The 119,793-nt window shown below is 43.2% G+C and overlaps 16 protein-coding genes and 1 long non-coding RNA gene across 30 annotated transcripts; 7 read left to right on the top strand and 10 right to left on the bottom strand.

Moving 5' to 3' along the window:
• Positions 4,415-7,761, bottom strand: LOC110436201. 11 transcript variants are annotated; one of them, XR_002453955.1, is made up of 7 exons: positions 7,511-7,761; positions 7,270-7,423; positions 6,946-7,058; positions 6,509-6,691; positions 6,279-6,364; positions 6,084-6,128; positions 4,415-6,009 (listed from the first exon to the last, which is right to left on the bottom strand). It is a non-coding gene; the product is annotated as an uncharacterized LOC110436201 (long non-coding RNA). The 11 variants fall into 11 exon arrangements; XR_002453957.1 differs by having other exon boundaries at positions 6,946-7,002; positions 7,511-7,759; XR_002453956.1 differs by having other exon boundaries at positions 6,509-7,058; positions 7,270-7,303; positions 7,370-7,423; positions 7,511-7,751.
• LOC8073690 (protein STAY-GREEN LIKE, chloroplastic) lies at positions 7,867-9,388 on the top strand. Its single transcript, XM_002448039.2, has 3 exons — positions 7,867-8,299; positions 8,383-8,748; positions 8,826-9,388. Exons 1-3 carry the CDS (start codon positions 8,114-8,116, stop codon positions 9,114-9,116), a joined length of 843 nt encoding a protein of 280 aa, XP_002448084.2. The 5' UTR covers positions 7,867-8,113; the 3' UTR covers positions 9,117-9,388.
• On the bottom strand, positions 11,318-16,692 carry LOC8060170 (kelch repeat-containing protein At3g27220). The gene is made up of 7 exons (XM_002446652.2): positions 16,280-16,692; positions 14,871-15,050; positions 13,729-13,958; positions 13,248-13,418; positions 12,904-13,009; positions 12,226-12,432; positions 11,318-11,874 (listed from the first exon to the last, which is right to left on the bottom strand). The coding sequence occupies exons 1-7, from the start codon at positions 16,469-16,471 to the stop codon at positions 11,710-11,712; spliced, it is 1,251 nt and encodes a 416-aa protein (XP_002446697.1). The 5' UTR covers positions 16,472-16,692; the 3' UTR covers positions 11,318-11,709.
• On the top strand, positions 22,663-25,195 carry LOC8073689 (malate synthase, glyoxysomal). Its single transcript, XM_021462614.1, has 5 exons — positions 22,663-23,309; positions 23,394-23,719; positions 23,810-24,140; positions 24,230-24,887; positions 24,971-25,195. The coding sequence occupies exons 1-5, from the start codon at positions 22,938-22,940 to the stop codon at positions 25,003-25,005; spliced, it is 1,722 nt and encodes a 573-aa protein (XP_021318289.1). The 5' UTR covers positions 22,663-22,937; the 3' UTR covers positions 25,006-25,195.
• LOC8073688 (uncharacterized membrane protein YuiD) lies at positions 26,130-31,068 on the bottom strand. The gene is made up of 5 exons (XM_002446651.2): positions 30,733-31,068; positions 28,024-28,180; positions 27,534-27,584; positions 26,956-27,048; positions 26,130-26,558 (listed from the first exon to the last, which is right to left on the bottom strand). Exons 1-5 carry the CDS (start codon positions 30,831-30,833, stop codon positions 26,490-26,492), a joined length of 471 nt encoding a protein of 156 aa, XP_002446696.1. The 5' UTR covers positions 30,834-31,068; the 3' UTR covers positions 26,130-26,489.
• LOC8073687 (nuclear pore complex protein NUP98A) lies at positions 36,410-42,327 on the bottom strand. Its single transcript, XM_002446650.2, has 11 exons — positions 42,090-42,327; positions 41,214-41,582; positions 40,302-40,865; positions 39,855-40,070; positions 39,060-39,550; positions 38,888-38,960; positions 38,725-38,788; positions 38,224-38,362; positions 37,936-38,049; positions 37,351-37,528; positions 36,410-37,258 (listed from the first exon to the last, which is right to left on the bottom strand). Exons 1-11 carry the CDS (start codon positions 42,106-42,108, stop codon positions 36,654-36,656), a joined length of 2,832 nt encoding a protein of 943 aa, XP_002446695.1. The 5' UTR covers positions 42,109-42,327; the 3' UTR covers positions 36,410-36,653.
• Positions 46,432-53,798, bottom strand: LOC8060169 (ATP-dependent DNA helicase Q-like 5). The gene is made up of 21 exons (XM_021462612.1): positions 52,729-53,798; positions 52,530-52,649; positions 52,391-52,444; positions 51,973-52,085; positions 51,545-51,757; positions 51,345-51,423; positions 51,191-51,244; positions 50,734-50,808; positions 50,588-50,641; positions 50,443-50,487; positions 50,274-50,368; positions 50,035-50,161; positions 49,491-49,589; positions 49,154-49,209; positions 48,975-49,077; positions 48,070-48,198; positions 47,703-47,878; positions 47,561-47,585; positions 47,364-47,479; positions 47,082-47,277; positions 46,432-46,980 (listed from the first exon to the last, which is right to left on the bottom strand). The coding sequence occupies exons 1-20, from the start codon at positions 53,692-53,694 to the stop codon at positions 47,193-47,195; spliced, it is 2,784 nt and encodes a 927-aa protein (XP_021318287.1). The 5' UTR covers positions 53,695-53,798; the 3' UTR covers positions 46,432-46,980; positions 47,082-47,192.
• Positions 54,511-56,419, top strand: LOC8073686 (mitotic spindle checkpoint protein MAD2). Its single transcript, XM_002448037.2, has 7 exons — positions 54,511-54,816; positions 54,904-54,919; positions 55,073-55,203; positions 55,317-55,437; positions 55,563-55,666; positions 55,795-55,916; positions 56,029-56,419. The coding sequence occupies exons 1-7, from the start codon at positions 54,744-54,746 to the stop codon at positions 56,083-56,085; spliced, it is 624 nt and encodes a 207-aa protein (XP_002448082.1). The 5' UTR covers positions 54,511-54,743; the 3' UTR covers positions 56,086-56,419.
• On the bottom strand, positions 56,358-59,728 carry LOC8060168 (trihelix transcription factor GT-1). Its single transcript, XM_002446648.2, has 5 exons — positions 58,937-59,728; positions 58,369-58,407; positions 58,139-58,270; positions 57,178-57,405; positions 56,358-56,788 (listed from the first exon to the last, which is right to left on the bottom strand). Exons 1-5 carry the CDS (start codon positions 59,481-59,483, stop codon positions 56,586-56,588), a joined length of 1,149 nt encoding a protein of 382 aa, XP_002446693.1. The 5' UTR covers positions 59,484-59,728; the 3' UTR covers positions 56,358-56,585.
• LOC8073685 (F-box protein SKIP14) lies at positions 65,309-68,988 on the top strand. The gene is made up of 3 exons (XM_002448035.2): positions 65,309-67,034; positions 67,681-68,488; positions 68,639-68,988. The coding sequence occupies exons 1-2, from the start codon at positions 66,177-66,179 to the stop codon at positions 68,194-68,196; spliced, it is 1,374 nt and encodes a 457-aa protein (XP_002448080.1). The 5' UTR covers positions 65,309-66,176; the 3' UTR covers positions 68,197-68,488; positions 68,639-68,988.
• LOC8073684 lies at positions 70,500-73,513 on the bottom strand. The gene is made up of 2 exons (XM_002446647.2): positions 73,119-73,513; positions 70,500-71,567 (listed from the first exon to the last, which is right to left on the bottom strand). Exons 1-2 carry the CDS (start codon positions 73,336-73,338, stop codon positions 70,606-70,608), a joined length of 1,182 nt encoding a protein of 393 aa, XP_002446692.1. The 5' UTR covers positions 73,339-73,513; the 3' UTR covers positions 70,500-70,605.
• Positions 74,305-80,944, bottom strand: LOC110436319 (glucose-6-phosphate 1-dehydrogenase, cytoplasmic isoform-like). 3 transcript variants are annotated; one of them, XM_021463058.1, is made up of 16 exons: positions 80,762-80,944; positions 79,512-79,707; positions 79,030-79,115; positions 78,721-78,766; positions 78,471-78,651; positions 77,840-77,997; positions 77,689-77,757; positions 77,398-77,456; positions 76,861-76,897; positions 76,574-76,645; positions 76,264-76,411; positions 76,008-76,103; positions 75,318-75,388; positions 75,087-75,202; positions 74,857-74,902; positions 74,305-74,695 (listed from the first exon to the last, which is right to left on the bottom strand). In XM_021463058.1, exons 2-16 carry the CDS (start codon positions 79,677-79,679, stop codon positions 74,525-74,527), a joined length of 1,524 nt encoding a protein of 507 aa, XP_021318733.1. In that variant the 5' UTR covers positions 79,680-79,707; positions 80,762-80,944; the 3' UTR covers positions 74,305-74,524. The 3 variants fall into 3 exon arrangements, with proteins under 3 accessions (XP_021318733.1, XP_021318732.1, XP_021318734.1); XM_021463057.1 differs by having other exon boundaries at positions 79,512-79,704; positions 80,762-80,943; XM_021463059.1 differs by lacking the exon at positions 80,762-80,944 and adding an exon at positions 80,608-80,730 and having other exon boundaries at positions 79,512-79,704.
• Positions 87,862-92,927, bottom strand: LOC8073683 (plant UBX domain-containing protein 1). 2 transcript variants are annotated; one of them, XM_002446646.2, is made up of 8 exons: positions 92,671-92,927; positions 91,896-91,998; positions 91,738-91,806; positions 91,536-91,609; positions 90,988-91,117; positions 89,404-89,508; positions 88,878-89,085; positions 87,862-88,368 (listed from the first exon to the last, which is right to left on the bottom strand). In XM_002446646.2, the coding sequence occupies exons 1-8, from the start codon at positions 92,830-92,832 to the stop codon at positions 88,365-88,367; spliced, it is 855 nt and encodes a 284-aa protein (XP_002446691.1). In that variant the 5' UTR covers positions 92,833-92,927; the 3' UTR covers positions 87,862-88,364. The 2 variants fall into 2 exon arrangements, with proteins under 2 accessions (XP_002446691.1, XP_021317963.1); XM_021462288.1 differs by lacking the exon at positions 87,862-88,368 and having other exon boundaries at positions 88,874-89,085.
• Positions 96,135-96,518, top strand: LOC110436492 (submaxillary gland androgen-regulated protein 3A-like). Its single transcript, XM_021463613.1, has one exon. The coding sequence runs from the start codon at positions 96,135-96,137 to the stop codon at positions 96,516-96,518; it is 384 nt and encodes a 127-aa protein (XP_021319288.1).
• LOC8060164 (serine/threonine protein phosphatase 2A 57 kDa regulatory subunit B' theta isoform) lies at positions 107,094-111,922 on the top strand. The gene is made up of 2 exons (XM_021463782.1): positions 107,094-108,924; positions 111,282-111,922. The coding sequence occupies exons 1-2, from the start codon at positions 107,749-107,751 to the stop codon at positions 111,636-111,638; spliced, it is 1,533 nt and encodes a 510-aa protein (XP_021319457.1). The 5' UTR covers positions 107,094-107,748; the 3' UTR covers positions 111,639-111,922.
• LOC110436538 (26S proteasome non-ATPase regulatory subunit 6) lies at positions 112,208-114,976 on the bottom strand. Its single transcript, XM_021463783.1, has 8 exons — positions 114,738-114,976; positions 114,531-114,645; positions 113,721-113,811; positions 113,488-113,633; positions 113,186-113,405; positions 112,997-113,105; positions 112,709-112,877; positions 112,208-112,618 (listed from the first exon to the last, which is right to left on the bottom strand). Exons 1-8 carry the CDS (start codon positions 114,877-114,879, stop codon positions 112,444-112,446), a joined length of 1,167 nt encoding a protein of 388 aa, XP_021319458.1. The 5' UTR covers positions 114,880-114,976; the 3' UTR covers positions 112,208-112,443.
• LOC8073682 (elongator complex protein 3) lies at positions 115,158-119,597 on the top strand. Its single transcript, XM_002448032.2, has 9 exons — positions 115,158-115,697; positions 116,365-116,434; positions 116,548-116,720; positions 116,838-117,012; positions 117,105-117,271; positions 117,677-117,896; positions 117,979-118,083; positions 118,353-118,505; positions 119,147-119,597. The coding sequence occupies exons 1-9, from the start codon at positions 115,204-115,206 to the stop codon at positions 119,303-119,305; spliced, it is 1,716 nt and encodes a 571-aa protein (XP_002448077.1). The 5' UTR covers positions 115,158-115,203; the 3' UTR covers positions 119,306-119,597.

Raw genomic sequence — 119,793 nt, 5'->3', positions numbered from 1 at the left:
ACGGTTCTAACTTTTGTCTTATCCCATAATAATCATTTGGTAGGGAACTTGTGTTTCTCTCAAGAAAAAATTTCCATTTGGTAGGGATTTTGTTACTGGTAAGGATCTTGTGTTTCTCTCAAGAAACAATTTCCATTTGGTAGGCATTTTGTTGTTTCTGGATAGATACGGCCTGTAGAACCCCAACCAAATGCAAATCATCCGCAAAAGTAAGCAAAACGCCTTATTGAAAACGAGGAAACTGTTGAAGCCAAATAATATGGTTTTAGATCATTATAGTTTGTTCCTAGACCTAGGTGCTTCATTGAGTGCTAGAGCCAAATGTTTTTGTTGGAACAGTGGTTGTATAATTTTCATAACATGTGCCAAATATATAACTCCCTTCTATATAACTTTTTCCCCATATAATATAAAAATCGGTGGTACTCTTAGATCTACGTTTCATTTTGTTAATTTGGTAGATCAGTTACTTCCTTGTTTCCTGTCCAATGGCTACTAATCTACCGCTGAATGTAATTTTTCAGATTTAGCTATACCACCCCCACCCCCACCCTACACATAAATTTGGTCCTTTCACCTTCAAGATTTTATTTCTAAAGAACATTTTGGTACCTATACAATATTGAAGTTCTTAAAACATTAAAATAATTTATTAATAAAATTATTTAGTATTTTCTCTATTTCAAATTGTAAGATATTTTTACTTTTCTAGATATATTGCTTTTATTATAAATCTATACATCATGTATATCTAAGTGCATAGCAAATGATATGTATTTAGAAAAGCCACTTATAATTTGATTGAAGAGAGTACAAAGTTTTGTCGCGTGGAATGGTGCATGGCTTTCTAGATGATATGAATTAACCTTGTAGCCCTTATGAAGTTATGGAACAACTGATTATGGAACACATAGTGAAAATGTCATTTTCCAGCTAAGAATTCTGGTTGAATCAAGTAAAGGATATATGCAATGCTTACAGTCATATATGATTATTTCTTTAATCGAAGTTGTTTTTATATATCAGTGTTTTTTGGCACAGGGAGCTTCCAATTCCCGGCACAAAAGGCGCTCTGATCATATCTGACGGTGTCTGGGAGCCCGAGGCCAGAGAGCAAACCTCTCCGAGACTGTGAAGCAGCGGCGCACACGCTGTTCAAATCGTGGCACTACGGTGGGTGTGGGTCTGGTACGGCCGTACGGTTTTGTGCTCGTCTTGAAGTTCGTCTCTACAGACTCCGTAGCCATGGCAATGTCGGGAGTACCAATTTTAACTTCCTTTCATTTTTTTTATACATTATAAAATGTTTTGACATTTCTAGATATATTGTTTTTTTTATGTATTTAAACATAGTGTATATTAGATGCATAATAAAAATAATGCATCTTCAAAAGCAAAATGTTTTGTAATCTGACATGTTGGAAATATATAAAAACTTCCTTTCCACTCTTATTTGATCAGTAATTGATTATATAAAGAAAAATAATAACAAAAAAGACTATTGGAAGGCAATCAAAGAGCCCCCGTTATATTTGTGTGATATGGCTGTACTTCAGACTGACTTTGACTAGTCGGTGCAGGCAAACCTAAAATGATATGGCACTCCTTCAAATGGTGCCAAAATCAGTGTCAAATTCTCCCATCCGCCACTTTAGGTAACGTTTGATTGAGAATGAGATGGCTCTAGGTGGGATATTTTAAATTTTTCTGGTGTTTGGTTTAGGTAGTGTTTGATTTTGAGGATAGGATGGTCCCAAGTGTAATATCTCAAACTTTTTTCTAGTATTTGATTTAGAGCCAACTAGAGATGAGATGATCCTACTAGGAGATGTTCTCACAAGATTCAGGCTCAACTCGCCCCACCAAATCTGGTGGATGGGATTATCCCCGGTGTGACGAGTGTCGCATGTGCGCGTGAGAAGAACAAGAAATATATGGGAATGTGGGGGGGGGGAGGTGCTAGAGCCTAGAGCTCAGCGTTCCCTGGTCTCGTGGGCGAGCGTGCGGGTGAGCTGTGCCTTGTGGGTTGTGGCTGAGCACACTACCGATCTCTGCCCCTAGTCCTGTCGCTGTGAGATTTGAGATCAAGACCTGGCCGTACCATGAACGCTAACCATGGGGAGGATGGGAGGTGCTCGGAAGGGAAGAAAGAAAAATTAGTACGTGGACATGTCAGGCCTTGTTTAGATGCGAAAATTTTTTGGATTTCACCATTGTAGCACTTTGTTTGTTTGTGGCAAATATTGTTTAATCATAGACTAACTAGGGTCAAAAGATTCGTTTCACGATTTACAGATAAACTGTGTAATTAGTTTTTGTTTTCGTCTATATTTAGTGCTTCATGCATGTGCCGCAAGATTCGATGTGACGGGAAATCTTGAAAACTTTTTGGATTTTGGTGGAAACTAAACAAGACCTCAGTTGCTAATCTAACTTTTCGTGCTCTTAAACTGAAAAAATGAGTCCATCTCATATTCTCATTCCTTCTCAACAAAATGAAAAATAGAGTCATTTCATCTCATAAATCGGAGACAGGACCATCCCAATCCCAACTCAGGCCTTGTTTTGATGTAGTCGTATTCATATCAATCCACATGTGTTGAGATAAATTGAAGTGGAACTTGAACTAAATTTCACCCAATCCACACCAACACATAGATTGAAGTGAATCCGACAACATCTAAACAAATCCTCACGAGTCTCTGCTACCACTGTACTCGGAGCCGGCTGGACGTAAGTGTTGGGCGGGCGAGTGGTTGCAGAATAGAGCTTCTCAGTCTCGGTGTGCGGCACCGGCATGCAATTTGGCATCATCTGGATGCTCGTATCAGGAGCCACAGCCAAGTAGATGCGCGAGAAGAATTTTTGATAGCACCCAGAGCTGGATGCAACAACACAGATCATGCACAGAATCACGTGCACGCCTGGAGTCCGGCTCGCACATGGCGGGCTGAAGCCCGGAAGGGGTGGTCGGATTTAGCCGAGGCCGCCACCCGTGCCAGTGCCATGCATCTTTTCAGGTTCAGGTCTCTACCAAACAGTCCCACTCCCCGTCTGACGGCACCTTCCGCGGTCGCCCCGGCCGTAAAGCGTTACCCGCCGGTCGGCCTAAATCAAGCTTAAAGCGAACCAATAATCTCACTGCGCCGCGGCGATCCAGGTCAGGTCGCCCACTCACCACCCTCCGCTGGAAGTTGGAACCGATCCCAGACGTAGACTGGTGGGTATCGCGACCGGTTGCATGCAAATTTGACCGCTGGAAGAGAGCTGTGTGGCGACTGGCCAACACGGCAGTCGTTAATCTAAGCATGTTCGGTAGGGCTTGGCTGGCCTAGATTTTCCTGCTAGAACACCTGCTGAATGCTTTCATGCTGATATATTTGTATGCGAAAAACTCCATACAGTATATATAGATAGATAAAATGGAAAAACTTCATACTGTATGCGAAAACAAGTGGCAGACACTTTGTCTTATAAGTCATATTTTTCTGTCTTTTTTTTATAATAAATCAGTAAATAGTATTTTCAGTCGTGACTTTTCGAGCAAACAACACATATTATGAAACTCACCTGTTTGTCCGATTTACAGTACTTGCAAGGTCAAGCTTCCGATGTACGCCCTACGTTCCATAAAGATAAGATATATTTGTGACAAGGCACAATAACTTAGATACCACTCAAAAGCGCAGATGAATATTGCCGAACAGTGACGTACAAAGGGTGTACAGTATCGATAGCGTGTCCTTTTTTGTAGGGACAAATTTTGAAATTTTAGAAGATTTTTTGCTATATCATGTGACGGAGGGAGTAACAACAATGGAGTTTGCTGAGAGTTTGAAACGAATTCTTCTACTCTCTTTTCCAAGAGAGGGACGCCGGATCGGAGGACGGAGGCCACTCTATGGGCTGAAGGAGAAGATTCATTCTTCACTTCTGGGATTCAAAGTTCCAGCATCCATCCACGTCTAACCAACTGAAATGTTGCGGTAAGAGCAAGGCTAATAACAGCTGTGTTAGGTTTTTTTTGCAGCTTTCTCACAATCTATTTATATAATAATTAACTCATCATATGATCCACTTGTCTCTCCCATAAACTTTGTTTAGTTTTTATGTCTAAGCTGGCTATAAACTTATAGCCTAGCCTGTTTCTATTCTCTTCCCTCTCATCTCTTTCCTCCACCTTAACATTTAGTCGACTTATATAACCTGCTATCAGCAAAGTCATTACGCGGAAAATCACGCCAATTTAGTGAATTGTTTCCTAGTGTGATTGCAAATCAGTTGTCTGAGCCTACACACAATGCCGGGAGGAGATCGACCGTCGACCGGTGAGTCAAGTCTAGCGTATGTGCGGCTCGTTAGTCCATCACTGCTCAGCGTTTACTGTTTCAACGGGACTACGGGAGCATCGAAAGAACTAATGGCCGAGCTCCAGCCGGGAAAGGCAGGGCAAGGCAAGCATGTACTGCTACAGAATACAGTGCTGCACCGTAACTCATCACACCCTGACGGCCTGACCTCAGCTACAGAATACAGTACTGCACCGTCTGCACGAAGGATGCTAGCTAGAGCTAAAACAGCTGTAGCTGGATGCATCAACATGTAGAAAGAAATGCTGGAAAGACGGAAAAAATGAATTTCCAGGAAAAAAAAGAAGTCCCAAGAACAGCTAAACCAGAAGGTGCTACTGCGCTACCCTAGCAGAGGACAGCTGCAGGGATCACCTTATTCTGAGTTCTGAGTTTCGCCGTCTTCTGGAAAGAGCATGGTAAGTGCAGGTACTCATGGTAAGTGGTCAGCAACAGCAACAAGCCCACAACACAAGTTTCAGGTTGAAGAATGCAAAGCCATTCAGCACTCACAACAAATCTGCGAACAATGCTTTCTGTCATAGCTTATCAAGCAAACAAACAAGGCTAATCGCATTTAACATGGGCGTAAAGCACCAGCAGTGGAAATACTTTCATCACTCACAGAAAACATGTGATACGAAGGTATTAAAGAGAGCCCAAGTCAACCAAGAATGGCACCCCTTGACAGCAAAGTTTGCTAGATCAAACATAGCATCCAGTTTACTGATCTGTACAACAAAGAACCACAGATTGGTTACGACGAACTAGGAACACGTATTATTTTCAGAAGTATATTGGCTAACAATTTTTTTTAAAAAAAGATCCTAGATACTCAAATAACTTCATTTAATGTTTGGATAAGAAACAAATAGAACACTACTTATGGAAAAGGGGTGGGAGCATTTGAAGGAGGCTTGCAGGGCACCATTGAATTTTCTACTTCAGAAAGTCATTTTATGATATTCGCTGAAAGTGCGTTCAAGTCATCTGGCTTCTTTAAGATCACGTAAATGCAGGCTGGATCTTTTAATTCAAATGAAATTTCTCCAGAGAACTGAATAGAGGAGAAATAGAAATTAAAACGAGCCAACATAGGAACAACTCTACAAATCTGAAGCAGAAAAGGAGTTAGACAATGGCTAAAAAAAGGCACACCACTAGCAAGTCAACATTCTTAACTGCTAAACATATTACTACATAATCAATCTTTATGCTCTCAATAAAAAGGGCAACAGACACAACTCATTGAACTGTAACCATGCGACTGATATGGATAAAAATTAGTAAAAGAACACGAAGGTGCAACTAGACAAGACAGATTATATAGGACCACCAGGTTATATCACAGATCAGCAGGTATGGAGTCATGAATATATGTACGTATTTTCTTAAAAACTAGATGCGCATTATCTACATGAATTCCTAGTGGTGAATAAAGTCATGTAAAATTTACTGGGGTAACCGTTATTCAGTATTTTATTGGCATAACTGCAGTCTAATAGCTATTTTTTCCCACAGAATCCTATTTTCGATACAGATGATGTGATGCATTACTTCAAAAAATACCATTCAGACTACGGCTCTTATAGAATGTTGTTGAATCAAGAAGTATATGACAATATGACAATCGCCCATCCCTCCCAGCGTGCCCAGTTTCCTAGAAAGAGCACAGTAAGATGTCTAGAGCAGAGAAAAGAGAATGGAGAAAAAAGCATTCCGCCTGAAGTATACCTGTATGTATTCTTCTCAGCTTTCTGGCAAGCTATAGTGAATCACCTTTAAAAGGGGAAATGCTTGAATAAGTCCAAGTGATAAGGAGTGTGACTTTGCATAAAGCTATAGGCTGTTAACCTTTGCAGTTGTATCAGAAAGATTTAGGTACTGGACATACGTGTGAACATCTTGAGGAAACAGAAAGGAGATCACCTGAAGCTTGCAATAGACAATTATACTTTCATGTCAACAAAAGGTGAAGACTTCAACAACAGCAAGTCAGCAATAGATCCTTCAGTCTGTATTTTTTAAAAAGGACTGGATCAACATGTGCTCACGGAAAACAGGCGGCAAGGCTTCTTATGTAGTTAAGCCATATTAAACAATCCAGTGTTGTCATCAAAATGACCCACGGAAACTTAGAAGGATATAAAGTGACCTACCTACTATTGCTCGTGCTGATAGACAGCTGCAGATTGCCCCTTATTTTAAGATGCTTTAATGAGGTTATCAGATGGTATTTCTAAGGCAGTCACATCTCCTCCAAGGTTTGAGTTGTCGCAGTTGCATTCATTGCAAGAATATATTGAACATTAAGTTTTCTTCGAAGTAGTAACACGAGGAGCCTTAGATACAAAGGTCTAAAATTATGAGACCTTCCCATAGCTCAATATCAAGACATAAACATTGTTGAACTAACAATAAGTAATGAGCAGAGCAGAGCAAGCACATATAAGCAAGAAGAGAGAAGAACAACAACGATCATAGGATGTGTCAAATAAAACAAGCAGATAGAAAGCAGAAAAGAGAAAAGCTTTGGTACTAACTGCAAAGAACAGCATACAGTATCTCAATTGAACTCAAGGACATATCAACTCACCATTCAGAAATGAAGTGAGCTTCATCAATAGCAACTAGACATATTGGTAGCCCATTCCTAAATATTAGCAGAAATTCTTCATTAAAGAATCTTTCAGGGGAAACAAAAAGCACCTGGTCATAAATCGAAGGGAATTAAGCATATAGCTAAACAGGTCAGTATAAAAATCATCAACACAAAGAATATATGAAGCACAAGATCAGATTGGGTTCATTTTCGATATATTGAGAAATCTGTCTATCTTAGATTCAATTTTGACTTCCATAATATTTTCATCAAACATGCTGTTGTGTTGAAATAGCATAGATAGCCAGGATTGCTTACTAGTTAGGGGAGCATCAGGGCTGGGTTACTGCAACTAAAATTGGCAGAGGATGCTACATTAGTAGTCATAGTGATAAAACTAGGAGTCAAACCAATGTACCTTTATTTACCCTCCATGCAACCTTTGTAATGTCTCATGAAACTCATCGCTTGTCTGAGAGAATTTGATAGTGTAGAACAATGATCAGAGTAAGGATGGCTAGGATTCCCATAAAAGAATATGTATGCATATTATTTATACCTGATTGCTTGCAAGAAGGCCGCCTGGCAAAAATGCAGGTAGCTCCCATAAAAGAATAGGGTTCGTCGCCATCCTCTACCTCCCCCTTTGCCTTCCTCTCCCACGCAGCTCTCGCCTCCGCCACCAAACGCGCTTCCCACGCCCTGTGCTGCCTGAGCTTCGATCTCCATCGCTTTCGCCGTTCTCTCTCGCGGTCTCGGGTTGCAAAACCTAGATCTGGAATTCCGTTATTGATGTCGTCATCAGTGCCGTTATCCTTATTCCGACAGCACAGCCAATAGAAACGCGCCAGCTGTCGGCGGTGCTCCCGTGGCTGGAGGCCTCTCCCTCGAGTGGTCGTCAACCTTCCACAGCCACAAACCGGCGCAGCGGCCACGTCCCTCCCCAGCTCTCCGCCTCCCGTCCTCCGCACCGCACCCCTGCCCCTGGAGGACGTCGCCGCCAGCAACACCACCAGCACCAGCAGCCAGACAGACCTTGCTTTGCTAGTTTGCTTGGAGGAGAGGAGAGACACCGCAACCGCATTGCCATGAGAGGGAAGGGGGCCTTGCTGCTCGTGCGTCGTCTGAATTAGCTCGCTCACGGCCGCCCCCCGGCCCAGGTATGCATGCCAGATTCCGGCCATCGTCCGAATTGAAGATGGCGGCAGCAGCATCCATGGCGGCCCGTGGCGGCGCTCTCGTTGCGATCAGCAGGCCGAGCAGGAGGATGGGTGGCTGCAGGGCGGAACCGCCGCGTTTCTTGGTCGTCAGCTGCGACGCCAGGACAGCGGACGTCTACTCCTCCCTGGTACGGTTTCTTTTTTCTACTCTTCCCTAGTGAGTAGTGAGTGCATTCTGATTGATTAAAATGGAGTGATTTGATATCTGCAGGCTGCAAAGATTTTGGGACCTCCCATGACCTTCAATGCGGCGAAGCTCAAGGTGGAGTTCGCCGGGGAGGACAAGCAGCCTCCTCCTTTCCCCCGAGCCTACACTCTGACCCACTGCGACTTCACGGCGAACCTGACGCTGGCCGTGAGCGGTCCCATGACCACCAGCGAGCAGCTGCGCAGCTGGCAGTCGACGCTGCAGAGGGACGACGTGGTGGCGGAGTGGAAGGAGGTGACCACCGCCGCCAACGCCGGCGGGGAGAGGGAGATGACGCTGCAGGTGCATTGCTTCGTCAGCGGCGCCAACCTCCTGCAGGAGCTCGCCGCAGGTTTCAGATACTACGTCTTCTCCAAAGAGCTGCCGCTGGTACGTTGCTTGCATTCCAACCATAGAATAACCTTAATTATCTGCTAATAAGCTGATGATGGATCTTAACTCGTAAGGTCCTCAAGGCGGTGGTTCATGGCGACGCGGCTCTGTTCGCGGAGAGGCCGGAGCTGATGGAGGCCAAGGTGTGGGTGCATTTCCACTCCACCTCGCGCAAGTACAACCGGATAGAGTGCTGGGGCCCGCTCAGGGAGGCCACCACCAGGAGGAACCACAGCCACCTGCTGGATCTGGATGGCCGCCGGCTGGACCAACAACTGCAGAACGCCATCACCAAGAGCAAGCGGCGAAGGAAGTGGGCGGCCCCCGAGACAATCTTCAACGCCCTGCTCGCCCTTCTCCTCTGATTTGATTCAGCCGCGTGCTGCGTGCCTATACATGGACTATAGAGTGATCAAGTAAAAGCATTCGCGATCTGATTGATATATAATCCTAAAGAGAAGCAAACCATTGTCAAAGGATTTGGAAAGATTGCTCATTTTTTCGCTCTGCTGATGTGCACTCATGTATCACCATTTTGACATTTTTTTATATAAAAAATAGCAATTGTAATTGTAAATCATAAGCATATCTCCGCAATAGATGATGCAACACATGTCTGCACATGTTTATTGAAACATTTGTTTTTGCCCATGTGTTTGGGGAAAAAAAGAATTACAAAATAAAATAATACTTTGGTCAAATAGAATTGTACTAAATAAGGGATCCTGATACTTTTACAGCAAATAAAGGCAAATAATATCCACAGCATCTCATCAATTTGTGCCCTCTCTTATGTAATGATAAAACAAATTGCTTGGATCTCCAACTTCTTGTCACTGGTCCTTTATAACATTGACCTGCAGCAATTACCTCATGTACAATCAGTTGTTGAGATAGGACATCAGTAAACACCTTGACGAAATTATATGTAGGAATGAAAATAAATGAAATCTATCACAATAAACAAGCAGTCCAGAGTAACAGAATATGACAAAAGATATCCCCTTATAAGTCATTTAGGCATCATTACCTTGAAAAATATAAACTGTAAGGCAACAAACAACTATTAGGTTATTTCTTAGAGAAAACTAAAAACAAATGGAGGGACAGTGTATAGGTTCTTATTCATGCAGATCATTGTTAATTCGAAAAAAGACATACTAAAACTACAAGCGATGCAACTCACACATAGAAAACCCATAATTAAGGATACGAAGACAAAGCAAACTAAATTTTACACTTAAAGCTGAGAAAATCACGAGTCACAGCAACACCCTATTCTATCACGATTTTCATTGTGCTAGGCATCCTGCAGTCAAGCAGGCATCAGTCACTCTTAAAGCTTTTTTTTTAAAACATTGTCACTCTTAAAGCTATGATCTTAAACTTACAAAAGAGTGTTCATGAAATCTACAAATAAGGGTACCTGTAGGTTCTCAGTCCCTTAGATTAAAGGAAGTTTTTAAGACCTTGATCCAGCTCTGGTTTAGTAAGTTGTAATTAGCTTCCTCTTCCTGTAGCTGTTGCTTCCTTCATCTTTGTTTTCTTTCTTCTTCTCCTCTGTAAGTTGTTCTGTAGCTGTTCCTGGCCGGAGGGAGCAACAAGAATGCAGTCTTCTCAGAGTTCTTAACGAATTCTTCTACGCCTTTTTCTTTTTCCAAGAGAGGGACACCACCGGATCGGAGGCCACACCACACCACGGGCTGAAAGAAGGTTCCTTCTTCGCTTCTGGGATTCAAAGTTCCAGCATCCATCCACGTCTGATCAACCAGACTTTATTAGTCCGACTGAACTCTCGCGGTATCCATCAACATCCGGCAAAGTTATGTGAAAAATCACGCGAATTTAGCGAATTGTTTCCTAGCGTGATAATTGTTTCCTAGTGTGATTGGGAATCAGTTGTCTGAACCTACAAACAATGCCTGGAATCATGTCGAAAGGTTGAAATGCTGGAAAGTCAAAAATATGAATTTCCAGGGAGAAAAAAAGTCCCAAGAACAGCTAGACCAGAAGGTGCTACTGTGCTACCCTACCAGAGGGACAGCTGCAGGGATCACCTTCTGAAAGTTTGGCTGTCTCCTGGATATTATGGTTATACGAGCATGATCAGTGCGGGTACTCATGGGAATGGATTCTGTCGATATCAACAGCAACAAGCCCAGCATTTCACGTCCCACAAATAATTTTGCAAAATAGATATAGTTAGCACTTTCGTTTGTATTTGACAAATATTGTCCAATCATGAACTAACTAGCTCAAAAGATTTGTCTCATCAATTCCGACCAAACTGTGCAATTAGTTTTTATTTTCGTCTATATTTAATACTCCATGCATGCGTCTAAAAATTTGATGTGATAGAGAATCTGAAAAAATTTGTAAAATTTTTTGGAAACTAAACAAGGCCCAAGTTACAAGTTGAGGAACGAAATCCGCAATCCTGTTCCAGCAGATCTGATCGCATGACGTGCCAATCATCCAGCAACTTCATGATATTAACACGGGCGTAAAGTACCAGGAATCAGTGGAAACACTTCCATCACACATAGAAAGCATGTGATACGAAAGTAAAGAGAGCCCAAGTCAACCATAACAATGGCTCAAGTTGAAGGTGGGATTAATTTTAGAAAATATATCCAATCGATTCAATACCCACTACAAACGAGTGTACGAGCTAAATAAAAGAAGGTATATGCTACAACTTACAAGATTGCGACAGCCCCTGGACAGTCGATCGATTCTCTCTATACAAGATGGTGCAAAAGTTGGTGATCCTACGGTATAACTAAAAGAATAAACATACAACATACGGGTGGCAATGGCATGACGTGACAGTCCACAAAGCCACCCATTTCACCTACGATAACCAAGAAACAACTCGCCTAGCATTGGGGGATTGAAACAGAAGTACCCAAAAGAACACAATGAATGGTTCAGTCATATCAGTTCTTTTCAAGGAAATCACAGATGCAATTTAGTTCTCCACATGCACCCAACAACCTTTTTAGGAGATGGGTCTTTCGGTCCTTTGTCTCGTTGCCCAGAAGTGAAATACAACCAGCCATCCCAGTATCCTACCAATGTGGTCTTGATTCGGAAAGGTAACCGCCCAATCACACTCCATTCCTGCAGATGGAGGTTCAATATCATCACGATGGCATACCAAGGGCCAAAATGATTTACAAAATGCGATTTTTTTTTATATATATTCTTATCAAACTTCCTGTTGCCCACATAATTATGTACTTTTTCAGCGTCATGGGAATGTAAATTTCAGCAATAGAAAGCTTAATGATATTTTAGTTGCTTTTGTGTTACACAGCAGAATACTGTTGCAATATCATCTGATGCAATTAACAAAAGCATTAAAACCCACCAACAATAAACAAGAAACAGATCTGCAATGAGCATGCTCTGTTTCCAACTATATTCACAAGAAACAGAAAAAATAGAAACAAAGGGGACAAAATACCGTACCAGTGTATCCAGGTTGAACTGAAATACTTCACCAACCAATACCATCTTTTTAGTTATTGGGTGCTTATCTGTGGTTCCACCAGCAATAACAAGAGAATTGTTGACATTCACCCAAGCAAATTCTATATGTGAATCAGGTTTTGGCATAGGTGGAAGTTCCTTCCAAGTCGTTCCATCATCAAGCATATAAACATTACTATACACAACCTGCACAAACAAAATGTTTTTTTAAAAGAGAGGCAATAACAAAGACAAACAAATAGTGAAAATAGGAAGGTTACTGAGAAAATAGTGAAACTAGAGTACTTTTGGATTGATTCTTGTCTCAACTCAAAACCATCAATTATGGCAATGCTTGAATATATGCGATATATGATAGCTTCATAGTTAAATCAAACTAAATGTCTTTATCATTTGCTTTTGTTCTTAAAAAAATGCAGTGCGCATGATGCCAATCCACTTTCTGGTGAAATTAGGTCTGCCATTATTTATTAAAACAAAGTAGGTGCAGCGTGTGTGGTGCTTAGATGCTTATTTACTAGACTTAATCATGCACAACATATGGTTAAGTTGTCTTTAAAGCACGGAATTGATCTCAGATTCTCAGTTGATCTTAAAACATAGGGACCACATAATGTGCATCAATTAGCTATAAGAATGAGTTGCACATCAACATACCTCACTTCTTCTAACACATTTAAATATAGGAGACCCAGGCTTGGCCATGAAATCACCTTCTTGACCACCGATAACAAGGAGTTTATCATTTGCAACAACACAAGCCCTGGTAGTAAAAGAAAATATCTTTATAAGAACTTCAGCAGCTTCTTATAAAGTTCTTTGTATGATGCAACCAAATATAGAAAAGCATTCCCTACAAGCATAAATGTTGCCCAGAGCATAAGAAAAGTGGAAGTGCAAAGCACCAAAATGCCAAGACACCCTAGGGCATAGGCATCTAGCAGCATGTTTTCCAATGAAAATGACAATTGCTGATACCATAGGAAGGGAAAGTTCGAGACCTATGAGGACCTCCACGCGGTATTGGTATCTCGCTCCTCCACTCTTTCTCCAATGCTTTCCCATTCTTTACCGCGAGACTCCAGTGTTCAAGCCCAGGTTCATGCCTATCCTCCTTGCTGCCACCCATCACATGAAGTCTGCCTCTCCAAAGTTGTGTTGCTGGAGCATATCTAAAGAGAAGAATTTTAGTTGGAAGGATATTTGTTTAAGTTGTTTACAGCCTGTTTGAGCAAATATTCAGACAGTATTTGCAATAGCAGGATCAGGGGCAGAGCTACAGTTAAAAAAAATATGGTGGTGCAAACTTCTATGCACCTATTACAAATACAATATTGGTGGAAAACGAAAATTTCAGTAAATTTGTTCCATGGTGGTACCTGTGCGCCACCCTGCCCTACATGGGACCAACAACTTTCAAGTGCAAGTAATGCATAGATGCACAATGCATGGACGCCCAATTTTAAAAAATAAAGATAGTACCTAGGAACTGGCAATGGTGGCAAATCATTCCATTCTTTTGTTTCTGTGTCCAATACAAAATTTCGAGCTGTTGGTCCCCTACATTGTGGACCATACTGTCCAGTTACCACATAGATGAATCTTCCATCAGTAACCATCCCCAAATGTGAATGTGCCATGTCCTTGGGCATGTCAAATCTTCCACCCCATGTATTATCCGAGAAATTGTATATATCAACATGAGAATGCACCTAAGATAAAAAGAAAAAGGAAATTCCTTAAGGAAGGCAACTTGCTTAACATATTGAAATAACTCACATCTAACTGCAGTTTTTTCTCAATTAAGAAAAAAAACATGGAATAGAACACCAGGGTGGCATTTGCATTCTGTTATTCCTAAATATAATTGAAAGTCCAGCAATGTTAGTATTATTATAATGGCATGAAACTGTCATTTCTATTAATAAAGAAGAAATTTACACATAAGTCACCTACATGGAAAAGGAGAAGAAAAGATTTTACAAAGGGGTGCCAAGCTAGGCTCCTACCACCAAAGAAGCTAAGAATGATGCACCACAGCAAGGCCCCAATACCACCAAAGAAGCTAAGAATGATGCACCACAGCAAGGCCCCAAGTTTAACCCTCCTCCCTAATTTTACTCTGACCCCATCTACATAACAAATAGTAGACTTGCATAGAGAAGGAGCCTTCGCAACGTAATTACTTGTTATGTAAATGGAATCGGAGCAAAAACTAATATATAGCACAAGTAATTCAAGTGTGTTTCATTATGTAAGAGCATACATGAGTACATGACTGAATGGTCAGGATTAACTAGAGCTTGGCAATCTCAACAACTCAGGTAACTTATTAAATTGAATTAACAGGGTATAATACAGTGCAATCAGTCTATTTCACAACTTGGCAACATGGTAATACATCCCCTTTAATGAATGCAAGAGTATATATAAGTAGCTATCTTGAGCTACTCAAATTTACATTGACAAATACCTTTTCTATTATGCCTTCCAAAATATAAAGTGAAATGATCATGTGCAAGAGGGTATAACTGCTCCATATCATAAATTGTAGAAAAGTAGATATCTTCAAACACAAAGCATGATGGTATAGGATAATGGAAGATAACAGGCAGGTTTCTCACATGGTTAATGGTGCCATATCCAGCAAATACATATAAGAGATTTTTAATCTGTAAAGCAGCGCCATCCAAACGGGCCACGGGTGCTTCAGCCATCTCCTCCCATTTTAGTTCTGGAGCTGGCAAGTCCGCAAAAGTTGCATTTATGTCAGTCGAACCTACAGATTTCTTGTCCTCCTTAATCTGTACAAGATTATAAAAATGACTAGTCTTGAGAGAGTCCATTGTAGCAGCTAGCAACATGACAAGAATAAAAAACAAAGTAAAGTTGCAAATAGAATAAAATGTAACAAGCTTTTAGACCAAGGCCTTGTTTAGTTCCTAAAAAAATTTGCAAAATTTTTTAGATTCCCCGTCACATCGAATCTTGCGTGAAGCATTAAATATAGATAAAAAATAAAAACTAATTGCAGAGTTTGCCTGTAATTTGCAAGACGAATCTTTTGAGCCTAGTTAGTCCATGATTGGACAATATTTGTCAAATACAAACGAAAGTGCTACAATATCTACTTTGCAAAAAAAATTGGAACTAAACAAGGCCTGATAACTGACAATTCCTCACTGCATATGTCATTACATACAAAAATAATGCAAAATGTCCAAGCACATAACAGAACTTTACACATTGTTTACTCTGTATGATACCAAATGATTCAAGCAAAAACTGTGTGCCAAAGTAATGTCAACTAGACATATGCAAGATATAATCTACAGTTGTTATGACGCTAAATTAATAATGTCATCTAGGCAAAAGTATGATAACAAATATGAATGGACAATATATTTCTGACCAAGGAAAACTGAAAAAAGATAAGACTCTTAGTTTCTGGTCAATGTACTCTACTTGTACACATAGGACCTAGATTTCAAATTAGATTGCAGGGGAGTGTTGAATATGCTTATAAAAGCAAAACGACATGTTCCTATGACAACCTATAGAAATTATAAATACTACATCACTCAATCAAATCTGCAGCAAAGTGTAGGTGTTATGCTAACTGAAAACTAATGCACATAGTCCACAAGCTGAAGCTGTAGCATTGTAGGAAAATGGATACTATAGCCAAGGATCACAACCAGAGTACCTCCATTCCTATGAGGCGTGACATTCAAATGAACCCACAAATGTATCGCTAAATGACACACCTAACGCGTAATGGCTGCACATATATGGACTGCAATAGGTCGAGTAAATTCCCCAATCCAGCAAGTATGTTCAGCTCAGCTGATCAGCACGCAAACGTTTCCCAATTCCTCCCGGATTCCCACCAGATCTCTCCAATCCCGTACGCGCGCCTGTTATACGCTCCCAAACCCTACCGCGGAGGCCTAACACTTCGAGCCTCAGCAGCGGCAGGCCGGCAGCAACCTCGCATCCCCAAGCATTGGGCGTGAGAAAGGGGAGGCTTCACCTTCTTCGCGACGGGCGGCGTCGGACCGGCGGGGCTGGTGTGGAGGTTAAGCCTGGACGACCAGACGGCCGAGGACGACGCCGAGGACGAAGCCCAGAGGTAGTCGGCGACGAGGACGAGGCCGAGGATGGCGACGACGGCGAGCGCCACCAAGTGCTTCGGCGCCCGCGCCTTCACCGCCGGCCGCGCCATCGGCGGGCGGCTACGCCGGAAGGACTAGAGAAGGTGGACGCAGCGGGGAAGTGGAGTGGAGCGCGTCGGTGGCATTGACGGCGGATCGGCGTCCGGCGCGGCGACTAGTAGTAGCGAATTGAAGTGACGGTGTGAAACTGCGAAAGGAACGATCGGTGGATGGATACTGGATACGCGTGCGTAGCGTAGAGGAGAGAAGGAAAATACGGTGGCACGATGACGGGTGTGTTTGGATCGGAGGAATTGTATAAAAAATACTCCCTAAACAAGGCTCGGTTGCCTTGCAAAATTTTAGCTAGCTAAATTTTAGTCACTCTAGTAGCTAAAGTTCCAAACACATTGACTAAAAGAAGCTAAAATAGTTTAGTTTCATTAGTCACCCAAGAGTAGCTAAAATAATTTTAGCTAGCTAAAATTTAGCAAGAGGATCCAAACAAGCTCAAAGTGTATTACGGTTTCTATAATTTGTATTGAAATATAATATATTTTGTATAATGATTATATTTTAATTTGATAATATTTGTTAAGAAAGCTATAATTTAAGGTGAAACTTTATAGTTACAATAATTTATAGGTACATACGTCATTTAAGTGTTCTTTTAAGTTGTCTTAAATTTTTTAGAATGTACTATATCACATAACAAGAGAGTATGAAGGAAGATTTTTTTTATAAAAAGGATTGCTGTTTTGGTGTTTGGAAGAAAGAAATTGTGATTTCCTTTACTTAGGAAGGGATTGCTTCCATGTACAAAATGGAGGAAAAAACATTCACCCAAATCTCTTGGATTATTTTCTTCATGAAGTCCAAGGCAAAAGCACAAGCTATTATGTGTGTTTGCCATGCACAGGGGCGGGCTTAGGCCTAGGGTCAGTAGAGCCATGTCCTAGTTGTGGCTTAAAAGGTTAAGGTTAGAAGTAACTCTTCAATTTTGACCCAAGAAAAAAGCCTATCAAGAAAAGATTAGGGCACACCAACCAAAGAAGTCAGGCCTCACTCAGCTAAGCAGCCACCGCGCGCTGTCGCTCCTCCGCTTGCACACGCCCCGCGGAGCCCCCTGCACGCCGCCGCACACGGCACGACTCGCAGCTCGCACGCCCTCACCTATCTCTTCCGCTCCGGCCTCCCTCCCTCGCTGCCTCGATCACGCCTAAGGATGGCAGTGGGGCGGTTTCGGGTCGGATATCCGCGGGTTTCGGTTCTCGCCGGTTCGGTTTTGGGGAAAATTTTCCACCCACGGTTTTCGGGTTCGGGGCCCCGAAACCTATCGGGTTCGGTTTCGGGTTTGGTTTTCCACCCGTGGATATCCAATGGATATCCGAAATAAGTCATTAGAATTAATTTTCATATTTTATAATATGATAATAATAACTTTTTACTTAGATTATGAAATTTATTTTAATCTAACTCATGAAAATATTTATGTTTTATTGCCTCTTGTTTATACATGTAAATATGTGTATATATATTATGTATATATTTATAGAAAGTCCTTATTGCTATTATTATGTTGACATAGAAATCGGGTTTCGGGTATCCATTCGGGTTTCGGGTATCCGCGGATTTGGTTTTGGGGAGAGTTTATTATCCGAATCGGTGTTCGGTTCGGTTTCGGATTTCGATTTCGGGTTTCGGGTTTGGGTGCACATAAACTTCACCCGATCCGAATCCGCCCCGTTGCCATTCTTAATCACACCCAGACGGAAGACGGCCAGACGCGCTCGGTGCTCGCCCCTTGCGGTGAGGGGCGGAGGGGCCCACGGCTGCCCATGCATGCCTCAGTGTCATCTATGAGTGAAAGTGCAAAGCAAAGAACATTTAACCATACTTATTCCATGGTGCTAAGGTCGTGTGCTCGTTTTCAAATTCCTCTAATCCAAACACATGTTTGTATATGTTTCCAGTTTCATACGTTTTTCTATTTCTCCGTTTTGCCACTAGTGACCTATCTAATTTCTTTGTTTTTTCTGTTCCTATATTTGCAATCCTCTAATCCAAACAGGTCCATTTTGTTTCAAGGATGTCCGTACTATATAATATAATTTTCACATAAATGTATGAGATACATGTGCGTGTGAAACGATAGATATTTTTCTCTCTTATTATATAAAAATTCCGTGGATGCGTTGAAAACTGAGTCATGAAACCTTCTACATTGTTTCAAAAATATGGATGTGTTGGAAACTGAGCCATGAAACCCCATGGAATAAAACTCTTCTGTATTATTTTTAAAATATGGATGTGTTAGAAACTGAGCCATAAAACCTTGAATGACCTAATGCATTTTCATAAAAGGTATCAATTCCCCTCTTCCCCATCTAAAATATATATACATATAAAACTTAGTTGTCCTAAGTTAAACTAAAAGATATAAATAAGTCTATTTTTTTAGCATTAAATTTTTAGTTATCAAACTCCAAGATTGAATATCTCTAGACTCTAGCCACCAAACTATCAAAACTGGATAATTCCCGGTTTCAAAGATGATTTTACTAATATATTAAAAATAATAAAATATAATTTAACATTCAAAATTCATAGGAATTTAATTTAAACTTGCCAAATAATGCATCGCGGGACCATATTGCCTATCTCAATAGCTTGTCACCTACCTAGCAGGCCAACATGGCATCTCCAAGTGCCGCTCGAAAGCTGTGCACGGGAAAAGGGGAAGATAAAAGAATACTACTGTGTGGATGACATATGGATCCTACACGTTTGGTGCACCATTGTACAAGTTTAATGATTTAGGAATAGTTTTCGGAGTTACCTTTAAACCACATAAGTGTACCATTGTAGAAAAGTGGAAATAGTTAGTTCAAGTTACCTAAAAACCGTAGAAGTGTAGAATGAGCATGTTAGTTTGTCTAAAAAACTATGGCTAAAATTACTATTTGTTAATTTATTGTAAGAACAATATTAGTATTGTTCTTTTTCTTATAATAAATCAACAAATAGTATTTTTAGCCATCACTTTTTCACACATAGTGTATTTTAAAAATAGAGAAGGAAAGCTAAAATAACATGATTATACTATGAACAGGGACGTAGCTTCATTCCACCCTGGATTCTGACGTGATACGCACAAACGCAACTCTTATCTCCTCGAGACCTCGAATGCTTTTGCTTGCTCTGCACTCATCGAATCCCTTATTTCCTAGATAGGCCTTGTTTAGTTCCCAAAAATTTTCTTTTTTTTCCATCACATCGAATCGAACGCATGCATAAGGAATTAAATATAAATAAAAAAATAAATAATTACACAGTTTGTATATAATTTGTGAGACCAATTTTTTTGAATATAATTAGTCCATAATTAGATACTAAGATTCTGTTTGGTTTCCCTGCTAAATTGTAGTTAGCTAAAACTATTTTAGCTGCTCTTAAGTGACTAGTGGGATTAAACTATTTTAGCTCATTTTTAGTCAGTGTGTTTGAAGCCATAATCTCCTACAACTAAAAAGAACAAAAGGAAGATAATTTTTTCGTGCAACTTTTGTTTGGTGTAACCTCTCTTCTCTCCTTGCGACCCCGCATGCAGCCCCAAAAGGAAAAAAAATACGTACGGACAAAAAAGGAAATTAAACACCACGGCATGCGCACGATCAATTCAGCTCCAAAAGAAAATCAAAATAACATGTACGGACGAAAAGGAAAGTTAGCACCTGACATGCGCCCGCGATGCCTCCTGTTGTTTCTAAAAAATCCTGCAATCCGTGCAAACCCTCCTAGCAAATCACCATCTTCTTCTTTCCAAATAAAACAGGTCCTCATAATCTTTTTCATTTTTGCAATCAGGAAGCAAACAAACAACGCTGCAATCTGTTCCAAGCAAATAAAAAAGAAAGCAAACAAACAACGCTATTCCATGCAGAAAAAAAAGAAGAAGAAGAAGAAGAAGAAGAAGAAGAAGAAGAAGAAGAAGAAGAAGCAATCAGCGCCTGGTCTCATGCGATCGCTATTAGCGCCTCCCGCAACCCAGCACGCGTGAAAAAACTGGCTTCGTTATGACTGCTCGACAGCGATCTCCTCCAAGCCGCCACTGCCGCCACCAAGTCTGATCCCTGCGATCCGCTACTGCAATCCTCCGACACCCTGTGACAACTCGACGACATCGATCTGCTACTCCAGGCCAGCGACGTCTGTCCGTCGCCAAGGCCAGCGTTCACCAACCCTCGCGATCTGCATCCCGGCTAGACGATACGTGTCTCTCTCATGATCTGCTCCTTGGTCAGACTGTATACATGGCACGACAAGTCATGCTAAAAATTGCCAAAATCCTGTCTATTATAGTATATATTGATAGCAGTTATAATGCACGATTAAACCATTATATGAACTAATAACAGAACTGTGCATTTGGCTCTAAAAATATAAAACAGTGTTAATTATGATTTACTTTGAAAATAAGATGTATTTTGTTTCAAGAAAAAAAATCTAAGCACCGTACTTCTGTTCAAGTGTCCATTTGAAACAAATTGACCGATTCCAACAATGAGAAGATGATTTGAAGTACCCCACTATAGTATAGTGCAACTATGCAAGGGAATGCATATATTTTTATTGTTACAGCATTATCAAACTGTTAGCCTATTTACCTGCACTTCATTGAGAAGTTCTCAATATGTTTTGATCAGACTGCTTTCCAGTTAGATCACTATCAACAGTGACTTGTTTAGAGTCTGACTTCACTATGTAATTAGAGATGTAGTAGTCCATCAGTGGCCTGCATGAGGCAGGATCGTTAGTGCCAATTATGTGCACTTCCATGTTGGCCCGCATGTGTTGTGGCAATAATCATTAGCGTCAATTCTGTGCAGTTCCATATTGCACGATGGTCAAATTTACTTGTAAAGCTATATATGATTTCACTACGGCCATATCATATCTAACAGGATTGTTGATGCATTATCTACAATATAACCAACAGCAAGCAACAGAAGCCATCCCCTAAATTAAAAAATTACTAAAAAAACCTTCATTCTAACATTCAAAAGAATACAATAGACACATAAATTGTATTGGGACAACACACTGAAAAACACACCGCTACGGGACAACCAAACTTTTAGTAAACACATGAAAATATCTATAAAGTAGAGTTTCATTCATAAAACTTTGTGGTTTGTATTTAATGTTATTTTAATATTGATACTTAAATTTCACAGTATTAAAATTTTATTGTGCGATCTATGTATTTTTAATATAAATTGTTAGCTATCCCGTAGCAACGTACGGGCACACTACCTAGTTAATAAATAAAGTGAAAATGCTTGAAAAGAAAGAATCTTCCTTGTTCCGTCTTGAAAGGAAAACACACAAGCGGTCGGCCGGTGGGAGCGTGCACAGCCCAGGAAAGCCCACGATACGCGCGGACAAGAGACGACGAGGCACCGAGCAGATGGCCCAGGTGGTAACCTCGCGACAGCCGTTGTCCAACGTCGAACGCCACTCGCGCCGCCGCGGGCCCGAAGGCCGCAGCGCGGCGATGGCCCGGCCGCGCCCCCGCTCGCCGTCACCGGTGGCGGGCCGCGGGCACGCCACACGAGACCGTCCCGTCCGCACCGCACCGCACCGTGCTAACAAAAGTTGTCACGTACGCAGGACTCGTGCAAGGCTCGTCCCGGGGACCGGCCGAGCGGGGATATCTGTCCCCCGCTCCCGCCGGCCACACCGCATAGGCAGCGCCAGCGAGCGAGCAACTCGATCGGACCGGTGGGCTTTGCACCACGACGCCACGCCTCTCCAGCGATGCCATGCTGCTGCTGTGCTGGGCAGACGGATCGGATAAGAACAGGAGCAGAAGCGGCCAACCGCGGCTGGTACAAGTTGAACCAACACTTCCTCCTCGCGGTGCGCCGGAGTGACAAGCTATATAATACGCCCATGCTTATCCCGCACACGCTGATGCGTGCATGAGCTAGCTAGGGCTCCTTATCGTAACCACCACACCACGTCGGTCGCCATGCCTCACTCTCCTTTCCCCTTGTTTTTCCTTTGGAAATGGACGCCTCGTCATTCTTCACTCATCCACCTCATCAATAATACTATATTTTTTTAAAAAAACGTATGTATGTCATCAATAATTCGGCCGTACCTACGATCTCTGTCACGCATGACGTCAGCCTGCCGTTCGGTGCGGGGATTTCTCTCTGGGGACGGCGTCACCAGCACGAGCCGCCGCCGGGCGCCGGACGCTCGGGCCGGAATGGGAGTGAACGCTGCCGCTGTCGCCATGCGAAAATAGAAGATCGCTGCACATCTCACACTGCATTTCGGCACTCCTGCGCTATCGCCTCCAGTGTCCAGTCCCGGGCGGGCTCTCGGTCTGTCACCATATATATCCTGGCTCTCCCTGGAGACCGAAGGAAAACACGCGCACTTCAAGTTCGACACGACAGGAGCTGCACGCACGCTCCTCAATTCGCACTCCCATCGCCACTGCTCTGCTCACGCCGAACGCTTTCAATGGCTGCGAGCACCACCGCGGCGCCGGCGCCATGCTACGACGCGCCGGAGGGCGTGGACGTCCGCGGGCGGTACGACCGGGAGTTCGCGTCGATCCTCACCCGCGACGCGCTGGGGTTCGTGGCCGGCCTGCAACGCGAGTTCCGCGGCGCCGTCCGCTACGCCATGGAGCAGCGGCGGGAGGCCCAGCGGCGGTACGACGCCGGCGAGCTGCCGCGGTTCGACCCGGCCACGAGGCTCGTGCGCGACGGGGACTGGACGTGCGCGCCCGTGCCGCCGGCCGTCGCCGACCGCACCGTCGAGATCACGGGCCCCGCCGAGCCGCGGAAGATGGTCATCAACGCGCTCAACTCCGGCGCCAAGGTCTTCATGGTAAGCGCGCACACACACGAGTGCAAACTTGAAATCGTGTGATGCTGAGAAGAGGCTGAGACGACATGAAATCGTACGTGGCAGGCTGACTTCGAGGACGCGCTGTCGCCGACGTGGGAGAACCTGATGCACGGGCAGGTGAACCTGCGGGACGCCGTGGCTGGCACCATCACCTACCGCGACGCGGCGCGCGGGCGGGAGTACAAGCTCAACGACCGAACCGCCAAGCTCTTCGTCCGCCCCCGCGGCTGGCACCTCCCCGAGGCGCACATCCTCGTCGACGGCGAGCCGGCCATCGGCTGCCTCGTCGACTTCGGCCTCTACTTCTTCCACAACCACGCCGCCTTCCGCGCCGGCCAGGGCGCCGGCTTCGGCCCATTCTTTTACCTCCCCAAGATGGAGCACTCCAGGTACGCCGGGGCCATATGAACACGGTGCACACACACACGTGTGCGCGGCAGTGACGTAATCTGCAACACGTGCGTCGTCGTCTGCTGCAGGGAAGCGAGGATATGGAACGGGGTGTTCCAGAGAGCGGAGAAAGCTGCTGGGATCGAGCCGGGGAGCATCCGGGCGACGGTGCTGGTGGAGACGCTGCCGGCGGTCTTCCAGATGAACGAGGTCCTGCACGAGCTGCGCGAGCACTCGGCGGGGCTCAACTGCGGCCGCTGGGACTACATCTTCAGCTACGTCAAGACGTTCCGCGCCCACCCGGACCGCCTCCTCCCCGACCGCGCCCTCGTCGGCATGGCCCAGCACTTCATGCGCTCCTACTCCCACCTCCTCATCCACACCTGCCACCGCCGCGGCGTCCACGCCATGGGCGGCATGGTAAGCTCACCAATGGGCGCCATGGGCGGTCGACGTCACGTAACTAATTAACCGTGCAACGAACGAACTCACCAATCGCATGCACGCAGGCGGCTCAGATTCCGATCAAGGACGACGCGGCGGCGAACGAGGCGGCGCTGGAGCTGGTGCGCAAGGACAAGCTGAGGGAGGTGCGCGCGGGGCACGACGGCACGTGGGCGGCGCACCCGGGGCTCATCCCGGCGGTCCGGGAGGTCTTCGAGGGCCACCTCGGCGGGAGGCCGAACCAGATCATCATCGGCGACGGCGCCGCCGCCGGGGGGCACGAGCACGAGGGCGCCAGCGTCAGAGAGGAGGACCTCATCCAGCCGCCGCGGGGCGCGCGCACGGTGGACGCACTGCGGCTCAACGTCCGCGTGGGCGTGCAGTACCTCGCGGCGTGGCTGGGCGGCTCGGGCTCCGTCCCGCTGTACAACCTGATGGAGGACGCGGCCACGGCGGAGATCAGCCGCGTCCAGAACTGGCAGTGGCTGCACCACGGCGCGGCGCTGGACGCCGGCGGCGTGGAGGTGCGCGCGACGCCGGACCTGCTCGCGCGCGTCGTCGAGGAGGAGATGGCGAGGGTCGAGGCGGAGGTCGGCCACGAGAGGTTCCGGAAGGGGCGGTACGAGGAGGCAGGCAGGATCTTCAGCCGGCAGTGCACCGCGCCGGAGCTGGACGACTTCCTCACGCTCGACGCGTACAACCTCATCGTGGCGCACCATCCAGGTGCTTCACCGTGCAAGCTCTGAATAGCTTTTTGTTGGCAGTGCGGTCAGCTTTCAGAAATAACGCCTCGCTGTCTAATGCAGCCAACGAAATAAGGACGGATGACCAACAAGCATGATAGACACGAACAGCCTAAGCACACTGCATATTTTGTCTGTTTTGGGTGCTTTTAGTCGTGCTTATGATAATACATGGTGGTCTATATGTAATAATAAACTAAAGGTTAAGATGCTGTTTGGTTCGTGACAGCACTGAATGAGTGTAAGTGATTCCGAGCTTCAAGAAATTGATTACTCCTGGTTTAGGCAGTGAACGACTCGCAGTGAACCAAACAAAAACCGTAAACGCTCGCATGGTGTTCAGTCCGAGCGCCATTAATTTCCATTAATGTTTGCGTGCGCGTTATCCTTTCAAATGGCACCTCAGTTGAACCGGAAAGGACAACTGCGTCCACATCTGGATTATGAACGACCTGTATGAGAGAACTGAAACTATCTATTCAACCCCCCCCCCCCCCCCCCCCCCCAAAAAAAAACAAAAAAAAAACTGTCGTTCTAAAACGTAGATCGTTTTAATTTTATTATAAATCAGACTTCTTTAACTTCAATCACGCTAATAGAAAAAACAAATGTGTACAACATCAAATTATACACTATTGGGGACCAAACTTCTTTAACGTGGTTTTGTCAAGAGGTTTAATTAAAATTTCTTGCCAAAGGGTTCCTGATCAAAACAGAGTAAATGAACTCCGATACACAACTTGTCAATTCAAACAAGGTTTATCTGGAATCTAGAGCTAGCATGAATCACCGTTGAAACTAAACGTACAATGGTATGATCTCTCAACTCAAGCTACAAATGAACCACACTAAACGTACAATGGTATGATCTCGCAACTCAAGATACCGATGAACCGCATTTAGAAACTGTGTTGGTTGAATAGATATCTATCGATGGGTCATGGGAAATGGCCATCCATAGATAAGTGTTGTTTTGTTCACTGGCGGTTACATATGGATATCCAGGAGTATTCTCCCGTCACATCCATAGGGTCGAACATATCATCAAATTCATGGATGGTCATATCCCATCCAACTTCGCCCTCAAACCAAAGACACCATAAACAAGTACTCCCTGTATTCTTTCCAAATTGTAAGTTGTACTCCCTCTATTTTAAATTATAAGTCCTTGTGGCTTTTCTAGATACAAGTTTTTACTATGTATCTACATATAATGTATATCTAGAGACATAATAAAACTTATATACCTATGAATACTTACAATTTGGAATGAAGGAAGCAGAAAGCCAATGTGATGGCGTGATATCCATTTCATTACCTAAGAATGATCTTACTGCTGCTGATTGTATAACAAAGCTTCCATCACACCGTGGTTGGAGTTGAAAGTAAAACTTTTCAGATTTACAACAACCAACTCGAGCTACAACCTATATCCTACAGTCCAGATCTAAATCAGTTAGAACTTTGTACTGTCAAACACTTGAGACAACCAGATCCATGGGGAGATCATCCTTTCATGCTTTGTAGCCATCACCAGCTAGATATTTGGTGATCTGTCACGACATCCAGGAACAACACTTGACTAAGAACTGCCGAGAGCCAAGTGCATAACGACAGCCATGAGGATTCCAAGGATGCAACCGGCCACAACCTGACATGTCCAAAGAGAGAATATATATATATTACTCCTAGAAGGTTGCATGTACTATCTGATTGTGGACTGCTGTCAAACTGTTGTGTCAGACAATTAGAAGAGAAATTCAATATATCAGAGGTGATAACGATGGTATAGACGATGAAGGAAATAGGCACACTTCGTTATCTGCATGTGAAAACGTTCTTAATTTCATTTGCATTTTAAGCATTTTTCAGGATAGTAGGGTAATAGGGTTTTTACACGCTGAAACTGATTGTCAATCACAGGTTAGGAATGCTGTAGCCTATAGTTACCCAGTGCATCTAACATCTTCATATTTGATAAACTGAAAAAGAACGGCCACAGAATAGTTAAAATATCAAGGGAGGTAATACAAAGCATTTAATTCAACCTGAGGAACAGTATGTCCAAGGATTTCACGCAATGGCTTTGTCTCTGATAATGGGTGTTCTTCTGGCAGCTCATAGACAATTTGATTCAGCACCTGAAAGGATTTGCATAAACAGCATAAGCATCCATCTTGCCTTGCTGTTACAGGAACTTGAAAATACCATATTGAATGAGATATTATATCTTAAAATTCTTAACGAAATAATTTTGACATTAACTGGTGACGGAGCATGTAAACATGATAGAAATATCATTTCATAAGAAAAGGTTACTTCATACTTCATGCTAGTCACATTTGAATGTCAATGAAGAATTTCAAAAGTACATTTTTTCATCCATCTTTTCAGGCATAAAGTGAAGTGTTTGGGAACAGAACAATCATCTCGGATAAGGATACTCTTCAATGACTTATTTATTAAGTTAAGTGCCCCATGAAAAGGCAAATATCATCCAGATTTTTATGCTAAAAGAAGAAAACTTATCAATGTAACTAAAGTCAAATAGCAATTTTGCAGAAAATGTTGGTGCTCTGTTTAAACACAACGCCATATATGTCATTTTAGGGTGACAGTGGCAAACCTCTGCCTGCTTCCCGGCATGTAACCGGACTCCAAAAGCATCATGCATAACCTGCAAACAAAAGTTCAAACTAAGTCAAACCAAAGGTTGCATTGATAAGAACAAGTAACAGCTAGCAAGAATGCACATCCTTGACTCACTGCAAGAAGTAGATGAACTTGAGTACTGCAATCAAAATGCAGTTCAAGCAGTAGTTTAATATGAAAAAGATTTGCAGAATACCTAGATGCACAAGAGCTAAATCAAGCTAACTATTTAGTACTCCCTCCGTTCCAAATTATAAGACGTTTTGGGTTTTCTAAATACATAGCTTTTGCTATGCACTTAGATATACACTATGTCCAAATACATAGTAAAAGCAATGTATCTAGAAAACTAGAACATCTTGTAATTTGGAATGAAGGGAGTACAAACTAGTCCAGCATTCTACAGTCTACACAACTAGACAGACAATTAAATAACGAATAAATAACTTCAATATTGTTCGCACCACGCATGCAAAGACCAGTGCAGTTGCAAAGGTTGCACTACGAAAGCCTTCTTGGATTCCCACAGACACTGCAAGTGCTGTCACTGTAGCTGAGTGGGATGATGGCATCCCTCCAGAAGCTATAAACTGTCTGGCATCCCACCGGCCATCTTTGTACCTACACCAAAGCATTGTCAGAATAAGTGTTAGGAAAAAATTTGGAATAAATAGAAATGCCATCATCAGAGTATTACACTAAAGTGATATATGGACCAAAAATCAATTTGGTTTTGATTTAGGCTTAGGCATCAACACCAGCATTTTCTATGGAGATAACAGACTCACGATCATCTAAACAAGAAGTTTACAGTGTGGGCGTCTAGAAGGCGTGCGGCTTGGACCCATCTTATGTGCTGTATTAGCCAATCTGGACTTGTAATAAAGTTCCTAGCCTTGACAGCGAGTAGTGCTAAACTTGGTCGTTGTTTGTGCTGTCCTTTTTGTAGTCTATGTTGGGTTTCAGTGGTTTTTGATCGCCTGTTGACTGAACTCTGCGCGTTCAGTTCAATCTGGCAGTTCGTTAGCTCGGTTGAGTATCAAACTATGGATTGCAAAACTTTTGTAATTCCGTTGCTTTTGGGTAATAAAATTCAATTTGGTGGAAAAAAATCCTATGCTAAGATGAATTCAATTACACAATACAAAAGGACTTTTAAATCTGTCATTAAAAAATACATATGACTAATTGATGTCTGTGAGTTTCTGCACTCCTTTTTCATATCCAAATTGATTATGACCATACAATTAGAGCAGAGCAGATCAATTCTTATAGCAAACTAGATGAGATTATGAGAACAAGGTATATGAGCGACCAAATTCCAGTTAGAATACACAGTGTTCCCAAAAAATCTGCCCTGATGCCAATTAGGTCTTTGTGTGATTGTGTCATCAAATGGTCACCAAGCAATCAATTTTGTTAACAATATCAGGCATGTCAAAAAAAATATCATTATGGTACTGTACAGCTACAAAACAGTGAGGGCAATTAAATCCAATGGCAATGGCAGGGCCTATTTTCATGCATGCACAATACACAGATACCAAAGTTACCATCTGTGTTGACCTATTCTTCCAATATACGTTAACAAGGAAGAACAAGAGTTATTTAGATTACTTACCATACCTACAGCTATTCTTTGTAACTAACAGAAACAGTATGTGACCAAATACAAACAATACAAATAAATTGACACAACCAAGCTTGTGCAACACTCTGACATGCTGGGATATGTGTTTTAGCATTCCTAATAGAACCAGAATACAGGTCTTAGAATGTACAGCCCGAAGGAGCGAGAACAACTCTTTTTTTTTGAGCGAAATATACACCAGGGGAGGCCCCCACTGTGAATTTTATTAAAACCAAAAGAGAGACAACACTGTACAAAGGATTCACAGCACGGGAAGGAGGGACTACACAATAAGCAGGCCCTGGGGAGGCAGAAGAACTAGAGTGAGAACAACTCTGGTCCCAATGCACTTCATACCTAACTCGGACAGCACAAATCTGTTCTCAGATTACCAGGAAAGACCAATAACTAATAATACAGTGACATAAATCTTTCAATAATGTCAAAGAAGAACCAGAGTAATTTCGATTGCTCACCATACTTACAGTTACAGCCATTGTGCCCTTGCAACCAACGTAAACTATGCACCCAAAAACAAATAGTCCAATCTACTCCCATCGAACATACTGGGATACTTTACAGGTTTTGGTCCATAGAGCCCTAAAGGGCGAGAAGAATTCTGGGTTCCAAAGTACTCTATACCTGAATTGCACAACACTACATATTCTAAGTGCTAACAGCAAAATGCTCCAAAGTGGTGTCTCCACTACTCCAATACAGCATATACCAAAAACAGGCAGGGAAAAAAAAATTCTCTAGTGCCCACCAAAATTGCAGTCCAATTCGCACAGCACATGCATTTGGTGTTTCTGTTACCCCTCATATACCAAATATCCTGTGGATACTTCGTGACTCCATATTTTGCACCAACATTGCCCTCCAATTCCCACAGCACATGCATTTGGTGTTTCTGTTGCCCCTCATATACAAAATATCCTGTGGATAGTTCGTGACTGCATATTTTGCAAGAGCAGATACGGCAGACCATAATAGCGTGAGGAAGTTAATCTAAATTACTGATGCAGTGAAGCTGGGGAACTACAGCTACCATGGGATTTGCAGTCTAAACACTGAAGCAGTTACAGAGGGGAGGGCGAAGCTAGAGCAAATTAATTAAAGGGCGGTGCGGGGGCAGAGACTTGTACTATACATGGTGGATATATGGTGAAATTTTAGAAAAAAAAAACTGTTTTTCCAAATTTTGGGTGTTGCATTTGCACCCACTAGCTACAAGCTAGATTCGCCCTTGACTCTAGCTGGCAAACTGAGCAACCAAACAAAAATAACCTAAAATCACTTAACACAGACAACCATGGAACACCATGAAACAAGTATGTACTTGGCGGACGATCTACGAACCCAAAAACCACGAAAATTTCACACGATTCCACTTCGGCTAAGCATTGCTCGCACGGGAGCACCGAAAGCGTAAGCAACAACGACGCGTCCACCGAGGATCCAAATCGCCGCACAGAAATGCGAGCACAACGGCGGGGCGGGGGACGACGGGGCGGAAGACGTACAACTGGCGGGGTTGACTCACCAGGTGGTGAAGAACTTGGAGGACTGCGCGACGGCGAACGCGAGGAGCGCCGCGACGAGCGGGTAGTTCACAAAGCGCGCTGCTGCGGCGGCCGTCCCCATCTCGAAGCTCCCCTCCCCTCTTCTCCCGCCGACCGACCCCGGCGGAGTACCCTCCCTGCCGCGGAAGATGCGAATCCGCCGCGAGGAAGCAACTGCGAGGGACGAGGAGGCTTCTGGGTTTGCAATTTGATTTTGACGAGCGCCTCGCCGACGCTTCTGGCTGTCGTATAGTCGTAGGTGGTTCTTGTGCCTTCCCCACGCATTCTTCCTTCTTCGCCCTTTTTCTAATTTCTTCTTCCCCTTTATTTCTCTCCCTTGTAAATATAAATGCCGCCGTAATACGGTACAGCTCCGTTACGTTACGCGCTTGCACGTACGGTACGAACTACGACTGTCCAGCCTGGACAAAAAATGTTTTGTGTTCTTGTAGGGCCTATTTCGTTGATTCCTTTGGGGTAGCAGTACACGTCCACGACAAGTTTCATTTTTTTTTTGCAAAATAGATATAATAATACTTTCCTTTATTTAATAATTATTATCTAATTATAAACTAACTAAGTCAAAATTTTATCTCGTAAATTATAAACAAACTGTGTAATTAATTATTTTTATCTATATTTAATACTTTATATATGTATTGCAAGTGATTAAAAAAACTTTGCAAAAAATTTGGGACTAATGTTTAGGAACTGCTCTGCTTCATGTTTTTCAGCTCCACTCCACGTTTTTTTAGCCAAACGGTTTCAGTTCTACGCACTCAGTTCGAGAAAAAAGAGTGAAGTTGTGAAAGCACCTAAAAAGATACTCTACAAACTCTAATTTTTTGTAGAGCTGCTCCATAGTGAAACTTGTGGAGGAGAGTTCGCGGAGCAATGGCAAACAAGCGTCACTATAATAACTCCCTAAAACTGGTCCGCGCCTCCGTGGCCCTTCTGGCTGGATATGCTCCAGAGTCCAGTCGCTAGATTCGGACCGAAGAATATGCTGGCTCCACTGAATTCCGCAGGTGATCAGTCAGAACTATTGTGTTAACATCGAGTCTTCAAGGTTTTAAATCTCTAGCTATAGGCCTATAGCTGCCGCTCCTCTAACTATAGCTGTTTAAGAAGAATTTAACTATAATTTTTATATACAATTTAGCCGTTAATTGCTACTATAGCCGGCTATTTCACGTTTTAGGAGATATAAGAAGATTGCTAAAGATCTTAGCCGGCGATGTTAAACACTAGTTAACCTGTTGCTCTCGCTTGCTGCTACCAAGAACGCTGCACTGATGTCTCCAGGCATCATAAACAACGAAACGATTTGGCCTTGTTTAGTTCCGAACTGAAAAGTTTTCCGAACTGTAACACTTTTATTTTTATTTGACAAATATTATCTAATCATAGAGTAACTAGATTTAAAAGATTCATCTCGTGATTTACAGGTAAACTGTGTAATTAGTTTTTATTTTTATTTTTATTTAATACTCCATGCATGTGGCGTAAGATTCAATGTGACAGAAAATCTTGAAAAAAAAAATTGGTTTTTGGCGTGAACTAAACAAGGCCCAAGATGTGCATCTGATCGTCCCACCAGCTTTTTACAAATGATTTCATCCCATCCGCGAAGCCAGACGCCGAACAAATTATGGGCAGGCACATGGTCAGCCGCCTGCAGCGTCTCGTCTCATCCATCCAGACAGCTCGCAGGTCCACAGCCGTGCCAAGCGAGCGATCGAAAGATGCGTGTTCACTTCTTCGGACCAGATCTATAACGAATATAGGAACTGCAAGACCCACCAGCCGCTTTGGACCGGGTAGCTTGTCTGGCAATGATGGCAACGAAACGAAGCACATTGCGATCGACGGCATGTGGCCAAGCATCGATTGTGGCAACCCAAGTACCGAGAGCAGTGATGGATAAACGATGGATCTGGAACTCTTGATCGCACACAGCTTCTAATCTCCAGCCGTGGTGAACAACATTTTTCACGGTCAAGCATATACTACCCTCATCGATCGCTGCCTTTGCTTTTACAGTGATGGGTCATGGCTATGCATCATTGCTTCCTGAACAGACCTAGCCTTTGTTTCGTTTGCAAAAAAAAATTTGCAAAATAAATACCGTAGCAATTTTGTTTGTATTTGATAAATATTGCCCAATTATAGACTAACTAGGTTCAAAAAATTCGTCTCGTAAATTTTAGACAAACTATACAATTAGTTATTTTTTTAATCTATATTTAATATTTTATGTATGTGTAGAAAGATTCGATATGACAGGGATCCGAAAAGTTTTTAAAATTTTTGAGAAACTATATAAATAAGGCCCTACCATCGTTTTCCCCCTTTTCTTCACGTGGCTCCCTACTAACCTTACCACACACACATGGCGGAAGTCTAGCCAGCTTGGTTGACACTTGGCAGTAGTGTTGGCAATGGGTAAATCCCCATCGGGTATGAACTCCCCAGACCCATCCCCGTGACAACAATATGACACCACGGGTATCCCCATATACAGTGATGGGTGGGGGAATTTCTCCAGACCCATATGGGTGGGTAAATTAGACCCGGCGGGTCACCCATACCCGCCAAACATCAGCAATTCACAAGCACCAGTCACGTAGTAGCAATTCACAAGCATCGTCACATAGCCACCTCACCATATACCTAGCAAATAGTAACATAATAATTTCTGCTGCAACCACTAGTAACAACACCATAATAGTTCATTGTCCATACAAATCACGTAGTAGAGAGTAGTACTTTTGTAGCGCTACATAGGGTTTCAGTGTATGGGCTGCCCGTGGACTGGTGGCTGGTGGGCTTCTTTAGTTTTGGGCTGGGTATTTTTCACCCATGGGTAAATGGGTATGGGGACTGCTAGAACGTCCCCATACCCGCGTACCCAATGGGTGAAGGGTTTGCTCCGTTTGTGTACCCATGGGTACTGGTTTCACTCCATATCGGTACCCTAATAGAGTAAATACCCATCGGGTCGCGGGTCGCGGGCCCCATTGACATCTTTACTTGGCAGCATCAGCGTTGCTTGAATAAATATCGCTGCCCAGCGACCACAAGTCTGATGGCAAACAACGATAGCGGTTCATGGCACGATGTATACGGCCTTTTAGTTCCCAAAAGTTATCTAAAATTTTTTAAGACTTCATATCATATCGAATCTTACGGCACATACATGAAGCATTAAATATAGACGAAAACAAAAATTAATTGTGAGACTAATCTTTTAAACCTAGTTATTTCATGATTAGATAATATTTATTAAATACAAAAGTGCTACAGTATTTAGAACAAAAAAGTTTTACAAACTGAACAAATCATTTTAGAATGCCTGTGTATCAACTGCGGACTAGCTGGGAAGAAGGCACGAACATGTGCAAGCTCTCTTATCATTTTCGTTCTACTCGGTACAGCACACGCACCCAGTGAAAGTGAAGGCAACTGATCCCAATTGCCGTGCCGATGAGTACTACAATGCTACTCTCCTTTTCCCACGAATTTGACTAGTTCGGCTTTGGCAGCTTCCATAACCACTGGGAAATCAACCTCCACATAGAGTCCCCTGCCAACCCAAATTTCAGCCAGTGAGGAACATAATTATGCTGCATTCGGTTGCCATGGTTTTGGCCCAGGAACTATTCCAGGTTATCTAAACCATGAGGGAAAAATCGGATCAACCGCACGAGCCGTGGGAAGGCAAAGATAGACATGAGACCCTAGTCACCGCGCAACGGGAACGATGCAGTGTTCCACGTTCCGAGAACGAGCGTTCGGGACGGGAACGCGGAAACGAAATCGCTCCCACAGTCGTTCCCGTTTCCGGTTTGTCGTTCCTCGATCCGTCGTTCCGGGAACTCCGGTGACTATGCATGAGACTATGAGAGGGAGATCATACTGACCCTGACGGTCATCTCGGGGACTTGAAGATCATACTGATCAATGTAAACCGCCGTCCTCTCCGGAACAAAGTCGCTCAGCTTCATTCCATTGTACTCGATCTCTCCCGTCACCTTGAGATTATTGCTGGCGCTGACCAGCTTCCCTGCGAGTGCCTTGAAGAGGGTGGTCTTGTCTACTTCCATTATTGCGTTGATGAAAAATTTTCAACTCCATTATTGCATGGGCAATCAGGCCTTGTTCAGTTTTCAATTTTTTTTGTTTTCGCGTTCTGTAACACTTTTGTTTTTATTTGGCAAAGATTGTCTAATCATAGAGTAACTAAGCTCAAAAGATTCATCTCGCGATTTACAGTCAAACTGTGCAATTAGTTTTTGTTTTCATCTATATTTAATATTCCATATATGTGCCGCAAGATTTGATGTGACGGTAAATCTTAAAAAAATTTGGTAGTTTTTTAAACTAAACAAGGTCCTAGTTTGATTATATAGGTAGCCCGCCTTACACTTTTATGGCGGATTCGGCTCCTGGTGCTGCAGTTTTCAGCAGCACAGCTCATTTTGCAAACATTTTATGTTGGTCCCTAGGATCCCCAGCTAGCTTACCAGCACAGCACACCCACACACTCACTTTGGCTAGAGGTAGAAGCAAAGTTCAAGAAGGCGTTAGGCGGTGACCCATAACCTAGAGCCTAGGCGAGCCTAGGCGTTTCCAAGGCGGTGGCTAGGCGGTGACTAATACATGCATATATACTTAAAAGAAAAGAAAAAAGAAGATAAATGGTCAATATTGGAGAGAAAGAGGAGAAGAAGGCCCGGTTAAAAGCCCAAGTAGTAAGCCCTGTAACCCCACCAACACTTATCCCCTCATCTCTCTCTCTCTCTCTCTCTCTCTCTCTCTCTCTCTCTCGAAGACGCGAACTCTTTTGCTCGAGTCCACCATCTCGCCCAAACTGCTGCCTCCTTCCCCATCGGCCGCCGCTATCGCCGCCCCCGTCGATGTTGCCACCTCCACCCACCGCCGCCACCTCCACCCACGCCGCCCCATGCGTACCTGCCTTGGCGGGTCTACCTGTTGTGACCGCCTAACATCGCCTCGGGTCTACCTGTTGTGACCGCCTAACATCGCCTGATGAGCTGCTTCTATTGTGCTCCCGCCTCCTCAAGAGACTCTCTTCCTCCTTGACGGCAGAGGTGCGGGTGCTCCCGCCGCCACATCCCTTCACAGGCCTCCTTAGGACGCTCGAGTAGCTCTCATCCAGAGTCGTTACTATTGTGTCGCGCGAGAACGAAGAGGACAAGACCAGTGGAGGGACATCACCTATCCCCCCTCTACACGCGCTGCCGCCGCCACTCGCACCCGCCGCCACCCGCACGCACCTCCTCCCCCACCGACGCCGCCTAGGGGTCCGCCTACCCCCCTAGGCAAGACGGACATCCTCCGACTTGCAACTAGGCACCGCCTTTTTGAACTTTGGGTAGAAGAAGGGGTGAGCACTGCTAGCCGCAGCAGCAGCTCTCGAATGTGGCAACTAAACTGCATGTTTCCATCGCCTTGTGGTAGTATATATACAAACTACAAGTACCATGCAAGGTACAATTACTCCTATGTCCTATAGAACATGGCTGATATCAGCCCACTACTTGGTATGGCTGAGGTATGCCAATAACTATTGTACTAACTAGTGCTAGATATGGCCTATAGACTTACTGCTACAGCAATTAGGACAGCTGAGACTTGACTGAATGCCAACACTGCTGTGCAGCAAAACAAAGAGAGGTCAGCAGCAGATTATGTCATACATTTTACAGCAACTCAAATCTTTTGCACAAAAGGAGCACAACAGAACCCCAGCATGACATTTGACAAGGGTGTAAAGCGTACTGCTCCATCAAAGCAAACAAAAAAAAAAGGTTACTTTAACTACAAGACATTCCATCGTCCATCCCTCACTCCTCCGGCATCAGGATTACTTAGGATATCACCAAAGCCCATAGGCACTGAAGTGCTTCACCCTGAACTTCCACTCTCCCTTGGCAGCGTCGAAGGACACAAACTCTGCACCCTGCTCCTCGGCCTTCTTCACCAGCATCTCCCTGTACCTCTCCACCCTTGCCCCCTCGCAGTACTGCTCCCCAGTCTTCTTGTTCACACACTTGATGTTCAGAAGAGTCACCTCTGCAGCTTTGTTCAGCCCCTCACCCACCGGGGGCTTCTTGCTGTCGTCCTTGTACACAATCACCTCCCGGTTGTTGAACTCCACGATTGACTCTAGATCTAGGCACCTCACGTCAGTCTCCCCAAAAAACTTGATGCTGCCGTAGCCATGTCGCCCCACAACAAAGTCCCTCACCTGACCACAGTAACCTGCCTGTGCACGTTCTTTGGCCGCAATCTCCTCTATACTAGGCTCTGTGAAGTAATCTGCACGTGGAAGCTTAGGCAATAGCCTCTCGACTGAAGTAACATTCCCATTCTCATGCTGAGCCATGGCCCTGGCCTCATGCTGATTGTTGTTTTCCACTGCAGGAGGCCTGCTGCTTGGTGACATGGCAGACTTACCACGCTCACTTTCAGTGGAAGCATCTGCACAACTTAATGAGATCAGTAACTGACATTTGCCTTTGCTGCGGAAAATATCGATATGAGAATTCTAGTACTGTAATGAAAAGATTTACCCTCATATTTGTTCAAATAAGTGGCATTCTTCAAAGTCAATTGCCGGTCCGTTTCTCTCCGTGAAGGCCACTGCTCAATTGGACGAATTACCAGATTCCTTGGGTTCTCTCTAGGGATGAAAAAAGCATCCGCCTTCGGTGTTGCTGGAGATTCTTCATCCTCAGCAAAGAATGGAACCTATATTGGAATAAAAAAGAAACTGAGCAATGTGTTCAATGGTTTCCCAATGGCTTCCAAAAGCTCCATTAAGAAACATAAAATGAAACTTTGAAGTTATTCTTGTTGCCCAAGAACACAAGTAGATCTCAGATTAGGGTAAGCCCAGAGGGCAGCTTGGCCATAGGCCGCTTGGATTGAATCTGAAGTTTGCAAAGACTTTGGGATACAAGATGGTCTGCCACTGCTTATATAGAGCAAAGTGGCTTCACCTACTCTAGCATATTCCTACTGCATAAAGCAGATGCTTACTTGGTGCTAAGACACCTGAAACTATCTAGACAGTGAATGGTAAAGACAGTAAAGTAAGATACAAGCAGCTAGGCTTAACTATCAATTCTATTCTTATAGGTCCAGTCATTCATTACCTTGCCATCAGATATTGGATTATATTTTCTCGGCAGCAGTTTTATCCTTCTCTGTGACAAATGCCTAGGAACCGCCATGGACAATGCTCTACTTTGAAGAGGCTTCTCAGCAACCTGTAGAACAGTAAGAAGTTGCAATCAAGCACCCCTTCATATGCCGACATGCGGTACCTGGCTACCTGCTTATGGTACCTTTAGTACCACACCTTCCTAATTAACAAATCATCTTGCTACTATCTCTACTGTCCACCTACTCTACATAAACAATTGAAAATGCTTAAAACTAACCGGCAAACTTGATATCCCATATTGAACTGATGGTGAAGATCCACCATTCCCAATGGACATCTGAGGCATTGCTGGAAGCGTCCCAAATGGATTTGAAACAGGAGCAGGCTGCATGACCATACTGGATTGGCTAGGAGTTCTGTGTAAAAATGCAACAGGATACACCATGTTAAACTAAATAATATATTACCCTAGGCAAAAGAAAAAAAGGAATCATATGTGTTGCCAAAACTCATTTGTGAATTATAATCTAGGCTAAAACCATGCTCTTCAACTACAGACATAAATCTGGCAGCCTCATGGCATCAAATATAAGCTGGTCTCCTTGAACAATCAAGTTTTTTCTCTTCTTTGCCTACACCATTCTCCACATTAGACTGATCATAATATTGTTTTTCCTTCACCTTGTTATAACTAATCAGTGTTTTAATCCATCAAAAGGAAATTACTAAATAGGAAATGGATAATCATGTGCATTTGAAAAATAGCAGAAGATCATACGGCTGTCCCATCAAGGCCTGATTCGTAGTGTTGGAAAAACCAGGGAATCCACCTGTAGAAGGTGCTGTATCCATGCAGGCATGCATTTGAACATAAGTTAAGCCCAAAATAGTCTTTGAAAGATAAAGTGTAAAAAGAAGAGAGGTTTATATAAAATACTGACCTGGTTGAGTCGGAGGAGGTTGGAAGGAGAATATGTTCGAAGTTTGAGCAGGGGCTGATGGTTGAAATGTTGACTGGATCATTAGAAGCAAAATAAATTAAGTACTAATAAATAAGAAACAATAACAAGAATCTAGTAATAAAATATGAGGACAAAGACAAAGCATGCTTACTGTTTGAAAAAGTGAAGGACCGCTACTGCTAAACAGATTGCCAGGATTAGTTGAGCCAAATAGGCTCCCAGAGGAGAAAGCTGGTGTACTTGATATCGGTTGAGCAAATGCTGAGGAAAATAGTGGGGCTGGGGCTGATTGAGTGTTAGACAATGATGAGCCAGTGCCGAATGAACTTAGATTATTCGTCATTGATGTGCCAAATAATGACGATGTAGCAGGAGCAGGATTGGTATTTCCAAATAATGATGGCGAATTATTAGCTGGAAATGTAGAAACACCCGTTTGCCCAAACATTGTTGTACTAGAGGATGATGTGAATGGGCTTGAACTGCTGAATGAAGTAATAGTTGGAGAAGGCTTAGGAGCAAATGGATTGTTTGGGTTTGTGGCAGGCGGGTTAAATGGATTGCTTGTCGGAGCAAAAGCGTTCTGTTGTGATGATGGAAAGCTAGGTGCCGCTGCTGGAGTTCCAGAAGGGTTTGGTCCACCTGCAAGTACAAATATTAAGAGTGTTGCATATGTTTCACAAGAAAAAATTTCAATTTACGTGGACCAATGAAATCCAGCAATAATATAATAAATAATAAACAATTAATGAAGGGTATAGCAGCATGTTTTCTTTGTCAATTCAATTCATATTTCAATGTGTATCATAAGCCAGGGTATAACATAATAGTCACTCCAGCTCATGCAAAAACAAGCATGACAAGAATACACAGAAGTAAAGTATAGTTTAGAAGGGGTTTGCAAATCAAGCAAAATGATCGATCCCAAACAAACAATTTTCCTCACCCTTGTCTCCACGCTGATAGTCTTCCCACCTCAATTCTTCATGACTCTTGTCTTTGTATTCAGGCATCGCTGATATGGAATCAAGTTTTGCAGCAGGCTGAGTACCACTAGTAGCACTATCAACATCTGGTGTTTGAGCATAAGGTTTTATTCTGGTTCCTCCAGCTTGATTAGCAAATTGTGGTTGCCCAAAAGCTGGCGCTGCTGTCTGTGACCCTGAAACTCAAAGGGAACAAACAATTGGTGAAACAGGTATAAGATGACCTGGACAGTGTCAAAACAGTTAAAAAGAAAGATTTGCAATAAAATAGGTCTGCTGGAGTAAGAAAGAACAAAAAAAATCAATAAATATCAACTGCTACATCATATGTACTCAGACAACAATTCAGTGACCATTTTACATCATAACTAGCTCAAATAAGGTGAACATCCAATGGGAAAACCTACCAAATGCAGGAGCTGCTGCACCAAAAGGTGACGGAGTTGCTCCAAAGGGAGTGCTACCAGAGGAAACTGCTGTTTGTCCAAAAGATGGTGAAGAGCCAAAACTGAAGGCACTAGTTGATGTGCCAAATGAAGGTGTGCTTGAAGATCCAAAACCCGGAGTAGTGCTACTCACACCAAATGTTGTGGTCCCTGAAGTTCCAAAACCAGTAGCAGATGTACCAAAGGCTGTAGAACCAAACGTTGGGGTGCTAGAAGCACCGAATAAAGATGTTGATGCTGAACCAAATGCTGGGGTAGTCGTGGCACCGAAGGCCGGTGTAGTTGTGGTGCCAAAGGCTGGTGTAGTTGTACCAAATGCCGGCGTAGTTGTGGTACCAAATGCCGGTGTAGTCGTGGTACCAAATGTCGGTGTAGTCGTGGTACCAAATGCCGGTGTAGTTGATGCACCAAAAGTGCTGCTGCCAAATGTTGGTTGTGTTTGCTGGAATGTGCTACCAAAAGGACTTGACTGGCTAGGAGATGATCCAAACCCCCCAAAACTTGGCTTCTGTCCAAACAAAGATCCTACAACATGCGCAGAGCAGGGATATGACATCACATATAGTACAGCAGATCTTGTTAGGACAACCTAGTGACAAATAAACTGGCTAGCTATTTAGAACAAATGTAGCATGCAGAGAAATGCAAAAATAAATAAAACTTGTAAGATATGGGCGAAACTGCCAATGGCACATCTGTTCCAGTGTGTAAGAAGTTATTTTTTTCCTAACAAAAAAGAACAATTACGCATAAAACTTGCATCATTAATTAGACAATCTAGAAAGTGGCTTCGTCTGACAATCTAGTATGATCAGCATGGCGAACCAGCAAGAGAGCCAGAGAGGAAAGCAACTGAGAATGCATAGTACATACCAGAGGATGTGGCACCAAAGGCAGGAGTGGGGGATGCACCAAAGGCAGGAGTGGGGGATGCACCAAAAGCTGGTGTGGAGCTCCCAAACGGAGAGGAGGCTGGGGTGCCAAATGTGGGAGGGGACTGCTGCTGGCCAAAGGCACCAGTGGATGTTGTGCCGAATGCGGGAGTGGATTGCTGCTGACCAAAGGCACCAGTGGATGTAGTTGCAAAGAGCGAGCTTCCAGTCTGTGCCCCAAAAGTTGTCGTTGGGCTGCCAAATGGTTTTGGGGCAAAGGGATTGTTGGCAGCAGTGGAAGACTGGCCGAATCCCTGCGGAGTTCCAAATGAGGTCTGGCCAAATGGGCTGGTGGACGACTGCCCGAATGCTGCAATGAAGATAGCATACACGAGAGGTGAGAAGATAATCAACATTGCAAAAAAGAAAACTGAAAAAAAAAGTATACTCTCTATGCAGACATGTAAGGGCTTGCAGCAAGGAAAACTTACAATCCTAATCAGGTATTGCATTGTACCAGCTAGTATATATTATACAAATATAAATGAAAAAATGATGACGACTGAAGCATTCTTCTATTTTATTTGCAAGTAGATAAAAGAGTTTGGTTAGGTGTTCCATGGATCTTTGAAGTTCAGACTGCAAGTGGCCTATTTGATTGAAACAGAAACGGAACCCTAGTGTGCGGCGGCATATAGACAATCCAACGAAATACATGAAATCGAATAATCAATCGAACGGGAAGGAAGCGCAACAGTAGCAATATATACATACATACATACGAGAACGGAATCGAGGATATAAAAGCAAGGTCATGGAATCCAAATGTGATGGAATCGACGAGAATAGGAGGGGATTTGGGGGGGTGAGCGCTTACGGTTGGTGGAGCCGAACATGGCTGCCGATGCTTATTGTCTTCTAGCGTGAAGGTAGTACCGACGCGACTCGATCACCAGGGGCGACGGCGGAGGCGGAGGCGGCGGCGGCGCGGTGTGGTCTGGCTCTGGTTCTGGGTCTAGCGCTCTTCTCTCTCTCTCTCTCTCTCTCTCTCTCTCTCTCTCGGCGAGGGGAAGGGGAAAGGGATCTGCCTGGAGATGCTTGACGGTTCTGTCTCAATGAAGGGTGGGCCCTTGATGCGCCGCGGCTTTTATACGAAACAGTACGTAGAGCGTAGCTTACATCCGACGCTTTTCCCCGCGGCGTATAGCGTTGCTTCCACGCGGCCGGACATCATCCCAAACTCCTTACGGGCCCCTTCGTTGGTGGGCTGGAATTGTCTGAAACAGTTTAAGGCCTTTGTACTAGGCTGAAAATGTTCCGGGCCAAAACTGCCTAATCGAACGGGCCTTAGATAATAACATTATTGTAATTGTTGCTAATGATTTACCCAGATGAGTAATGAGTAAACTCTGCCCAGATTCCAAAAAAAAAAAAATACCGCACAGAATGCAGCAGCGGGACGGGGCGGAAGACGTACTCCCTCCATCCCACTTGTATTAAAAAAAAATTATATAAACATAGTCAAACTTAAGTTATTTTTGAAATTTTTATTAATAAACCAAGCCACGATAAAAAAAATAATATTTTGCATAAATTTTTGAATAAGACAAGTGGTAAACTTGGTATCAAAAAATTAAACATCTTATAATTTAAGATGGATCAAGTAGAAGTGATGGTTGACTCACCAAATGGTGAAGAACTTGGACGACTATGTGACGGCGAACACAATGAGCGCCGCGACAAGCGGGTCGTTCACCAAACACACAGCAGCAGCGGCCATCTCTGGCTCGAAGCTCCACTCCCCTCTTCTCCTCCCGCCAGCCGGTGGAGTACCTTCCCTGCCGAGAAAGATGTGAATCTGCCATGTGGAAGCAATCGTGAAGGGAGGGAGGGAGAATCAGAGAGAGAGAGGACGAGGAGGCTTCTGGCTTTAAGCTGATTTGATTTGACGATTTCCTCAGCGCTTTTTTCTTCGTTGCATATATAATTGTATGCTAGGTAAATGTCCGTGCATTGTGATGACAACAAGAAAAAACATAAGATTACGTGTTTTATCGTGTAAGTAAATAATATCACATCATAATCTAGTATGCAATAAAATAGTTCTACTTAACTGTGTCTGACCACATAATCAATGTCGAAGACCTCATAAAAAATGTTGAGGAATGAAAATATAACTTTGATCAAACATCATGGCACTAATGAAATCAACATTGATTATTAATTGTAAGCTATCGCTAGTGGCACTCATAAACGGTTAGCCACGTCAAATAAAATGTGTTAGCAACAATCACTTGGCTCCTATGGGAAGAGAACCTCCTTGCAGTAACAAGACAATCTTGCCCTTCAAATTAGGGGTGAAAGTGGTCCGATCCATTTCAAATCTAAATTTTAAGGATATGGATGAGTGTTTTTAATATTCGTGCGGATATAGATAATCCGAATTTGATTATATGTGGATGCAATGTAGGATATAGGATTAGCAAAATCCAACGAATAAGCTATATCCGATAATTGAATGCGGATTATCAACGCTTATAATAGGATAATCTGAATATTTTAAGAAACTCAAGTGACAAGAATATAAGTCAGCTCACTCCATCACATAAACGTTATTATATTGTAGTCAACAACAAGCTTGTCATTTGCAGGCTAGTACATTGAAATTACCAATGATGAAAGAATCATCTTCTACCAAAAGGGAGAACTAGTACATGACAAAGAGAGAAGGCAAAGTTTTGCCTAAGGCCCTATTTAGTTCCCCACTCAAAGATTTTTCATCCATCCCATCGAATCTTTGGACATATGCATAGAACATTAAATATAGATAAAATTATAAAAAAATAAACTAATTACACAGTTTGATTGAAAATCGCAAGACAAATCTTTTAAGCCTAGTTAGTCTATGATTAGCCTTAAGTGCTACAGTAACTCACATGTGCTAATGATAGATTAATTATTCTTAATAGATTTGTCTTGCAGTTTCCAGATAAACTATGTAATTTATTTTTTTTATTAATTTCTAAAAACCTCTCCCGACATCCTTCCGACACATCAGATGTGACACCCAAAAAATTTTCATCTTCAATCTAAATAGGGCCTAACTAAGAATATCTATTTCTTTTACACACTTGTTTTATACTCTTAAATTTAAACTAAGGACTTGTATTAATTTTTAAGACCTTAAATCGAAGTGGTGGATTGATGGTGATTATTTTGCGTTGGAAAGCCATTTTATGACTTTGGTTAATGAATTGTTTCTCATCATAAAAAAAAGAACACGCAAGCACATATTATGTGACTTTAAAAAGTCCACTTTCGCTCCAATACCAGTCCAAATTCATACATTTTCGATATTCTAAAAATATATGTATTCGCATCCGAATTCGCATGATATCTGATATGCTCCGAAGCTGATCAAGAAAAAAGGATTAGAATATAGAAAAGTCATTATCCGCTCTGATTCGATGCGTATTCATCCCTACCTTAAACGATTAAAAGAGAAGGGCGGGAACAAGAATTTCAAAAATAAAAAAAGATATACAGATACACCCTCTTTCAAACATGTGCTATTACTATTGATGCAGCATATTCCATCCATACAACAGATTGTCTTACCACAAGATGCACATCTAGGCTTTTTTTTAGAATATATCTTACATCCAGTTTGTATACACATAAACACCTATTTAGCTCTTATAGTAGAGAAGTATAATTGCCAAACATGGGAAATGCAAGCAATAAACAATGTTGAAGTTTCTACTCCATCTCCTTTCTCAACATGACGAAAAATCTTGACTAGGCCTTGTTTAGTTTCGATTTTTTTTATTTTGAATACTGTAGCACTTTCATTTTTATTTAGTAATTATTATCCGATCATGAACTAACTAGGTTTAAAAGATTCATCTCACGATTTACAGCTAAACTATGCAATTAGTTTTTCTTTTTGTTTATATTTAGTGTTCCATGCATGTATCACAAGATTTGATGTGATGGGAAATCTTGAAAAAAAATTTGGTTTTTGGGGTGAAATAAACAAGGCCTGTGACAATTGGCCTGAACTCAATGAAAGAGGAGTATATTACCAATTTACCATTTCACATAAGTCAATAATTTCAACAGACCTTTACAAGATCATGAATTCTTGGGGTTAAATAGATGGAATAACAGCATAGGGAGATATAGAGCTTGCTTTAATCCCGTGAACTGACCATGGCACTTACCTTGATAAATACAATATATGTATCCTATTGAAAAAGGTTTTGTGTTTAAAACTGAATTCTTGGGAACAAAGAGCATCATAGCATGGGAAAATATTAGGAGCAAACCATTCTCTTCGCGCAATCGTAAAAACTATTCCAAAAATCATACTTAGAGGTTTCCAAAAATTATAAAATGATGCACATCCATAGATGTACGTTGTAGCAAAATTTGGGAGGCAAAATTATTGTGTAAAAATCCACAAAAAATTAAAAATTTCAGGTGCAAAGTGCAAATGCACATGAAATTTGTCATTTCCGTATGAATTTTTCTAGACTGATTTTGTTTCCCAAATTTTGTGACAACATACATCTATGAATGAACTATGGATGTGCATCGTTTTATAATTTTTGGAAACCTCTAAGTATGGTTTTTGGAAGGGTTTCCACAATTGCATGGAGAGGGTGGTTTGCACCCACTATTTTCCCCCATAGCATGAACGATGAGATAGGAAGACCTGGAGCTATATTTCCATATTCAGGAAGAAAAAGGCCCCACATAACTTTAGAAGTATTAGGTTTATAACACCTAAGTTGAACTAAGAAACAAGTTGGTCTTAAGAACACCAAAAAGAACAATGAAATTGAACTAAAAAAAAAGGAACAATGAAATTGTTATGGACCCGCATCACCAAAACTGAACAATTACAATGACAATATGCACTGAGACATTTGAACATTACAGATCGATATCATATTAGCGCTATCTGTTAACTAACACCATTGCACGTAAATGTTGTGTGTTCTTCTGGGGCCTATTTTCTTGATTCCTTAGAGTTGGGTAGTAGTAGTAGACGTACACAACAAGTGTAAGAGTCACCCTAATACTCCGTAAGGCTGGTCCGTGCCTCCGTGGTCCTTTCTGGCTGGATATGATCCAGAGTCCAGTCGCTACTCGCAAGATTCGGGCCGAATACTATGCTGGCTCTACTGAATTCCGAAGGTAACGGTCAGTCAGAATTATTGTGTTAACCTGCTGTTCTTACTCACTACTACCAAGAACGCTGCACTAATGTGTTCAGGCAACATAAACAAATTAAAAACGATTTGGATGTGCATCTGATCGTTCCACCAGCTCATAAATTTTCATCCCATCCGTGAAGCCAGACGCCGGACAAATTATGGGCAGGCATACAATGATGATAACGAAACGCATTGCGACCGAGGGCGTGTGGCACGAAAATTAGCCTGGCCGCTGAAATGGCCAAGCATCATCGATCGTGGCCGTGTAAAGCAACCCAAGTACCGAGAGCAGTGATGGATAAACGATGGTGAGCATCTGGAACTCTTGATCGCACACAGCTTTTAATCTCCAGCCGTGGTGAACAACATTTTCACAATCAAGCATACACCACCTCATCAATCGCTACCTTTGCTTTACAGCGATGGGTGATGGCTGTGCACCATTGCTTACTGGACACTTGGTTTTGGTTGACACTTGGCAGCATCAGCACGGATTCAGACAATCAGACCAGACCTGGCTGATGCTTCAGTTCAGGAGGTCCAAGCCTGATAGCAAACAACGATAGCTGTTCATGGCATGATGCATAAGCATTTAGAAATTAATGCCTGTGTACCAACTGCGGACTAGCTGGGAAGAAGGCACGAACCTGTGGTAGCTCTCTATCATTGGTTGCAGCCTTCAAGCGTTCTACTCGGTACAGCAAAGTGAACTAGTGAAGGCAACTGTTCCTATTCCCGTGCCGATGAGTACTACAATGTTACTCTCCTTTTCCCACAAATTTGACTAGTTCGGCTTTGGCAGCTTCCATGACCACGGGGAAATCAACCTCCACATAGCGCCCCCTGCCAACCAAAATTTCAGCCTGTGAGATACATAAATTGGTGGGAAGGAAAAGATATATATGAGAGGGAGAGGAGAGAGGAGAGACCAGAAGTGGTTCTTGGACCAGGTGGCAGATGGAAAAGCTGGGCTTGATATGCCATGCATAATCCTAGCAACAGCCCTTGGCGTGAATTTCGCAAATGAATTGCTTTGAAGGAACACCTGTGGTGCAGCGAAGGTGTTGTCATGGCAAATTGCGACGAAGACAAAAATCATGATAGACAACACAGTGATTACCCATACCTTTATATCAGCTTGCAAGAACGGGCTGCAGGACGCAAAATGAAATGCCGAATCGAGTCACATAAAGTTTTAGATTAGATTAGTTCAAAGTACAAGTGAATCATTGTTGTCTGCTTGAATTGGGAAGATGAAGCGCACAAACCTGCTCTTGTGTGGCTGAGTACAGTTGTTGTCTGAGGTGGAGTAGTTCTTACTGAAGTACTGTATGATCTTCTTTTGAATGCACGAAGTGTGCTGGGAGCCAGAACAACCATCAATCCTTTGGCACCCCTTGACAGCAAAGTTTGCTAGATCAAACATAGCATCCAGTTTACTGATCTGTACAACAAAGCACCACAGATTGGTTAAGACGAACTAGGAACACAATTATATCTTCAGAAGTATATTGGCTAACAAAATAAAAAAATCCTAGATACTCGAATAACTTCATTTAAAGTTTGGATAAGAAACAAATAGAACATTATTTATGGAAAAGGGGAGGGAGCATTTGAAGGAGACTCGCAGTGCACCTTTGAATTTTCTACTTCAGAAAGCCATTTTGTGATATTTGCTGATAGTGCGTTCAAGTCATCTGGCTTCTTTAAGATCACGTAAATACAGGCTGGATCTTTTAATTCAAATGAAATTTCTCCAGAGAACTGAATGGAGGAAAAATAGAAATTAAAATGAGTCAACATAACAACAACTCTACAAATCTGAGGCAGAAAAGGAGTTATACAATGGCTAAAAAAGGCACAACACTTGCAAGTCAACATTCTTAACTGCTAAACATATTACTACATAATCAATCTCTATGCTCAGGGCAACAGACACAACCTGAAGTGTAACCGCGCGACTGATATGGATAAAAATTAATAAAAGAACACGAAGGTGCAACTCGACAAGACAGAATATATAGGACCACCAGGTTATATCACTGATCAGCAGGTACGGAGTCATGTATATATGTATTTTCTTAAAAACTAGATGCATTATCCACATTAGTTCCTAGTGGTAAATAAAGTCATGTAAAATTTACTGGGGTAACTGCTATTCAATATTTTATTGGCATAACTGTAGTCTAATGCTATTCTTTTCCACAGAATCCTATTTTTGGTACGGATGATGTGATGTATTACTTCAAAAAAGAACATTCAGACTCAACTCAATTGCTGAAAAAAAGCAAGAAATTTTAAACATGAAACACTGTTCACTAAGTTAATTAAGATCACATCCTAATGCGTGCAGTGCACCAAACATAACTCCAGCAATTCAATTCTGAAGATATAAATATTCATTTAACTAAAGGTTAGCCTATCCTGCATTATCAATTGTGTATTGAATAATGGTAAGCAGCCAGCCATGGAAAGAATTGATGAACACCTGGACAACATTGGTATTAATAAGAAAAAAGAAGTATTAGGTTCAGGCAAACCTTTAGCTGTTGCAAATGATCAAATACTTCATTCACTGTGATGCTCAGATCATTAGCTACCTTTGTCATGTCGAAGACAAAATTTCCACCCTTAGTCTCTGACCTGTAATTCAAAAATGGAGAATCAGAATCTCAGTAGTGCAATAGGAAAAAGAAGGACGCAAGCAGATAGTGGTTACTTATTCAGAACTGATCTAACTAGTACATCTTTGTCTGCAAGCAACTGTGGTGACGTCTGCATCGATTTAACTGAATGAATCAGGAAATGTGAAATAAAAGGAGGCAAGTATGATAGCTTAACAAAATAACAAAGCACATGGTATACTTCTGGTGATTGAATGCCTGGGTGAAGGTGTCCCTTCAATAGTAAAGACTAAAGGGTCATTCTTCAATTACTACCATGGTGATCAGTTGAGCAAACTAAGCAAGATTTTGGTTTATAGTGTACCAGTTATAACAAACCAACTGCATCCAGAATTCCAGACAATGGGATTGCTCTACAAGCATTAGATGTACCTTATGAAAATACAGTGTGCAGGTTACACTGAACTGAGGAAGTAAACGGAGATATTGCTGACCACCGATTTCTAGCTGTGTTAGGACAGTCAAGAGCACCTGCAGGATGAAATGATCAAGTTTGATATTGACATCTGAAAAATAGATGGACTATTCAGAATTTCATATTGGATATCAATGCATTGGAAATGAAAGACACTTTTAGGGGATAAGAATTCCAAGTGCCTAAAAGATCAGAGGGACAGAGTGCCTAGATGTGCACAGGGTGATCAAATAATTGTCTTTGGTAGCACAGGAAACAGCTGTCATGGTGACCATGATTGCTCTATAAGTTGACACCTTATTACCATGCAAAAGTGATTTACAACCAAAAAAATAGTTATGAGCCCATGACTACAACAAATCTGTAGCTTGAAAATCTAAAGCTTATGGTAGAATATAGTGACACAACTGCCTGAAATGCAGCATGAACACATGGAAAAAGAAACTAGGTGCATTCAGCTGATGGCAGATATGGCCATAAGGGCATAAGGCAGATGCGAACCTCCTCTTTTATATCAAACTTGCGTGAAGTCGACTCTTTAACCAAGGAGCAAATGTGCCCCACTGAATTGTCACATGAAAATACCTGGCAAAGAAATTTGCTCATAGCATATTCGTCAACACCATCACTGTAAAAAAGAAGGGTTGGTTGAAATCATTCCATTGGAAACTTAGAGCAGCTTGATCATGTAAATTACAAAAAGAATTTTTTTAAAAAACGAACACGAAGATTAGATTCACCTGTGCGAAAGACTACGGCTCTTATAGAATGTTGTTGAATCAAGAAGTAGATGACAATATGACAATCGCCCATCCCTCCCAGCACGCCCAGTTTCCTGGAAAGAGCACAGTAAGATGTCTAGAGCAGAGAAAAGAGAATGGAGAAAAAAGCATTCCACCTGAAGTATACCTGTATGTATTCTTCTAAGCTTTCTGGCAAGCTATAGTGAATCACCTTTAAAAGGGGAAATGCTTGAATCAGTCCAAGTGATAAGGAGTGTAACTTTGCTTAAAGCTATAGGCTGTCACATTTGAACTTTCTACGCTAATCATACCCCTTCAACGTCACTCTTATCAAGACCCATTCCAAATGCCACTGTTGCAACAACCTTCGGTCACAGGGAGGAAGACAACAAGGTTAGACATTAACAACTGTGTAATGCATTTGATAAAATAGGTGCTGACAAAGAACTGCCATTACCACTCTTATTTTGTTAGAGCAGAAAAGCTCCTGTACACGGCTCCTATTCTTCATAGCAAGTCCACTGTGGTAGCTCTACAGAACAGAATCCGGTGTAAAGAAACAATAAATGCAATAAATCTATCTATATCTCCTGTAAACATAAACCCCACTAGCCTAATTCTCTAGCACCTCCTTGAGCCACGTCATCATCCACTTCTCCTGTTGCCACATGCAAGTACCCACTCACAAATGGTTTCAGTAATAGATGCAGTTACTTACACATGACCATGCACGCATACTGCTAACATTATTCTCTCACGTGACTTTCTCTCTTCCTCTTCAAAAACTGACTACTAATAATCATGCTATATATAGATGACTCGATAGACTATAGTGAGGACATATTTATATTCCTCCTTCATACCCACGGCAACGCGCGGGGAATCCTCCTAGTTCAATCAAGGTGAATACCAACCTTAGCAGTAATGTTGTTGTCACATAAGTACTTTGAAACATAGTCAGTTTCTCCCTGTCAAGAAAAAAAACTGTTATATCTTTGCAGTTGTATCAGAAAGATTTAGGTAATGGACATATGTGTGAACATCTTGAGGAAACAGAAAGGAGATCACCTGAAACTTGCAATAGACAATTATACTTTTCATGTCAACAAAAGGTGAAGACTTCAACAACAGCAATAGATCCTTCAGTCTGTGTTTTTTAAAAAGGACTGGATCAACATGTGCTCACAGAAAACAGGTTTGCATGGCTTCTTACATAGTTAGACTTAGACCATATTAAACAATCCAGTGTTGTCATCAAAATGACCTACCTGTTATTGCTCGTGCTGATAGACAGCTGCAGATTGTCCCTTATTTGAGATGTTTTAATGAGGTTATCAGATGGTATTTCTAAGGCAGTCACTATCTCCTCCAAGGTTTGAGTTGTCGCAGTTGCAGTCATTGCAAGAATACATTGAACATTAAGTTTTCTTCGAAGTAGTGATGCCCGGAGCCTTAGATACGAAGGTCTAAAATTATGAGACCTGCCCATTGTTCAATATCAAGACATAAACTTTGCTGAACTAACGATAAGTAATGAGCAGACCAAGCACATAATAAGAAGAGAGAAGAAGAAGAACGATCATAGGATGTGTTAAAGAAAACAAGCAGATGGAAAGCAGAAAAAAGAGAAAAGCTTGGTGCTAACTGCAAAGAACAGCATGTGTATCAATTGAACTACAAGGACATATGAACTCACCATTCAGAAATGCAGTGAGCTTCATCAATAGCAACTAGAGATATTGGTAGCCCATCCCTAAATATTAGCAGAAATTCTTCATTCAAGAATCTTTCAGGGGAAACAAAAAGCACCTGATCATAAATGGAAGGGAATTAAAGCATAGCTAAACAGGTCAGTATAAACATCATCAACACAAAGGATATATGAAGCACAAGATCAGATTGGCTTCATTTTCAATATATTGAGAAATCTGTCTATCTTAGATTTAATTTTGACTTCCATAATATTTTCATCAAAACATGCTGTTGTGTTGAAATAGCATAGATAGCCAGGATTGCTCACTAGTTAGGGGAGCATCAGGGCTAGGTTACTGTAACTAAAATTTGCAGAGGATTTAGTAGTCATAGTCATAAAACTAGGAGTCAAACCAATGTACCTTTATTTCCCCTCCACGCAACCTTTGTAATGTCTCATGAAACTCATCGCTTGTCTGAAAGAATTTGATAGAGTAGAACAATGATCAGAATAAGGATGGCTAGGATTCCCATAAAAGAATATGTATGCATATTATTTACCTGATTGCTTGCAAGAAGGCCACCTGGCAAAAATGCAGGTAGCTTCCTCAGTTGATCCACCATTAAGGAGAGCAGGGGGCTTACCACCAGTGTTAGTCCAGGCAAAATCATAGCAGGCACCTAGAACATAGCATTACTGTCACTTCAGAACTGACCTTAACAACATCAATATCTCAAAGTTCTCACCACACGTCCACACCTGATAGCATAGTGACTTGCCCGCACCAGTAGGGAGCACAAGCATAGTTGACTCTCCTGCAACAACCTTCTGGATTGCCTCAAGCTGCCCCACACGGAAAGAGTTGTACCCATAGACAACTCTGAGCAAGCTCTCGAGATTCTGCTCAGATGGGTCCTCTCTTGCTGCTTCGACGGCCTCGAGGACACCATTGTCACCTACTGCCCCCTTCTTCTCCCGCTCTATCAGAGCTTCAGCCACAAGATCCCCTTCCTCGTCGCCGCAGCTTTGAGGTTTCGCTCCGCCATGTCGCTGCCGCCGCCAGGAGCGGTATTTCGTCGGCCGCCTAGCCTGGGCGTTCTTGAACGTCCTCCTCCGACCGTAGCCATTGATGTTGAGCCGCACAAAGTTTCCTTCGGCGCCCCCTCTCGGCCGCTTCGGTTGCTCCGCCTCCGCCGCCGCGGGTGCCACCTCCGACACCGAATTGGGATGCACCCGCTTGGGCCTCGTCTGCGGCGGGGCGTCCGGCGCAGGGCACTGCGCTGCCGCTGCGGTTGCTATCTCGGTGGGCGCCGGAGTGGGCGCGGGGGTCGGGGCGCTGAAGGCGACAGCTGGATCGAAGGAGGGGTTGCGCGACTGGACGAGACGGCGGAAGGAGGAGGAAGAGACGGTGCTGGTGGCGGCGACAAGCGCGGGAGCAGCGGCGATGCGCGAGACGAGACCGTGCGGGTCGGAGAGCGCGGCGGAGGGGAGGGGAGGCGGCGAAGCGGCGGCGGTGCAGGCGGATGCTGCAGGCTTGGGCTTCGCCTTGGACTTGGGCGCTCTGGGCTTGGGCTTGGGTTTCACGGCGGCGGTGTGCTTGGGGTTGGGACGGGGTTCGGGCGGCGGCCGGGGCGGGGGCGAGCGGACGCGGGTCGGGGAGGCGGAGACATCGGAGATCAGGGACCCCTCGGAGTCGGAGTCCCCGGCGGGGAGGTGGGAGTACATCGGCGTGGGTGGGGGGGCTGGGGGCGGTGCTCGTCGCCGTAGTCGTGGACGGAGCCGGAGCGGGGAGTAGCGGGGGATTTGGGGGAAGAATTGGAGGCTTCCCGCCAAGGCAGTGTGGTGGCATCTGTGTAGAACGGAGCTGGGAATCGGATCGCGATCTGCGCGGCCTGCCCGGAACGAATGGAGCGGCTCTCCTGGCCGGCCCAGCCCATCGCATTTCCCGCTTTTCTTGCCCCGTCGAGGACGGTTTCTTGCCGGCACGTATTCATTTTCTTCGCCGTTGAGTGAAAAAACATTTCGAACATTTGTATATGGCCTTCAATGGAGTACAAGTAGTTCCTATTTTGAGTTTTAGGAAATGGTATGCTTCTTTTAGAGGAGAAATGTGAAACTATGTAACTATTCTTGGCCATTTGATGAATAAGAGATTACATAAATACTTAGATACTTTAGAAATTTAGTTAAAGTTTTTTAAAAAAATTAGGATAACTCTAAAAGTTAAATCTTTCGTAAACAAAGAAAGTATATGCATTTCTAGCGACTACCAAGAGAGAGTATATGCTCAAAATGAATCGATAAACGAGTGGTATGGTAATGTGAAAGCTCGAAGGCTAGTGGTACAAGAAGAGAGTACATGCTCATAAATTAAAGAAAAATGGACAATGCAGTTAATAAAAAGAAAGGACCAAAAAGAAAAACACTTCGGCCGAGTCGCGACATCGGAGTCCAGTGCGTGTGGCCCACACCCACACGACCGTTGGGCGCGCCGGTCCGGCCCACTTTAAAAACCCCCGTACCCGTCCACCACCGTGCGAACACATCCGATCCACCCACCAGAGCCGGTCGATCCGTTCGAAAACGCTCCGAAAAGACCCCACGAGTTCTTCTCCCACACCCACCACCCACACCGCACTGCTCCGCCGCCGCCGCACTAGCCGTTGCCTTCTCCCCTTCCCTTCCCCGTTCCCATTCCCAAGGAGTTATCCTCACCGGCGGATCCGGGGCGCCGCAGCAAGAGGGAGGAAGGAGGAGGAGAGGATACTACCCGAATGGCGTCGCGGACGGCGTCCAAGGATATCATCACGCTGCGAGGCTCCGCCGCCATCGTCAGCGAGTTCTTCGGTACGCACGCGCCGCCCCTCCCCCTCTCCTGATTAGTTGCTTGCGCCCATCGGGGTGTTTGATGAAATGCTTCGGTTCGCATCGCAGGATACGCGGCGAATAGGTACGGTACAGTCTACAGTGTCCGGCACACGACGGCGGCGCCGGCGGCATCGGTGCCGATCCATCAGGGATTAGATCAGTGAGGAGGGTTCGGGGTTTTGTATTGACTGATTGATTGATCCGGTTCCGTTTTGGATTTTTGGTGGATTTGCAGCATCCTCTACAACCGCGCGGTGTATCCTGAGGAGAGCTTCACCAAGGTGAAGAAGTATGGGCTCACCATGCTGCTCACGCAGGACGAGGGGGTGAAGGACTTCATCGCCAACCTCACCTCCCAGCTCTCAAGTCGGTTTCCTCCCACTCACCTGAGATCGATGGCTCTCTCCTTCCTGGATCGCTCGCGAATGTGGTCTTTCACTTTTTGGTTTTGTGTCTCTGAAACTGAATGTTGCATGCAGAGTGGCTGGAGGCCGGGAAGCTGCAGCGGATTGTGCTGGTGATAATGAGCAAGGCCACCAGCGAGGTTCTCGAGCGATGGAACTTCAATATCGTCACTGACGCCGAGGTCGTCGAGAAGGGGTGCGCCACACTATTTTATCCCCCCATCTTCATCTTTCTTCCTACGAACCTAACCGATCCAAAGTAGCCGGTGCCCATTGTGTCAGTCATGGCTTGATTGTGAGTCTTCTTCTGATGCTCGTCAGGGCTATCAAGGAGAAGAGCGACAAGGAGATCATGAGGGAGATTCAGGCCATCATGCGCCAGATCACCTCCTGCATCACCTACCTCCCCTGCCTCGACGAGCCATGTAAGGACAGCAACCGGCATCCAGTCGCCTAATTGACCTTCCTCTCCTGCATTTCGCCTTCCTTTTGGAGGGCTGCAAGTCTGGTGGCTGACTCTCTCGTCTCCTGCTCCCGTGCCCTGACTGATCAGGCGTGTTCGACGTGCTGGCCTACACGGACACCGACGTCGACGCTCCGGGCACCTGGGTCGAGAGCGACGCCAAGCTCATCGACAACCCGCAGATGGTTAAGCTCCACTCGTTCGACACCAAGGTATGTCCACGCAGCAGACCCGTTTATGAGTTTGTCTGTTCGGTATCAGTATCACCGATATGGTTCTCGATTGGATTGCTACTAATTCACTGTTCCTGTGCTGGAGTGGCAGATTCATAAGGTGGACACGCTGGTGTCGTACAAGAAGGATGAGTGGGACGAGGAGTAGGGTTTGCACCAAGTACCCTGCTATCGCTAGAGCTTGGCGTGAAGGCAGTGTGAATCGTTCATTCACGTCTAGCGCGTACTCCCACTCCTACCAAACCATTCTTGCGTATTCCCCTGTCTGGAGCCCTGGAAGCTATGTAATTCTGGGATTGAAATGCAACCTTTTGCGATCTTTTTAGATGCTGTTTTTACTTTTATAATATGACATGTCGCTGACAAGCGCCTGTGCGATGTAACAATTATCTTGCCCGTTTAGATTCCCTGGACACAATGTGCTGGAAACTTTCAGATTTACTGCAAGTAATCGTAGAACAATCTAGTTCTCTGGAGGATCATTTGCTGCACACTCCAACTGCACATCTATATTCTAGTTACCAATGTCACTATTCAGCTACATTTTACATATATCAGAGAATAAAGGATGGCCTGGCAATTACACTAAATGGTAGTACTAGCAGTAGCACTTTGACACGATGCCTTGCCAAGGCAGATGTTGCAAAATCAATCACCAAGTGACCGCAGCCCCTGATACATCACACCTGGTCGGAGATCATCAAGGCTATCGACGTTTCTATAGCCTCCATACTCCCTGAGAAATGTCCAACCACGCCGTAAGAGGAAATCTCGAAAGTCCTCTTCAGTGTAAAATGTCTTGTCTTCTGGCGTCTGCATGCGGTTTCCATCACAGAGTTTGATTGTTATCCCTGAAAAAAAGGATAACCACAAACTTCAGTAGTTAAATGAAAAGCCTCTCAAGTGATAAAGCCCTATGGATTTTCTGTCTGGCCAAACTACAGTTGGAGAAAGTACTGTCAATAACATTGTACTTTTGTAACCTCATGTACTAATCTCATCCATGCACACAAATTTTTAGGAGTCTATGTTCTATTATCCATGCGGAAAAGGAGTTTGAAAAATAAAACAAAGTATTACTATGTAGTGATTGACTAGTTGCCCATGATAAAGAGTCTATGTTCTAATTTTCACATTTCCCTTAACAAGGCATAACAACGTCACAACATCCATATACAGATCTAGTTATTCATAAAGTAAAGAATTTCATTCCATGGCTAAGAAGAGAGTTTATAGGTACCATCATCAAGATTAAGTGTGTATGTTCCAACTGGCATGTCCCTGTCCAAGGCTCGAACAACCTCATCTTCATCTTCAAGCCAGAAAGCACGCCTTGTTCTTAATCCAAATGCTGATTTGATGGCTTCCTTAATTGCTTCAGGAGTACCATCAATTCCAATCCTTTTAGTGTAATCACCCCACTTCACTAAAATGACTCTCCCACCGAAGCTGCCATGGTTATCTCCACCTGTATGTATTTATGCAGATTTTCAATTGGAACAATAAATTAAACCAAAAGATACTTTTAAAATACTTGCACTGAACTACCCAGTTTTGTAAATGGCTGCTGGAATTCAGTTTACTATAATTTAAGTAAGAGCTACCCAATGTTAAGCACTTTGAAGGCTACAGAATCTTAAAATACAAATTAAAATGTTGCTCATCTCTCTAGGTAGTTGATTTATCACCTCAGATGTAATCCCTCCGTTCCAAATTATAAGTCGTTTTGGCTTTTCTAGATACATATTGTTCCAAATTATAAGTCGTTTTGACTTTTCTAGGTACATAATTTTTGCTATGCACCTAGATATAGGGTATGTTTAGATACGTAACAAAAAACATGTACCCAGAAAAGCTAAAATTACAATTTTGAACGAAGGGAGTAGAAGTTTGAATGAGAGCAGTTAGTACATAGAAAGTTACAGGTCCCTGCCACCTGCCAAGAACTATACCAATGAAAATCATAGGTAAAACTAAGATAGTAAGATCTGAACTAAGGTTAGGTCAAAGTAGAGGAGCTTCAAAACCTTTTGCTTCCATACGGTTTAACAGAACAGGGAGCTACACTGAATTTGGTTCATACACCACACAGTGAGATAACAACAATTCAAATTATACAAATTTATCACCAGTGACAAGTTAGAGGGCACTCATTCAGAGGCACTGTATTAATTTAACTTGTGGCATGTGCAGATTAGTACCATTAGTAGAGGTGTCTCTCCAATTCCATGGGTTCACACCATTGGTTGCAACTGCATCAGCAGCCGTCAAGGGAAGCGGATGCCTGTCATCCTCCAAACGATCATCGATACTCAGTATTGGTCTACCATTTGCTAGAAAACATGAAAGGGTATAGTCAATAACACATAGTCGCTATATGAGTTAAATTAAGAAATAGATCGTGATTGTTACACATGTAGGAGCTCAGTACCTTCCACAGGACCAAAAGGAATGTTAGCATCATCAAAGCCTAGATTGAATGCAGAGAATATTAGTTTATGAGCTAACAAAAAATACTGCAACCAAAAATCAAATAAAGCACAGAGTCCAAATATTTAGCTACAAAAAGCATGATAACGAACTAATATTAATGGAGCAGGTAACTGAGACATATGAGAGTATGAAAGCACACACCATATAACTTCAAAAGCTATCAGATACATGGACACAGCACGTACAGTCACCACACACTCAGAAACGAAATCAACTGCATATTGCATATAGTTGATTTGGACAGTTTAACAAGGCTTATCAACTGCATAGGTCATATTTTCTCAAATTGCTCGATAAACTTGCACAGTTTAACAAGCCTTATCATTTGCACACATCTAAGGCCAAAACCCATAGCATGCACCCAAAAATCGTTATCAAAATAGTTGATTTCTATCCAAAACCCAAAGCTTTTTGCATTTTCAAAATCTCTTATGTGGAATTCAAGACATCACAGTAAGCGTTTCATCTAGCAAAGCATGACAATCTCTATAAAAACAGAGGCCAACCGTTATCTGTGGTGAACTGCAGGTAGGACTCGATCTTAGAATTGGATGTGGGGCTCTTCCCGGCAGCACCACTGCCAACGCAGCCGCCACTGCCGCTTCCCGTCGCCTTCCCGCGGCGCTTGAGCAGGTCGTCGATCTCCTTGTAGTACGCCATCTTGGCGTTGCCGTTCCCTCCAGCGCCGGAGCCGGAGCCGCCGCCGCTGTTCCGAGAGTGGCTGCGCGCCTTCTTGAACTCCTTGAGCAGGTTGCGCCACTTGTCGGTGCACATGGTCGGGGAGCGGTCGAACCCTTGGTCCCGCATCCGGGCGGAGATGGCCTCCCAGAGGTGCTTGTTGGACTTGGAGGTGTTGAAGTGGGCGTCCATTTCCCGGCGCAGCGCGATGAGGCAGAGGGTCTCCTCACGGACCCAGGTCTCCGCGCGCCTCTTCGGCGCCGATCCCGCCACTGCTGCCGCGCGGGAGGAGGAATCGTGGCCGCCGTCCTCGCCGCTGCTCTCCGGGAGCAGCAGCGGCGGGGTGGGCGCCGCCGGCGGCCCGGAGAGGAGCATGGCCCCGGCGGCGCGAGGAGGAGGGGGGAGGGGGGCGGGGAGGCTGGTGCCTGGTGGCGCTTGGGGTTTCGGAGTGGCAGTGTGCTGTGGCCTGTGAGAGGGAGGCGAGCTGTGGTGTGCTGTGCTGTGTTGGTGAGGTGAGGGGGACTGGGAAGCGGCGATGGGGGCCGACGCTCGACGGGCAGCATCGGGGACGACGGGGCCCCGACACGAGCAACGGGTAGGGCAACCCAGCCCACCCGTATGGCCCTCTGCCAGTCTGCCCCTCTTTGCTTCGATGAAGTACGGAGTAGTGTTTAGGTCCGGCTTAGCTCCTGAGGCCTTTGTTTAGTTCAAAAATTTTTAGAAAATTAACACGGTAGCATTTTCGTTTGTATTTGATAAATATTGTCTAATCATAGACTAACTAGACTCAAAAGATTCGTCTCGTCAATTCCGACCAAACTGTGCAATTAATTTTTATTTTCGTCTATATTTAATACTCCATGCATGTGTCTAAAGATTCGATGTGACAGAGAATCTGAAAAATTTTGCAAAATTTTTTGAAAACTAAACAAGACCTGAATTCCTGAGAATATGCCCATCTTAGCGTACGAGTGATAGTTAGAGTCACACGCCAAGCTTTATATACGTATGTTCGATTATATAAAAAGTCATGACTGAAAATATTGAATGGCTCAAAATGTTATTTGTTGATTTGTTATGAGAGAACAGAAAAAATACGGCTTATAAAACAAGAACGAAGCCACCTTTTGGAGCGGCAGTAGGAAATACGAAATGGTGAAAACGTAGTTTGCCTTGTTTAAGGTGTGCGTATAGGTATATCAAACTTTGTTATGTGTGATCTGATATCTAGAAGATTAAGATGATGGATTGACAAAATAAAGTATTGTATGTCTCCACTCTCGGTACTTACTATTTCGGATTCAGATGGGCCAAAACTACGACATGCATCTACACCATCTAGATTTACAAAGCAGAAGTTGGAGGCACTAATTCTGAAATAAATTCAGAAACAAAAAGATGTATCGATCACCAAAATGACAGTTATCTCGAAGCTGAAAAGCTCCATCACTAGCATGCAGTGATAGATTGAGTATACAACCGTGTGTGGAGATGTGAGATGTTCCATCGGTTTGAAAAAAATGGCTTCTCCTCTCACACCCATGTTCATAGGTAACTATCGTTCCATATTTCTCGAAATCTTGAAGACAATGCTCAAATGCATACAATTGCTCATGGTCAACAACTGGGTATCGTTATGGTGCAAAACGTAGCAATTATAAACTTTGAGATGTGTGTAACAAGATGAACGGTAATGTAACAAAAACAAGACATGTCAATGTCTTTAAAACAGACAGCTTAAAGAGCATTTGTCCAAACCTGTATGTAAGGTCAGACAACATTACAACAACCACTATCTTAGAAGCAGAATTGTTGATAAAACCCAATTTATTTTTGCATGGGCCAGAGCTACCTCGACCTGGGTGGCCTAGCTTGACTATTGATTTGGTCTGGTTTATAGTTTTTTATGATTTTATGTCAAAATTATAGACCCAAGCCAATTGAAGCGCACGAAAATCTTGGGCCAAGCCTACGTTTTGAACTACTCGAGTTGGGCTATTTTCTGAGTGGGTCGTATCACGTTTGAGTACGTGTTGAATGACCCATGATCATGTTTATTTCGAAGCAACACTTAGCACTTGAAGCAAACGTGTGGCATGGCAATAAGATGCGATCTCTGCTTTTTGATTGTACTATATATATGATACGCCTAGATAATTCATAGAGCTTGTTCTCTATTAAAACTTTTAACTTTACACCAGGGACACTCCCGGTTTAGACTGGCAGGTTAAATATTCACCCAGTAATCCATTATATTGTTTTATTAGTGTGTAATCTATTAACTGAAGCTTGTTTGAAAGCTATCATGAGATATTATGTTTATCTTCATCCAGATGCAGTGTTTAGTCTCACTCTGCGTATCACTTTAATTTATCTCCGAGGCTAAGTACAACTTTAGGTGGGCTATGCATCCGCTGTAGTAATGAAAAAAAAACCATCATATAAAATCTCTACAACTTATTACTACATTGAACCACCGTCGAAGCAAATTATCAATCCGTATACACGGAAGTTCTGCATAAGACCATTCTTATTTCAACTGAAACCTGGACATGCTTTCTCCTTGCTATATATTGTTGAATTAGCATGTGCAGCATATATAAATGAGGGAAGGCAAAAGCAATCACAATTTAAACTAAAGTCACCGGAGAGGAACTGCAATTGGAGTAGTAGAAGCAGCCATGACGATCGGTACCTGAGCCATGAACAACGCACGGTCGAACATCTCGCCCTCTACGACACAGAGCCACAGACTGAAACGTACTGTTGGTTGACCCAACCACGAGGGACGCCCTCGGATGCACACTTGCACGAAATTACAAGCCTAAGAAGCAGTGTGGGCTGAATTGAGACGGGCCGTCAATTGGGGCCTGGATCCAGCTGGGTATGCGTGGACCTGTCACCGTGGGAGGACCCCCCGTCACCGCAGCTCACCCCACGTCACCGCGTCAGGCGTCAGCGTCTCCGCGTCGGCGGTGCACCCACTCGCTGAACCACCCTAGCGCGTCGTACTCCTTCGACCGAAGCCTACCTTTCGTGCCGGCCAAGCGGCCACGGAACGGAACGGCCGAAGCGTTCGTTCCGTGCCGGCCAAGCCGCTGCGCGCGCGCCTGCTCTGCTCTGCTCTGCTCCCGCCGTGCCGCGGACGGAGACGGACACGCAGCGCGCGCGCGCGTGCGTCAGCGCTTACAGAGGCTGGCCTACCCGTTCTTCGCCGCGAAGGCATCCGCGGGGCGCCGGGCGGGTCGCGGGACAGACAGACAAGCGCCTTTGACTCGCGAGGGGATTCTTGGGAGGGCGACTGGTGGGCGTGTGCGCTTCCGCCGTGCGCCCAGCGGTGGAAAAGCGACTTTAAGCGCCTGCAGTTACCGCTCCTTTTTCCCTTCTTGGGACAAACCGGTGCCACCGAACCCGAAATCGAAGATCTCGACGTCTACTCCTCCTCCTCCTCCTCCTTCTCCAAGGACAGCGTCCACATCACACTGCAACTAACTAGGCAGCGCGAATCTCAGGGGAGAATGAAACAACACGCTTTCTATCAGAACGTCGTCATCCGTCTACTAATCGTGTTTAGAAAGTTTTGGTCATCGCTGATGCGTTGATGTCTTCGGCCTCCAAACTGCTGGTGGAGATAGAGTAATTAGAGCTAGCTATCCGCAAGATTTCTTGTATCTTTAAGATCCAAGAGGAAACCAAGAGATAGCATCTGTTTAATCAAAGAGATAATATAATATTATTCGAGAGAGAGAGAGAGAGAGAGAGAGAGACCCGTTGGATCAGATTTGTTTACGCCATTAGCCCCATAACCAGAGCCGGACCATCAAACAGCTACACGACACGAGCCTGTTTCACCACGCGCCCCGTGCACCGCGCTGTTTTCTGCCTGCGGCCGGTGCCCCGTGGGGCGCACCGCGATCCGGCGCCGCCCGCTCGGCGTCACGTCCCCTGTCACGGCCGCTCCACGTGTGGCCGGCGGGGAACACGTGTAAGGAGCAGCGCCCAACAGCCTCTCCTCATGGCTACCGCTCTCTATCCATGCGGGCATGCGGCCATCCATCCATGATTTTTTTTATGAAGATTATTGTAGTATTTTTATTTTTATTTAATAATTATTGTTTAGTTATAGGTTAACTTAATTTAAAAGATTTATCTCTTAAATTATAAATAAATTATATAATAAATTTTTTATATATATTTATATTTAGTGTTATATATATATATTAGACATTTGATGTGATTAAAAATCTTGAAAATTTTTATTAGAAACTAAATCAGATATAACGCGCGCACCCTATGTCCCGGGCTCGTTGCTGTGGCTGCGCTGTCAGCCTGTCACGTACTCCCATCCGACGTTTGTGGCGTGCGCGGGGACAGAGTTGCGTCAGCGGTGGCCCGCGCGTCAGTCTCCTCGACTCGTGTCAGCTTTGGCCCCCACGCGTCAGGGCGCGGGACCTGGTGTGGTGGTATGAAAGTGTGAACCGGGAGATGCGGATGGAGGGAAGTAACGGGCGGCAAATGGATGGTAACTTTGCAGGTAGCCCCCGGACTCTGATGAAAACACGAGTTTGTGTGACCGGGCGGCAAATTGTGAAGAGGGATTGATGTGTCCATTCCGATAACAACTTTATCCTTACAAAAACAAAAAATAAAATAGGATTTATCATTTTTTTCTGTAGATTTTAAGGCGGTATCGTGGCAATAACCAAGTCTTTGCGATGTTAAGCTTTTCTAATTCTGCGTGCACTACCGGCTTATCACGGATGTTATAGATATTTTTATAACTCTTCTTCTGATAATCTTTTGACGGTATCATAATCATATCCCCAACCTTCCTAATTCTCCGCATCCTTCAATGTCTCCGGCTTATCGTGGCCGTTATAGATGTTTTTGTAGCTTTTCACTATCTTTCGGTGCGCCCGTTTCCTTAAATTCGTTATAAATATGCCAGTGGTGCCACAATAGTAACCCTAGACTTTTCTCCCCCTTCTTCTTCCTCTAGAGCCGCCGCCTTACCGAGGTTGCTATGAAACATCCCAAATAGTATCACAATAATAACCTAGCCCTTCCACCCTTCCACTGGCGTCACTGATTTATCAAGATCGTTGGTAGTAGCCCTAGCTTTCCAATTTCCACACCTCTTCTTCATCGAGCGTCGTCGACTTGAAGAGGGGGCTATAAATGTTCCGGCGACACTTACAGTAATAATCCTAATCTTATCACTTTTCTTTCTCTAAACATCGTCGGCTTACGAAGATTCCTTTTGTTTTTCTATCCTATCGCTTCTAGTTTCATTATGGATGGAGGCATAATTACTAGTGTATCCATTGTTCATCAGTTTTGGCTTAATCGTTGGTCTTATCCGCTATCTATTGTCATAATTTAAAAAAGATGGACAAGAATAGCAGATCTAGAATCGTTCTAGATAAACTAGAGAAAAAATATGCTCAATCTCATATGCAAAGGGTGTTTGTGACTGATCTGCTTCATATTTTTTTAGCTCTACTTCATATTTTTTAGCTAAACAGGTTCAACTCCACTATTCGAGGAAAAATGGTAGAGTTACGAGAATATCTAGAGAGGTGCTCCACGAACTCTATTTTCATATTTTTTAGCTAAACAGGTTCAACTGCACTATTCGAGGAAAAATGGTAGAGTTACGAGAATATCTAGAGAGGTGCTCCACGAACTCTATTTTTTTATGGAGCTGCTCCACGGTAGAATATGTGAAATAGAGTTTGCGGAGCAGTTCCAAATACTCTCGTAAAGGCATAAATGTTCACTTGACCATTTGATATTCCACTTCATCTCACACCGTTATGGTGTCTTTATAATTGATTTTCTATAGGTGTTAGTATTTTTTGGGAGGGGGTGATTCGACCTTTACATAGATCAATTAAATTCCTTTTGGATGCAGACCCTTCCGCGGCATCTAGAACGGCCATGAATTTAGAATTGTCACTGTCACCGTGGAAATGCATTCACGCTCTTTGATCGCCTTCCAAGTATGCAGATATGCAAAATTAAGCCCACAGAGTTTCCAAATAGCAAAACCGCGCCGCAATCCAACCCCGCTCTCGCCTCGCGCGGTCCGCCTCCGCCAGCCTCACCGTTACCCCAACGGCGCGCGCGAATCCGCGCGCGGTCGCGGGCGGGGGGCATCTTCAGGAACCCCCGTTCGGACGGGAGGAAATCCACCACCAGAACGCAAACGAAAAGGCGAGTTAGAAAAACCAGATCGCGCTAGCCTAGCCAGCCGCTCCGCTGCCCCGGCCCCCACCAGAGCAGAGGCCGCCACACCCTCTCGTCCCTTCCCCACCCCTCCTTCTCCTCCGCTCCCCTCGCGCGGCGCGGAAGAAGGCCAAGGGGGACGGCAGGAAGGAAGAGGAGGCTTCGAGATTTTTGCGGAACCCCCACGCCACCCCCCGCTCTCCACACCACCACCACCACCACCATCACCGTGTCCTCATAGCCCTGCCTCCCGCGTAGGGTTTGCGCGCGCCACCGTCTCCAGTCCAATCCCAGCACCACCCGTCCTACCGCCGCCGCATTCGGAGCTCTGCATCTGCCCTGCAGCCCGATTCGCCAATCACCGCCGACCTCCTCGCCGTACCGGTTCGGGGGGATTTCGGTTTCCGTTTCCCACTGTTACTGTTGCTGGTTGTATCGGGGATCTGGGGAGGAGTGTTTGTTTTGGTGCTGATTGTTTGTGGTGATTTGGGCGTGATTATCCAGGCTGAGTGGTGTTGGTGATGTCGGGTGATTAGATTTGGGGGTGGATTGGTTGAAGGGATTCGGCTTATTATTTTTTGTTTGGGCGCCTAGCTTCTCTCTGCTATTGGATTGGGATCCATGATCGAGATTGCTCTGTGAAGTTTTTGGTCCTTGGGATTGTGTTTTTTTGATCGGCCCGGACCAGGAATAGAGGGTTCTCTTGAGGAGATCTAGGGCCGCGTGTTCTATCGTCCTCTGTAGATAAAAAAAAATCAAAAAAAAAGAAAAAAAGGAAAAAAGGAAAAAAAAAAGAGAGAGCGAGGGATAGAGGAGGTAGTAGAAGGGAGGTTGGAGGCTATGGCGCTGAATTGCTCGTCACGCTCGCTCCTGGTGACTGATGATTGTGCCGGCATGATGCTTGGTTGTGGGTGCCGGTCGGAGGAGGCCTCCCCTCTTTCATCCTGCGGGGTGAATTCGCTGTGGTGGGATGAGCTGGAGCTGGAGCTGGAGGAGGAGGTGGAGTCGGATCCTGTGGATCTCTTACCCACGGACCCCTTTGGGATGAACTTGGAGACTACGTTCACAGCTGCGATTGCCAGTTGCATTGGAGACCTCACGGTCATGTCTGGTGCTGGGCATTTTGGAAGCAGTGACGATGATGATTTCTATGCAGACCTGAGTTATTACTTGAATCAGGCTTTTGTGCTCACTCCGGAGCCATGGAGTGGTGCCTATACCGGTGTTTTTGAGGATTCTTTTGTGTCTGGAGGCCTCTCAGGTGCTGGAGGCATGGAACAGTTTTCACGGTTGCCTCCTATTGCATCCTGCTCAGAGCCTATAGGGGTCACAGAGGACCCATCTAGCTCTTGTGACACAGCCTTGCCATGCTGTGATATGGTTGATGTTGCTCCTGTCCAGGAGGGAAATGATGCCCATGAAGCAATGGTGTTTGTTCTGAGCTATCTTGGCTTACGAGACATTCTTGCTGTTGAGATGGTGTGCAAGTCACTACGTTCAGCTGTCCGGAACGAACCCTTTTTATGGAAATGCATCCATATTGACTCGCACTTGGGCAAGAAGGTGTCTGATGCTGATCTTCTGTGCCTGACACAGAAGTCCCCGGGTTCTGTGCAGTGCCTGAGTCTTATGGGCTGTCTAAGCATCACAGATCAGGGATTGAAAGCTGTTTTAGAAAGTAATCAACAGTTAACAAAGGTTAGTATGATGCGATCCATAGGAATATGTTTTATGCATGATACTATCTCCGTAGGAATCTATCTTATGATATTCTTGGCTATCCAATGTTATAATGTTATATTGCTATACCATCTTATATGATTGTTATTGTCTTTAAAAGGTTCTACATTATTGTTGAATTGCATCATGCTTCTGATAGCTCTAGATGCATTTTCAGTACTTACAACTCTGGGCATCCAGCCAATGTTATTGGGTGCTAATATACAGTTGTGGAACATGGCTGCTACCTTGGCTACTCTGTTTGGATCTATGAGATGAACTGAAAACCTAGTTACATATTTTTCCTATTAGCTAATTTCATTAATTTGTCCATATATATTTGCCAGACCACAAACTCGAATGCAAACTAGTTAGATAGGACTACGTACTTGGACTCACCTTGATAATATTGCATGTTTTTGTAGCATAATACAAAGAAAGGTAGTTATTTTTCAACTAAAGCTTAGTTTTTTTTTTCACATGAATATTTATTTGCTTTACTGTATTTCAGTTTTGTTGCAATAGCAGTTGAACTGGTATGAAAAACTTAACTACCAGTTTTGGCAATCCACAATTCTCCATTTACTTAACTGCCTCCTGTCTCTTTATTTATTTTTTGATACAGTTGGGCATTTTTGGTGCTTTCCGGATTACTCATCAAGGTCTTATTGACAATCTGAGGTCATTTAATATGGTAGCAGATATTGGTTTAAAGAAACTCAGAGTTACAAATCGTGTCACTGCATCAGAAGCACAATATGAAGAGTTGTTGTCCTTGATGAAAATAGACAAGGAGCTGGCATTACACAAACAAGAGCCTCGGATCTTTCATGCTGATCGTCTTTTACCAGATCTTCATGGTGGATATGTTCCCGATTCTTTCGTACCAGATCTTCATGATGAATATGCTCTTGATATTGAGAAGTGTCCTCTCTGTCCTAATTACAAGCTTGTTTATGATTGTCCATCAAAGGAATGCAAGACCAGCGGAGCTAGTACTTGCAGAGGGTGTGTTGTTTGCATCTCAAGATGTCTGCGATGTGGGAGATGTATAGACAGTGAGTTCCAAGAGACATTTCTTCTGGAGAACCTTTGCCGTGACTGTGTCAAATACGAAGACTCACCCCCCACAGAAAAATAGATGTTTGATTCTGTTATATCCACTGGATGTGAATGGATACAGTTAACATAGCATTTCTTCTGTTGATTGATGCTCCTATCCATCAGTCATCTTGACTGATTATTCTAACAAGGAAAAGAAAAAAAAAAGAGAAAGGTATACCAGTTTGCTATCGGTGTAGGTGCTCAGATGATATATTGTTTTTGCTTCCAAGAAAAAGAAAAAAAAACAGTATAACCCAGAAAACCAGAAGATGAAAGTATGGTTTCCCTATCAGCGTGTCAGCAGTGAGTGGTGGCAACTGACAATTGCGGTACGTCATGTTATACTTCTAATAATATTCTTTTGGTCCTTGCAGCAAATTTTTGTACTAGCTCAGTTAATGCATGCAACTAGCTAGAATACTGCTCTCCAAATCGGGCCTTAGCTTTTTACCGAGTCTTTGCTTGTATTGTTGTTTCAGGGATGTTTCCTTTTGGAATAATGAAGTGCTCAGTGTTGAACTACAACAGTATAATTTTTTTTCCAGCCGGTTGCTTGATGCTGCATGTTCCTGGGACATCAGAAGTAATTGATTTCATTGGCCCCAAAATAAAATCAGATGTATCTATCTGTCCAATATTACCTATCAACCTGTGTGGCTGCGTGCTATATTACTTGACAATTGACAAATGTAATAGTTATATCTAGTTGTGTGGCTGCGTGCTATGTAACTTGACAATTGACAAATGTAATAGTTACTGTCTGGGTAGTGGAAACTTTGTACTACCTAATTTATTACAATAAATAAAGACAAAACATCTAACTTAGCTAGATTCTTTTGCACCTGCAAATGTCAGGTTCCTGTTTTTGCCAGGTGTATTTTCAGTTTTTGTTTTGTTTGTTTCTTGTGGCTATATCTGTTAACTGCTATCCGGTTACACATCCGTCTTTTTTGTGCTGGTGAGCGAAATAAATGGCCGTCCATTGCTAGTGCTGATGAAAGCTGAAAACAAAGCATGCGATTGGCTGTGTCTCCCTTTATAGTTTTTGCTCTCTGCGGTCATGTTTCCATGCTACTGAGTGCTGCCTCTCTCCTGGAACCAGGTGTCTGGTCCCGTCCTTCTCTGCAGAAGAGACGCATTGTCGCTTAAATAATGCAACATCCGCAGGACATCTGGAATGGAATGAGTACCTTTCTGGTCATGGATTGTGGATCAGCGGCGCGAGCACTGCTGTTCTAATTATAGACAGACACCACAAATATACTGAACCAACAAACTTTCTGGACTGTTGGGCGTTCGTGACCACATGGCTTAAGATCCACAAAGCTGACTGGAGGACAGTGCTGCCTGCTGTTCTAAACTTCTAATTATAGAGATACATATACGGCCTTGTTTACTTCCCAAAAAATTTTACAAAATTTTTCAGATTCCCCGTCACATCGAATCTTTAGACGTATGCATGAAATATTAAATATAGACGAAAATAAAAATTAATTACACAGTTTGGTCGAAATTGACAAGACGAATCTTTTGAGCCTAGTTAGTCCATGATTGGACAATATTTGTCAAATACAAACGAAATTGGTACTATTTATATTTTGCAAAATATTTTGGAACTAAACAAGGCCTACAGCAAACCTGCTGAACCAAACTAGTGCTGGTCGCTTCCGACCACTTGGCTCAACATCAGCAGAATGACCGAACCGAGGGTAGCGGCATGCTGCGCTATAATCAGAAAGCCGCCTTACCGAGCGCATGGTTTACCGGCCTTGGCTTGCAGTTTGTAACAAGTCCGCCTCCTGCAGATTACTATGTTCTTGACCGGGGGCACCGGGTTATGTTAGGCCCTGACCTGCCAAGCCAGGTGCCGGCCACATGAGCGTAGATGATTTGCAGACCGGATTGCTTGTCCCACAGGCAAGGCGAGACAAGGATTCCTGAGAGCTCGGAAGTCGGAAGCAACCAGCAGATGGATGGATGGATAAGAGGAGCAGTCCGTTTTGCCGTTTTGGACATCCAGGACGGAGGGAGTGAGAATATCCAAGAAGCGGGCAATCGCTGTCTCACTTCTCCTTCGCGTACAAGGGAAAGCAAAGGCCAACCCCAAAGCATTGCAATTTACAATAGGCACGAGGCAGGAAATCCATGGTGCCACGACACAGCTTGGTATCCATGTGCTAGAAGAACCACAAATAATTGCATTTGGACTTGTATTTGGCTGATCCATCAAATCCATTATCTGAGCCAACCTTGTTCTAACCTGAATCGTTCCAGACTCCACAGTTTCAGGCTTTCAAACGATCACAAGAGACAAGACATGTGACTGGAAGATTATTACTCTTTAAACAGAACAAAAAAGAACATGACTATTTGAAGGTAACGCAATCATGAGTCAATCAATTTAAAGAATAGTCATAACACAGTGTACAATCGACGGCAGAACATCTCATTTGAAGAATTCTACATGGCCGCCAACATCCATACACAATAGCTTGGCCTCGGAGGCCAGCTTCCTGCTCCTATACAGCACCAGGTTCGTGAGCCGGTGCTTGGGCTGAGGCTTGAAGGATCTCGCCTCGTCTTCCTTGCCCAGGAGCGCCAGCTCCCGCGCAGGCATCACGTCGCCCCACCAGAAGTCGCGCAGCACCTCATGGATGAGCGCCCAGTATGCACGGTCCCGTGGCACCAGGAACAGGCTGCTCCCGTTGGGCGTCCAGCAGTAGAGCTCCACCCAGTCCCTGCCCATGATTTCCATCAGGCCCTGCACCTGCGGCATGTAGTAGTACGGCATGGCGCGCCAAGGCAGAGCGAGCTCGGGCTTGCCCTTGTTGAACGGACACTTGACTTCTAGGATCCCGCCGTCCGGTTCACACCCAAGGACTCCGTCAGGCGAAGCTCCGAGCCATCCGGAGTTGGCCTCGGTGTGCACTGCGAAGCCAAGGGTGCCCACCAGTCTTCCTGTGATGCTTGTGTACTGCTCTATGGCTATGCTTTCATGATGCGTCCCCCAGTCCATGGCAGACCTAGCAGTATCCGGCAGCTTGATCTCTGTTGCTCCAAAGACTTTCTCATTCCACAGCTCTGCCCTTCTGTTGCCAGCCCAGAAACCCAAAGCAGTACTGAAGGTGCTAGTGGTGAGCTTGTCCTTGCGAAGAGCAAACCATTCCTCTGAACGCTGGGCTACGTCAGAGGAGGTGAGCTGGGAGGACACCATGAGAGCAGAAGTTGGTGATAGATTTAACAGAGATGACCGGCTATAGATCTGGATCGATGAACTGGAGCAGCTACGAGGAATATAGCCTTCAAAGTTCCGTCTTGATGGCAAGAACGCAGACAGAGTTAAACGCACGCGAGAAGTTGAAGAAGAGGCAGCTGGAATTTGCAGGAATGTCCTAAACAAACGAGGAACTGCTCAATGGTTAGAAAGCTTGTCAATGATGTTGTAGTTTGGATAAATATGACATATCTTAACAAAGCTGAGAAGTTAATCTTGGAAAGCATGTAGGAAGTACCCAACAAGAATCAGAGAACAGATCAACACATCAACCCAACAAGAATGGCTAACCTCAGAATGCACAATACATGACAAGAGTATGCTTCATTTATATGAAGAACTTGCTTCACTTCTTGAATAAAGCAGGGGTAGAATATTGCAAGCAAGGGTTTATACCTTACCCAATTTCAGCAAGAAGACGTTGCTTGGGACAAGTAAATATTAGAGAGAGCTAGGTAAAGAGATCCCAGCCTCTCAAGCAATGATGATCACTACAAAGAAGCAAACTCTAGCAAGTCAACAACGACACCATGCAAACCTCTACAACCTCCCAACCAGCATGCAAACTGATACAATCTTCCAACAAGCATGTAAAATGCTATGATGTACATCATGTATCGATGTTCCAAACAGATAAGAACAATCACTAACAAATAAAGCTACTTTTCCTGCCTCAATTTTTCTGTACGTGTGTACCTAAGCATTTTCCAAGTTCAAAGTGTGTTGCATTTATCAGGCAAGTCAGTCAAGTTTCAATTTGAGGTCAACCATCATATATGCTTTTGTTCCATCTATTTTGATGCAATCCAGATGACAATGAAACAAAAAATTTCTAATGTTAGAACATATGATTGTGGCGGTTGAGTCCATAAATTTAATTCTCCACTCTCCTTAAATCAAAGGTTCATAGTTAATCCTATAAAACCAAAGCAAATCACATGGTTGAATGAAGGCTAAGTGTTAATAAGTCCATTTCCAGGATTGTACTTCTGAACCCAGAAAGAGTGTCAACCGGCCAACATTAAAATGTGAGGCGATATATGAGTTGAATTCATTTTTGTTCACCTGTGAGCAAACAAACCTACATTACACAGAGAGCAAACTTCTGAACACTGAAATCTTATAATCATACTCTTATTTCTCCCTCTCTCTTCCATTCCTACCATTTCAAACATTCCAAAGTTTTTTCAAAAGGAAGAGGTTTGCCCTAAGTTATATTTAAAAGAGAAAACAAAAACATATGCTGGCCCAGTTTTTTAAGGGAAATATAGGACACGAAAACCCAACATAGAGGGGTTTGTCGCACAACCCCAGAAACAACAATGGTACAACCACCAACCCAACTGATAAGGAAGATTCAATGCACTCTAGACTCCTGGGGTAGCCAGATTAAGTAATAATTAGCACCATTTCATACTTTTTTAGTTGCGAGCTAGACTGAAGCTTACTCCCATTCTTGAGCACCCACTGTCCTTTTGTGCCACAAAAAATAATACTGTCCTCATTAAAAGCTAAAGGGCCATTGAACAACACATGCAAACAATCCAATGGTGCTACCACTGGCCAAACACCAAATGATAATCCAGTGCACAAATGAGGCAGCTCTAAGGGGAAGTGGATGCACCAAGAGCAGAAATCTTATCTGAAGAAGAGGGGAAACAAGAAAAAGGCTCCAATTTCAGTACCTGAAGCGGGGCCACAGGTGGGGGCAGCCGCAGACGCGGCCGAGCGCTGCGCGGGCCTCCGGGTGGCCGCGGCCACGGGCCGCGCGCGGAGTTCCGCTGCCAGGGTCGGCAGGGGCCGCTGCGGCACGTGGTCGAACACATGGCGCGCATCCAGCAGCGTGGCGCTGGCGCGGCGGCGCGAGTAGCAGTGCGGAGGTGGTGTGTTCACGGCCGCTCTCATGCTGCGCGCCCCTTTTTCGAGAGCTTCACAAACACGCGACGGCGGTTTCGGCCTCGGCGCGGCGGCGAGCTCCTGCGGCTAGCCGGCGGCGATGATTTAGTGGGACGGAGAAGCAGCGCGGCCCAGTGTCTGCGTCCAGATATTTCCCCCGTCCCTCCCAAAAGTCCCCTAATCTTTTCCCTGATAGCCACGCAGGACCGTCCGATATAAAATCCGACGGCTGCGGTGCTCCCAAAGCCCAAGCGTCCCACGGAGAGCGGCGGCAGCAGAGGACGATAGGAGTAGCGTACAGTGTACAATGATCATAACCTAAACTAGATGCCATTTCGCTATGATCTAGGCCTTGTTTAGTTCCAAGTTTTACAATTTTTTTTAATTCTCTGATACATTGAATTTTGCAATACACGCATATAGTATTAAATATAGATAAAAAATAACTAATTGTACTGTTTACCTGTAATTTGTGCGACAAATCATTTGTCAAATACAAACGAAAATGCTACGGTCTCCATTTTGCAAAAAAATTTAGAATTGAACAAGACCCTAGAAAAATATATCAACATCTATAATATCAAACTAATTTTGTTAAAATGTGTATATCTTGATAGTAATTTTATTTGAACCTGGCAGATGTTAACGTATCATTCTAAAAACCTGATCAAATATAGAAAAAAATGATTAGAAAGTTTAGTCAATTTTGAACTCCTTAGTATTGCTATTGCAGGGACAAACGCATTCCATCGCTGGTCATACTAGGGCATGTTAAGTTCCCATGAAATACAAAATGCACTACTTTGGAATGATGAAATGCAAAATACCAATTTTTTCAGGGTTATGTTTAGTTTCATTCAAAATGCAGAATTTATTGTCCTCATTATGACCTCTTGAGACCAAAATCCAAAATGGAGAATGACAACCATGTTGCCAAAAATTTTACATAGTATTTAGCTTCATTATACAAAATGAGAAACCAAAACCCATAATTTTTTGGATGAAAAGGGAACTAAACACCCTCTGAATGGAACATGCATTTTTATTTCATATCGTAATTGGGATGTTCAGCAGAACATTATTACAACGCCGTGTGATATAGCGAAATGGGCAATATATATGCGCAGCTTTATTGTAGGGCACTCTTCCTAGATACACACAATTCCTATAAGGCCATGGAACCGGCCATTCTCTTCTATGCAAGGGTCGGTGGTATCCATATGTAACCGTGGGTCTGCACATATCCAACTCTCGCGCTCAATTCGTCTGCTTCCTTGGGGCCTCGACTGCCAGGTTCATATGGGAGGGCCTTCAGCTTGCCGTCGTCAATGTCGTGCAGCAAAGGAGTGAAAATCTGCCAAGCAGCCTGAAATAGCGAAAGGTGCAGTGTTAGATGATAGAGTGAAACAGAAATGAAAGAGTTCTTGCAGATAAAGGATCCTGGAGTTAAGAGCAAAACAGAAACAAAAGAGTTATTGCTGATAAATGATCCAACAAGTGGGCATAAATATGCAGGGTGGCACGAACCTTTAGCTCATCTCTGCGAACGAAGTGCTGCTGGTCTCCTCTTATTCTGTAGAAACATCGATATTGATCAATGCAGGTGCAGTAAAGAAAAGCAAAATTTTGCATAGAAGAAGCTTTTCAACTGTTATCAACACAAGACATGATATATGCAGAGCTATCCACGATTTTAGGATGAGAGAATTTCTTTGTAACAAACGATATGTTAGAATGATGAAAAGGATGGCACTTACGTATCCAAGATAAGGCGTTCATATGCCTCAGGAATTTTGATATTTTGGTACCGCATACCATATGACAAATCAAGTTCACTTTGTTCAGTAGCCATTTCTAACCCAGGCTTCTTAACCTGCAGCAATTTAATTTTCAAAGATTAATTAGAGATTCTGTTATTCTAAAGAAATGTCATGACGTTTTACTGATGAAAACAAGAAATTAGACCCTAGAGAAGTAGCAGGACTTACAGTTAGTTTCATGTACATGGCTTCTGATGGTTGGAGGCGTATAACAAACTCATTTCTTCCTTGCCTCTTATCTTCACCAGGTTATATTTAGATTTAGTTCAATTACCAAGATCTCTAATTCTTACTTGGACATAACAGAACAACATAATGAACCGATATAAAATATTCGTTGCAAAAGGTCATCAATAAGAGAGACATTCCATGAAGCTATAAGGTGAGGAAAATTGTCATCCTTAGTATTGTTTTGTTGTTCAATGAACAAAGAGTGTCATCCATCCACCCTACAACTAACAATTGCATGCTGAACCTCAGTCAGAAGTTTATTTAATCTAGCCCAGCTTGAGTTAATTTAACAATTTACTAATTTTACCAATATGACAGCTAATGTAGACAAATTTCAGTGAGAAGTTAAACGGCAATGCACGTGCTCTGCACGATTGCATTTCAATTAATCTAAAGGGACCACTGTCCTGGCTTTCCAGTATCAATGCATGGACCTGGCCTACCCCATTCTGCATTGTCAATGGACCTTTAGCCAATCCTTTGGTAGTTTCAGATCCCATGATCTCTAAGTTATGAAAGAACATCTTGCTTTGTACTGTCTGGTTATGTAAAGGCGCTCCCCTCCTATACAGGTAAATCTATACTAAGAGTAAACTACACCATGAATATTAACTTCTATGCACATACTTCTAAAAATGTCACCAGGAACATCCTTGAATTGCACCCGAACTTCTGCTTTCCTTGAGCTCAATGCTTTACCAGCTTTAAGAATGAAAGGAACACCTGCACGACATGAGTATTAGAGGGTTGATACAGAAAGTAAAGATATTATGATTGAGAAAAGGCACACTGGATGGAAAAAAAACACAGAGAGAAAATACTTCAAGTATGAAGATTTCAAATGTAATATGTACAGATACTGTCATGTGGGTGAAAGATATACCTTCCCATCTTTCATTGTGTACCCGAAGAACAACAGATGCAAAAGTTGGGGTATTTGAGTCATCTGGCACTGTAGGGTCATCCTTGTAGCCATCGTATTGCCCAAGGACTACCTCTTCAGGCTTAATAGGGTTCACAGATTGCAGAACCTGAAATTAAGACACGGAACTAGTTCCTCTGAGCACTAACCAAACAACAAAAACATAAGATGTGCACTCTGCCACATTTCAGAGAGCAAATCAAACCACAGCAAGAAAATTGGCGAAGCTGCAATATAAGTAGTAACATCAATAGAGTAAAGAGAGTTGGACCTTGACTTTCTCATCTCTGATGTGCTCAGGCTTAAGGGAGACAGGCTTTTCCATCGCAACCAAACAGAAAACCTGCAGATAGTCACTAAATTATTAATAAACCTCTAATTATATTAATAAACCTCTAAAACCTGGACTCAATTACCAAGTAGGGAAAAGAAGGCCTTTACTGTCCATAGTCACTAAAATATTAATAAACCTCTAAAACCTGGACTCAATTATGAAAATGATAGCAGAACGCAGAACCATAGCAAATAGAGTATTAAATATATCTTATTTATATTTACCTGCAGTAAATGATTCTGAATGATATCACGAATGATTCTGCAACAACAGGAGCAGAGTCAGATATTTATAGAGCAAATGGAAAGAAAAATAAGGTATAAAAAGAAACACAAAAATGTTTAATCAATGTGACAGAAATAGGCAGAATCATCTGGTGCTCATCACCATCAATTCATCTGTTCAACCATTGTAAGAGAGAGTGATATGATCTTTTTTTTGGCAATTCAGTATCAAAGGAAAGCATGCTCCTTCCAAGTTATTTGGTTACTAAAGTTTTGCACCTTTCCCTGCTAAATCTTGCAAGTTTAAGCAACAATGAAAATCATGAATTTTTCACAGTTTTACATACAAAATACATCTCCACTAAAAAAATACAAAATACATCTATTCATTGATAAGAATCAACCAGGAATTCAAGTATTTCCAAATTTATCATCAATACCATCTTTATATATACATTACGCAGAAGATTTATAATTTAGCTAGTAAGGTACACTAGTGCTTCTACTTTTGCAAGGAAAAGAAATGCTTGTACATACCCATATTGGTCAAAATATCCTCCACGCCCTTCAGTTCCAAAGTCCTCCCTGAATACTATCTGCAGTATTGGAGTAATTAGCATGCCATGTCATTGATACTGTAATGCTTTCGGTTATCTTAGGTTCAGTTTGGCTCAGTTCAAACTGTAGTAAATTGTTACAGTAGAATACAGCAGCTCCCTACTGTAATCACAAACGGATCAAGTCAAATAACTTATGAACAGAACTACAAAGTACCTTCTTGAATGATAAAGTTGCCAACTGCTAGCTACTGAATACAAAACATCTTACCTGTATATTATCAATATTGTCGCGGTTCCAAAGAGGCAAGAACAAGCGGTTGGCAAAACGAAGGACAAGCTGTAACATGGTATTGGTTAAAAAAAGTTAGACAAGTATTCGTGAAATGTAAAGCAAGTTGAGAAAAAGTTACATCCATTACCAAGTTTTGGACCAACTCTTTTCCCAGGTAATGGTCTATTCTGTATAGTTGGTGTTCCTCGAATAGCTCCCCAAGTTGGGCACTTAATTCTTCAGCGGAATCCAAGTCCTTTCCAAAGGGCTTCTCAACAATGACTCTGGTCCATCCAGGGTGAGAAGCTGCACGCACAAGCACAACACTAATGTGAAGCCCAGGCTTGACAGTACTAAGTGCTCGAATTTTCAAATCTATAATTCTATATATATTACAAAGAGAACTGGTATTGGTTTAATTCCTCTTGGTTTGTGAAGAACTAACTATTAAAGAATATTTGATGAACAGCATGAATGTCCTTTGTACCAATCTTTTCCAAATCAGTTTCATATTTATTTGAATGTAGTGAATAGAAGGTAGGAACACAAGCTTAAAAATGAACATGCTCTTTTGTTACTACTGAACGAATGTTTTGAATAACAATGTAAAAGTTTATTTCGCTTCAAGGAAAACAAATATAATAGAATCTTAATGAAACTTAATAAGCTTCTAAAACTTGAAGCTTCCACTGATCCACCATACTTGTTTCTTCATTAAACTAAGGATTTGCATTAGCTTATCAGAATAAAGAAACTCAGCATAGGAAAGAAACTTTTACATGGATTCATGCAATATGTTCTGATCATTTTGCACACTGAAGGGTAGACAGATGGAGGCAATGCCAAATAAAAGAGCCTGCGATAGCTTCCTGATTTGTTTGACGCCTCATACTGTGATATTGTCTTGTTCAGTTTCTGAAATCCTTCTCCAGTGTCATAGGAACCACTGACATATTTTATCTGAGACACAAAATTACCATAATGATGTCTGTGCCCTAGAATAAATTTATTGTAATTATAACAACTTACTAATTGCAAAAATTCTGAAAGATCTTCTGGGTCTCCTTTGAGATACCTGTATAAAAAGAACACCTATGACTGAAAGGAGTAAAGATGCATGCCTTTTCAATTCCATGCAACTGCTGAATATCTAGGAATTTACAGCACATTACAGATCAGTGTTAATTTTCGTTCCGAGCCTACATGTTTCCAAATGTAGCAATATGAAAAAATATAAGTTTTCATGTCTTGTATGGACAGAAATGAAATCTTCGTGCAGTAAATAGAACTTCTGTGTTATGCAACTTAAGAACTAGCTCCATCCATCAGGAACATTACCCACGAATGCGTTCTCTTAACCCATCATCAGAAAGATTTGATCTAGCATAACCAAATATATGGACTTCACCAGATTGTATAAATCCCTGTAACAATGAATATTAACTTCAGTCAATACATCCACTAGCTTGATAATTATAGTGTATATCACAGAACCGCACAGATTCTAACAAATGGAACTGCACAGATGCTGCATGTTTGTAAATAATAAATCTATATGTTTGCGTATGGACTGCAATACAGCTAGTTATTGTGTAGAAGCTTGATGTGTTGTTTGCCATCATTCCTTCAATTTGTCTTCTACACTTTCATATCACGTACAGGAGAAGTGTACATTTATGTGTGCTTATACTTGTGATCTGGTTACAATAAGAAAACTAGCCCAGATTACTTGCTCTGGAATGCTCAATTGAATGTGCATTACAGTTTTACAGTTTAAGTTACACTCTAAGTTGTAAAATTGTATAAGGAATAGTTAATACCTGATCAAAGAGGTGGTAGAGGGCTGGGAAAGTTTTCTTCTTAGCAAGGTCACCAGAAGCCCCAAGTACAACAATGGAGAGACAACCTTGCTCTGAAGGAAGGTCTAGGTCTCTAGACAAAGAATTAAAGCTGTTTCGCCTTGATGATGGTGTCGATCCTCCTGACATGACAAATAGTACGAGCCTCTTCTACCTGCTACAATAATACACCTATCCAAGTGAGAAAGATGCTAATGACTTGCAGTGACCCAAATTTATCATGAACATGTTTGTGTTGTTAATGAAATGTCCAAGAACAGGCAAGTAAGCTAGCACAACACGTTAGTTAGTCTTGCTCAACACCATTTTTATGCTAAAAAGAGCACAACATCTACTGCAACCTCAGAACCTGAGACAAAAACTGGACATGATCAGATCTAAGATCACACTCCTGTTCTCCCCCCTTTAAGTGAAGTAGTGAATTGCATCTTATCGATGTGCCTCATGCTTTATAGGTAAGAGCATATCATATATTGTATTCTTCCAAAGGTATCTGGGCTTATTGTATTGAGAGAAAAAGAATTTGAAATTTGGATCTCTCTTCCTGCCGAGGACACCAAAAGCACCAGTATCTAAAGGTCAAAAGAGCAGTAACCGCTTAAACCCATTCAATTTAAAATTTTAACATCCGAGTAGCACAAGTTCTCACTCGTGGCTAATTTCAGTAAAATACCCTCAAGTTAATATGCCAAAACCTCCACCAATTCCCAATTCCTAGCAGCAAAATGGAAGATGATTAAATGAAAAAAAAAAAACAGCCGCTACGAAACAGCCGGAGGTGAGGAAGCGATTCCAACAAGTAGAGAAAATTGCTAAAGCCCCAAGCCGAAAACAAAGCAGCTCAAGGCTAACCAGAATTCACTCCACCGAACAGGGGGCAAAAAGATCTGCAACTCTAGCTGCACAAGATCCGCGGCAAGCAGAGCCGGCGGCGGCGGCGGCAGGGAACCGTTAGCGATTGAGGAAAGAATCTAGAGCGCGGCTGGTGAAAACGAGAAGCGATCGCGACACCGAACACCCCTAATAAAGAAGCAAGTTTCCCGAGGAGAAGCACGACCGTTAAGTCGGCCGGTGCAAAGCCAGCCGCGACGACGACAGAACCGGATGGAGAAACCTCGGACTCGCCGCCCCCGGCTGGGCATGGGGAAATAAAGAAAAAGGGAGAGGTGCGGGATCGCTCTGCAAAGCAAAAGGGAGAGCAGAGCACTGACCAGCGGCGAGATTTCTGGAGGAGCGAGCGCCGAGCGCCGAGCGGGTGGGAGGAAGGAGCTCTGTCGCTGCTTCGGTCGGTCCCCCTCGGCGGCCGTTCGTTTATATACCGCGGACGGCGGCGGCCTCCCCGCGCAGCCGCGCTGCCCGTCTGACGCTTGGGTTCGTTTCCACTTTTACCTGCCCGCCACCTACCAACCTTTCCTGGCTTGGCTACCTGCGACCGCCAGCCGGCGTGCTCTGTGCCACCAACCCCAGTTCCATCCTCCCGACCTCCCGCAAACAAAAAAGCTCTCCATTGGCACCGCATGTAAACACGAATGAAATATTGTGCGGTAACTGGCAAAGTGGTAACAGTAGAGAAAGGTTAGATGAGAGGTTAAGGCCTTGTTTAAAACTAAAATTTTTTCAACATTTTCTGTCTCATCGGATCTTGCGGCACATGCATGAAGTATTAAATATAGACAAAAATAAAAACTATTTACACAGTTTGCATATAAATCACGAGACGAATCTTTTAAGCTTAGTTACTCCATAATTGGACAATGTTTGTTAAATAAAACAAAAGTACTACAGCAAAATAAAAAAATAGATCTAAACAAGGCCTAAGTTTCCTATAACAGTGTGTTTCTTCTCAGCTTGGTGCTCATTAAGCTTAGTTACTCTATAATTGGACAATGTTTGTTAAATAAAAACAAAAGTTCTACAGTATCAAAATAAAAAAATAGATCTAAACAAGGCCTAAGTTTCCTATAACAGTGTGTTCCTTCTCAGCTTGGTGCTCATAGTAGAGGTAGAACTTAAAATGGGCACCATCGCCAGCTATTAGATAGCTTTTAAGAGCAAGTCTAATAGACTATACTCCTTCCGTCTCTATTTAATTATCATCGTTGGTGTGTATGTCACATGTTTGACTTGATTTATAGAAAATATGTGCAACATTTATATTTTTAAATAAATTTATTAAAAAAACTAGATTCAAAGTCATAGATGAGCTAATAACTACTATAGGGCTAAGTGTAATTAAAGTTATGTTTTAGAAACCGTGCTGTCCTAAACGACTTCTAACTCCTATACGAAGGTAGTATTTGTTGTAAGTTTACATACAAATGACTGTAGACTATATTATTAGTCTTGTTCATGATCTTTGGCGATATTATACTAATTTTCTTCGGATAACCGTTAGTGTGCATATATAGTTGATATTATTTAGAGATTTGAAGGTGAGTATAAGTGCTATTTTAGATACTATTTTAGGCGAGAACGTCTACTTTATCAACATTTGTCTTTTCAAAACTATACAAATACCTACACATTTCATGCGCAAAAGACATACTTTATGTTTACTTGAATGACTATTGTTACACTAGATAGGTTAGATGAATGATTTCCATTGATCCGAACATGGCATAAGATGTGGGTTGAACTATGTAGCCCACCGTTTCAAGATTCTAATATAGTTTAAAGATTATCATGTCGTGGCGTGTCCAAAGATCATGTCATAAGAGGCACTAAAATGACACATCTCAAGTCCTAACTTTATCTAGTAGGTAAAAATGTCATACTCGTCCAACTGTGAAGAACTCAATCCTAGGTATGATCTCTCCGAGGTATATTGACGGAAGACTATGACAATGCTACAATAATAACTACGAGGATACAACCACATATTAGAGCATCTCTAAGGGTTTTGCATTTGAGGTTTGCATTTGATTAATTTGTCAAAAAACTCCAAAAGAGGTATCCAACGGTTTTACATTTGGAGTTTGCAATTTGGGCAACTTGGCAAATGAGGGAGCAAACTTGGCAAAAATGCCAAGCTGTGGACGGCTTTGCAAACCCGATCGCACGCGCGAGGAAAGCGCGCGCGTCTGGAGACCTCCTATTTTATCCTTTGCCAAGTCCAAATGCTAATTCCCTTGGAGATGGCTTATTTTTATCCTTTGTATTTTGTTATGGGAGTTTGCAATGCCAAGTCAATTTGCCAAAGCTTTTGGATATGCTCTTATGGTGCAGTCGACGGGACCATGTATTTCATTGAAAAAAACATAAGAACTGGTATTTTTAAGGTAAAAAATAGGAATCGAGCTCCCAATCTGTAAATTACATTTCTGCATTCCTACTATTTTTATTATTAGGACACTCACAATACAAGACTCTATCATAGAGTCTAAGACAATTAATTACATATTATTTATGATATTTCGCTGATGTGGCAGTATATTTATTGAAGAAAGATGTAGAAAAAATAAGACTTCAAGTCTTATTTAGACTCTAAGTCCCCATTGTTCGAGACAATAAATAACTTTAGACCCTCTATGATAGAGTCTGTATTGTGAGTACTCTTAGCTCACCTATGGGTGTGTTTGGTTGGTGGCCTAGTCTGGCCATGGCTCACTTGGGCCAGTTTTTGGGTGTTTGGTTGGTTGTACTGGGCCTGGGGCCTAGCTAACCAGAGCCAGCCGTACGCTTGGAGCCTGGCCAGGATTGAACGGCCAAATCGGTTGTTCGATCCTAGCCAGACCAGGGCCAGCTCTTGGCTGAGTTCCCGTCACCTCTGCTACTTCTCCCAGTGCCTGCGACCGACACCGACACCAACGCCCAGTGCTCGAGCTTGGAGGAGGGTCTTCCAAGTGGTGCCCGCGGTGGCCGAGGCCAAGCCACTGACGCCCGTGGTGCTCGCGGTGGCCGAGGCTGAGGCCGGCGTCTCCGCTCAGACCCTGCCGCGCTCGCCGACCTCCCCGTCTCCTCCCCGCTCACTATGGCCGCCCAGGCTCCCTCTGGCGAGGACGCCATGGCGGCGATGGGCGCAGCCGCGGACGCCGTGGACACCACGCGCCTCGACCTTCCCTCGCCTCCCCCTCACCTCCTCGCCGCGGTGGATCTGATACTATATGTTTGACCTTATATGTTTGACTTTAGTTTTCTTATAAAAAAACCAACATCATTTAAATCACGGTACTATTTCAAGCAACCCTGGTTTTCTTATACTATGGCTTTGTTTAGTTCCCAAAAAAAAATTTGGTTTTGGGTACTGTAGCACTTTCGTTTTTATTTGGTAATTATTATCTAATCATGGACTAACTAGACTCAAAAGATTCATCTCGTGATTTATAGACAAACTGTGTAATTAGTTTTGGTTTTACTACCTTAAAAAGTTTTTGGTTTTTAGAGTGAACTAAACAAGGCCTATGTATATTAAGGATTTTGTATAAAACTAGGGTCAAACCATTAGCTAGCGTCATGGGACACGAATAAATTATAGGGCTAAGTGTTGTATTTGTACCGTGATTTAAATAATGGTGGTTTTGATGCTGGTCCCGTTAATACATGATTTAATTTGTGATTTTGTGGTCCTGATGATTAGATGGTTTCTTTGAGCTGACCTAATCTGACAAATATTTTTTAAAAAAGGGAATATCTGCTTCCATGAGATAAGGATTTTTTTTAAAGGAGGGAGATCTATTGATTTACTCAAGAAACAGGTTACATTACATTCTTTTGCAATTAACGACTCCACGCAATGTGGACCTGTGCCCGCCACACCGCCCAGTGTGACGTGCATCTCGCAAACTACGCAAGTTCATGATCGATTTTATTTGTTCTCTCCTACAATCTCGCCTCAGTACGTGTCCTAGACACATATTTTATATATATCATTTACAATAAAATCCATCTGCTCGGCAAGCAGCTAGAATAACCGCGTTGAGCAATTAGATTCGATAATTGCTTTACCCCGTGTCCATTTAGCTGTTAGTCGCATCAGAAGTTGTTTGAAAATTCTAAATTTTAATTTTTAAAAGAATAAAAATAGATATCTCATACAAACTTTGTATATAACATGTCAACATTTGAGATCATTTGAAAGTTCTAAAATTTAATCTTTAAATATGATAACTACAAATAAAATTTTGAGACTCTATGTCAACGAACAAATTGTAGATCTGTTGAGTTTTACTCAATCCATCTCAAATTATAAGATATTTGATTTTTCTAACATCAAGTTTGACCATTCGTCTTATTTAAAAATTTATGTAAAATATCACTTTCTTTTGTTGTGGCTTGGTTTAGTAATAAAAGTTCTACAAAAATAACTTAAATTTAACTATGTTTGGACAAATTTTTTAAATAAGATAAGTCATTATATTTGGAATAAAAAAAGTTAAATATCTTATAATTTAAGATAAAAAGAGTATATAAGAAGAATACTACAAAATATTAATTATTATTGTATATCCTTGTTGTGTCCTTCCTTCCACCATAACTTGGCATTGATTTGAGCAACGGATAGGAGGCGAGAAATAGACATGAATGGGCGTTGTGATTTCCCAACGGATCTTCTTATAGTATAGTATCGTGATCGTGATCGAGCGGATGGGTGTTCGTGGTTTAGACGTTGACGCTACTGTTTGCATGCACGTGCAGGACAAATTTAAACGAATAACTATCTCAGCACGCGGTGCAGGTGCAGTTGCGTGCGTGCGGTCATAGTATTTCTAAAGGAAATATAAATCTCCCCATGAAAAGAAAGTAGAACTATGCTGCTATATGTCATGCCTATCTCTTCAATTTCAGACTCTATCCATTTTGGAAGAAGTTATTCTACAACCTGCCGTGCCGTTGGGCGCCGCCGCCGCCGGTGTGATAGGATTTTATTGGAGTTCCGCGGCCACAACGTCGGAGCTCCGGTGTGACTGCCCGTAGTGACCTTCTTTTTTCTCCTCCCTTTTTGGTTGTCGCTATGGCCAGCATCCACACCGTGTGAACAGCCTCTCCCCCCTCTCCCCTCCTCACCAGCCCCTTTCTAAGGTTGTTGAACCTATAGAAGAGAGACAAGGCATAGGGTCATGCCGTCACAATACAAGGCGATGGGCATGGTTTGGATTTAAGATCCAATTTTTTTTCAACCTGATTGCTTCATTTACATTGGCCTCAAAAGACTTGACAGTTGAAATAAATTTTGCGTGGATTGCTTTTACATTTTGTTCCAGTTCTACATGGCGTTGACTAAGCCATCAATTGATCCGAAACCTTAAAAAAACATACTACATAACAGAGTATCAAATTTCAGTGTCTAGCCTAGAAGCATAAATTTCCAGCATCTCTATGCTCTGGTTCAATTTGGTAGCACATGTTTAATTTACTTGTACACCTCACGGTTCACAAAGATCATAAATTAAACATTGGCCTCGATCTTCCTCACTGGCTGGCTCCCCTTCCATTCCAGCTCACAAATAGATCTCCGTGCGGTTGTCCGGGCCCCGCTGGTCGCTGGATCGGGCTCGGCTCAGATCTGTGTCGTCGGCTACCACTACGGGCTGGGCGGCAATTTGGCCTGGGTGCCCTCCGTGTCCTTGTCCTTGGGCAGTTGGCCAGGAGGCCATGTGGTGCCCAGTGCGGTGCCCAGGCGCGACAACATCATGCAGGCATTATTGTTTCAAAACAACATGTATCGTGGTACGGCACGGCACCCTAGCGGAAACAGTTGCGCGGCCAGGCCTCCAAGCCCAAGGTAGGTGGTTCTATTGGCTGCCGATCCATCGGAGCAGTTGATCGGCCGTGGCGGAATAATATGCCATCTTCTTCTGAGCACGGACAGCTGCTTGCTTCTCCTTGTTGCATGCCCGGCCCGGGCGTACGCGTTGCTGAATACGGCTACTCACGTGCTGCATGATCCCGATCTGCAATTCTGCATGTGGCCTTGGCTCACGACACGAGCGGTCCGCCTGACTCCTCTACGAGTACTATATACTACAGTGTACTACTAGTATTAGCTTAATTAACGATTCGTGCAGCTTGTGCACGGAGTACTGTAATGTATGTACCTATTCCACGTGCCATGAATCGTGTCGGTTCATTTGCCACGAGCAGATCTACTGACATGGTTCAGCCAGCGGATCCCATCCTCCAGAGTGCTGCAGACTGCTCTCCTCCTCGAAGGCTGCTGGTGCTGGAACGAACTCAACTCTGAACGCAACGGCAGACTGCTGCTTTCTCAAGGGACGGACGCAGGCAGGCAGGAAAAAAAATAAAGGCAGCTTTGTTCTCGTCCAGGTATAGCAGCCCGATTAATCAACCCTAGTGCATTTGTTATGACTTATAAATGTTTTCAAAGTCAAATTTAGCTATCTGAGTATCTCATGTTCAAACGAACTACAACCCAAGCCAAAATTCGAGTATCAACACCAGGCTCCAACTTCGTTTATTTCTCCACATGTGCCTAGACCAAGCCCGGCGCAATTGCAATCTGCAGTCACGGACGGGCTGAGCCTTGAAAAGTTGACGGGTTGACTTTTTGCTGCGACCGTCGGACGGGGAAAACGGACTGGTGGCCGGCGGCGTCACTGCATACTGCATCCGACCCTGCAACTGCAATGAAAAACTAGTTCAGGAACTAGTAGACGCACGTTCGCCTATGACTCAGGCCTTGTTTAGTTCGCAAAAATTTTCAAGATTCTCCGTCACATCGAATTTTTGGTCGCATGTATGGAGCATTAAATATAGACGAAAATAAAAACTAACTGCACAGTTTACTCCGTGATTGGACAATGTTTGTCAAATAAAAACGAAATGCTACAGTACCAAAAACAAAAAATTTTGCGAACTAAACGAGGCCTCAGAATTGCATCATGCCCATCTCATCTCGGGCCTTGGCGAACCAAACGCCACACGGCGCCCGGTCAGGACGTCTGCCGGACGAACTAGTTCCTGCACATGCGCTGCCCAAAGCGCCAAAATGCAATCATGTGTTTGACGATATAGGATTGCAAGAAAAACATAAATATCTAGCGACAGGGACAGCCACATCCTCCCCCAACTCTCAAGTCCCAACCACACACTACTGCTAGTGTCTAGTGACCTCTTATACGACAAAATTAAAAAAAGAGAGAAAGATCAGCAACGCAGCTTTCAGATCCTGAACCTATATTTGCCATATGTATAGTTATATAGAATCCTTCGTAGTAATATCAGGTAACTCGCTCTTTAGTCGAAAGTACCCAGTCAACCACATAACAGCAGGTCCTAGACGTTGAATATAAACCACAAATCGCAACCACGCAGGGTCAGGGTCCACAAGTCACCATCAGAAGAAGAAAACGCATGCCATTTAGCGACAAGTTAGTCGCTGGTGAGGGCTCCATCACCATCAATTACATGAAAGCAACCTGCCAAAATATCATGGGCAGGATAAAAAGCACATGTACTCAGGCACTTTCAGTTTTCTGAAATGTATTGTGTGAATAGTGAAGACAGGCATGGCATTGCACCGTGAAGCGTTAAGAACACTGGACTATTATTTCCACCGTTTCTAACTTTCTATGGGGTTTACACGATGTGTAAGATGGCAAAGTGCTTAGCCAGAGCAGAGCGCTGTTCTGATGAGTCGCAACGCATTCAAATTTACATGCTACTTGGCTCCCACCTGGAAAAAGGTGGGACCCATTTCTAATGCCCCCAACAGCTTCAGTGAGCAGAGGACCCAATTCTTGTACTACACAGCAGTGTAGCCTGTTCAAATTTGAACTTGTTTAACCATGAGTAGTGTTTAGAAGCCTAACAGAGTGATTCTGTGTTGACGGCACGCACTTGACGCCTGGAGTGGTATCACCTGCAAGAAGTGGGTACCAGTTATTTTGTCACGATCTTGCAAGTCAAAAGATGTTCTGAAACAAAATAGCTAGAACACACATGGAGTTCAAGAAAACAGAATTATCATGAGACATGCCCTATAGTGGGGTTGATTCAACAATCAAGATAGTACGAGTCTATGAGATGCATGCACTAAAATGAAAGTGCAACTAAAGCTCCTTGCAAATTCTATCAATGTTCTGAAACGTGGATGGCAAGAGCATATGCTAACTTATCAAAAGATGACAATGAATTATTTTTTTTCTCAAATATCCATGAGCCCAGTGTACACCTTAGCATTAAGAAAATTGATAAGGAATTGGAATTATCACCAGAAACTTGACATGTTGCCCTCCTTTTAACTATTCGTCACAATGGAAATACTACTCTGAAATTTTTCTCCTTTGGATGGAAATAGAAGATTGACAAAAGAACTTGGAAACAGCCTCCAAATATAATATTGCAATTAAGAGGAACAAAAAATATTACCTTTTCAACCACTTTGGTCTGCCAGGCTTCTTATTTGTTGTTGGTACAGGATCAGATTGAGATGCACCAGATTGAAGAGTAGAAGAGTTCATTCTAGAATCATCAGGTTGACTAGCAGGTTTCAGCAGAAGTGACAATCCGTCCAAACTTCGAATTTCTTCACGGAGAAAGGGTCCTGCTTTTAGATCATCTGCATTTACCAATGAACCTGCATGCACAAAGCATTTGATACCAGTCATTACGAGAAATCATGAATATCTGAATGTCTAACTAAGTGACAAGCATGAAACTTATGTATAAACATAACAGGGCTGAAATAAATAGTTTGCATGTGTGTTGGGTTGGTGGGTTTGGGTCTTAGCGTTGTTTTTCTTTGTTTCATGTGCGTGTGTGGATGGGGTGGGGGAGAAAGGCATGGCACCGGAATTGACCTCTGTTAAGATACAACAAATATTTGAAACATACAGCTGAGAGGTAATCATGTTTATTTTCTTAACTTGGCACTAGTCATTATGATGATGCGTACCTTCGGGCAGATCATAAGAAAAATGAACATTAGCTCCAGGAACAAAACCAGCGGTACAGAAGTCCTGTGATGTGTCCATTATTCGCTTCTTTGGAGGTACTGTATCTGTTGTAGAATTGAATGGGTCCAGCATTAAAAAATTGAAAACAGTACAGGTTTAAGATACAAGTATGAAAGATATGTAGAATGTTTGCGTAAATCAAACACACACAAAGTAACAACAAAGATCACAACGATTATCAGACTATAGATTTCACAACTTCAATCTAAGGAACATTCGGCATACAAGTTCAATGATTATCTAAAAATAGGCACTAAGATCATCATAAGCATCACTTTATAAGCTGCTGCTGTTCAAATTTTAGGGCATAATCTTTTCATTGAAAATTATTGTGGTCCAAAATAGGCACCAAACTGCCAGAAGTAAGCAAAATGAGAAGAGACTTCCCATTTCTTACTATTCTATAGAGTAAAGACTATATGAATCAGTTGGTCAGGGATTCTGTAGTCTGCACTTCTCCAATCTGGCATGAGTAGGTTCTAGGTGTGTTACTGTTCAAGAGAACAGTAACCTACCCTTGTAGCCAATAGGGCTGATTGTTATCTTTAGCTATTTATTAGGAATTATAGAAGATTGGATAGCATGTAAGGATATCAGTTTTGTTAGGGATTACTCCCCTCCAGGCTGTTTTCTAAGGCGTGAATCGTGAATGCGTTTTTTAGATGGGCCGGTTTGTTAGGCGCAACTGTGGTTGCCAATGCATTTTCTGTCAGGCATTTAAGCCACGTGACGGAAGCCAAAGCATTTTGCATGAGCTGGTGATTAAAAGCTTTTTTTTTATGCGTCCATTCACACAATTCTTTTGATGCACCATGCATGTGTGAGGGGAGTTAATATGAGGCTGCAATATTCAAGCATGCGTGCATGCATGCATATTTGGAAACTCAGCACTAGTCTCGCAGATTTGGTATGCGGAGTGACACCTTAGAAACCTGCCCGGAGGGAGTAGTTACCAGTAGAGATAAGATTAGTTTCGATCTGTTAGGGTCATGCCTAGTAGCTCTATGAAAAATGCAGCTGGCAACCAATATGGGCAAACAAGATTAACATCTATTAGGGTTAGTCCCTTTCTCCTATCACTGCCCTTGCGGTGCAACCGCTGCCTATATGTGAGAGGTCAACTGCTTGGGTTAGGCCAGCTAGATCAAGGTTTGTGGCAATTGGTATTAGGTTGTCTGTAGTGGTTAATAATAATTGCATCATAATGAAAAAGGGGCTAATAGCACTAATATCGACTCTAATACCCTTTCCACAAGATGATGTATAAAAAGGGTTTCAGATTTCTAACCGTGAAACTATTTATGTCTGCTAGCTGTTTCCCTAAATGATGATTGCCAGCATGTTTTGTTGCCAAGAATAAATATAATATAAGTAAGAAAATCTAATTGACAAATCATAGCAATTCATAGCAGAAAAAAATATTGCAATGGTAAACTACAAAGGAACGACGAAGGGTGAAAGAGGACAGGAGAAACATAGGTAAACTCCACATCTATCACCCCTAAGAGAGAAGCAGAACTTACAAAGATAGAACGGAAGATCTGGTCTAGCAAGTACTTTCATGAGCAGGTCCACTAGACTATGAATCCTCTCTGATGGAAGAAAGTCGGCCTCAAGAATGTAGCCATCAGGGAATCGCACCCTCATTACTGCCTATATAAAATCAAGGCGGTTACTCCATTAAAAACAAGTAGTTTAGAACTCATAATAACATAACTCCATTGAAGAAACTCATACTAAGTTAAGAATGAGACAAATTCCTTTAAAAGGCAGTTAGACCTACATAATGTTATGCTGTATTTTCTTTTCTTAGGACAATTTCACATGCTATAAGTTAATTAATGCATATATTTATGTGAAATAAGAAAAATCTGCTCTTCAACATTTCTTAAGGCACTGCTCAGATAATGCTGGATTAAAAAGGAGCTAACTACGAGTCACACATAAAGTAACAAAAGAACTAGTAATAACAATTGCCATCTTCAAACTGTTCTTTGTATGGAGAACTGGACGAAGAAGAGTTGCCCATTGATCAATTGTAAGAAAATTCAATAGTGCGTTATAACCCTACCTTTGTTCTCTTTGCTCGCTGAGCAGCAAGTTCTGCCTCCCGCATCTTGCGAGTCTTTAGCATTTTAGAGTGCTCTGCACAAAGTCATCATTTTTAACAGTGCTACAGTAAGTACATCAGAACACAAAATAATAACAGGTTGATCAATATTATACTAAGTTGAAACTAAATAACTTAAAAGATCCCAAATAAAATTTTGTACCTCCTATCCTGTTTGAAATCAACTTGTAGTAATCAGCAGGCTGAAGCTCGTAAAAGTCATCATCTTCCTCTGCAAGAACAATGTTTTGATGTCACTACAGAACAAGCATAAGACAAGACAGGTCTTGGTAAAAAGAACAGAAGATAATATTTAGGTACCATGATCTGCACTAGGCAGCTTGCTGGGTTGTAGAGCAAAATTCTCACTCGAAAAAACTCGGATCTCATGTCCAAGTTCCTCTGACACTGCTTTCAGCTTGTCCTGGGATTTTCAAAAGAAAACAGAATTTCAGGCTTTGTCACATCTACCTATCGGGCCGGGGAAGAATTTAGAATACAAAAGGTTTGATCCAGAAAAAGAAAGAAAGAAAGAAAGAAAGAAAGAAAGAAAGTATGATCATTGCTCCAAAAATAAAACCCTCCTAGAAACCAATTCAAAATCGTAGTTTTGGGAATGTCGCAGGACCTCTGAAGCACTCATTGCATGTGTCGATTCCCCAGATGGCCAAGTCAGAGAAAAAACTATTTTACACGCACAAATTCGGGAATCGGGAACCAGACGCGCACCAAGAACTCAAGAACTGGACTCCCTAAACCCTCTAAAGAATGCGAGAGCCTTAAATAACCATCGCCATTCTCAAAACAAACACAGGGAAGAACAAGTCCTCGCTCATCCCCTCTCCAGCCAAGAACCTGAGCACAGTACATAGCCTCCCCACCTCCGGACCCTAGGGCCGGCGCGAACCCGAAATTCTCCAAGAACCCTGCCCAAGAAACTGCGCACGTCACCAAGAACCGAAACTACCGGGAGCCAGCGTTCGTTCCCATCCACCCGGCGGCGACGCAGACCAAATCGACACGCAATCGCGCAGGAAACCCGTGAGCGCGCGGCGGGGAAGCGGTGAGCGGGGAGGAGATGGGAGCGCGTACGTACCGCGGCGCGCTGCGCGTCGGCGTCGAGATCCATGTCCTCCTCCGACGAGAGGTCGTCGTCGCCCTCGCCCTCGTCCCTCTTCCTGCGTCGAGTCGCGCACGGCCAGAGGGTGGTGGAGGAGGAGGAGGGGCCTGCCTGCTGGTTGGGGTACTCTGCTTCCATCTTGGACGGGAAGGGAGAGGAAAGGAAAGCCTTCGCGAGGCGAGACGGGCGGGGGTAGGAGACGGGTTTCGGGCTGCGGGTCGGGCTCCGACTCCGGATTCGATGCGCTGAGATGAGACGGCCAACATTTTTTATACTGCTCACCAGCCTCAACGGCTCTAAACTTCTTTTGGGCCGAGCCTTGTTGGTGTCGTCAGCCCAGACGTATGTTTAGGCCCAGCGATGACAGGCCGCTAGCTGAAGTGCCTGAATTGGCTCCCAAAAAAAACTGAAGTGCTAAAGGGTTTCTGTATTTCTAAATTCAGATTTTTCATGAGTGTTTGGCCTCGTTTAATTTGCGAAAAGAAAATTTTTTAGATATCACATCGAATATATCAGTACACATACAAAGTATTAAATATAGATTAATAAAAAAATAAATTACATAGCTTATTTAGAATCAGCAACACAAATTTATTAAACCTAATAAATCTATCATCAGCATATGTTGGTTAAAGTAACAATTATGACTAATCATTAACTAATTAGATTTTTAAAAAAATCTCACGATTTACAACCAAAATATGTAATTAGTTTTTTTCTACTCAAAGATTCGGTGAAAAGACAAATGGTAGGCAGATCTGCTTTAGAATGTCGCGATCAAGGACGAAACCGATAGTTATGGCCTTGTTTAGTTCACCCAAAACTCCAAAAAATTTCAAGATTTCTTGTTACATCGAATTTTGTGGCATATGCATGGAGCATTAAATATAGATAAAAATAAAAACTAATTACACATTTATCTCTAAATTGTGAGACGAATCTTTTAAGTCTAATTACTCCATGATTGGACAAACTTTATCAAATAAATAAAAGTGCTATAGTGTCATTTTTTCAAAAAAAATTGGAACCATATGTCAAAGTTGTCAACTATATAAGTCACGCAGACGGCAGCACGCTGTTTTGTTTACAGCTACGGGTACAGCGAGGTTGACCTGGTACATTAAAACTTGGGTACGCTGACAGATTCGTTTTCTCGGAGTGGAAAATCTCAAGTAACCAACAAAACAAGCACTGTGCATAAATGGCCAGGTTTTGGCAACAAGCCAACAACTACATTGTTTAGTTCACGATTTTTTTTGACTTTAGCTACCATAGCATCTTCGTTTGCATTTGATAATTATTGTTCAATCATGTCCTAACCAGGCTTAAAAGATTCGTTTCGCAAATTACGGACAAACTGTGCAATTAGTTTTTATTTTTATCTATATTTAATACTCCATGTATGCGTACGAATATTCGATGTGACGAAAATTCTTAACCATTTTAGAAACTAAACCAGGCCTAGGTAGATGGATGTCGCACTCACCAACAAGAACAAAATTGAGGCGTCTTAGACGCCTCTCTAGCTTAGAAAAATACCATCATGCCCTTCTCCCCCATCCATTTTAGGAGTGTGTGGAACTACGATGGTAAATGGTAACAGACTATAAGTTACAATGACAAAATAGTTGGCATCGATAGGATGTGTTTGCGCTGCTCCTTTGCCGGAGCCGGAGCCAAAGCCCCGAAGGACGGAGTTGCAAATCATGGCTTCACCTCCATACACGCAAAAGGGTTCTCCTCCTCCTCCCGTTGCCCATTTGGTGCAGCTTTGCTAGATCTGAAGCCAGAGCGTGGCCAAACACACTCTAACTATGGAGTAGGTTAGGTTAGAGGGAAGGCAGGGCAAAGTAGAGATAACCTGATGTAGTCAAGGTTAGTGCCATGAATTGGTGATAAATCAATGGCGAGAGAGGTACCTACATGTGGCAACTAGTGATAGAAGATAATCTTTAGCTTGATACATCTCTATCGATATCCATTGACAGGTAATGTAACCGTTTGAAACAGGGGCGAGCTTGCTTTTTAGGCCAAGCTGGGCCACGCCCTTTCCTGCCCAATACAATTTGCACTTGCTAAAACAGTAAATTTTTATTACTAATAAATAATTAACACTTGATTATAAAGATGCCCTCCTACTGATCCTTCGATCAAATTCTCGCGCCACTTGTTTGAAGTATACTCGCTTCAATCATTCAGTCTTTTCTAAATATACATAGCTTTTGCAATATATCTAACTGTTCAGTGGCGGATATAGAACAACATTGAAGGGGGGCTGATCTCTTCTTCTATTTTTCCTCATTTTTCTTCTTTCTTCCACCCCTTCTTCCTCACCCTTCTACATCTCCATTGATGCACTGGGGGGGTGGCTGGAGCCCCCCAGCCCCCCCTTTAGTTCTGATATATATAGTAAAAAATACACATCTTAAGAAGCTAAAATGACTTATGATTTGAGAAGAGGGGGTATTGTATTATCATAGTCTTTATCGTTTGCATATTTGACACCATATAATAATAAGATGTATAATATACGAGGAATTGTGTATTGTCCCACCAGATTCAATTGTGATCTCTTTTTACAAAGTCATCATCAACCATTTGTCGGTGAGAAGGATTTAATGCATAGATGAATGCATGAAGAATGGGCCGACCACGCTCTTTTCATATAAAGAAAAGCTATATAGATCAGGAGCCGTGGCCAAATGCACCGAACCAAACACCGAGACCAGAAACCGACCATGCCCATGCAATGTTCTCTTTTTCGAGCGTGTTTTAAGAACAAAGCAGAGGAGGGGCCAGGACGACGAACTGACGATGTCCATCAGACGACGTAGCAATGGCTCTGCAGCGGTGGGCAAGGATGACCACGTCGCGTTTGATCTGCCAACTGATGCCGGCACGAACACAAGAACCTCTCACGCCGTCACACTGCCTTTTGGCATGCTATCACCATCACTGCCTCCCGACCGATCCGCGGTCGCCCGCTCTGAAGGCAAGGCAGGCGTCGGCGTGGTCCACGCCTCGGCCACCGGCACCGGCCCCGCTGCCGTTGTTTATCCCCCCAGGCTAGCACTCCAGCGGCAGGCCAGGGCAGAGCCCCACGGGCCCCGGGGCCAGCCACGGCGTGGGTCAGAGTCAGACAGACGCGCACGCTCCCCCGCACGTTGGCACGCGGCCCGCACGTTCCATCCCGCCGCCCGCCCCCTCGCGGCCTGGAATCGGATCAGCTGACTTCAGTCCCACCGATGGCTGGCTGCAGTCACCCAAATCGAACCGTTCATTTACATCTAACGGTTTGGCTGTATATGCTTCCATCTAGTTGTAGACCACAGAGAGTTCAGCCCATCTAAGCCCACCAGAGCACACAGTCTCTAGTTCGTTCCCAGCAGCTGTACCAAGCCAGAGGCCGCCGCCGGAGCACGCGCCCCTCGCGAGTCGCGATGCCCCGCGCGTCGCTGGAGCACTCGCCCGCCGCGCTGGATCCTCCTCCCCCATCCCGTCCTGAGCCGAAGTCGTCCCGTCCGGAGCCCCCACCCCTCGCCGGAGGACGCGGCCTCGTCGGAGCACACGCCCACCACGCCGGAGCTCCTGCGCCACGCCGTAGCCCGTGCCTCCCGCGTCGGAGCCCCCGCCTGCTGCCGGAGGACGCGCCCGCCGCGCCGAAGCCCCTGCCGACACGCAGGAGCCCCTTGCCGACCTGCTATTTATGCACCACGCCGGTGCCCCTGTCCATTCCATTCAGACATGCTGATTTTGCATCCTCTGTTTTTTATCGCAGGATGCTGATGCTTGCACTAAACACTGATGCCTTCACTGAACAATGACGTGTTGAGTCGATGCTTGCACTGGACGTTAAAGTGGGCAAGAAGAACATGAAGATTGTGATTGATTTCCTGTTTTTTAGGCCTTGTAGGTGTTCTAGTGTGATTGTCGCTGGAATGTGGAAGTGATCAGAATGTACTAGTTTCTTTTAGGAAGCAGTGTGTGTGCCTGTATGTTTCCAGAATCGAAATGGATAAATATATGGTTCTGATTTAATGAATGAAAATTCCCATAATTGGGTTATGCATATTGGCCATCAGTTGGTTCCCAGAATACTTGTGCCATATATATGTCAGTGAGGCCATCACAAGGCATTGTTGATTAAGTTCAGAGTCTATATAGATGTTCAAATGCATATGAAGCTACATAAAATATATCCTGACCGAACATTACAATTTAACCATAAAACCAAAAGCTACATAATTCCCATATGGTCTAAAAGGTCATCAATCTGTAAAGCATCACCACCAGTCCAAAAGCTATTCTCCAAAAACAAATGTCCATACTACTAGAAATCAGCAATAACATCATTTGTGATTGCCCCCTGCAAATGACATGGTTCAGAGAAACAATTGAGATAATGTATTGATGGCCATGTATAGTTTTAAAAAATGATGTTTGAGCTTCAAATATTACTGTCAGTATCTGAGAGAAGCTGTTGATGGCCATGTATGGTGCAGACATTTCTTCCACGGGCAAAGAAGTAGTAGGATCAATATTTTGCACTGGGGCTGTTGCTGCTTCCTGTACTACTACTTTTTTTCCCTTTTTCTTACCTTCCTTCTTTGCAGTTTCTTGTTCCTTCAAGTAAAAGAATTTAAACAGAGCATGATCCCTTGAACGCACAGTAAAAAAGCATCAACCATATTTTGGTTTATCACATACCTTTGAACCATCTTCTTTTTTATTACCTCCCTTCTTTGGAACTCTGCGCATCTTTTCAAACCAAGCTTTTTTGCGCTTTGAGGTTTTAGTTTCGACGTCCTTTTTCTTTAGGCTTGCTGTACTCAACAAATCAATTGGGGGCAAATCATTTGTGGGAACATTGATTGGATTCACTGCAATAGGATTACTAGTGATTTCTTCTTCAACTTGCTTGCTAACCATGTCAAGTGCCTCGTGGACTAATTGGACGCACCGTGGATGACTCGCAGCTCGGTGTGCCAAATTGAGGAATTTGCGAGTCATATCTTTGTAGCAATTGTTAGCATCTAATTTTGGATCCTCTGCTATGTTTTTGTCCTGGTTGTCTTGTACTATCCCACTGCGTGCCTCTCGAGTCCATCGGTTCAATATATATTGCTCTGGGATTGACTTGATATTCATCAAATCAAGAACTTTTAGAGCATGAGCACACAATATTCCAATTCTATTGAACTGCCCACAACTGCATGTGCTTGTTTGGTCTGCGGGATCACCAGTAACTTTGTACTCCTTCTCAAGGGTAAAATTTTCATCAAAACTCCCAATTGCTACAAGATATTCATTTGTCTCTTCCAATGGTGTGGTGAATGCTGCCATAGACCTCTCATACTCACATTGGAAAGCTTCAAAAATAATTGGTGTGTACAACTTGCTAGCTTGGACTAACATAGGTGTCCTCATTTGAATTCTTGGTTCAGCATGCAATTCATTATTTCTTTTATCTTCCACAACCCTTTCAAAATGCTTAAGGAATCGAATGATATCAAAATCTGATTTGAAATGTCGCTTCAACTCACTATTAAAACTCTCACTCAATTGAGTACTCCTCATTCCTAATGTGTACACATTAGTCATATAACAAGCAACCCATTGTTCTCTAAACTTATATATACTATGCAACCAAGTTTGCTTGTTGGCCTTTGTCCTCAGAGTGTTAAATGCTTCTTGAAATGTTTCTTCATCTTCGTACTCATACATGCATGCACTAAAATCTGCGAGAATACTTGGTTCTTTTGGTTCTTCCTTGTTGTCTTTTTTCTTTCTTTTTGGAGGAGTATCTGATTCTTCATCGTCACGTTCAGCGTCTGCCTAACAGCGTTCTGCATAATATGAAAAACACATAGACCATGCCAAGATTCTAAAAAGACCTCCTTAACAGCCTTTCCCATCGCTGCATCTTGGTCAGTATAGATTGTTTTTGGTTGCTTGCCATTATGCGCGTTAAGGAAGGTCTCAAATAGCCATTTGAAGGACTCAAATGTCTCATCATACATGAGAACGACACCAAAAACCACAGTCTGCCTAAAATGATTGAACCCAAGAAATACTCCAAAAGGCCTACTCTCCTTGTTTGTTCCAAAAGTAGTATCAAAGCTAACAACATCACCAAAATATGCATAGTCAGTGAGCATTTTAGCATCAACCCAAAAAATGTTAGCTATTTGTTCTTCTCGGTCCATTTGCAATGCATATTGGAATGATGGGTTCTCGGCAATTTTTCCTTGAAAATAACTAAGCATGCTTCCAGCTTGACCATATGCCATCTCACGTTGGCGCTTGGCCTTTAAATAGTTCTTGTGGTCTCGAAGAGTGTAGCTGAGATTATGTGAGCCACCAACTTGGATGGAAGCCAACTCATGTGCAGCTTTGGGCCCAATTCCTGCGTTGTCAGCCGTCTCAATTTCAAAACCCTGTAGCTCTGAGATTTTTCTCTGGGACGCCAACAAATGTGAAGCTTGTGGCAACTGAAGGATGTGATTGTGTTCCAAAATCACATCGGTCACTTTATAATTTCCCTTCTCTCGGTCCAGTACAAGACTCATGAGAACTCCACAATCGGTTCTAGTTTCTGCTCTTGGAGACTTTATTATACGATTTCTTTTATCTTCCACTCTATGACCCTGATTTGCACAAACAAATCTGCAGGATGTAATCTTTCCATCTGACTTTCATTTGTTTGTGTACCTTTTTCTAACCTCAAAGCCTTTTTTCCCTCCATAACTAACCCAAAACATCCAGGCCTCATTTGTGTTATTGAATTCCATGCCAACTTGAGGTAACGCATCAGGAATGAAACACTCTCTACAAATAAAAATTAATGATTATAGAAGATACTATATGTGATGCTAAGTACAAATCTTAAGAACTATAGGATCTCATGGATAAAAAGGAATAGTCATGGTGTAACACACCTTTTCTCTTCCATCTTTAATATTCAAATTTAGTTTTGATGCAGATTTTCCATCTCAATGATGCAGATCTTCCATTAAATCAAACCCTAAATAATAGAATGAATCACTAGGGAGGACAAAAGGAACCAAATCAGAGTAAAATGGAATCTGGAATCTGAGCACCTGGGTACCTAAGCACATGCGTGAGGATGCACAGCAATGAGACGATGGCCGGCCGACACTTGAGCACGCAGGACGGGATGACGAGACAATCTCTTTGTGCCTTCCCCTGGCAGCTCCCGCCAAAACATGAGCAAGTGTTGTAACCTGGCGTCAAAAAAGCCTGGAGCCGCGCCAAATAAACACCTCTGCATCGAAAGGAAAAAAAAGACACAACCAGGCCGTCTCTTCGTGGGCCGAGGACCATGCAGTAGGTCGTCTCCTTGCAGCCGTCGGGATGGGAGTGGACGGACCGATTCCAGCGACTGCAGCCAGCCGTCGCTGGCACTGAAGTCAGCTGATCCGATTCCCGCGGCCTCGCCTCGGAAACAAAAAGCAAAGCCGGGTTAAGGCCTTGTTTAAAAGCTTTTGCAAAATTTTTATCTAATCTTGCGACACATATATGAAGCATTAAATATAAACAAAAATAGTAACCAATTATATGGTTTATCGGTAATTTGTAAGATAAATCTTTTAAGTCTAATTAATCTACAATTGAACAATATTTGTCAAATACAAACGAAAACGCTACGATGCTCATTTTGTCAAAAAATTTATAACTAAACATGGCCTAAAGTTTAAGCGGACGCGCTTAGCTTCTTCCGTGGCCTTGTTTAGTTGCAATTTTTTTTAAAAAAAAGACACTATACTATTTTTATTTGTATTTAACAAATATTGTCCAATTATAAAATAACGCGTCTTAAAAGATTTGTCTCGTAAATTATATACAAACTATATAATTAATTATTATATATATATTTAATAATTTATGTATGTGCCATAAGATTCGCTGTAACGAAAAATCTTGTAAAATTTTTGGAAGTAAACACAGCCCCAGTAGAGACAGGACGCGATGCCATGGAAAGTTATTTTTGTCCTCAAGGGCATGTACTCCTACTTTCTCTACCACTGGAATCGCATTGAGAAATGTGCAAACACACATTTCAATGTAAATCCAGTGGTGGAGAGAATAAAAGCATACGCTGTTGAGGGAAAAAAAAACCGCGTTCGCCATCAGACGGGTGGAGTAGCTTGCACGGTGTCGTGCGAGATCAGCCCTCCGGAGAGCCGATGGGCACCAGCAAATGCACCGAGGCCTAGCACGAGCACTCTAGCAGCCGCTACCAAACCGCGCAACCCGCCAAACCCAGCACATTCCCTTGCTCCCAGTACCAACACATGCACCATTCGTTCTCCAGCTGCCGCAACGGCGCGCACAAGAATAAAAGCTCTGGAAAGCGGCGAGGCCGAGCAAAGTTGTAAGCTTAAACTCTTCACCACGGCTTATCAGTCATTATATATTATTTTTCTCTCATAATAAATTAGCAAACAAATATTTTTAAGTATCGACATAAGTTAAAGTGAATAGTAGCTCCTCGTGGTTGTGGCGAGCTTTCTCATACTATCGTGCGGCGGCGAGATTTCTCAGTCTCCCAAATCATGAGAGATACTTGATCGTCGGTTGCCACTATACCTCTCCTTATTTTTTAAATATAACAGCGTGTAGAGGGTCAAACTACTTATCATTATGTATAATTTAGATGTTATTAGCTGTTATAGCTAGATTTAACCCGTTATTAGCTATTTAAGGAGAAAGATCGCTAAATGCCTAGATTGCCATAACAACCACCTACGACGACTCTTGCCTCACCTTGACGACAATAAGATAGCTCGAAGTCGAAGCGATGAGTAAGCAAAGCACACAGGGTATGGTTCATTTCATTGGAGTATCACACCAAGGTTGCAATGTCCGTAGTAGTAATTGCACTGCCAGGAAGCAAAAAAAAGAAAAAGAAAAAAAAGAAGAAGAGTCCTTCTATGCTGCCGCCACCCTGGCTATGAGCACCCCCACCTCGACCTAGCCCGGGTGCCTCCGTGCTGCCATCTCCACCACCTAGCTAGCCTGTTTTCTAAGCTCCTTCTAAGTCCGTCAGAGTTAGAAAAAAGAAAGAAAAGAGCCAAAAATGGAAAAGAATGAGAGCGAGATGAAGACCTTGTTTAGTTCCCGAAAAGTTTTATAAAGTTTTTTAGATTCTCCGTCATATCGAATCTTGCGGCTCATGCACGGAGCATTAAATATAGATAAAAAATATAATTAATTATACAGTTTATCTGTAATTTGTGAGACAGATCTTTTGAGTCTAATTAGTCTATGATTGAATAATATTTGTTAAATACAAACAAAAATGATACGGTAACTATTTTGCAATTTTTGTTTGAAACTAAACAAGGCCGAAGTTTGAGAGAGAGAAAAAAATACTCGAGCACGAAATAGTTTTTACCTAAAAAGAAAAGCGACAGCAAGTGCACTTCGTCACCGACAGTCCTTCGGCGAGCATCCCTACTAAACATCTCGTACCCTCGCAGTCGTTACAATATCCTTGTTTTTCAATGAATCAATAGCTGTCCTATGAACTTGCACCAGGAGAGCGTGGTGCGTAGCAGCATTGCTATTGGAGAACAAATAGTGCTAAAAAATGAAGGTGAAGTGACAGAGGAAAGAGCGCTAGAGTGAAGTCAAGGCCACAGGCCAGCCGCCAGCACCAGCACGCATCCATGGAATGCTCTGTCCAGAATCCAGACAGCAATTGCAGCTCTCCCCTGTGGGAATCGGATCAGCTGACTTCAGTGCCAGCGACGGCTGGCTGCAGTCGCTGGAATCGGTCCGTCCACTCCCATCCCGACAGCTGCAAGGAGACGACCTACTGCATGGTCCTCGGCCCACGAAGAGACGGCCTGGTTGTGTCTTTTTTTTCCTTTCGATGCAGAGGTGTTTATTTGGCGCGGCTCCAGGCTTTTTTGGCGCCAGGTTACAACACTTGCTCATGTTTTGGCGGGAGCTGCCAGGGGAAGGCACAAAGAGATTGTCTCGTCATCCCGTCCTGCGTGCTCAAGTGTCGGCCGGCCATCGTCTCATTGCTGTGCATCCTCACGCATGTGCTTAGGTACCCAGGTGCTCAGATTCCATATTCCATTTTACTCTGATTTGGTTCCTTTTGTCCTTCCTAGTGATTCATTCTATTATTTAGGGTTTGATTCAATGGAAGATCTGCATTATTGAGATGGAAAATTTGCATCAAAACTAAATTTGAATATTAAAGATGGAAGAGAAAAGGTGTGTTACACCATGACTATTCCTTTTTATCCATGAGATCCTATAGTTCTTAAGATTTGTACTTAGCATCACATATAGTATCTTCTATAATCATTAATTTTTATTTGTAGAGAGTGTTTCATTCCTGATGCGTTACCTCAAGTTGGCATGGAATTCAATAACACAAATGAGGCCTGGATGTTTTGGGTTAGTTATGGAGGGAAAAAAGGCTTTGAGGTTAGAAAAAGGTACACAAACAAAAGAAAGTCAGATGGAAAGATTACATCCTGCAGATTTGTTTGTGCAAATCAGGGTCATAGAGTGGAAGATAAAAGAAATCGTATAATAAAGTCTCCAAGAGCAGAAACTAGAACCGATTGTGAAGTTCTCATGAGTCTTGTACTGGACCGAGAGAAGGGAAATTATAAAGTGACCGATGTGATTTTGGAACACAATCACATCCTTCAGTTGCCACAAGCTTCACATTTGTTGGCGTCCCAGAGAAAAATCTCAGAGCTACAGGGTTTTGAAATTGAGACGGCTGACAACGCAGGAATTGGGCCCAAAGCTGCACATGAGTTGGCTTCCATCCAAGTTGGTGGCTCACATAATCTCAGCTACACTCTTCGAGACCACAAGAACTATTTAAGGGCCAAGCGCCAACGTGAGATGGCATATGGTCAAGCTGGAAGCATGCTTAGTTATTTTCAAGGAAAAATTGCCGAGAACCCATCATTCCAATATGCATTGCAAATGGACCGAGAAGAACAAATAGCTAACATTTTTTGGGTTGATGCTAAAATGCTCACTGACTATGCATATTTTGGTGATGTTGTTAGCTTTGATACTACTTTTGGAACAAACAAGGAGAGTAGGCCTTTTGGAGTATTTCTTGGGTTCAATCATTTTAGGCAGACTGTGGTTTTTGGTGTCGTTCTCATGTATGATGAGACATTTGAGTCCTTCAAATGGCTATTTGAGACCTTCCTAAACGCGCATAATGGCAAGCAACCAAAAACAATCTATACTGACCAAGATGCAGCGATGGGAAAGGCTGTTAAGGAGGTCTTTTTAGAATCTTGGCATGGTCTATGTGTTTTTCATATTATGCAGAACGCTGTTAGGCATCTCGCTGAACGTGAGGATGAAGAATCAGATACTCCTCCAAAAAGAAAGAAAAAAGACAACAAGGAAGAACCAAAAGAACCAAGTATTCTCGCAGATTTTAGTGCATGCATGTATGAGTACGAAGATGAAGAAACATTTCAAGAAGCATTTAACACTCTGAGGACAAAGGCCAACAAGCAAACTTGGTTGCATAGTATATATAAGTTTAGAGAACAATGGGCTGCTTGTTATATGACTAATGTGTACACATTAGGAATGAGGAGTACTCAATTGAGTGAGAGTTTTAATAGTGAGTTGAAGCGACATTTCAAATCAGATTTTGATATCATTCGATTCCTTAAGCATTTTGAAAGGGTTGTGGAAGATAAAAGAAATAATGAATTGCATGCTGAATTTGAAAACATGTATGGAGCGATTGAATAAGGTTGATGAGGAACCAAGCAAGGCCACGCTGACAAAGATCGGGGAGATTCCAGCGATTGAGGAGTTTGTTTTCCTCAAACTCTAGGCGCAAAGCGCAAATGTATGTTTGAAGTTGCAAGCATGGTGTGCAATTTTGATGTAGCTAGCAATCTAGAGGACTTATGGTTCTCCTTGAAATAAGCTTTTAGGAGTATTTTTGTAGTGGTGCTCTTGAATTTGGTGCAGTATTGCTGCCTCCTTTTGAACGGGGGTGTTTATTAATAAAAACTTGTCTCCATATTTGGCTCATTTGTCTGTTTTACTTGGCTCATCGGTACATTACTCTGTTTGCTTGGTTGCATGTAGCCTTTATAAGACAGGGAGATTGAAAGCGAGGATCGTACCTGGTGTGTTTTTCAGTTATAAGTGTTTCCTAGGTCGTAAGAAATAATTTTACATGTACTAAAATGTTTATTCGGTACTCACTCCATACATGTAAAAAATGTTTATTCGGTACTCACTCCATACATGTAAAGAAAGTTGTTTTGAATAAGGTTTATGTTATTGAGTACAAAGTTACTGGTGATCCCGCAGACCAAACAAGCACATGCAGTTGTGGGCAGTTCAATAGAATTGGAATATTGTGTGCTCATGCTCTAAAAGTTCTTGATTTGATGAATATCAAGTCAATCCCAGAGCAATATATATTGAACCGATGGACTCGAGAGGCACGCAGTGGGATAGTACAAGACAACCAGGACAAAAACATAGCAGAGGATCCAAAATTAGATGCTAACAATTGCTACAAAGATATGACTCGCAAATTCCTCAATTTGGCACACCGAGCTGCGAGTCATCCACGGTGCGTCCAATTAGTCCACGAGGCACTTGACATGGTTAGCAAGCAAGTTGAAGAAGAAATCACTAGTAATCATATTGCAGTGAATCCAATCAATGTTCCCACAAATGATTTGCCCCCAATTGATTTGTTGAGTACAGCAAGCCTAAAGAAAAAGGACGTCGAAACTAAAACCTCAAAGCGCAAAAAAGCTTGGTTTGAAAAGATGCGCAGAGTTCCAAAGAAGGGAGGTAATAAAAAAGAAGATGGTTCAAAGGTATGTGATAAACCAAAATATGGTTGATGCTTTTTTACTGTGCGTTCAAGGGATCATGCTCTGTTTAAATTCTTTTACTTGAAGGAACAAGAAACTGCAAAGAAGGAAGGTAAGAAAAAGGGAAAAAAAGTAGTAGTACAGGAAGCAGCAACAGCCCCAGTGCAAAATATTGATCCTACTACTTCTTTGCCCGTGGAAGAAATGTCTGCACCATACATGGCCATCAACAGCTTCTCTCAGATACTGGCAGTAATATTTGAAGCTCAAACATCATTTTTTAAAACTATACATGGCCATCAATACATTATCTCAATTGTTTCTCTGAACCATGTCATTTGCAGGGGGCAATCACAAATGATGTTATTGCTGATTTCTAGTAGTATGGACATTTGTTTTTGGAGAATAGCTTTTGGACTGGTGGTGATGCTTTACAGATTGATGACCTTTTAGACCATATGGGAATTATGTAGCTTTTGGTTTTATGGTTAAATTGTAATGTTCGGTCAGGATATATTTTATGTAGCTTCATATGCATTTGAACATCTATATAGACTCTGAACTTAATCAACAATGCCTTGTGATGGCCTCACTGACATATATATGGCACAAGTATTCTGGGAACCAACTGATGGCCAATATGCATAACCCAATTATGGGAATTTTCATTCATTAAATCAGAACCATATATTTATCCATTTCTATTCTGGAAACATACAGGCACACACACTGCTTCCTAAAAGAAACTAGTACATTCTGATCACTTCCACATTCCAGCGGCAATCACACTAGAACACCTACAAGGCCTAAAAAACAGGAAATCAATCACAATCTTCATGTTCTTCTTGCCCACTTTAACGTCCAGTGCAAGCATCGACTCAACACGTCATTGTTCAGTGAAGGCATCAGTGTTTAGTGCAAGCATCAGCATCCTGCGATAAAAAACAGAGGATGCAAAATCAGCATGTCTGAATGGAATGGACAGGGGCACCGGCGTGGTGCATAAATAGCAGGTCGGCAAGGGGCTCCTGCGCGTCGGCAGGGGCTTCGGCGCGGCGGGCGCGTCCTCCGGCAGCAGGCGGGGGCTCCGACGCGGGAGGCACGGGCTACGGCGTGGCGCAGGAGCTCCGGCGTGGTGGGCGTGTGCTCCGACGAGGCCGCGTTCTCCGACGAGGGGTGGGGGCTCCGGACGGGACGACTTCGGCTCAGGACGGGATGGGGGAGGAGGATCCAGCGCGGCGGGCGAGTGCTCCAGCGACGCGCGGGGCATCGCGACTCGCGAGGGGCGCGTGCTCCGGCGGCGGCCTCTGGCTTGGTACAGCTGCTGGGAACGAACTAGAGACTGTGTGCTCTGGTGGGCTTAGATGGGCTGGACTCTCTGTGGCCTGCAACTAGATGGAAACATATACAGCCAAACCGTTAGATGTAAATGAACGGTTCGATTTGGGTGACTGCAGCCAGCCATCGGTGGGACTGAAGTCAGCTGATCCCATTCCCCCCTGTGAACAGTTTGTTTACTGTGAATAGACACATCACACTCCGGCTGCCGTCCCTTCCATTGCATCTCGCTCTCCTCGCAAGTCGCAGCAGCCTCGCCCTCGCTCTCGCAGCAAGCGCTTGCGCGAGCTTTTACTCTACTCCATCCCCCTTTGCTACTTTTGGGGACCTCCAGGCCTCTCAAATCCAGAGAACCAAAAAGGAGAGAGAGAGAGAGGGAGCTTGTCAGCCCAAGAAAAGGTTCCTTCCCCTCCTTCCCCACCTTGCCCTCAACCCCCCATCATCCTCTCACATCCGATTGTGCCCTGTCGCTCTGCGGTTCTCGGATCCAAGATTTGGCTGGCCGGCCGGCGGTGGCTCCAGGAGCGGGACAAAGACTGGATTTTTCCGGCCATGGAGGCGTGGCCTGATCCGTTCAGGCCCGGGCGGTGGAGTGGCTTCCTCACCAGGTCTGATTCGTATTGGTTCAAATGATCTGGGCGGCTTGATTGGTTGCTTCAGCTTCCGCTTCCGCCGGGGGATCGGAGCTAGGGCTGTGGTTTCTTGGCCGGCTGGTGGATTCGTCGGCTTGGGATCTTGGGGGTTGTTGGTTCAGCACACGAGCCGAAGGTCTGCGTAGATCCCCTCTTCGCTTCCTTGACCGATTTGTGCTGCTGGGGTTTTGGTTAGTTGGTTCTGGTGGGAGATGATTAAGCAGATCCTTGGCAGGCTGCCGAGGAAGCCGGGGAAGGCTGGGGATAGCCGGGAAGCTGCTGCTGCGGGGAATGGAACTGAACCGTCGAATTCCTACAGTGTAGCGAGGAGCATGGACCCAGGGAACAAGAGGGCAGGAAATGGAGATTATCCAGTTCCATCTGGTGTAACTCCTAACCCAGTGATGAATGGGGCTGTGGTGTATCACTCCAATGAGCCGTTACCGGCATTCAAAGATGTGCCAGCGTCAGAGAAGCAGAATTTGTTTGTCAAGAAGGTCAACCTGTGCTGCGCTGTGTATGACTTTGCGGATCCAACTAAGAACCTCAAGGAGAAGGAGGTGAAGCGCCAGACACTTATGGAGCTTGTTGATTACGTCACTTCTGCAAATGGCAAGTTTTCAGAGGTTGTCATGCTGGAGATCACAAAGATGGTGTCGATTAATTTGTTCCGGACCTCCAGCCCCACACCTCGTGAGAACAAGGCCATTGAAGGGGTTGATCTGGAGGAGGACGAGCCTCTCATGGATCCTGCATGGTCACACCTGCAGATCGTGTATGAGGTTTTCTTGAGATTTGTAGCGTCACAGGAGACAGATGCGAAGCTGGCCAAGAGATATATTGATCATTCCTTCATTCTTAGGCTGCTAGACCTTTTTGACTCGGAGGACCCCAGGGAAAGGGACTATCTAAAGACGATACTTCATCGAATATATGGTAAATTCATGGTTCATCGACCATTCATCAGGAAAGCAATTAACAACATATTCTACAGGTTTATATTCGAAACAGAGAAACATAATGGTGTTGCAGAGTTGTTGGAGATCCTGGGCAGTATTATCAATGGCTTTGCCCTTCCGCTTAAGGAAGAGCACAAATTGTTCCTTGTTCGTGCATTGATCCCTCTTCACAAGCCAAAATGTGTATCTATGTACCATCAGCAGCTATCGTATTGCATCACACAGTTTGTTGAGAAGGACTGCAAACTTGCTGACACAGTTATTAGGGGCTTACTTAAATATTGGCCTGTGACAAACAGTTCAAAGGAGGTGATGTTCTTGGGTGAGTTAGAAGAGGTTTTAGAGGCAACACAGCTTGCAGAGTTCCAAAGATGCATGGTTCCACTCTTCCGCCAGATTGCCCGTAGCATGAACAGCTCTCATTTCCAGGTCAAAATCTTACTGCACCTATACTTAAGTTTGTCATCAATTTCTACCAAATTTCTTTGTTGGCTCTTCTAGTTCATGACACGTGCTCTTAGCACTTTAGCTCTATGATTTCACAATTTGTTGCCTGCATGTGATTGCTTTCACATATTTAATTAGCTAAAATTCTTCTCCCAACATATATGGGAAAATATGGGTAGTGTCTCCACTCTCTAGGCTTCCCTTTTCAGCCAACACCCTTAATCATTGCGCGGGCACTTGTAACGGTATTAGCACGTGGATCTTTTTCTCCCACTGTTCTTCGTTCAACCGCACCAGCCTGCTCCCGCCCCTGGTTTCCACCGCCGCCCTGGCCAGGGGCTCCCCCTCTGCTGGCCGCGCCACCCACTGCCCACCCCCGCCACTCCACCCCGCCCTCACCTAACCGCAACCGGAGGAGAGCTTGAACACCTACCCCCGCTGCCGGCTCCGACCATCTGGTTGTCTCCTGCCGCTTGCTTGGCGGTGCCCCCGCCACCTCACTCGCCACCGCGTCGGGTATGGAGGTCCCGAATGCGAGGAAGATGACGTTCATCCAGTCGGGCGTCGACACGTGTCTGAGCACTCGTTATCGTTGTGACATGGCTTTTCAGATACATGCCATGGTCTGTCTTTTCATGTAAATTTCTGCATGGACTTTTTAGTTGTTTTGATATAAGCTAATCTATGATTAATAGCAAAAATAAAGGATCAGTGCTAGTTCATTCTTTTATGGTCATAATCACAAAATAGCATATCAATTTTTTTTTTTATCTTAGAGTTGGAGTCTTTTGGGTGCATACTATTTTTTCCTTTTCTTTCCTTTTTCTTGTACCTTAAAAACTAAAGTTATCTCGAAATTGATCTATTGCATGGTACCTAAATCTTTATGTCCCTCTTTTCTAGCATTCAGATTGGGCCATTGGGGTGCAACAAACTTTTTTTTGGTTTAATATACTCCTGTATAACATTTCTATAGAAGCTGTCATCAGGAATGTCATGTAGCAAAACAAATATTTAGTGCCGTCCAAATTAGATAGCAAGTATAATCTACTACCTCGCCCCCCCCCCCCACCCACCCACACAAACACACACAAAAAGACTTTTAGTGCAAATCTTGCCAGCTATTTGCCCACATGTCCACATTGATTGCTTGCACAGATTTACCTTGCTAGAAATCTACTACTAAATGTGGAAAAGATCAATGGTCATGGTCTCTCCTGCTTTGCTGTTAAGATACCTTCTATGCGGACCATTGGGTGTCTTTTTATGTATAATTTATGCACATGCTCATAGTGTCTCCTGTTTTTTCTGCTATGGTACCTTGTCTCCGGACTACAGGGTATCTTTTAGTGTATAATTTATGTACATGCATTTTCACTTGTTTCATATATATGCTATCTGTGATAAGAATAGTAAATAAATCATTGGTTCTAAGCCATTTCACCTTTATGTTGTAATTACATTTAATTCATTCCTTGGCCTTAAAAAAACTTCCGCCTGCCTTAAATACTTAGAAACTGATCTGCTGCATATAGACCTTAAGAGGTTTAATACTTTTATATGCCTTCTTTCTCAGTAATTGGATTAGTGGTGTACAAAATTTGCGTTCTGTATCTACTGAAACAAAAGTCACAGTAGAAGTTGTCATCAGGAATGTCATGTATCGAAAAGTGGTATTCATGGTGCCCAAATTGGATAGCAAGCAAAAGCCATTATAATTTCCCATATTATGAATTGTGGTGCAAATCCATTCTTCCTTTTGTTTTCATGTATGGGATTCTTTTAGTTTTATTAGTGAACTGCTCCATTGGAATGTAACCTGTTTATCAATTTCTATCTGTTAAAGTCTGTATATTCTTGCATTTGCTTGTACCTCTGCCTATCTGTGACACCTCTTCATCTATCTCTGACTCTCAAACCTGTGTTTTCTGACTATCGCTCCTGTCCTTGCTATGTGTAAAATCCTCTTCATGTATTCCTGACTGTTTTTCCTTTTTTGGTCGTCTTAAAACAGGTTTACGACATGACCTGTACATATTTGAAGTATGATTATTTGCTACCCTCTTGTTAGCTAATCATTATAGTGAATAACTGTGTCCTTGTGCTGCTTGGATCCTGCTGATTCTGTAAAATGGAATGTAGTTTTCTCATTGCTGATGGTATCTGGTGGTTTTGTTTAGTCATATATGTTCACTTGAGCAGTTTGTAGCCTATTGATAGTAGAATATGAACACTACTTTAGTTGGCTGCCCGGGTGAAATGCTCAGCATTAGGTTGATGCAGTTTTTTAGTATACTCAAGCATTTATGACTTATGTTTTTCTCCTTTTCTGTTCATAGGTGGCAGAGCGGGCTCTGTTTCTCTGGAACAATGACCATATTGAAAACCTAATTAAGCAAAACTACAAGGTGCTATTACCTATCATCTATCCAGCACTTGAGAGAAACTCCAGAGGTCACTGGAACCAAGCTGTCCGTAGCCTGACCCTGAACGTGCGCAAGATCTTCTCTGATCATGATTCTGCATTTTTTGGGGAGTGCGTTCAGAGGTTCAATGATGAGGAGGTCAAGCAGGAGGAATCTGATTCGAAGCGAGAAGCCCTATGGAAGCGCTTGGAGGAAATGGCTGCCTCAAAACCTGGCGAAAACAATCCCTTAGGTGCACCCAATGGCAAACCCAGTCAAGCTGCTGGCTAGAATAGCCCACCATATCAGCCGCAGCTGTGTAACTCTTTGACTCTCGTGCGAGATCTCCTGGAACCTGGGTTGTGATTTTTAGCTTTGGGAATTTTTTTTGCGTTGGTTTGCCCCTGTTGTAGGTGGGTAGGATGTGTTTGGTTTTGTCAGAACTGTATGTTCAAAATGTACACATACAGAGGAATTTGAGAGATTTGGCATGTGTAGTAACATTAATCAGAATTACCATATAGTCCAATAAACAACGTCGATTTTAATTGCAGATACGCAGTTTGGGTGGTTTATATACTGAAATGACAGTGGGCGTTGTGTTCTTGTTTGTGGTGTTATATTGTTACTATTATTATTATATATACAATGATGCTAGGAATTGGGAGTTTGGGACATGGCTGTCCGCCCACTTTTGATTCCATACTGAAACGGTTTTCTCGCGGTCTGCTTTTCTGTTCCTTCGGCTGAAACAGAACAGCGTCGTTCTAGACGATCGTTGCTTGATGTAACAGAACACAAGTGATTCTGATTGTCTACAAACTTCTGCCAGCAAAGGATCTTAGTAGCAAAACAATACGTTAGCGGGACAAAACAAGGGATGAATTCATCAAAGAAACGTCTACAAGCAATGCCCGTGACTTTTTTTTTGGGGTCCATGTAGTTAGGCTACAAAAGTAAAAAAACACAATTTCTCAGAACACAAATATCCCTAAAAGCTTCTTCAATTGACACCGATTGAAAGTCAAGCACGTACACTCCAGGAGCGAAGGCAAATAATACATTCTAGTCATGCTCTTGCATGAAGGGCTGCCGCCTACAGGTCAATAACTCGTGATAGCTTCTGGATACGGTTCAGAAGGAAGTCTCCTTGCTTGATGGTTGCCTGGTAGAAGGCATTCCTGGCATCAGGTCGGTTTGTTTCCAAGACGCCAGCAACTTTGTCTATCTTGCAGTGGAGCTTCCCAGCAGCAATGAAGCGTGACAATTCCCTGTATTGGAGTGATAGAAATGGTAATAAAGGTTAAGCTTGTGAGTAACATTTAAAACTTGGATATGAGCATGGCTGACACTGCACTTACTGGTCTATAAAGTCAACTGTGACACCAAATGCAGCAGCCATGGCTTCCATTGTCACACTCTTGTACGATTCCAGAAATTGCGAGTAGACAACAGTGCGCACTTCACGCATGTAGTAGCGAAAATGAGGCTGCAAGTACCGGTCTAACTTGATCGGTTCAGTCAAGCCAGCTGAAAAAAATGACCCAGTGATGAGAAACTCAAAGATTAGACCCGCCATAATAATCCATGAGCATTTTTTTTATCACAAGTAAATGAAAGATGGAAAATTTAATGATTCTGTTACTTACAGAATGCAATAAAAAATGACTTGTACTGGCAATTGTAGAGGGAATTGAGAAACTCCGAGAGGTGAGGTACTTTGCCAATTACAGCTAAGATCTCAGGTGCATCTACAACCTGCCAAGATCCTAGTTCTTTATACATCCAATCCAAGGCAATGGGCAATGAAGAGAACTTGAAGAAGACAAGCTGAGTACCTTTTGTTTTAGAGATACACGATCCAGAGAGATAACACTCGTGAGGACTGTGTAGAAGATGAATGTATCATATGTGAAGAGCTCATACGTTGTGAAAGTTGAAATTGAATCCAAGAATAAACTAGCAGCTTTCTTGAAGTTTCTAGTTGCCATGCAGTACAATCCTTCGTATACTTTCAATCTGTTCTTCCTCTCCCAGTCACCACCTTCCTCAAATAAGCTTCAATCAGGAGAAGACTATATCAGCTTCACAATGCAAATCCAATTTGATAAAGAGATAAACCAAAAGAATTTGGATTTACTTTTTCGCTTTGTCAATGGACTTTGAGATGAGATCAAAGTCCATATAGAAAAGTCCAATTTGTAGTGTGTAGAAAACAAGGTCCATCTTTTGCCCAACAGCTACAGTTTTTCCTTCAGTAACTCTAAGCTGCTCCAGTGCTTTCTCCTGAAATTTATATTATTTGAGCAAGGTAAGCATGTCTGGAGCACACATTAACAATTATAAGAAATGTAGAACACATAAGATATATACCTTCTCCCCAACCCTTATGAAGTATAAGGATTTGGCAAGATGGGCCTCACGCACTTCACTCTCACCCAAATTCTCCTCAGCATCGGCAATCCTTGATAAATAAGAAAAATCAACCAAGAGAAGTTACCGACTAAATACTCACACTCAACCATAATGGTTACATAGAATGTCAGATGCACCAAAAGAGAGGATATGCACTTCAGAATCTAGGTACCATGATTATAATTTTTGTTTTAATTGAACAAAATGTCAGCATTCCTTCAGAGCATATCAGTGATTTTGTTTGTGAACAAAACAATCTCTATCAATTTAAAATCATCCACTACTCCTCATGATATAGATGGTTGCATGTGCGAACATGAGTTATCTATCTACAATCATTGATCATCACCCTTCCATCTAGATGGATGAACACAAGCCATCTTTCTTGATGCTGACACACAAGCCACTGGTGAAGTTCTGGCAAGCACTATTGCTATGGACAAACTAAAGAAATTCAGTTCAGCTAGATCATATAAGGTCCAAAACACAAATTTCTACAAAAAGGAATAAACTATATTCTGGCCTGTGCAAGAGTTACTAAGTACAACGTTCGAAGACAACTGGAACAAGAACTACTCACCTAGAGTCAACTGGCTCCTAGCAGTGCATAACTGACAAACCCAGTGATTTCAAGGCTAAATTATCACTGAACCGAGCAAATTAGAAACCGGTCACAGAGCTAATGCATCAGCAATCGCAGCACACGACACTAGAAGCCAGCCTTATTGGTCGATCAGGAAAAGGTCACAAGCGGCGAGATCTACTCACTTCTCGTCGAGCTTCCGGATCTCCTCGTCGATCCTGGCGCGCATCTCGGCCAGCAGCGCCGCGTCCATCTCCAGTACGCCGTCCGCCGCCAGCGACTCGTACAGAGCCGCCATGTCTGCACCAACCGCAGCCAGTACAGATCAAATCCAAATCCCTCCCGCAATTAGATACAAGCAGACTAGACGAAAGGAGGGGGCGCTGGTATACCATCGGATTTGACTGCCGCGAGCACGTCAGCGCGTAGGTCGACCTTGGCGAGGTCGTCGACGTCGGAGCGCGACAGAAGGAACAGCTTGTGCGCCAGTACCAGGTGCGGCTGCTGCTTCCCGTCCTCTCCGCCGCCGTCCATCTCGCCGCCCTCGCTTTGCTTCCGCCGCAAGAAGATTGGAGATAGAAGGGAAGGAGGAGGCTTCTTTTTTTTTCCCCCTTCAGAGAGAGGAAGAGAGAAATATGTTTTCAGACTCGTGCTAGTATGTACAACTTTGCTAAGCAACGTTTTTAATCCTCGCCGTTCATTCATGATCTGACGGCTGTACAGAGCATAGAGCTTTTGAACCGCATCCGAGGGCCGAGAGGAACACCGACCCGACCGAGCCCAACACCAACCCGACCGAGCAACCCAACTCGTTCCCGACCCGAGCCCAAAACCCCTCGAGGAAACCCTTCTCTCCCCATGGCAACCGCCGCCGCCGCCGCCGTGGCGGCACCAGAGCAGCCGCGGCGCCGGAAGCCGGCGCCGGGGCGCGGGGGCGTGGCCCTCCCTGCGGGGATCTCGGAGGAGGAGGCTAGGGTGCGGGCCATCGCCGAGATCGTCTCGGCGATGGGGGAGCTCTCGCGGCGCGGGGAGGATGTGGACCTCAACGCGCTCAAGTCCGCCGCGTGCCGGAGATACGGTCTGGCGCGGGCGCCCAAGCTGGTGGAGATGATCGCCGCCGTGCCCGAGGCCGACCGCGCCGCGCTGCTGCCGCGGCTGCGCGCCAAGCCCGTGCGCACGGCGTCGGGTATCGCCGTCGTCGCCGTCATGTCGAAGCCGCACCGTTGCCCCCACATCGCCACCACCGGGAACATCTGCGTCTACTGCCCGGGCGGTCCCGACTCCGACTTCGAGTACAGCACGCAATCCTACACTGGATACGAGCCCACCAGCATGCGTGCCATTCGGGCAAGGTGATTTCACTGGAGTACATTGGTGTCCATGCTCCCTTTAACTGTTTTTAAGCGTTTCTGTACCTAGGAATGCAGTGACTTTATGTTTGTGTAACTTACTTACAGTTGTGGTAGCGTTGCAGAAGAATCTGTAATTATACATGCTATCACTAGACAGCCTGTAAAGCCTGCTTCAAATAATGTCTTAGTTCATAAAACCCATTATGAACTGGCTAAATTAGATACCAGACATTTTACTGAAAATACTGAAATAAAAGAGTACAAATGACGACCTAACTTTTAAGAACTGTGAATCAAGTTCTCTATTTGGCTGCCTGTTGCTTGTTAAACCCATTATGTAACTAGCTTTTGTGCTCTTTTTCTCTCTCTCTTGGCTGCCTATTGCATGCCTTTTTTCCCTACCTTTCAGCTACACAGATACAGATTTTGTCTTCATATTTTCTTAATGATGAAATGCGCAGTAGGGATGCCCCCGAAAAAAGATAAAAATGAAGTTCTCTATTTGTTGCTTGTTAATAATGATGGTACACCAATGGCAATTAGGGATCTTTGGATAATCTTGTGGATTATGTTTAAAGATTCAGATGTTCGTGCACTGTGATTATTTAAACTAACTTATTGATACACTTTTGGTAGATAATTTTCCTGATCTACATTTATATTTTAGGTATAATCCATATGTGCAAGCCAGGAGCAGGATAGATCAGCTCAAGAGGCTAGGGCATAGTGTGGATAAGGTTTGTATGGAGTCCAAGACAGCACTCGGCTCAATTTTATTGATTCTTATATTCACGGCATGCTGTACTACATTTTGACCAGCAGTTGAAGATGATTTCAATATATATTGCAGGTCGAGTTCATCTTGATGGGTGGGACTTTCATGTCCTTACCAGCTGATTATCGTGATTATTTCATCAGAAATCTTCATGATGCTTTATCGGGTCACACTTCGGCAAATGTTGAGGAGGCTATTTGTTATTCAGAACATAGTGCTGTCAAATGTATTGGTATGACGATTGAGACGTAAGTATCATTGCATAATTGGTTGGTGCTTCTTTTTACTTCCATTCAAAAGGAACTCTTTCCCACTTCCCTAGGAATTTAATCTCGATGAAATGTTTTTTTCTCTTGGAATTCTAGGAGACCTGATTATTGCTTGGGGCCTCATCTGCGCCAGATGCTATCTTATGGTTGTACCCGCTTGGAAATTGGTGTCCAGAGTACATACGAGGATGTTGCCCGTGACACAAACAGAGGACACACAGTGGCTGCTGTTGCTGACTGCTTCTGTTTGGCAAAAGATGCTGGGTTTAAGGTTATTGTTTTTTAGTCACATAGCTTTATCGGATTGCTTTCATTGTTTGTTTATGATTGTTTTATAATTGTTTTGATTCACCCTTTTGACAGGTGGTTGCCCACATGATGCCAGATTTACCTAATGTTGGAGTTGAACGAGACTTGGAAAGTTTCAGAGAATTTTTTGAAAGTCCAGCATTCCGGGCTGATGGTCTCAAGATTTATCCAACGCTTGTTATTCGTGGAACTGGTCTTTATGAGCTCTGGAAAACTGGCAGGTACTTCTCTAATCTAGTATTACTCAGTGTCTTGCTAAATCTTACTCCCTCCATCTCAAATTATAAGGCATTCCAAAAATCTTGGAGAGTCAAAACATCTTAAGTTTGACCAAAATTATAGGAAAAATTATAAAGATTTGTGACATCAAATAGGTATACTATGAAAATATAATTAATAAAGAACCTAATGATATATAGTTAATATCATAAATGCTATTATCTTATCGTATAAATTTGGTCAAACTCAAAGTGACTCTCTAGGATTCTTGGAATGCCTTATAATTTGGGATGGAGGGAGTATCAATGTTCTTGTGGTTATTTCTAAATTTTATGATAAGAACTTCTGTACTTATGACAAGGGCTCATAAATCCAGGGTTAACCCGGTAACTTTTGCTGTGCTGCAGATATAGAAATTATCCACCTGAGCTGCTGGTGGATATCGTGGCAAGAATTCTATCTATGGTCCCACCATGGACACGAGTGTATCGGGTCCAGAGAGATATTCCTATGCCTCTTGTCACTTCTGGTGTTGAGAAAGGTAACCTTCGTGAGCTTGCTTTGGCTCGAATGGAAGATCTGGGCTTAAAATGCCGAGATGTCAGAACACGTGAGGCAGGGATTCAGGTAAATACGAAATACAGTAAAACCACTTCCATGGCCAAAAATGGATGTCCTTTTATTATTCTAGCTGTGCATCTGTATGTAGGATATCCATCACAAGATCAGGCCAGATGAAGTAGAGCTTGTTAGACGTGACTATGCTGCAAATGAGGGTTGGGAGACGTTCCTTTCTTATGAGGATACACGGCAGGTACTTCTAGCTGACCAGCCAATTTGATCATAGGGATGCGGATTCTGGAATATGGTGCCTTCCTCTATAGGTGTATTTTGGATGTGATTATAGTTTACTCCCGTTCTCCATAGTTTGAAATCTTTTTATTCTGTATTTCTGTCTTTCAGTTGGTTCTCTTGATATTCGTTTAGTTCAATGAAGATTAGCATTGGGTCTAGTTAACCATAATTTCGTAGCTTCTTGAGCTTAGCAATATACTCACAATTTACTTTTCACGAATTTTACAGGATATCCTGATCGGCCTGTTGCGCTTGCGTAAATGTGGCCGTAATGTTACATGCCCTGAACTTGTAGGGAGGTGTTCAATTGTTCGTGAGCTTCATGTCTATGGAACTGCAGTCCCTGTGCATGGCCGTGACGTAGACAAGCTACAGCACCAGGTGATTCACTTATTTACATGTAGACAGTGTATGAATGTATGATCACCACCCAAGGTTTTGGTCCTCAGCAGTTGGCACTACCATGTTTGAACTTTATATTTAGACTTCCTGGCATGCTTGGCACTTGTAATTACCATTATTAATAGTGTCAAGTTTTTAAAACTGCTAGTAAAATTGAGAGTGCAATACATGTAATAGATTAAAGCTCAGTGGCTAGTAAATCCAGCCATTTGGGTCACAGCAGAGATGAAACACCACTAAGGCCTGAACATGCTCCAACATACTGGGCTAAGTGAGCGAGGGGGCAACACTGAAAATCTTGCTAATTGTGATGCTCTAAGCCATTTGTTCTGTAATGGAACAATTGTGGTGCATCTTACAACAGATGTTTTCATTTTTTTTCAGGCTTAGGTCTTAGGCCCAACTTAAATGACGTGAAAAATCCTTTAGTCAAAATGTAAATGTGTTCAATCTAGTGAAACTGAAGCGGCAAATTAGTGTCAGTGACGGAAGACACATGACTGCATTTAGTCTTCTTTATTAATGTATCAATATTATTTTTCTCCTTGTTCATTCTTTGTATTGCCAAGAAGGTTCTTATACAGCTTTTAACGTTGTTTTGTGTCCGTGTACATCCACAGGGGTACGGAACTCTATTAATGGAAGAAGCAGAAAGGATTGCTCAAAAGGAGCACCGTTCAAAGAAATTGGCTGTCATTTCGGGGGTTGGTACTCGCCACTACTACCGCAAGTTGGGTTATGAACTAGAAGGGCCTTATATGGTCAAAACTTTGGCATAATACCGTTTCATTTTTTTCGTGCACAATCATGTAGAGCAGACTAGTGTTTGTAATGTAGCATGAGTAGTTTTTTCAAAAAATGTTCGTTATATCCTCCGTTTTAATATTGAGTAGTCCAGATGAATATGGAGACAACTCTGTATGTATACTAAATGGTAGCAGAATTCCCATCCTAGCCCCTAAAAACTTCATGTGCCATGCAACAAGGGTGCTAGTCGAGTCAGGATTTACACTTTGGTGTTCACAACGTTTTATCCATAAATGAAGGAAATAATCTATCACCGATTGTGTTTATGTTTCTCCATTGATTATCTATGAGATTAGTTGGTAGGGTACGTATTCCTTGATCATCTGTAAGATTAGTTGGTACGTATTCCTTCCATTCTAAATTATAGTGGTTTACTTTAGCTTTGATATAAGTCAAACTTCTTTAATTTTATTTTAAAGAAAAATACACCAACATCCAGAACATCAAGCTACCATCAAAG

Source organism: Sorghum bicolor, chromosome 6, assembly GCF_000003195.3.
Source record: "Sorghum bicolor cultivar BTx623 chromosome 6, Sorghum_bicolor_NCBIv3, whole genome shotgun sequence".
Lineage (NCBI taxonomy): Eukaryota > Viridiplantae > Streptophyta > Magnoliopsida > Poales > Poaceae > Sorghum > Sorghum bicolor.
The sequence above is the reverse complement of the archived record's forward strand: the minus strand, read 5'-3'. Positions and strand labels throughout refer to the sequence as shown.

Excerpts from the sequence above, each read along its gene's own strand:
- LOC8073690 (XM_002448039.2), top strand. The coding sequence starts at position 8,114 with ATGCATGCCAGATTCCGGCCATCGTCCGAATTGAAGATGGCGGCAGCA. Across the intron at positions 8,300-8,382 it reads CGGACGTCTACTCCTCCCTG|GCTGCAAAGATTTTGGGACC; the intron begins GTACGGTTTCTT and ends TGATATCTGCAG. Across the intron at positions 8,749-8,825 it reads TCTCCAAAGAGCTGCCGCTG|GTCCTCAAGGCGGTGGTTCA; the intron begins GTACGTTGCTTG and ends TTAACTCGTAAG.
- LOC8060170 (XM_002446652.2), bottom strand. The coding sequence starts at position 16,471 with ATGGCGCGGCCGGCGGTGAAGGCGCGGGCGCCGAAGCACTTGGTGGCG. Across the intron at positions 13,959-14,870 it reads GATATGGCACCATTAACCAT|GTGCATTCTCATGTTGATAT; the intron begins GTGAGAAACCTG and ends TTTTTATCTTAG. Across the intron at positions 12,433-12,903 it reads AATGTGTTAGAAGAAGTGAG|GTTGTGTATAGTAATGTTTA; the intron begins GTATGTTGATGT and ends TTGTTTGTGCAG.
- LOC8073689 (XM_021462614.1), top strand. The coding sequence starts at position 22,938 with ATGGCTGCGAGCACCACCGCGGCGCCGGCGCCATGCTACGACGCGCCG. Across the intron at positions 23,310-23,393 it reads CCGGCGCCAAGGTCTTCATG|GCTGACTTCGAGGACGCGCT; the intron begins GTAAGCGCGCAC and ends CGTACGTGGCAG. Across the intron at positions 24,141-24,229 it reads TCCACGCCATGGGCGGCATG|GCGGCTCAGATTCCGATCAA; the intron begins GTAAGCTCACCA and ends GCATGCACGCAG.
- LOC8073688 (XM_002446651.2), bottom strand. The coding sequence starts at position 30,833 with ATGGGGACGGCCGCCGCAGCAGCGCGCTTTGTGAACTACCCGCTCGTC. Across the intron at positions 27,049-27,533 it reads ATGCCGGGAAGCAGGCAGAG|GTGCTGAATCAAATTGTCTA; the intron begins GTTTGCCACTGT and ends AAATCCTTTCAG. Across the intron at positions 26,559-26,955 it reads TTGGACATACTGTTCCTCAG|GTTGTGGCCGGTTGCATCCT; the intron begins GTTGAATTAAAT and ends TGGACATGTCAG.
- LOC8073687 (XM_002446650.2), bottom strand. Across the intron at positions 37,529-37,935 it reads ATCCAATATCTGATGGCAAG|GTTCCATTCTTTGCTGAGGA; the intron begins GTAATGAATGAC and ends ATTCCAATATAG. Across the intron at positions 37,259-37,350 it reads TTATTTGAACAAATATGAGG|ATGCTTCCACTGAAAGTGAG; the intron begins GTAAATCTTTTC and ends TAAGTTGTGCAG.
- LOC8060169 (XM_021462612.1), bottom strand. The coding sequence starts at position 53,694 with ATGTACTCCCACCTCCCCGCCGGGGACTCCGACTCCGAGGGGTCCCTG. Across the intron at positions 52,445-52,529 it reads GCCTTCTTGCAAGCAATCAG|ACAAGCGATGAGTTTCATGA; the intron begins GTAAATAATATG and ends AAATTCTTTCAG. Across the intron at positions 49,078-49,153 it reads GTTAGATCAGTTCTGAATAA|GTCAGAGACTAAGGGTGGAA; the intron begins GTAACCACTATC and ends TTTGAATTACAG.
- LOC8073686 (XM_002448037.2), top strand. The coding sequence starts at position 54,744 with ATGGCGTCGCGGACGGCGTCCAAGGATATCATCACGCTGCGAGGCTCC. Across the intron at positions 55,438-55,562 it reads GCCGAGGTCGTCGAGAAGGG|GGCTATCAAGGAGAAGAGCG; the intron begins GTGCGCCACACT and ends GATGCTCGTCAG. Across the intron at positions 55,667-55,794 it reads CCCCTGCCTCGACGAGCCAT|GCGTGTTCGACGTGCTGGCC; the intron begins GTAAGGACAGCA and ends CTGACTGATCAG.
- LOC8060168 (XM_002446648.2), bottom strand. The coding sequence starts at position 59,483 with ATGCTCCTCTCCGGGCCGCCGGCGGCGCCCACCCCGCCGCTGCTGCTC. Across the intron at positions 58,271-58,368 it reads TCCTTTTGGTCCTGTGGAAG|CAAATGGTAGACCAATACTG; the intron begins GTACTGAGCTCC and ends CATGTTTTCTAG. Across the intron at positions 56,789-57,177 it reads CACACTTAATCTTGATGATG|GGATAACAATCAAACTCTGT; the intron begins GTACCTATAAAC and ends CCTTTTTTTCAG.
- LOC8073685 (XM_002448035.2), top strand. The coding sequence starts at position 66,177 with ATGGCGCTGAATTGCTCGTCACGCTCGCTCCTGGTGACTGATGATTGT. Across the intron at positions 67,035-67,680 it reads GTAATCAACAGTTAACAAAG|TTGGGCATTTTTGGTGCTTT; the intron begins GTTAGTATGATG and ends TTTTTGATACAG.
- LOC8073684 (XM_002446647.2), bottom strand. The coding sequence starts at position 73,338 with ATGAGAGCGGCCGTGAACACACCACCTCCGCACTGCTACTCGCGCCGC. Across the intron at positions 71,568-73,118 it reads CACCTGTGGCCCCGCTTCAG|TTCCTCGTTTGTTTAGGACA; the intron begins GTACTGAAATTG and ends ACCATTGAGCAG.
- LOC110436319 (XM_021463058.1), bottom strand. The coding sequence starts at position 79,679 with ATGTCAGGAGGATCGACACCATCATCAAGGCGAAACAGCTTTAATTCT. Across the intron at positions 75,389-76,007 it reads TCCTGGTGACATTTTTAGAA|ATAAGAGGCAAGGAAGAAAT; the intron begins GTATGTGCATAG and ends AACCTGGTGAAG. Across the intron at positions 74,903-75,086 it reads GAACGCCTTATCTTGGATAC|AATAAGAGGAGACCAGCAGC; the intron begins GTAAGTGCCATC and ends ATGTTTCTACAG.
- LOC8073683 (XM_002446646.2), bottom strand. The coding sequence starts at position 92,832 with ATGGAAGCAGAGTACCCCAACCAGCAGGCAGGCCCCTCCTCCTCCTCC. Across the intron at positions 91,610-91,737 it reads GATTTCAAACAGGATAGGAG|AGCACTCTAAAATGCTAAAG; the intron begins GTACAAAATTTT and ends GACTTTGTGCAG. Across the intron at positions 89,086-89,403 it reads TTCTTATGATCTGCCCGAAG|GTTCATTGGTAAATGCAGAT; the intron begins GTACGCATCATC and ends TTGTGCATGCAG.
- LOC110436492 (XM_021463613.1), top strand. The coding sequence starts at position 96,135 with ATGCCCCGCGCGTCGCTGGAGCACTCGCCCGCCGCGCTGGATCCTCCT.
- LOC8060164 (XM_021463782.1), top strand. The coding sequence starts at position 107,749 with ATGATTAAGCAGATCCTTGGCAGGCTGCCGAGGAAGCCGGGGAAGGCT. Across the intron at positions 108,925-111,281 it reads TGAACAGCTCTCATTTCCAG|GTGGCAGAGCGGGCTCTGTT; the intron begins GTCAAAATCTTA and ends TTCTGTTCATAG.
- LOC110436538 (XM_021463783.1), bottom strand. The coding sequence starts at position 114,879 with ATGGACGGCGGCGGAGAGGACGGGAAGCAGCAGCCGCACCTGGTACTG. Across the intron at positions 113,106-113,185 it reads GTGTATCTCTAAAACAAAAG|GTTGTAGATGCACCTGAGAT; the intron begins GTACTCAGCTTG and ends GGATCTTGGCAG. Across the intron at positions 112,619-112,708 it reads ACAGTTGACTTTATAGACCA|GGAATTGTCACGCTTCATTG; the intron begins GTAAGTGCAGTG and ends ACTCCAATACAG.
- LOC8073682 (XM_002448032.2), top strand. The coding sequence starts at position 115,204 with ATGGCAACCGCCGCCGCCGCCGCCGTGGCGGCACCAGAGCAGCCGCGG. Across the intron at positions 115,698-116,364 it reads ATGCGTGCCATTCGGGCAAG|GTATAATCCATATGTGCAAG; the intron begins GTGATTTCACTG and ends TTTATATTTTAG. Across the intron at positions 118,506-119,146 it reads TAGACAAGCTACAGCACCAG|GGGTACGGAACTCTATTAAT; the intron begins GTGATTCACTTA and ends GTACATCCACAG.